The sequence below is a fragment of the Oncorhynchus mykiss genome, chromosome 25, assembly GCF_013265735.2.
Source record: "Oncorhynchus mykiss isolate Arlee chromosome 25, USDA_OmykA_1.1, whole genome shotgun sequence".
Lineage (NCBI taxonomy): Eukaryota > Metazoa > Chordata > Actinopteri > Salmoniformes > Salmonidae > Oncorhynchus > Oncorhynchus mykiss.
Window position 1 is genome coordinate 8278223 of NC_048589.1, and position 141262 is coordinate 8419484.

The following is a 141262-nucleotide window of genomic DNA, read 5'->3' on the forward strand; positions in this document are numbered from 1 at the left end:
AGGTCCAAGCTGTCATTGATTGGCCCGCCCCTAAGTCACGCGTCGAGCTGCAGCGCTTTCTCGGCTTCGCGAACTTCTATCGTCGTTTCATCCGTAATTTCGGTCAGGTGGCAGCTCCTCTCACAGCCCTTACTTCTGTCAAGACGTGCTTTAAGTGGTCCGTTTCCGCCCAGGGAGCTTTTGATCTCCTCAAGAATCGTTTTACATCCGCTCCTATCCTTGTTACACCTGACGTCTCTAGACAGTTCGTTGTCGAGGTTGACGCGTCAGAGGTGGGCGTGGGAGCCATTCTTTCTCAGCGCTCCCTCTCTGACGACAAGGTCCACCCATGCGCGTATTTTTCTCATCGCCTGTCGCCGTCGGAACGTAACTATGATGTGGGAAACCGCGAACTGCTCGCCATCCGGTTAGCCCTAGGCGAATGGCGACAGTGGTTGGAGGGGGCGACCGTTCCTTTTGTCGTTTGGACTGACCATAGGAACCTTGAGTACATCCGTTCTGCCAAACGACTTAATGCGCGTCAGGCGCGTTGGGCGCTGTTTTTCGCTCGTTTCGAGTTCGTGATTTCTTATCGTCCGGGCTCTAAGAACACCAAGCCTGATGCTTTGTCTCGTCTCTTCAGTTCTTCAGTAGCCTCCACTGACCCCGAGGGGATTCTCCCTGAGGGGCGTGTTGTCGGGTTGACTGTCTGGGGAATTGAGAGGCAGGTAAAGCAAGCGCTCACTCACACTCCGTCGCCGCGCGCTTGTCCTAGGAACCTTCTTTTCGTTCCCGTTCCTACTCGTCTGGCCGTTCTTCAGTGGGCTCACTCTGCCAAGTTAGCCGGCCACCCTGGCGTTCGGGGTACGCTTGCTTCCATTCGCCAGCGTTTTTGGTGGCCCACCCGGGAGCATGACACGCGTCGTTTCGTGGCTGCTTGTTCGGTCTGCGCGCAGACTAAGTCCGGTAACTCCCCTCCTGCCGGCCGTCTCAGGCCGCTTCCCATTCCCTCTCGACCGTGGTCTCACATCGCCTTAGATTTTGTCACCGGACTGCCTTCGTCAGCGGGGAAGACTGTTATTCTTACGGTTGTCGATAGGTTCTCTAAGGCGGCTCATTTCATTCCTCTTGCTAAGCTTCCTTCTGCTAAAGAGACGGCACAAATCATCATCGAGAATGTTTTCAGAATTCATGGCCTTCCGTCAGACGTCGTTTCGGACAGAGGTCCGCAATTCACGTCTCAATTTTGGAGGGAGTTTTGCCGTTTGATTGGGGCTTCCGTCAGTCTCTCTTCCGGCTTTCACCCCCAGTCTAACGGTCAAGCAGAACGGGCCAATCAGACTATTGGTCGCATCTTACGCAGTCTTTCTTTTCGCAACCCTGCGTCTTGGTCAGAACAGCTCCCCTGGGCAGAATACGCCCACAACTCGCTTCCTTCGTCTGCGACCGGGCTATCTCCTTTTCAGAGTAGCCTCGGGTACCAGCCTCCGCTGTTCTCATCTCAGTTCGCCGAGTCCAGCGTCCCCTCCGCTCAGGCTTTTGTCCAACGTTGCGAGCGCACCTGGAAGAGGGTCAGGTCCGCACTTTGCCGTTATAGGACGCAGACTGTGAGGGCTGCTAATAAGCGTAGAACTAAGAGTCCTAGATATTGTCGCGGTCAGAGAGTTTGGCTCTCCACTCAGAACCTTCCCCTTAAGACGGCTTCTCGCAAGTTGACCCCGCGGTTCATTGGTCCGTTCCGTATTTCTCGGGTCATTAATCCTGTCGCAGTTCGACTTCTTCTTCCGCGATACCTTCATCGCGTCCACCCGGTCTTCCATGTCTCCTGTATTAAGCCCGTTCTTCGCGCCCCCGCTCGTCTTCCCCCCCCCCCCCATCCTTGTCGAGGGCGCACCCATCTACAGGGTCCGCAGGATTTTGGACATGCGTCCTCGGGGCCGTGGTCACCAGTACCTCGTTGATTGGGAGGGGTACGGTCCTGAGGAGAGGAGTTGGGTTCCCTCTCGGGACGTGCTGGACCGTGCGCTGATCGAGGATTTCCTCCGTTGCCGCCAGGTTTCCTCCTCGAGTGCGCCAGGAGGCGCTCGGTGAGTGGGGGGGTACTGTCATGTATTGTCATGTTGTGTCTTTCTGTCCTTTCCTTTCACCCTGTCTCCCTCTGCTGGTCGTATTAGGTTACCTTTTCTCCCCCGCTTTCCCCCAGCTGTTCCTTGTCTCCTCTTGACTACCTCGTCACCCCTTCTCCCACCTGTTCCCCTTTTCCCTCTGATTAGGTCCCTATATCTCTCTCTGTTTTTGTTCCTGTCCTTGTCGGATTCTTGTTTGTTGTGTTTCATGCCTGAGCCAGACTATCGTCATGTTTGCTGTAACCTTGTCCTGTCCTGTCGGAATCTGCCGGTCTATCTGAGCCTACCTATGTTTGGTTATTAAAGAAGCTCTGTTTAAGTTAGTTCGCTTTTGGGTCCTCATTCACTCACCGTAACACCCTGAGCTAAACAGCTGCTTTTAGCAAAAATGTGTTTGGAGTTACATAGCCTATTGGCTAGAAAAATGTATGTGTACAATATGTACTGTAGGTCTCAAACTCACCAAAAAAAGAAACATCTGCTCACAGTCAACTGCGTTTATTTTCAAGAAACTTAACGTGTCAATATTTGTATGTACATAAGATTCAACAGACCAACTGAATAAGTTCCACAGACATTTGACTAACAGAAATGGAATAATGTGTCCCTGAACAAAGCAGGGGGGGGGGGGGGGGGGGGGGGGGGGGTTAAAATCAAAAGTAACAGTCATTATCTGGTGTGGCCACCAGCTGCATAAAGTACTGCAGTGAATCTCCTCATGGACTGCACCAGATTTGCCATTTCTTGCTGTGAGAGATGTTACCCCACTCTTCCGCCAAGGCACCTGCAATTTCTGGGGAGGGGAATGGCCCTAGCCCTCACCCTCCGATCCAACAGGTCCCAGATGTGCTCAATGGGATTGAGATCCGGGTTCATCGATGCCATGGCAGAACACTGACATTCCTGTCTTGCAGGAAATCAAGCACAGAACGAGCAGTATGGCTGGTGGCATTGTCATGCTGGAGGGTCATGTCAGGATGAGCCACCTGCAGGAAGGGTACCACGAGCGAGGTCTTCCCTGTAACGCACAGCGTTGATTGCCTGCAATGACAACAAGCTCATTCCGATGATGCTGTGACACACCGTCCCAGACCATGACGTACCCACCTCCAAATCGATCCCGCTCCAGAGTACAGGCCTCGATGTAACGCTCATTCCTTCGACGATAAACGCGAATACGACCATCACCCCCGGTGAGACAAAACTGCGATTAGTCAGTGAAGAGCACTTTTTGCCAGTCCTGTCTGGTGCAGCGACGGTGGGTTTGTGCCCGTAGGCGACACTGTTGCCGATGATGTCTGGTGAGGACCTGCCTTTACAACAGGCCTACAAGCCCTCAGTCCAGCCTCTCTCAGCCTATTGTGGACAGTGACCACTGACGGAGGGATTGTGCGTTCTTGGTGTAACTCGGGCAGTTGTTGTTGTCATCCTGTACCTGTCCCACAGGTGTGATGTTTGGATGTACCGATCCTGTGCTGGTGTTGTTACACAGTCTGCCACTGCAAGGACGATCAGCTGTCCGTCCTGTCTCCCTGTCTTAGGCGTCTCACAGTACGGACATCAATTTATTGCCCTGGCCACATCTGCAGTCTTCATGCCTTGCAGCATGCCTGAGGCACGTTCACGCAGATGAGCAGAGACCCCTGGCATATTTATTTTGGTGTTTTTCAGAGTCAGTAGAAAGGCCTCTTTAGTGTCCTAAGTTTTCATAACTTTGATCTTAATTGCCTACCGTCTGCAAGCTGTTAATGTCTTATCGACAATTCCACAGGTGCATGTTCATTAATTGTTTATGGAAGTTATTTAGATTTTTACAAGTTATATTTGAAAGACAGAGTCCTGAAAAAGGGACATTTTATTTTTTGCTGAGCTTCTCTCTCATATATAGATACACTTAATTAAGTTGGAGTCATTAAAATTAATTTTTCAAACACCACAAATTTCTTGTTATCAAACTATAGTTTTGGCAAGTCGGTTAGGACATCTACTTTGTGCATGACAAGTAATTTTCCAACAATTGTTTACAGACAGATTATTTCACTTATAATTCATTGTATAACAATTCCAGTGGGTCAGAAGTTTACAAACACTGAGTTGACTGTGCCTTTAAACAGCTTGGAAAATTTCAGAAAATGAGACCTCATTTGAGTCAATTGGAGGTGTACCTGTGGTTGTATTTCAAGGCCTACCTTCAAACAATGCCTCTTTGCTTGACATCATGGGAAAATCAAAAGAAATCAGCCAAGACCTAAACAATTGTAGACCTCCACAAGTCTGGTTCATCCTTGGGAGCAATTTCCAAATGCCTGAAGGTACACACAATAGTATGCAAGTATAAACACCATGGGACCACGCAGCCGTCATACCGTTCAGGAAGGAGACGCGTTCTGTCTCCTAGAGATGAACGTACTTAGGTGCAAAAAGTGCAAATCAATCACAGAACAACAGCAAAGGACCTTGTGAAGATGCTGGAGGAAACAGGTACAAAAGTATCTATATCCACAGTAAAACGAGTCCTATGTCGACATAACCTGAAAGGCCGTTCAGCAAGAAAGAAGCCACTGCTCCAAAACCGTCATAAAAAAGCCAGACTACGGTTTGCAACTGCACATGGGGACAAAGATCGTACTTTGTAAAGAAATGTCCTCTGGTCTGATGAAACAAAAATAAAACTGTTTGGCCATAATGACCATCGTTATGTTTGGACGAAAAAGGGGGATGCTTGCAAGCCGAAGAACACCATCCCAACCGTGAAGCACGGGGGGGGGGGGGGGGGGGTATCATGTTGTGGGGGTGCTTTGCTGCAGAAGGGACTAGCGCATTTCACAAAATAGATGGCATCATGAGGAAAGGAAAATTATGTGGATATATTTAAGCAACATCTCAATACATCAGTCAGGAAGTTAAAGCTTGGTCGCAAATGGGTCTCCCAAATGGACAACGACCCCAAGCATACTTCCAAAGTTGTGGCAAAATGGTTTAAGGACAACAAAGTCAAGGTATTCAAGTGGCCATCACAAAGCCCTGACCTCAATCCTATAGAACAATTGTGGGCAGAACTGAAAAAGCGTGTGAGAGTTAGGAGGCCTACAAACCTGACTCAGTTACACCCGCTCTGTCGGGAGGAATGGGCCAAAATTCACCCAATTTATTGTGGGAAGCTTGTGGAAGGCTACACGAAACGTTTGACCCAAGTTAAACAATTTAAAGGTAATGCTACCAAATACTAATTGACTGCATGTAAACGTCTGACCCACTGGAAATGTGATGAAAGAAATAAACGCTGGTAAATCGTCTACACTCCGCAGTCACCATATTTAATGGTTGCTTGATAACTTGTGACAAACCTGGAACTTGCATCAAATACTTTGTCATTGCTCTGGGCCGATTAAATTGACGTATACCAGTTTTTTCCAAAGGACCTCTAATTATTCATGATTTGGTACCAGAAGTAGTTGCAACGGTGACCTTAAAAGGAAAAGAAGGTTTTAATATCTGAGACTGTCGTCATGCATTATGCCACACATTTGCAATGATACAAAGTTTGTGCCACATAAAATGAGCTTTGTCAGTTACTTCATCAGGGGCGGCAGGTAGCCTAGTGGTTAGAGCGTTAGACCGAGCTGACAAGGTAAAAAAAAAACTGCCCCTGAACAAGGCAGTTAACCCACTGTTCCTAGGCCATCATTGACAATAAGAATGCGTTCTTAACTGACTTGCCTAGTTAAATAAAGGTAACATTTAAAAAAAAAAAAAAAAAAAAAAAAAAAAAATGAATTGTCAAAGAATCTGTATAAATGATCTTGGCTGCAACTGTCACTATGATCAACTGAAGATATTATTAAATGTAGCCTACACGTGAGCCTGTAGGACTTGTGCAACACTGTTTTATATGTTAAGTCTATGAAGAGTGCAATGATTAATACAAGGATAATGATCAATCTCCAAAAAGTTAACCTGTAGCTGCATGGCCTATAGCATTGACAACAGTTCACTGTAGATAGCTTTGTTGTTCGAAGGTAGAGCACCTTAACTATGCGGTGATCACTTTAGTTGTAGTCACCTACAGCCGATAATGCACCAAAAACCGGTGCGTGTAGCAGATCTGTCACTGGGTCCCTGAATAGGCCTGGTCTTGCCGGACTCTCTGTGCTTTGCTGAACAGACGCTCTTTTGGGACTTCTGGTCGAAACAGCCGCACCACACCTTTTCGTTCTTTACTCTTTCCCTCACAAAACAGCTGATTCTTTCCACGTCATTGGCACTTTTATATTTGAGAATACAGGAGCCACATACTGCTTTTGAAAACCCATCACTCAGCGTGACAGGTCCTGCTTTCTTTTCTAAAGCCAGTGTGTAGTCCGATCGCAATGAAGACGATTTACCTTCCAAAAGGTTGTTTCTTCCTGTTACAATTGTTCTGTTCACCACAAACACGGCATACATGAACATATTTTGATGGGGTTTTAAACCGCCGATTTCACCGCAATCCTCACACACTGTTGCACCTGACACTAATCTCGCCCAAACAAGGCATCAATGATTTACACCGGGTTCCCGCCCCTTTTATAAGTGATTTTGTGCGATGGACTTTCCCAGGCTTCCCTTTTTTGTAACCTGGGGCTCCTGACTAGCTAACCATGAGCTAGTTGCTAGCTAGATAACAGCTAGTGTAAATGTAAAACTTGCTCAAGACAGTTCACAGAATTGTCAAATAGAAAATGTTGCTAACAGATAGTTAACAGATCCAGAGATTCTTACCTTCGCCTCAATTTGGCAGTATCATCCAGATAATGGCCCTGGTGAGTGATGTGAAGCTTGAGACAGGTATTTGTAGTTCTGTATGATAGCCACATTAGCATTTCATTTGGGGGGACATTACACCTGGGTAAGCCTACACAAAACACTACCCCATCTGAAGTGTTTCTAAAATCCCCTATGGGAAAAATAAATGGTGGAAAAAACAATTGGAACCATTTCCATATTATGACTCTGTGGTTCATTATAGCAGTTCCAACAATCTTTGATCATTCTTTAAAACACTCACCCAACAATATAATGTGACTGGACATCAGTAAAACCAACCAACAAAAATGATGCACTGTCTTGAGTCATTTTGTCATAAACCCACTGCTCTGAAACCACTTTCTTTCATTACTTACCTGAGGCACTGTCTGATCATCATTATGGACGTAGTAGTAGATGCCATGTGAAGGGTATCAGGGAATCAGGGCTCAAACGGTCTAGCTGAATAAATACATCAATTACAAATTATTAGTCAGTTCTTATGCCTTCAATAAGGGTCCGGGTTATGGCGGTTTAACTCAATGTGTGTGTGTGTCAAAACCACCAGTCAAATGTAATGACATCAAATGGGCTCTTCACATAGTTGCTTCATAATACTGAATGTAAATAACATCCTGCAAACAAGTTTTACAAAGGCAAACAGTTATTTTATTTAACACTTTGTGGAAGACATGTAAATATTACAGATACTAGTGTTGAAACATTTAAATAAACAAAAAATATAATCCCATAGGGATATATAAAAACTGTTTTTCCTTAAAATTCTTCATTTAGCAAAAACAATTAGTACTAGAAGCCTCATAAATACAAACATGTTCTAAAGTCTGTTCCCTATAGATTACCTGGTTCTTATATGACTAACATACATTACCCAAACTTAAAATCAATCATAATAAGTAGAAAATACTCCTTCAATTGTTTAATGGTGAAAACAGTTTACCATTTGATATCTGAACAATATTAACATATATGTTTGCAGCATGTTACTTTTCTAATCCTGAGTTAAAAGAGTAAAAAATAAAAACGTCAGGCTGTGAGCTATCCATCAACTATGAAGCCACTTTTTTTATTAAAACCATGGGTCGCATATCTTGAAGTTGCTTTAGCAAAAGCTCAGCACCATTGGAAAAGGTTTTGTCCATTACTATCTTCACATTGTTCACCGATTGAAGACTGAGAGGATTTCTGAAGTCTACAAGGTTTTGACAGGCTTCAATAAATATATCAGGTGTTTCGCATATAATGTTGGCCGTCTTCTGCTGAAAGGTACGCTGCTGTTTTAATGGCAACTCTGTTCTTGAACCTCCACTCATTTTTCTTTTGGGAGTGTGGGTCGATGGTGAAGTTTCCAGGAACTTTAACAAAGTGTCCAGTGCAACACCATCCTCTGTTTCTTCCTCTTGAGAAGCAGTGAAGCCCTGGTCTAAAGTGTCTGTCAACCGGTAAACTTTATCTGCTGGACGATTTCTCAGAGTCAATCTTCTGTCCGGACAAGCTAATGCTCGCCGCGACGATTTGAGGGGACGCCCCCTTTTTTTGACCTCCGAAGTAGAAGACTGGGATTCAGAACTAGCATCAGTTGACAGTTTAGCCTCTGCTTGAATGATCCCATCCAACGCTTCTTGCCTCTGACAGGTGGTCTTTGAAATCTCAGGTTCACTCTCATTAGGGTCCGTCTCCTCAGCGGAGGCGTCTGTTGACATACCCTCGGATTTGTTTGCATCTTTGAATCTTGAGCGTGGGTACTTTTTGCAGAAAATGAACTGGCTTCTCTGATCCTCTATATATCTCTCAGTGAGTCCATGTGTGGTGTAATGTCTGAATATGTTCCGTTCAGCCCTCTCAACAGCATCACAGCCTTTTATCATGCATGGGTATTGCAAAGAGAAGTTTTTTGTGCACATGGCAGATGCTTCATCCATAGATTTCAGAGAGGGTTTTCCAAAGCTAGTCCAGTGGTCAGGTGATTTGTCATCTTTCTTTTTAGTGTTTTTTTTCTTCACTTTGAATTTGTTTTCAATGTTCTCTTTACCATTGTTGGGAATGACGCCTGTTCTCTGTTGCTGTGTTCTGGGAATATAAATTAAATTATGCTTTTTCATCTCATGACGAAGGAGGTTTGACTTTGTAGTGTAGACCCGGTCACAGCCATCATACTCGCACTTGAAAGTCTGATCCACACTGCCTCTCTCAGAGATGTTTATTTCCTTGTGAAAGTTTTTTATGTGGTCAATGTATTTCTCCACAGAGGTGAAGGAGAGTGTACATTCTGACCGGTCACACTGGAATGTCCCTACCTTGATGCTTGACATCATAACAGTGGCTTTATCTCGAGTGAATTTATGAAGCAAGAGGTAATGCTGCACTAAGGTTGTGATCCCCGGGAATATTCTTGAACAGTCTTTCACTTGACATCTGATTTCATTATTCTGGACTTCAGCAGCTTGTTGACCAGGGATGTCAGTATCAAGGTCTCCTGAAGGCAGGGGGAGGGATGACTGATGCATAGCCCTACAGTGAAGTATCAAATTTTGCTGGATCGTAAAAGCTGCAGCGCATCCTTCATGAACACAACGGTACGGCCTATATGGACTGAAAGAATTGTCAGCATCACACAGTTGAAGCCCCAACCTTTTCTGAACCTTTTCTTTCTTTTGGACATGAACCTCATCTTTAGATATTGTGTTTTTTGAACAACCTGCTTTTTCAGGTAAGGGTTTCACAGTCTGGCTGGATATTGCCTCTGTTGCATGGCTAAAAGATTTAGTGTTTGAACTTGCTTCTGGCTCTTTTAGAGTGTCACCTTGACCTAATTTCTGCTTCAACACTGGGGTGTGGTTCATTTGCATGGCTGTCGTCGATGGCTCATTCTTGGTGTATCCTGTCTTTGATGGTGATTCTAACTGGTAAAATGACTTGTCAAGGTCCTCCAGAGTATCTTGTGGTGATTGCAACCTCTCAACTGTTAACTGATGGAAGGAATCCTCTTGTACTACATCTCCTGCTGTAATGATCTCACAGGACTGTGCATGTCCCTCTTGATTTGTGCTTTGCATTGGACAGCCAATGTCAATATCAAGTGGCTCTTGTTTGATTAAAGTCGACACAACTGAAGATCCAGTTCCATTACTACTCTCTACCTCTGTTTTGATAGAAGAGTTGCTTGACTTTTTTTTGCGACTTCCAACCTTTAACTTGTTCATCTCTGCCTGCGTCAGGTGGTGAACCTTTTCATAGTGAATTCTTAGGCCTGTGGTTCTGGTAAATGTTTTAGGGCAAATGTGACAAGGATATGGAGAGAATTTGACTGGGGTTTTCTTGAGGTACTCAATCATCTCAATTGTGTAATCATGAACTCGAGCAAGGTGTCTGAACAACGCCTCTTTGGTCATGAACCCATATTCACAATTATCCATTTCACACTTGAACGGCTTGGGGCCATTGTCACGATTCTGGTCCTCCTTCATAATCATTTTTGTTGTCATGCTTTGATCACTATCTTTTTGCATGACATTATTGCTTGAGATTGCATTGCTTTGGCGGTCATTGTACTTTGAGGAACAATTTTCCTGCAAACTTTTCTCATGTGCAGCTTCAACTAAATCCAACATTTGTAAGGCATTTTGAATTTCTATAACCTTGTCATCTTGACATGCTGCAATGGAAGTTGTATTTGACCTTTTTTCAGAAAGACTATCATTCGACTTTCGCTCCTTCTGCGGACTACCAACATTATTTTTTGACTGTATCAATTCTATCCAAACTTCTGTTTTATTTGGGCAGGGTTTGGATTGTCCACCTGTCAAAACTGAAGGAAAGGTGTTTAATGAATGAGAATCCAGTGGTTTTGAGGTTTCCTTTTGTGCTAAATCAGAGGTATTTGGTGTGGAGAGATTACCAACAACTTCCTGTGGGAATTCAACATTTACCAAGTTGTTTGATGAATCATTGGTTTCAGGAACATTTGGGTCATTGAGAAAGTCGAGAAATGATGTAGGCAAATCGTCCGTTAAATCCATTTCATCTAATGGTTTGCACTGGGAGCGTTTTGAAAGATGACCTCCGAGAGATTTCGTGCTTGAGAATTCTCTAAAGCATCTTCGGCAGATAACTTTACCATCCTTTATAATAGCAGGCCATTTCGTTCTCTTGCTGAGTCTGCAGCGTTTTACTGTCTGTGTCTCATGAACAGCATTCTTGTCATCTGCAGGGATAGCTTCAGATTCTGCATGACATGTGTCATCATATGATACATCAGTTTGGATAGAAGCATGTGGACTAAGAAGCATGTCATCTACAGAGCTGTTCATCTGATTCTCATAATTGGGTGATGTAAAATGGGTTATGTTCTCAATGTTGTTCATCTCCACTGTGTTTCGTGGTGCTACTTGGCCATCATGACTCAATACATTGCTTGGAATGTCTGTTGATGGCCTTGATCTTGAATTAAGATTGGAAGATTCATCTGGGACATATGAAGCAAAGAAACCGCCAGCTGACAAATTGCTACCATTACTTTCTTGGGAAAACATACTGGAATTGTTTTTTCTCATTAGGGAAACATCAACACTATCTGCATTAACCCCCGAGTTAATTATCCCATAGTGTTGTCCTCCACTGTGCATGTGTCCTCCATTATCCAGCATAAGCGAGCTTGACACATATTCTGACATCTGATTCATCAAACTTGATTCTGATTTAATGGGATGGATGGCACTGCCATGCATATTTGCTGGTGTATGTTCTCTGCCTCTTTCTAATGGATAGCCAGTTGGATAAGATTCTGATTGCCAAGGAGTTACACTCTTATTGGGGTATTCATTCAGATGGAAGACATCTGCATAGCAATTGTTCAATGTAGATGTCCACACTTCACCCATCTCTGACTGCATTAGCCCAGTCTGATTTGGTGGGGCTTCCCAAGGGGGGCAAACAGCAGGTAAACTTGAACATGCCATCGGATATTCAAACTGTTGTAGTCCAGTATTTCTGCATTGTGATACTTGATGAAGTGGTGTTTGGTCCTTTGAAGTCCTGTTCACGGAAGGAACCTTTCTCGAAGTTATTTTGGCAACTTTCTTGTACTTCTTAGCCAGTTTCCAGTCTTCAAAAATGTCTGGATGGTTTTTCTTTACATGTCGGGAGAGACTTTTAGGGGTACTGTATTTGCGGTCACATGCTTCAAGTGGACAACTATGTGCGTCTTCATCTCTACCAGTTATTGCAGGAGTGCTTTCATATGGATGTAGCAAAAACGGGGGTTCACTCTTAATTTCTGGTAGAGGAAAGGCCTGTGGTAACACTTTCTGAACAGCTTGAGTTGGTTGGTTATCCAGGTCCTCTTTTGGATACCCTTTCAAGGGATTGGTTCCACAGTGATTTTTATCCTCACAATTGGCAATCATATCTTGGAGTGGGACATCAGGAGATAGTTTTGCATTCTCCAATCCGAGCTTAGTTTTGATGAGTGGAACATAACACTTCTGTAACTCCTTTCTAGGATTGGTAACAGAATTCAACATGCTCTCGACTGAATGTTTTATTTTCACTGTGCCGTTTGGGTTCTCAGGAACTGTTGATGTTGACGAACCTGATTTAACTACTCCTTCCTTCACGTAATCATGTGCAGTCTTCTGATCTAGAATGACAGAGGCAGAGCAGGTTTCCTCTTGCCTAGCGGAGCACTGGGTGGAAGGTTCCATTTTAGGTACAGGATGGTTCTCACTTGTGATGGGCACTTCATTTGTATCATGGTTCTGCTGATGCAAATTTAGCTGGGACTGTGAATAGAAAATCTTCCCACAATTAGCTATTTTGCAAGTGAATGTAAGGTAATGTTGTGCCTCATGATCATACAACAGGTAGGCCTCATTGAAAATCCTTCCACAATTAGGGAACATACAACCTGCCTTAAAGTCAGTGTGTTGTCTTTTATGCATGAGAAGTTCCGAATTGCAGTGAAAGCTGGCTGTGCAATTCAGCTGTATGCAATAATATGGCTTAGCACCACAGTGCATTTGCAAATGATCATTGAGATGTCTGGCATTAACAAACTGCCGACGACAATACTGACACACAACCTTCTGTCGTTGTATCTCCAAAAAACGTGTTGCTTCCTCGTCATTTTTGTGGGCTTTTACATGAGTTACAAGACTCCGAAAAAACTTGAATACCTTCTGACAGTATGTAACAGGGCAGACACAATCCTCTGTAAATTCAGCTTCATATCTAGTTTGTACAGGCTTTGGAGGACTGACCTTAGTTTGTACAGGATTTTGAGTATTGACTTTGACAGTTTCAGCACTGTTGTGATTTCCATCCAGAAAATTAGCATCATTTGGACTGACATTGGTCTCTGCCTCAAGATTAACGACAGCTCTATCTTTCAAATGATTCCAATGACTGCTGGTGGATTGCATTGGCTTGGGCAATTTCCTAGTTGCTTTCATTGCAGCAAGTCGCTCTTTGCAAGATTGCTTTACATGTGATGCTACATGTGGCTCAAGGATCTCCTTAGTGTTAAAGCTGTCAGCACAAATTGGACAGGTGTAGACCCCATCTTTAAAATGCTTCTGTGCATGACGGACTATCCTGTGGCCAAGGAACTCTTTATCACATAGAACACAATACTGCATATAGGCTCGCCAATTCCTAAATCTTGCCGAAACAAACCCTTTCTCCCTTAATTTCTTAGCTTCCCTATTTTTCTCTTTTTCATCTGCAATTTCATTCAATTCATTTGTTGTGTTCAAAATAAAATCCTCAAGGTCTTTGAACTCTGAACCTTTTTCTGCGGCATCATCCTCAAGTCCCTCATCAGTGTCATTGAGAGTGTCGATAGATGACACAATGGATGCCTCCTCACCCATCAATGCCAAACAATTGCGCTTCAAGGTTCTCCAGTCCCAAAATTCTGGATCAAAAGGCCACTGTGTCTTCAAGGCCAACAGTAACTCACAGCGTAGTGAGTTGGGTACTGGAAGATTCTCATCCTCACGCTTTTCATCAGATTCATTATAGAGTGATTCAACAGCATAATATGAGTTCACAGTAGGCTGATTGAGGAACTCTGTTAGTTGGCATGCCTGTTTCACCTCGAAATCAGTGGGCAAAAGGCAGGAAATAGTTTTGCAGATGGTGGTCCTGCTGTCTGTGTTGTCACTGGATGCCATTTGTAGAGCTCGAATGCACATTTCAATGCACACAGGCAGTCCCACTCCTCCAACCTGAGAAAATAATAAAGCCCAAGTCAGTCATGAGAATATAAATCGCTACAGGCTATATCCAGGCAGTAACGTATACAATTTTACAAAGAATTTCACCTCGGACTGGATAACCTTGATGAGGAAGAGGATATGACAGACGTTCCTTGATAGCAGGACCAACTTTCTGCATTGATCAAGAAATGAATCTCCTGAAGACTCTGACCGTATTAAAAGCTTACTCCAGAAGAGTGTGAGCTCCCTGGAAGAAGAAAAGTATATCATTATTGGTCTGCTACACATGAAGGGCTTTACAAGAGGTAGTTTGTCGTCAACACAACATCCGCTCTAAACTGTGAGAGCGAGTGGAAAATGAAAAGAGGGAAATACTCACCAGGCACAATACATATCTCCCTGGAGAAGCTGCCGCTTGAGGAAAGCAGAGCACAAACAAAGGGCTCCTTTTTCATCCCCATCCGATTCCAGGTTACAAATCATCTCCAATGCATCCTTACAGTCTACCTGGGTGATCTGGCACAGAGAAAACATATGATGGTAATTCATTGCCATCCACAGTTGATCATTTTACATTAGGGTCATCTTAGTTCATCATTATCAAACAGGAGTTGTTTAATTTCTTCAGCAAATCTCCATCCGTAATTAAAAGACAAGCATTTGGGTCAGCACCCTTATTTGAATGCACTTGCCTGGTAAACGACTTAATGTAAATGCTATTCACTCACCTCTTGCATGAGTTGTTCTTGTGTTTTTGTTACACACAGGCAAACAAAGTATGTCTGCTTGAAGTTCCCTTTTCCTTCGTACTCTGGATACTCCGAGCACACCTTCGCTAAGACAGCTGCTTTCTCTGCTCGATTCTGTTTGATAAGGTGCTTTATTCGCATATTAAGGAGTGTAGGACCTTCCATCTGCAGGAACTCATTAACTGGGGAGTAGAGAAAGAGAACACTATTACAGATAGCACTTCTGAGCCGTCACCACAACATTTAATCAGTCAACTCACATGTAGAAAGTTGCTATTAGGAAAAAAAACAGGTAGGCTAAAACTAACCTCTGTCAATTTCAGGTATCTCATTAGACAGAATGCTGCACAGAGTGGTGTTGTTCCACACACCAGGCGCCTGTGCCATAGCTGATAGCATGTGAAGCTGTGTGTTCCCATTTTCTTGCAAAAGGCCGTGCGCCAACTATAAATGAAAGGAAATAACTTCATAAAACTTTTCAGATATACCGACCAAACAACTTTCTAAACACAAGATTCTCTAATTATGTCAAATAGGGTTTGTGATATGTGCATGCATATTCCAATTCAGTTTCAAAGCGACACCATGTCACTTTTTCTAGAGAGAATTGGCAGTACAAAAAAATTAATAAATAAAAGTTCACTCCATACATTTCTGTTTTATGCAAAGTTGATAAAAAAAAAAGAGCAGCATTGAGACTAACCTTGATAGAGGACTGAAACTCCCCCCATAAGGCACCAGGGACATGCTCAGGCAGTCTGAGAAGGAGCTCCAGACAGCTCCTGCAAGTAAAACAGGGTCATTCAATGAGTTTGTTTAGGTTCATGCAAATGCTGCTAAAGTTGTGTGCAGATGACTAAAATGAAAGAAGCACTACACACTTCTGCCGCAGCTCTTATTATAAGGAAAGCCTCATTTATTTAGCTTGTGAAATGAGTGAGGCAGGATTACACGGAACCCAAACCGGCTGCGCGCGTGCGCAATCGTGCATAAATGTATTTTGTCCCCCCCACACCAAACACGATCATGACACACAGGTTAAAATATCAAAAACTCTGAACCAAAGACATTAATTTGGGGACAGATCGAAAAACTTTAAACATGTATGGCAATTTAGCTAGCTAGCTTGCACTTGCTAGCTAATTTGTCCTATTTAGCTAGCTTATTTGTCCTGGGATATATACATTGAGTTGTTATTTTACCTGAAATGCACATGGTCCTCTACTCCGACAATTAATCCACACATAAAATGGTCAACCAAATCGTTTCTAGTCATCTCTCCTCCTTCTCTGGACTTTATATTGCGATTGGCACCTTTCATAAATTCGGTGAATTACCGCCACCAACCTCATTTGTCTTTCAGTCACCCATGTGGGTATAACCAATGAGGAGATGGCACGTGGGTACCTGCTTCTATAAACCAATGAGGAGATGGGAGAGGCAGGACTTGCAGCGCAATCTGCGTCACAAATAGTGACTTCTATTTTAGCCCTTGGTAACGCAGACGCTCGTTGACTCGTGCGAGCAGTGTGGGTGCAATAATTGAATAATATAGATTTCTAAATGAATTTTGCGACGTTCGCATCGCTTCAGAGTATTAGGGCTGTGGCAGTCATGACATTTTGTCAGCCGGTGATTGTCAAGCAAATAACGGTTGGTCTCACGGTAATTGACCGTTAATTAACAAACAGATTTTGCATCTCCTGGCTTCCACGCATAGCCTACAAGCCATTGATGCGGACCTTTGGAACATGTACAATTTTTTAAAAGTCTAGTAATTCCATGTAATATAGCCTACACCATCACAATAAATCCATTTATTTAGACAGGTCTGAAGAAAATGTATTCTATTTCATTAGAACAGAATAGCATACTCTGAGTTGTCTGTATGTTAGGTCCCGATCTGGCTATGCCATATGGCTGTGGGCTACACTAGTTCATTTAGCAGACAAGATTTGCTTAGAATTCCATGGCATTATTTTATAGTATGAAGCATACAATTGAACATAGCTGAATAAAATAGAAAGGATATTTTCTCCAACTGATTTGAGGGAGTACGCACAAGACTATTCTGTGTTGAGCGGTTAATAAAGAAACAGGTACTCCGGTTTGCTTAATTTAGTTATGATACAAATGTTGGGCTATAGATGATTTGAAAAAAGTTGCATGAAAGGCATGAGCTCAGCTTTGTTTTTTTGCGCAAGCTGTACACACGTCATCAGTCTCTCATTCACAATTTGACAAGCACTTGAATTTTCCGGCTGCACCCCCTTTGTGTGGCAGTAATGTCCCTTTAAAAAAAAATCTGTGCCTTGTGGCCAGTGGCCGTTGTGCCCTTGGGCTGAACATAATAATTAAAATTCCCTTCTCCCGGCTGCATGCCCGAAGCACTCGGCACCTCTCGCTCTCCGTCACGTAAATGGGTCTTCTCACAGGCTACAAATAAAGACAGACATTTGGCTGCAACACTGCTGGGATCGAACCCGGGTCTGGAGTGACACCTACAGCACTGCAGTGCCTTAAACCACTGCGCCACTCGGGAGGCCCATAAAGGTGCAATTTTCACCATAAAAATATCTTCCCCAAACTTGACTCAAACTTAATTGTATGCCAATTAGGCTCCTACATCCATTGTAAAGCAGATAAATGTGCTTCAATTTAAGTTATTTGGCCACTTTACTTGTGATACAAACCTTATCAAAACATATAGGCCTATGGGCTAGGCTACAAAAGTTTTAAAAGCATGCGCTGTTTCTTGCCTTGAGCTGGGCATCATTCACAAGTGGTAATACATAATTCAGAAGTGGTAGGCTAATATTGTCACCCACCACACTATTATTGATTCAATCTTGTCTTTACATATACAAAATAATATATGGGTGAAATTTGTTTGGATTTAGAATGGACCATTATCATGCACCCGTCTCGAAACAGGGGCAGCGTAAAAAAATACATGACATTTATGAAATTAAATAGCGAATGGAGGGCGCTTTTCCCGTGGTTCATTTTCATACCAGCGAGGTAGGCTATACTCCTGTTTTAAAGAGAAGGAATGTGCTTAATATTAGGAAAGTTGAGAAATAAATATAGCAGGCCTAGCCTATAGAAAGGTAATGGGATCCTCTTTTTAATAGAGGCCATCAACTTCTCACACAATTGTGTAGCCTATAGAAATGTTGCACAACATGAGCTCAAGTGTTTGATTAGATTTTAGATTACATTTGCATTGATGTCAGAGTTAGAGGGACAAGAGTGCGGAGTACCAGGCAGTTAGCAAGTTTGGTACGCTACTAACGACCATCAGCAGCATCAGTTTGGAAAAGCCTAACTACCGTGACTAAACGGTCACCAGGAATTTGACTGCATCATGACTTATGACCGCCGGTGTGGCGGCAATACGGTCACCATAACAACCCTAGGCAGGATACAGTTGTATTGGTCAGTAGCACTAGCAGAAGTGGAATGCAAACAGTCATTCAACAACATAGGCCTAGCACCATCTGAAATAATGCATAGCTGGTTCCATGAAGCATCTATGCATATGAATCAGACCATCTCGAGTACTCACATTGCTAGGTTTTCAAGAACGAGTGGCACATTTTCACATTCGGAGGAGAGACAGGACGTGGCCTTCGCATAACTGAGTATGGCCACTGTGTATGCCTCCAGTAAAGGCAGTGGCTCCTCCTCAGTCTTCCATCGGCCTGCATGTTCCACAAGGATCTGTAAACAAATGACAACATGGCATGCTCTCAGTCAGGCATAAAATGTGGCAAGCTGATTAGTGCTCGCTATTAAATGTATTTGTATTTTTTCAACTTTCCAACTACTTGACAATTTTCATAGAAAATGACTAATGGACTAATTTCATTAAGTATTAGTCCTTCCAAGTAAATTAGGCTACACTCCATTAAAATAGCAAATTGAGAAAACCACAACTACCAAAACAATTGGGAAATAATCAGGGCCGGAATGACACCAGTATCACCATACTCGTTAAGTTGTTTCGTAAGCCACAATACAATTTATGAACGCAGCCCTCATCCAGGGTCACATTTAATTTATTTTCCAAGCTATAGCTCACAATATTTTACGTATAGCAGGTTTTTAAAGGACCAAAGAGTTTGGCCTGCTTGGTGTTTACATTTTTGCCATGGAAAACATACTGTGATACTGGCATCATCCCAGCCCTAGAAATAATAGTCTATACTCTAGCCCAGGGATGGGAAACTCCTGCCCTCAGGTCCCTGATTGGTATCACACTTCCCCCCCAGCCCCACAGCTAACACACCTGATTAAACAAATTACATTCTAAACTGAAATAGATAAACATCCACGCATGATGACCTAGTGCAAATGTGCCCACTCTAGTCTTGGCACATACGCTCTAGCCAACAGCTCACAGATACAGCGGGTAGGCTAGTCTACATGAGATTATGGATAAGAAGCAAGAATATTTTTATTTGTCAAACAGAGCCAATCATCATGTCACCTCAATATGTATTGGAAAGGAGCATCAAGTTCATCAGTGCACTTACACCATCCTGTGAAGTTCATAACTTATTTTATCTGTAGCCTAATAAAGTGCATGGTTTCACGAGTCGTAGTGGGAGGACCACACACACACACAATATTGCGTGACGCCAAGTTAACTTTTATATGATGGGTATTATTTCAATATTAGAGTTAAAACACTTTCCCACCGCTATTTCTCATAATTGAAATGACAAAAAGAATCTCACAACGTACAAATTTTTGGCATTTATACAATTGCATCGAAACAATTTCAATAACAGCTGTTGCGATGTTATTTTTTATGCGGTATGACTTTTACTCAAATAAAAACAAAGGTTACCAAAGGTATCACAAACCATGTTAATACAGTCAAACAATGCACTGCACAAAATTGGAACGTTACCTAAAACATTCTTGCTTGTAGATGTTGTAATAAAATTACATTTGAATTGAATCCGCACAGGTAACAGAGTAACCTTCCTAAATATCCACAGTAAAGTACTAAACCGCCTCTTCAAACTCTGTTACCGGCGTTGAGATTTCTATTATTTGGCACATGCTCAAACCCATGTAAAGACCTGCAAGACTTCGGTTAGCATGCGTGCATCGCGTACATGTACTTACATCTTGTGCGCTTGCCTCTGGCAATGAACAAACAAACCATGAGAGCCAGAGACCCTTGTTTTGAAGTTGGTTTAAAGCTGCCCTATAAAGAAATCTGTCATTTTCTGGTTGCTAAAATTGTATGTTTGACTAATTTCTGTTTGTGTGACAAAAACAAGCAAGTACAGCATAGAAAATCATTCTACCATTTATACCACTGAAATATATTTTATATAACCAAAAATATTGTATTTTAAGCTGTTTGAAGACTCAAAAATGAAACACTTCAGAACAGGAATCATAGAAATAGCGCCATAGAAAATACCTACTGCTTCTTAGACTTGCTTACAATGCAAATGACAGACATAGAAATGTATTTTCTATATGAATTTGGTCAGTGCGCCCAAAAAGTTATATATTGCAGCTTTATTAACACTTGTGGTTATTTTTTCTAAAATGTATATTAACAAAAGGACCAACTGAACCGACAACTGGTAGAGTAAATACATTTTATTCAACATTCTGGCTTGTAGTGGTTCAGAAGAAACTTTTAAAAAATATATGTTTTGCAGTGCATCGTTTCAGACTAAAAACCAACCAAGAAGGTATCACAGCCAGATATATTAGGCAAAGTCCTGTCAAGCAGCACCCCTTGGAAATTGTTGGCTAGTTCATTTTCCTTTAGGTCTTGAAATGTGTCAAGCCCAAACCCTGATACAGAAGTCCATTGAGACTCAGTCCTGGGATGCTCCATTCAACCGCAATTGGGAAAGTATGCATACCTCGACTTTTTCCACATTTTGTTACATTACAGTTCTCTTCTAAACTGGATACATGTATAAATTTTTTTTAAAAAAAGGTAAATCCTCAAACTACACACAATACCCCAAAATGAAAAGGCAAAAACAGGTTTGACAATTTTGGAAAAAATAAGTCAGAAAAAAACTTGTTCGCATACAGTACCAGTCAAATGTTTGGACATACCTACTCATTCAAGGGATTCTTTATTTGTATTATTGTCTACATTGTAGAATAATAGTGAAGACATCAAAACGATGAAATAACTAATAGAATCATGTAGTAAACAAAAAAAAGTAAACAAATCAAAATATATTTTCGAATCTTCATTTGTGCAATATACGACTGATTGTTGTCCTATGGACAGAGTCTCCCACCCCACCTAACGTTTTGCATTGTTGCCAAAAAGTTCAATTTTGGTTTCATCTGACCAGAGCACCTTCTTCCACGTTTGGTGTGTCTCCCAGGTGGCTTGTGGCAAACTTTAAACGACACTTTTTATGGATATCTTTAAGAAATGGCTTTCTTGCCACTCTTCCATAAAGGCCAGATTTGTGCAATATACGACTGATTGTTGTCCTATGGACAGAGTCTCCCACCTCAGCTGTAGATCTCTGCAGTTCATCCAGAGTGTTCATGGGCCTCTTGGCTGCATCTCTGATCAGTCTTCTCCTTGTATGAGCTGAAAGTTTAGAGGGAAGGCCAGGTCTTGGTAGATTTGCAGTGGTCTGATACTCCTTCCATTTCAATATTATCGCTTGCACAGTGCTCCTTGGGATGTTTAAAGCTTGGGAAATCTTTTTGTATCCAAATCCGGCTTTAAACTTCTTCACAACAGTATCTCGGACCTGCCTGGTGTGTTCCTTGTTCTTCATGATGCTCTCTGCGCTTTTAACGGACCTCTGAGACTATCACAGTGCAGGTGCATTTATACGGAGACTTGATTACACACAGGTGGATTGTATTTATCATCATTAGTCATTTAGGTCAACATTGGATCATTCAGAGATCCTCACTGAAATTCTGGAGAGAGTTTGCTGCACTGAAAGTAAAGGGGCTGAATAATTTTGCACGCCCAATTTTTGAGTTTTTGATTTGTTAAAAAAGTTTGAAATATCCAATAAATGTCGTTCCACTTCATGATTGTGTCCCACTTGTTGTTGATTCTTCACAAAAAAATACAGTTTTATATCTTTATGTTTGAAGCCTGAAATGTGGCAAAAGGTCGCAAAGTTCAAGGGGGCCGAATACTTTCGCAAGGCACTGTAACTCTGGGTCTTCCTTTCCTGTGGTGGTCCTCATGAGAGCCACATTCTAGCGCTTGATGATTTTGTGACTGAACTTGAAGAAACCTTAAAAGTTGTTGACATTTTTGGGAGTGACTGACCATCATGTCTTAAAGTAATGATGAACTGTCATTTCTCTTTGCTTATTTGAGCGATTTTATTGCCATAATATGGACTTGATCTTTTACCAAATAGGGCCATCTTCTATATACAGTAGGGCAAAAAAGTCATTAAATCAGCCACCAATTGTGCAAGTTCTCCAACTTAAAAAGACGAGGCCTGTAATTTATCATAGGTACACTTCAACTATGAAAGACAAAATGAGAAAAAAAATCCAGAAAATCACATTGTAGGATTTTTTATTAATTTATTTGCAAATTATGGTGGAAAATAAGTATTTGGTCACCTACAAACAAACAAGATTTCTGGCTCTCACAGACCTGTAACTTCTTTAAGAGGCTCCTCTGTCCTCCACTTGTTACCTGTATTAATGGCACCTGTTTGAACTTGTTATCAGTATAAAAGACACCTGTCCACAACCTCATTCAATCACACTCTAAACTCCACTATGCCAAGACCAAAGAGCTGTCAAAGGACACCAGAAACAAAATTGTAGACCTGCACCAGGCTGGGAAGACTGAATCTGCAATAGGTAAGCAGCTTGGTTTGAAGAAATCAACTGTGGGAGCAATTATTAGGAAATGGAAGACATACAAGACCACTGATAATCTCCCTCGATCTGGGGCTCCACGCAAGATCTCACCCCGTGGGGTCAAAATGATCACAAGAACGGTGAGCAAAAATCCCAGAACCACACGGAGGGACTTAGTGAATGACGTGCAGAGAGCTGGGACCAAAGTAACAAAGCCTACCATCAGTAACACACTACGCCGCCAGGGACTCAAATCCTGCAGTGCCAGACGTGTCCCCCTGCTTAAGCCAGTACATGTCCAGGCCCGTCTGAAGTTTGCTAGAGAGCATTTGGATGATCCAGAAGAAGATTGGGAGAATGTCATATGTTCAGATGAAACCAAAATTGAAGGAGGACAAAGAATGCTGAGTTGCATCCAAAGAACACCATACCTACTGTGAAGCATGGGGGTGGAAACATCATGCTTTGGGGCTGTTTTTCTGCAAAGAGACCAGGACGACTGATCCGTGTAAAGGAAAGAATGAATGGGGCCATGTATCGTGAGATTGAGTGAAAACCTCCTTCCATCAGCAAGGGCATTGAAGATGAAACGTGGCTGGGTCTTTCAGCATGACAATGATCCCAAACACACCGCCCGGGCAACGAATGAGTGGCTTCGTAAGAAGCATTTCAAGGTCCTGGAGTGGCCTAGCCAGTCTCCAGATCTCAACCCCATAGAAAATCTTTGAAGGGAGTTGAAAGTCCGTGTTGCCCAGCAACAGCACCCAAAACAACACTGCTCTAGAGGAGATCTGCATGGAGGAATGGGCCAAAATACCAGCAACAGTGTGTGAAAACCTTGTGAAGACTTGCGGAAAATGTTTGACCTCTGTCATTGCCAACAAAGGGTACATAACAAAGTATTGAGATAAACTTTTGTTATTGACCAAATACTTATTTGCCACCATAATTTGCAAATAAATTCATTACAAATCCTACAATGTGATTTTCTGCATTTTTGTTTCTCATTTTGTCTGTCATAGTTGAAGTGTACCTATGATGAAAATTACAGGCCTCTCATCTTAAGTGGGAGAACTTGCACAATTGATGGCTGACTAAATACTTTTTTGCCCCACTGTACCACCCCTACCTTGTCACAACAACTGATTGGTTCAAACGGATTAACAAGGAAAGAAATTCCACAAATTAACCTTCAAGGAACACCTGTTAATTTAAATGCATTCCAGGGGACTACCCCATGAAGCTGGTTGAGAGAATGCCAAGAGTGTGCAAAGCTGTCATCAAGGCAAAGGGTGGCTTCTTTGAAGAACCTTTGTTTAACACTTTTTGGTTTCTACATGATTCCATGTGTGTTTCATAATTTTTATGTATTCACTATTATTATAGAATGTAGAAATAGTACAAATAAAGAAAAACCCTGGAATGAATAGGTGTCCAAACTTTTGACTGGTACTGTAAGAATTCAGACAATTTGCTATGAGACTCAATATTGATACTCAGGTGAATCTTGTTTCCATTATTCATATTTGAGATGTTTCAACAACTTGATTGGACTTGAACTTGATTATTCAATTGATTGGACATGATTTGGAAAGGTACACCCGACTATACATATATAAAAAAAAAAGAAGGTCCCACAGTTGACAGTGCATGGTTAGAGCAAAAACCAAGCCATGAAGCCGAAGAAATTGTACGTGGAATCCGAGACAGGATTGTCACCGACAGCTCTCCAGAGTTCCTCTGTTGAGATGGGAGAACCATCCAAAAGGGCAACCAGCACCAATCAGGTATTTATGGTAGAGTGCCAAGACAGAAGGCACTCAGAAAAATGCATGACAGTTTGCCAAAGGGCACCTAAAGGACTGTCAGACCATGAGAAACAAGATTCTCTGGTCTGATGAAACCTTTGGCCTGAATGCCAAGCATCACATCTGGAGGAAATCTGGCACCATCCCTATGGTGAAGCATGGTTTTCAGCGGCAGGGACTGGGAGACTACTTACTCAGGCTCGAGGGAAAGATGAAGAGGAAAATACAGTGAGATCCTTGATGAAGTCCTGAGTGCTCTGGAGCAGGTACCCAGACTGGGGCAAAGGTTCACCTTCCAACAGGACAATGACCAAAAGCACACAGCCAGGACAACACAGGCGTTGCTTCAGGACAAGTCTCTGAATGTCCTTGGGTTCATGTCCGGGTTCTGACAGGGCCACTCGATCAAACATCTCTGGAGAGACCTGAAGATCGCTGTGCAGCGACGCTCCCCATCCAACCTGACAGAGCTTGAGAGGATCTGCAGAGAAGAATGGAGGAGAAACTCCCCAAATACTGGTGTGCCAAGCTTGTAGCATCATACTTGAGGCTGTAATTGCTGCCAAAGGTGCTTCAACAAAGTACTGAGTAAAGGGACTGAATACTTATGTAAATGTGATATTTCAGGAGGGGGGGGGGGGATATATACAATTTGCAAAGATTCATAAAAACCTGTGTTTTGTCATTATGGGGTATTGTGTGTAGATTGATTAGGAAAATTATTTAATCAATTTTCGATAAAGGCTGTAACGTAACAAAACGTGGAAAAAGAGGTCTGAATACTTTCCGAATGCACCGTATAAATCCTAGTGCAGTCTCCTGTAGGCATATTTGTCATTCACTAATGTAAAGAATAGGGATGCACAATATATCGGTGAAAGTATAGGAAAATCGTCCGATATTAAACAAAAAAGCCAACATCTGTATCGGCCCGATGTCTAGTTTAACGGCGATGTGCAAAACTGATGTCAAAGCTGACGTGCGTACCTAAATAACGTACATGACACAATGACGGCATGTAAAATTCTGCGCTACATGTGCAAAACAGCATTCCTAACCTAGCCCACAATGTCTGCTGTGTGAATCGAGCAGGTAACAAGTCGGCTGGCAATTGAAAGAGTAAGAAAATTTCAGAGAGACAGCAAAGGTGAAATTCATTAACGGCAAGATAGCGTAATTCGTTGCCCTTGACAATCAACTGTTCTGTCGTGGGTGATGTTGGCTTTCTGATTGAGCACCGGTATACACTACCAAGTGCGCTATTTTTCACATGTTGCCCTACCGGAGTTACACAGTAATAGCACTGCTATAAGCTTCACGACATACCATGGAATGCCATTTGGGTCTTCGCGTGTCAAAAGATATGTCAAATAACACTATTTATCAAGTCAAATAACAGTTCTATTATAGAATGTTGTGTGTTAGGAATTTACACGTGCAAGCCAAGCGCCACTACTACTATCAGTAGCACTGTCAAAGCTGTACAACAACAAAAAAGTCTGCAAACGAGCAAACACCGGCAACGAACGATGTCTTTAAAATACTGCGTTGGTAATGAAGCATTATTTGTTTGACCGCAACTTCTGGGGTAGCTAGCTTTAGCTTGGTACCTAGCTAGCACCAATACCACCAACCTGAAAACAATGACCAGTAGAAACTGCAGTCATTTTCATTATTCTTAGCAATGATTTAGGAATTATTTTGAGTAAGTTTTAGCTAGGTAGCCACTTGTTCGCCTATTGAAATTGAACTTCAGTTCTTGAAAATGAACAGCTAGTCAGTTACTTAAGCCTATTGCTCTAAACTAACGTTAGAAACAGCCAGCTAGCTTCATCTGGCTAGTGAGTCGAGGCCGGTCTGGATTATGTGTTGTGAAGCTAGCCACAATAACGATTAGGCACAATAGTGGAATTTAAGGGTTGGCTTCAAAATAAAAGTAACTCTTTGAAAGTGATGCAGAAGGTTACAATTGGTGGAATCATGCCATATTTAGACTAGATAATGTTAAACAAGGTTGGCATGTGAAGCAATCTAATTATCAGTCTACTCGGTGACACTCACAGAACACAACTGTTAAGAGTTTACGCAAATATTAGCGTTGTAGCTCTTATTGCAGGACTGTGACAGTGTGAAATCACCTCCCCAGTCAGCCTATTGTGTGTATTGACATTCATATTGCACTGTACAGCTTTACCTAAGGATTGGGGATCAATGAAATGGGGTATCAGTCTACTCAATACCCAATATATTTTTTCCCCAACATCCTCCTCAGAGTTATCAGACTCCAAAACATCCACGCAGTATTGTTTTTCCTGGGGAATAGTGTTCAATACACATAGGTTGACAATAAATGTGGCTAAATTCATTAAGAGCTACGACGCTAATGTTCTCTGGGTGTCACGGAGTAGACTGATACCCCGTCATTGATCCACAATCCATAGGTACGGCTGTACAGTGAAATAAGTAAGCCCCCAATGCAATTCTAAAGTATAATACATCCAGTGTGATTTCAGATATAAAATCAACAAAAGATAATTTGACATAACATTCCAACCTCGTTCAGCATCATCTATTCAAGTATGGCATAAATCTACTATTTGTATTAATTTGCATCACTGTCAATTACATACTTTTATTTTGAAGGCTACCTGAAAAATCCACTATTGTGGCTAATCCTTATTGTGGCTAGCTTCACATAGATGGGTCCGACCACCATTAATCAAATAAGAACCGTCTTATAAATTAGGGTTATTTTTGATGACACCTAGCTATATAGTTAGCTAACTGTAGCTACTGAAACAGATTGTCGTTTTTGCTATGTTTCTGGGGAAGAACATTGTTTGCATCCACAAGCTAGCTAGCTTTTTTTTTTTAAATTATGACCAGCACTGTAGGTGCGCAAGATAACTTTACCAACTTTAGCATCATAGCATACGTATCGATGAATCGTTGTGACATATGAAATACGAGTGATAGTGTAATCAATGTGTAATAACTACAGAAAATTATGAACGTAAAATTATGTGACATGCAGTCATATTCATGTCCTGAATGGTCAAATAGTGTTATTTTACACATCAAATAATGACGCAAACAGCATTCCATAGTATGAGAAATCCTGGGTGAGAATGAAACGACTGAACAACGAAAAAGCACAGCAAGAAGTGAAAGAAATAGGTTTTGATTGTGTTTTATTGGTAATGGGGACATCGTTAAATGACAAAATAACATTTTGGTCAGTGTGGTGTGTGAAACCTTTAACTTGGCAAGTCAGTTAAGAACAAATTCTTATTTACAATGACGGCCTACCCCGGCCAAATTCGGACAACGCTGGGCCAATTGTGCGCCGCACTATGGGACTCCCAATCACGGCCGGATGTGACACAGCCTGGATTCGAACCAGGGACTGTAGTGACACCTCTTGCACGGAGATACAGTGCCTTAGACCGCTGCGTCCATATGTGTGTTAACTATTTAACTGTACTAGAATGCTTAAAAGGCCACTAAAATGTTAAATATCAGTTATCAGGATAGTTTTTTGGCAAGGAAAATATTGGATATCGTTATCGGCCAAAAATGTCATATCGGTGCATCACTAGTAAAGAACACTTTGTTGGACTGCGAACATTCACCTCCTCATATATGTGGTCTAATAAAAAAAATGAAAGATGAACCAGTGCCTTCAGAAAGTTATTTGTACTTATTCCACATTTTGTTTTACAGCCTGAATGCAAAATGTATTAAATATATTTATCTCACCCATCTACACACAATATACCCCATAATGACAAAGTGAAAACATGTTTTTTGAAATGTTTGCAAATTTATTGACAATGAAATACAGCAATAGCTTATTTACATAAGTATTCACCCCATGAGTAGGGCTGGGCGGTAAACTGTTTTTTACAATATACCGGTATTGATGCACAGACCGGTTTGAGTTTTTACTTTACCTTCTACAACAGTATTTGAATGTTTGGTTTGTTAAATGGGATATGCCGTGTGTCCATTTTTATAGTTTACTTCGCTACTTGAGTCATCTCTCTCCGCTCTTGCTCTCCATGCTGGTTTCCACACAGATCTAACCCCGCCCGCCGCCTGTCACTCAAGGAGCGCATTTGTTGTTCCTCGAAAACTTGCGTTCAGTCTGCATGGTCAACGCAGCACATGCAACAATGTTGACGACAATGAAGCCGTTTTCACTTTGCTTCTTAATATAAATCCACTAGCGTTCTACAATTACACTTAATTTGTGTTTCTTACATCTGCAAACAGCTAGTTTGTCTTTTATTAGCAAGTTAGGCCTAAATCTTCTTTGCTGCTAATGCTAAGTTAGCTGGCTAGCTAGCTAATAAATGTACTGAGTAAGAGAACCTAATTAGCTATACAGCCTGATTATACCAGTGATGATATAGACCTAAATCTGCATGTGTGCAACAGTATCTTTTAAATCAAAGAGGAATACGTGAAGCATGAATAAGTAAGCTACATGAAGTAGCTAATTGAAAAAAATCAATGTAGCCAAAGATTATAGGGTCCCCTTGGAAACACTTGTCAACACTTTGGTTCCTACCCTTTCACAATAACTCCTCTCTGGCATCGTCATGTCAAACACTATTCAAAGTGCCCACAATTATATTCCAGCTATAAAAGGAGAACAATCATTATATTTCCATCATTCCAACAGCTCACCCAAGTGTTTCTCTAATTCACAAGTCAAATCACAATTGCAACATTTGGTTAAAAATAAGGCCTAGGTTGTTGGCCCATATCGTGCAACCCTACATGGCAGTGTTAAAATGATCTCAAATTAGTGCAGGAAATGCAGAAATGTATTTGGTTGAAGTTGAATTGAACTGTATAAAGTTGAGAGTTGAGAAAGACACATTCTAAAGGATTTCAATGGATGTTGCCACCCACTACCCATGAAGCAAATGTATAACTTTTATTATTCAAAAACATAAAATAACATGATTTGATATTTTGCCCATATCACCCAGCCCTACCTCTGAGTCAATACTTTGTAGAAGCTCTTTAGGCATCGATTGCAGCTGAGAGTCTTTCTGGGTAAGTCTAAGAGTTTCCACACCTTGATTGTGCAACATTTGCCCATTATTCTTTTCAAAATTCTGCAAGCTCTGTCAAATTTGTTGTTGATCATTCCTAGGCAACCAGGTCTTGCCATAGATTGAAGTCGAAACTAACTTGGCCACTCAGGAACATTCACTGTATTCTTGGGAAGAACTCATGTAGATTTGGCCTTGTGTTTTAAACTATTGTCCTGCTGAAAGGTGAATTCATCTCCCAGTGTAGAGTGGAAAGCAGACTGAAAAAGGTTTTCGTCTAGGATTTTGCCTGTGCTTAGCTCCATCACGTTTCTTTTTTATCCTGAAAAACTCACCAGTCTACCAATTACAAACATACTCATAACATTATGCAGCTACCTCTCGGCTTGAAAATATGGAGAGTGGTACTCAGTAATGTGTTCTATTGGATGTTTTTTTGCAGTATTACTTGAATGGTTTCCTTCCTCTTCAGCAACAGAGTTACGAAGGACGCCTGTATCTTTGTAGTGACTGGGTGTATTGATCAGTGGTGTAAAGTACTTAAGTAGTACTTTAAAGTATTTTTACTGATGTAGTTTTTAGGGTATTTGACAACTTTTACTTAACTACATTCCTAAAAAAAGAATGTACTTTTCACTCCACCACCCAAAAGGACTACATTTTGAGTACTTAGCACGACAGAAAAAATGTCTCATTCACACACTTATCAAGAGAACATCCCAGTCATCTCTACTGTCTCTGATCTGGTGGGCTCACTAAACACATGCTTAGTTTGTAAATTATGTCTGAGTGTTGGAGCGTGCCCCTGGTTATGCGTAAATTAAACAAAACAAGAAAACGGTACCGTCTGGTTTGCTTTTAAGTATCAAAAGTCAAAAATAATTTAAGTGTATTTTAGAGTCAATGTCTATTAAGGTATCTTTACTCTTACTCAAGTATGACAATTGAGTATTTTTTCCACCACTGGTATTGATAAACCATCCAAAGTGTAATGAATAACATGCTCAAAGGGATATTCAATGTCTCTTGTTTTTTTAACCCATCTACCAATAGATGCCCTTCTTTACGAGGCATTGGAAAACCTCCATGGTATTTGTGGTTGAATCTGCTCGACCGAGGGACCTTACAGATAATTGTATGTGTGGGGTACAGAGATGAGGTAGTCATTCAAAAATCATGTTAAATACTATTAATGCAGAGTGAGTCCATGCAACTTATGTGACTTGTTAATCATATTCTTACTCCTGAACTTAAGCTTGCCATAACAAAAAGGGGGTTGAATACTTATTGACAAGACATTTAAGCTTTTCATTCATTTGTAAAAATATATATATATATATATAAAAACATAATTCCACTTAAACATTGTCGGGTATTGTGGTCCAGTGACTAAAACATCTAATCCATTTTAAAATCAGGCTGTAACATAATAAAATGTGCAACGTCAAGGGGTTTGAATACTTTCTGAAGACACTATAGCTACACAAGCATTATACAGGAGGCTGCTTGGACTTCTATAAGCCCGGCTCCTGATTGGAGCCTATAGTGTGGGCCAAATGGAATTCATGCAGTAGCCTACAATAGGCTAAACCACACGGAGTAGTTCATAGGCTACCCATGCAGGACAACATTCAAAGTTGAGAGTGAGACTAACTTGAATGCTACAAGCACTGACATTCTTCTCCCTGCCTGTCATCCCTTCCCCCAGTCGAAGCCTAATCTCTGCTCAATGAGTAAGGGTCTTCTAAGAAGGACAGTCCTAAATAGACTACAACTCAGGCTATTGCTAAACGTAGCCTAACATACCATGATATGATATTTCATTGCATTTCCAACATATGAAAATAAATAAAAATGTAATTCTCAGCACATTATAATAAACACACACAAATCTTGAGGTGACCAGGTATTTAGAGGTTGCAGAGAAAACCCTGTATTTTAGTAAGTTAGCCTTGTAACCATCTAGCCAATCTTGTGTGTATTCTTATTACAGTCAGTGTCAGATAAAACACTATTGTCGTTTTATATCCAAATGGAGCCTGATATGAGACTGAAGTTCATTCATAATCCCTAATATGACCAATGAATTAATCACTTCGCACAGATGGGGCTTCAAACAAGGCCCACCAGGTTTGCCACATTACACAAAAAAAACAGACTATATATCAAGCACAAAACCGAATAAACCTACCCAAACAGGCTGATGAGTTAATATTGTTTTTCTAACAATTAAAACTATGCATACGTAGTTAACCTATGCTGTGCATGAAAATCAATACCATTAGGTTGACCAGGCCCTATACAATACTTTTGCAGGCACACTCAATATTGATCCACTAACACAATGGACGAAAGGGAAAACGTTCTGTTGCCATAATTTAAGGTAAAATATGCACGTTTACATGGATGAATGATGTTTCGTCTCGTGCAAAACCTAAAACACTAACAGCTAGAGCAAGTCTGCACAAAACGCTAACTAGCTCTTCCCAGCATTAAGGAGCCTTAACTAGCTAGCTAGCCAGCCAGCATTCAACTAGCAACTCGCTAACTAGCTTGGGAAAATTAGTGATGCTCGGGTATAATTCGAAAGTAAGGGAATGAACTAAATATCGGAAAACACGTATGATGTATATAGTTCACTAACTACTATCGTTGGAAGTTAAAACGGGGAGTAATTGTGTTTTTTTATGTTCTGATGTGGCTAGCGCGAGCTAGCTACATTGTTGTACCTAACGTACACGCGCATCATCAGGCTGGAAGCTGGATGGAAGACTGCAAACCACTAGGATGGGTAGTCGGAAGGGAAAAAATGCTGACCTGGCAGAATTCCTGGCAGAAACGCAAAGAGGCCTCAGACAGTGATTCCGAGCTTTCTTTTAGCGTTGTGGTCAATTCCTGGAACCGTTCTCGGAGCCCTTCGATAGCTTTCCTTGTGTCATATTCCTTCTCTGTCTCTCCCCCCGCCATCTTCACAACAATCACGACCGCGTACGCACAGATGTTACGCTGCCAGGCTTGCACACGCACGGACAGGGGGAGGGGAGAGACGACGATAAAAGCGCTACATCGGTGTCACCGGCATAAGCGTGCATGACCTTATATAAAAATAAGATAAAGCAAAAATACATAATACATTACTTATTAATTGAAAGATTCAAATAAGATGTTGACAATTATGTTAATATGCCTACTAGATATAACCTAGACTACAAATTGCGGATTGCCCATCAGCCAAGACCTGTGGTGGTAATCGAATAATGTTCCCCACATGCAATCTAATACTACAAAGTTCTGAAGTATTTTAGTAAATATCATGCTTAACCTACAGCTTGTTAGGCTACTTGAGGACATATAAACTCATAGTATGGCCACTAGGCTTACCTGAGGCTGTGTCATTATGCACATTTTATGTTGATCCATATGCTATTGAGTGTGGTGTAGTTTGGGAGAGGAACAATATTTGTATTTCTCGTAAAACCATAAACCATTGGTTTTACTCAAGGCATTAGTTTCTCAATAAAGAAGCAGAGGAGAGATCATGTGTCAAAATAATATGCATGTTAAGGACATTTGAATAGTTATTCAATTCATACAGTAAAGTATTTTGTTGATCAACACAGTACAGGAATACAACTTTATATAATTGTGACCAGTAGAGCACTATAAATATTCTCAGCAGACTATCTTAATGTGATTGTTTTCAATTAAAATGGTCAAAAATAAACAAAAATAGCTTCTTAGCAAAGAGCAATTTCTCAAGCAAGAATTTGCTAGGACTGCCTGGGAGGGGTCTGAGTGGAAGGGGAACATTTTAAACTAGCTGTTATTGGCAGAGAAGTTTGGAACTCTCTTATTTGTCTATTAACTAATTTACCGTCTGGTGACATTACCAGGCAGGCCCAAATCCATCCCACCAAAACAGGCTGACATTTCAGGTGGTCTTTTCAAACACCTTACAATAAAAGGGTATTATCATCATTTTCAGTTTCACAGTATTATTCCAACCTCGTAGTGTGAAAACATATATAAAACACAGGAAAATCACATTTTTGACTGCACTGGGCTTTTAAAACACAAGGAACTTCAGGAATGAGTTGTGTAAAATATATAGTATCTGGTACCAAGCTTTTACTTCTGCAAACAAGGAGATTTCCAGCCCTCACAGAGAGTTTATGACTTATGGTGATAACAAGTGCTGCAGTGACACTCTGTATGATTCGTCAGCTTGATATTGTCGACCACCACCTGAGAAGAGAGAGAGAATCGAGAGACAGAGAGATGGTTTAAAAAAAACACATTTGGTAAATTTGAGTTGTTCTTAAATATTACGTTTAGATGTTATGTGATCCTAGGAATGTCGTCATGTCAGATGGTCAAACTTTATTTAGCTGAAGATATCAATCCCAACTCCTATACCGAAATAGCTAATCATCCTTACCCTTTTCCCTTCTTTTGCAACGCAGCATGTGGCTTCAGAGGTGATGTTCTTTGGGACCAACATGGTTTTCTTGGACCGTAGTGGGGTTGGATAAGCTCTGGAGAAGCAACAGCCTGTACACTGATAGACAGGGGCACCCGGGTTTGAGAAGACTTTGTTCTCCCTCAGTTTGCATTCCTCACAGCCCACTGTAAAGATAATAAAGACATAAATTAATAGAAAATCTATTGAACAGTCTGATCTGTAAACTTGATGCACCATGCAACAACCAATGTGTTGTCTCTCTTCCTTGTAAGCACACACTTTTTGGGAGTAAGGAGGTCATGTACCAATTTATATTCTCTCTAATGACAACCTACTCCAAGAACAACTCACCTGTCATTTTGTTTCCAGAACATGTAGACCATTAATAAAAACAGTACTTTCAAAGTAATGTCACGTAAAACGTACTGTTTGTCATGTCGCTGTTTGGATAAGAGTCTGCGATATTCAGAAGTATGGACAGGATGAGGGACACTCCAGTTAATTTAAACAAGCACATCATAGTGGCGGGTGGCAATAACCTGACAAGAAAAATGAAGAAAACCATAGTTGAAAACTCATAAACACAAAAACAGCAGTGAAACAATACAATGGAAACCCAATATATTGAGTGTAAAAAGCATTACCTGTTGTAATTGTCTCTTGGTGGAAGCCTGTTCAGCGTTCAGTGAAGAGCCTACTGCTCCCACCATTAACTTTTATACTGCTGTCCCTCTGCCCATGTGCTCAACGGGGATTAAGTGAACCCCTCCAACCTTATCAGTGATCTCTGCGAGGCATTGACCACTTAGCTACCTGCCTCATAATCCTTGAAATGAAAAAAGGTACAGCACACGCGGTCACAAGTCAAAACACACTTCCATCCTTCCATCCTGACTCTGGATGGGAGCTTTTAATCCCTTAAACAGATGGGATGCTGTTACTAGATAACTGCTGTTATGTCTCAGAGGGCGAGGCAGGGTCATTGGTTCATTAGTTTAACTTATGTTCATGGTCTTTTGCTTTGTAAATCATTAAATCTAAAGTAATTTTGAATACTTTAAATATCTGATTCCTCTTTCCATGCAGGATTGTAACCCCCCCAAAAATATGTAAATATATACACACAAAAGTGAAAGATTTGTCGTGAAATAAATGGGGTTTCTTATATAAACCATGAGGACTAGTCCCTGGCCGAGCTTTGTAATCCTCTGGGACAGAGCTAACATGAATGCAAGCAATGCATACTGTATGTGAAATAATGAACGTTGAATATTAAAGGGGCAATCTGTGATTGCGACGTACAACTTTTATATTTGTGATAAACACTGAGTGTACAAAACATTAAGAACACCTTCCTAATATTGACCCCCCCCCCCCCCCCCCCCCCCTTTCAAACCCGTGTGCCCCTATCTACCAATGTACAGGCTGTTGCTTCTCCAGAGCTTCTCCAACCCCACTACGGTCCAAGAAAACCATGTTGGTCCCAAAGAACATCACCTCTGAAGCCACATGCTGCGTTGCAAAAGAAGGGAAAAGGGTAAGACAATGATTAGCTATTTCGGTATAGGAGTTGGGATTGATATCGTCAGCTACATAAAGCTTGATCATCTCACATGACAATATTCCTAGTATCAAATAACATCTAAATGTAATAATTCAACTGTTGTACCCCATCAGAACCCAAAATATAAGCTTGTTTTACTCCCTTGTTTGCGAACAAAGTAATTGTAAACAAACCCTTTATAGTCTCAAAACATAGATATAACTATAATATTGATATCATGGATGGTCAGTCCTTGCATCCATTTCTCTGTCTATGAATTTGAGTGTTTACACCTCTCCAGCCCCATCCTTCAGCTGTTTACCCAAAACAGTGGTGGGGTGTCCGCTTTGTTATTGTTTAAACTGCTGTTTGCCCCTTTAAGATGCAGTACTATCTCTTCATCTTTCTGTTTACCGGTGTGTTTTTAAATCTCCCGGCCTTGGTTGCGTTGGAGACTAGACCTGGCAGATGTAACTCAATAAGCATTGAGGATAGCACATGAAATGTCTGAGATTTAAAGGCTCTTTTTAGTTTATGGCGCAATCATGTCATGACTCATAAATATTCTTTACTCCACTCTTACAGTAATTGTGTTCTAGGATTCAGAATGTTAATTGGCTTCTTTAATACATTTTCTACAGCCAATCAACAATCAGCCCAGACACAGCCAAGAAAGCAGTCCTATTTGCGCTTGTTACATCGGAGCAGTTTCTTAAAAGCCTTTTTGAAGTCCTCATTGAAGCTGGTGTAGAGTAGGGGGTTGATGAGTGAGTTAACATATCCCAGCCACGTGAGGCATGAAACGCCTGGATGCCGACCAGCAACTCTTTAACAAAGAAAGGCAGCCAGCATAGGATAAAAGCCCCCAGGATGAGGCCCAGTGTGCGGGCAGCCTTCCTCTCTCTGGAGGCACAGATCTGGGTCCTCTCATCACAAGTCCCCCAGTTCCCCGCTACCTGGCTTGGGCCGGTGGGATCGTTGACTCTATTCAGCTCTGTGTTTAGCACGGGATCCGAGGTAGACAGCTCAGACGCACAGAGAGACGTTGGTGCGATGCGGCAGCTACTGAGGCATTTGTGGCTGCTAGCTCTCCTCTTACACAGACTCCCAGAGGAGCTCCGTTTGTGGTACAAGGTCCGGGCAGCAATGAAGATCCTGTGGTAGAGGATGAGAATGAGGGCCATGGGGATGTAGAAGGCCCCGAAGGTGGAGTCGATGGTGTAGCCAATGTGGTCATGCTCGATGATACACTTGGTGTAGTTACCGAAGTTGTCATCCCCGCTGTGCCTGCAGAACAGAGGCGGCACTGAGATGAGGATGGAGATGGTCCACACGATGGTGACCATGATGGCAGCGCGGCGCGGGGATCTCTTGCAGGCGTACTCCAGGGCGTTGGTGATGGCCCAGTGGCGGTCCAGGGCGATGGCACATAGATGCAGGATGGAGCAGGTGCAGCAGATCATGTCCACGCTCAGCCACGCCTCACAGACTACACATCCCAACATCCACCTCTTTGTGGCGATGTAGAGGACGCTTAGGGGCATCACCAAGATGGCCACCAGGAAGTCAGTGACAGCCAAAGAACAGATCAGGTAGTTGGCGGGCATGTGGAGTTTTTTGGTGTTCATGATCGCAAGTATGACTGAAATGTTCAGTAAGGCAGTGATCAGGGTCACAATGCTGAGGAGGGTCACAACCAGCACCATATCATTCTCTGGTTTCATTTAAAAGCAGCCTGCAGTTTCTGACATACAGTTTGTTTAAACTTTTAGGCTCTAAAACTATCCATCATATATTCCTCTTTCTCTAATTAGGATACATTTGGCTGTGTCCCTAGTCCAATGCAGATCCTTTTCTCTCTCTTACTTTCATGCTTTCCCTTATTTGGAGCCAACTGTGAAGGGGAAAAAAATATATATTTGGGGTTTATTATTTCTTATTTTTTTTGTGTGAAAAAAACATTGATTTGAGTAAGTTATGTATAACACAGTAAATTGAATAAGATACATGTTGAAGTTATTTGTACTCAAAATGTCACTTCTTCTCGATGAGTAGATCACTCAGACCTTTTTCCACACGGTGGCAGAACTGATCAGGGAATCTTTGAGCCAAGTAAATCAGTGAGACAAATATTCAGTCATATTGGAGGCAGTTATGCTCAGCATCCTAACTCGTTGCAGACCCATGACATCAATGTCAATACTCAGCATAAAGCCCTAAATGTAACAAGTTTGCCCTAAACTCAATTTAGGAGTATGGGGAGCATACACAATTGTATTATTACGTACTAAGGAGCAGGAGTAGATGGCTGTTTTGCATACAGGGCTTTAAAAACCATGTTAAAAATAACACATTTCAGTCAGAGTGACACTACCAAAGGTTTCAACTGTTGATACAAAAACAACAATTATGAAAAGACAATTGACAAACACGTCTAGCCTGATGTGTGTATCCATTGAGCAAGGGAAGCCTAATATGAACAATATTCAAATGGTTTTGTAATGCGATGCTACTGGCGGCAGAGAAGTCAGGCGCAGGAGAGCGGAAACGGATTTACAACGGTTGAGTTTAATAACCATAAACCACCGTCAACAGAATAATAATAATAAATGGGTCAAACAAAACCCGGTAAGTACCAGCATACCATGCACAAGCACTACAACAAACAATTACTGACAAGGACATGGGGGGGGGGGGGGAACAGAGGGTTAAATACACAACGTGTAATTGATGGAATTTGAACCAGGTGTGAACCAGGTGTGATGTGGATCGGCGATGGCTAGAAGTTCGGTGACTTCGACCGCCGAACGCCGTCCGAACAAGGAGAGGGACCAACTTCGGCGGAAGTCGTGACATGTTTCTTGTGCATATGCCACTTTCCCTTTCAAATAAAGAATTTATATCTGCCCTGTGCAATCAGTGTTCTTCAAATAGTTGAATGGTGTCATAACTATGTAATTTCAGCTAGTAGCTCTTCAAGTATAACCACTTTGTTGAGTAGAAATACCTGCCATTACATAGTGTGGCTTACACTATTGCTTTTCAACTACTTGGTCAAGGCAGCAGCTGAGCTGAGTTCGATTTTCATTTTGGAAGTCTATCCAAGCCGCTCTGTGGCATAACATCAATGGTCATACTGTGCCCCATACTCTGTAAACATTGTGTCCACAAGTGACAGACATGACACATGCTAAAAAGTTTGGTCATACAAGGTCATCACCCTTCATCACTTTGTCTACTGCTCAAACATACACATGCAGTTCACTCAGTCACTCCCGTTGATATATATTAAATATTTGTGCTGGGTGTTACTTGACTTTTCCTAAATTATTTTTCATTTGCACACATTGGACATACAGTTGTTAGGACTTTAACTTAAAGTTCACATTTGTGGCATGCATGCCTTCTATTCTAGACATCGCAGCACCTGCACCACCTGTGCCATGGTGAAAGCTTGGGATCGTCTTGCTTGAGTTGGTCCTGATATTTCTCATTAAACTCAAGAACCTATATTGTAGAGGTTATTACTTGCCATTTTTGCTTCTGGCAATGGCATAATGCATTCAAAGATTAAATGAAGAAGATGAAGGAGCAAAATAAAAGCACAAAAACGGGAGCTGATCCCAAACCAACATACCGTAATAACATTACAAAAATAGGCTACATATAAATATTATATTTTATAATATGATAGTGACATATAGCCTCATTATGATCAAATGAAACTCTAAGTTGGGGGGGGGGGGGGGGGGGATCGTTATCTGATATGGTATGCTACCAAATTAGGCAATATAAGTCAGGCTACCAATGTGGGCACATAGCCTACCTTCTGAATTGTTCAATCTTCGTGTATCCATTTCAACAAATGTTGTGTGTTGGTGATGGGACTCTCAAATATGTCTGAAGTCTGCAGTATTAGTCGCTAGTGCGTCCGCACCCCGAGATATTCCTCATCTCAGGAGTAAGGACAGGTCAGACGGACATCCAACACTTCAAAGGAATGCACGAAATCGCAAGTGCAGGAGTTTGACACTGTCCAACTGCCGCGCGCGCGCCAATGAGGGAGCATTTTTTCCCGAACGGAGTAAGGGTAGGGCTCTCTGTCTCCTGGAGTACAAAATGTGACATTAGGCTACTCCATAGCGTGAGATGCTAGCAACATAGCCACGTTTGTGCGTTGGCGATGGATGGAACTTTCCCGCCATGCCATAAAAGTATGTGCATAATACAGTAGTAGCATTTGTGTTCATTTGCGCAACACATGCATATGCATGACATTACTACTAATGAACATCGACTTCATGCAGATGAGCATCAATGATCACCCATTGGATATCGGCTATTGTCAGTGTTATAGTCAAAACAGGGGTTCCCAAACCTTTCCCCCAGGGCCCCTTTTTTTTTTTTTTTTTACATTTGAGAAATTCACATTCACAAAAGAACCAATTGGGGAGAAAAGGGGGTAAAAGTACAAAAAAATGAAGATTACCCAAGTCCAATTTCTTTGACTCCTTGACTTGAGAAGGTCTTAACTCAGCTTCTGAATGTCATGGAAATCAAGATGTTCCCCTGTGCATAAGAGTCATGTCTTCCTCTGGCATTTTACAGCGTGTTTAGCCTAAAGCATCTCAGATGTATGCATCGTTTAAGATCGGTATAAACAATCTCAAACAATCTCTACAAAATCTCTATATTAAAATATACATCTTTAATTGAACCCCTCCAATCAATGAAGATCCCGCCCCCTAGGTTGGAAATCTCTGAGTCAGAGAATCTACCCCTACAATATGCAGGTCATCCCAACCAATGCCCAAAATAATGTTGCTGAGTAAGGTAGCTGTCTGAGTCCAGTACCCTATTGTATAAGTGTATAATGTAGCTCTTTTCCCATCTGTCACTGACCTAAATGGCATCCCTGAACTCATGCTTGCCAACATTCAGGCTCTTTCTTGATGCTTAATGTTCCATAATAGCTAGGAGACATAATCGGATACATTCTCTGATCCCTGAAAAGTGTTAGTTTCCAAAACATTTTCCCCTTAGTCAGCAGTTCATGGGCATGTTGGAAAGGATAGTGGTTCCAGTCCCAGATGGTATCCTTGATCTAAGGTACTTAGTCTGAATTTCCTCAGTAAGCATCCTGCTGTATAAATGAATATGGAGACCAGTAATGAGATATACATTGTCCATGGATGAGTAGCCTACTTGTGTGGCTACTAATCCTACTTGTCTTTGCAATGTGGGTCTTAAGAGGATATTTGATGAATACAAATGATTTGCCCCCTTGATTAATAAGAGCAAAAAAGACTGCATAAAATAAAAAATGCAAAATACATTGTATGCAAACAAAGGGGAAATTATATTATACTAACACAATTGCTCTAAGAAATACTTTGGATTTTATTTAAATTATACTTTTTTTCTCAAAAAGAAATGGGTCACAATTATTGGCACCCCTATTTTAAATACTCGGGCACCCTCCCCCTGCGAGGATCAAGGCACTGTGTCACGATTGTCGTAATGATTAGACCAAGGCGCAGCGTGCATAGAGTTCCACATATTTAATATAAACTGAAACTCAGCAAAACAAAACAAACAAACGAAACGAGAAGCTACTGGTGCACACAGGCAACTATCCGTAGACAAGATCCCACGAATAACAATGGGGAAATGGCTACCTAAATATGATCCTCAATCAGAGACAACGATAAACAGCTGCCTCTGATTGGGAACCATATCAGGCCACCATAGAAATACATTTCACCTAGATGACCCAACCAAGTCACTATCACGCCCCAACCAACACAGAGAATAAACAGCTTACTATGGTCAGGGCGTGACAGTACCCCCCCCCCCCCCCAAAGGTGCGGACTCCGACTGCAAAACCTGACTCAATAGGGGAGGGTCCGGGTGGGCATCTATGATGGATGACACAGGGCATCGGGGGCAGTTCCAGTGCGGAGCGCATCTCCGGAAGCTCCGGACCATGGGTCGTCGCTGGAGGTACCGGACCGTGGATGTTCGCTGGAGGCTCCGGACCATGGATCGTCACCGGAGGAACCGGACCGTAGATCGTCGCAGGAGGCTCTGGACTGAGAACCCCTGCTGAAGGCTCTGAACTGCAGACAGTCGCTGGAGGCTCCGGACCGCAGACCCTCGCTGGAGGTTCCAGGCAGGAGGTTCCGGACCGTAGACCGTCTCAGGAGGTTCCGGACCGTGGACCGTCGTTGGAGGTTCCGGACTGGGAACCGTCGCCGAAAGCTCTGGACTGGGAACTGTCGCCGGAAGCTCTGGACTGTGGAGGCGCACTGGATACCTGATGTGTGGTGCTGGCACTGGTGGTACCGTGCTGGTAACACGCACCTCAGGGCGAGTGTGGGGAGGCGGCACGGGACGTATTGGACTGTGGAGGCGCACTGGAGACCTGATGTGTGGTGCTGGCACTGGTGGTACCGTGCTGATGACACGCACCTCTGGGCGAGTGCGGGGAAGAGGAACAGGACGGACCTGACTGGGGACACGCACTTGAGGGAGAGTGCGAGGAGCAGGAACAGGACACACCTGCCTGGGAAAGCGATCTTGAGGGAGAGTGCGAGGAGTTGGCACAGGACGCACTGGGTTGTGAAGGTACACAGGAGACCTGGTGTGTATAGCCGGCATCAATTGTTCCGGAACTTTAACACACATTTCAGGACGAGTACGGGGAGCTGACTCAGGTGGCACCAAACTGACAACACGTTCCCTTATTCCAAATCCGTGCGTCCTCCACCAACTCAACAACCCCCATTTCTCTCTCCTCCGAATTCTCCTTCTTCTACCAGACTGGCTCTGGTTCACTCCTCAGTTCCGCCGACTGCTCCATGTGCCCCCCCAAAAAAATATTCTTGGGGTTTCTGTGGCCTACCTCCCCGACTTCGGCGCTGTCCCTCCTTCGCTGCTTCCGCCTGCTTCCACGGCAGGCTCTTCTCTCCTGCTATAATGTCGTCCCAAGTCCAGGATGTTCTCTCCCTAATCTCCTCCACAGACCAGGATGCCATTATCTCCCGGGCACGCTGCTTGGTCCGTTGTTGGTGGGATCTTCTGTCACGATCGTCATAATGATTAGACCAAGGCGCAGCGTGCGTAAAGTTCCACATATTTCATATAAACCGAAACTCAGCAAAACAAAACAAGCACAGACAAGCATAAACAAGCACAAACGAAAAGTGAAGCTACTGGTGCACACAGGCAACTATCTGTAAACAAGATCCCACGAATAACAATGGGGAAATGGCTACCTAAATATGATCCCTAATCAGAGACAACGATAAACAGCTGCCTTTGATTTGGAACCATATTAGGCCACCATAGAAATACATTTCATCTAGATGACCCACCCAAGTCACTATCACGCCCCAACCCAGAGAATAAACAGCTTACTATGGTCAGGGTGTGACACACTGAGCCTTTTTCTAAAATGTTTTATGAGATTGGAGAACACATTGGGAGGGATCATGGACCATTCCTCCATACAGAATCTTTCCAGATCCATAGGTTTTCAAGTCCGGAAACTGAGATGGCCATTTCAAAAAGCAGATTTTGTGGTCAATTAATCATTTCCTTGAGGAGTTTGATGTGTGCTTCGGTTTATTGTCTTGCTAGAAGATCCACTTGTGATCAAGTTTCAGACACCTGGCAGAAGCAACCAGGTTTTTGGCTAGGCATAGTTTATACATTTTGGACCTGACTATATGTGCATTTTCATGGGCATTAATATGGAGTTTGTCCCTCCTTTGCTGCTATAACAGCCTCCACTCTTCTGGGAAAGCTTTCCACTAGATGTTGGAACATTTCTTCCATTCAGCCACAAGAGCATTAGTGAGGTCGGGCACTGATGTTGGGCGATTAGGTCTGGCTCACAGTCTGTGTTCCAATTCATCCCAAAGGTGTTCGAAGGGGTTGAGGCCAGGGCTCTGTGCAGGTCAGTCAAGTCTTTCCACACTGATCTCAACAAACTATTTCTGTATGGACCTCACTTTGTGCACGGGAGCATTGTCATGCTGAAACAGGAAATTGCCTTCCCCAAACTGTTGCCACAAAGTTGGAAGCACAGAATCGTCTAGAACAGTGGTTCCCAAACATTTTATTGTCCCGTACCCCTTCAAACATTCAACCTTTAGCTGGTTACCCCCTCTAGCACCAAGGTCAGCGCAATCTCACATTTTGTTTTTGGCCATCATTGTAAGCCTGCCACACACCCTATACGATATATTTATTAAACATAAGAATGAGTGTGAGTTTTTGTCACAACCCGGCTCATGGGAAGTGACAAAAAGCTCTTATAGGACCAGAGCACAAATAATAATATAATAATAATCAATAATTTTGCTCTTAATCTAACCATCTTACATAGAAAACCTTATTTGTTCATCGAAAATTGTGAATAACTTGCCACAGGTTAATGAGAAGGGTGTGCTTGAAAGAATGCACATAACTCTGCAATGTAGGGTTGTATTGGAGAGAATCTCAGTCTTAAATAATTTTCCACACACAGTCTGTGCCAGTATTTAGTTTTCATACTAGTGAGAGCCGAGAATCCACTCTCACATAGGTACGTGGTTGTAATGGGCATCAGTGTCTTGACAGCGTGATTTGGCAAGGCAAGAAACTCTGAGCGCAGCCCAATCCAGAAATCTGGCAGTGGCTTCTGATTAAATTACATTTTCACAGAACCGCTTGTTGCAATTTCAATGAGGCACTCTTGTTCAGATATCGGTAAATGGACTGGAGACAGGGCATGAAAGGGATAACGAATCCAGTTGTTTCTGTCATCCGTTTCGGGAAAGTACCTGCGGAATTGCGCACCCAGCTCACTCAGGTGCTTCGCTATATCACATTCGACATTGTCCGTAAACTTGAGTTCATTTGCACACAAAAAATAATACAATGATGAAAAGACCTGTGTGTTGTCCTTGTTAATGGAGACAGAGAAGAGCTCCAACTTCTTTATCATAGCCTCAATTTTGTCCCGCACATTGAATATCAACTCAGCAAAAAAAGAAACGTCCTCTCACTGTCAACTGCGTTTATTTTCAGCAAACTTAACATGTGTAAAAATTTGAATGAACATAACAAGATTCATCAACTGAGACATAAACTGAACAAGATCCACAAACAAGTGACTAACAGAAATTGAATAATGTGTCCCTGACCATAGGGGGGTGTCAAAATCAAAAGTAACAGTCAGTAACTGGTGTGGTCACCAGCTGCATTAAGTACTGCAGTGCATCACCTCCTCATGGACTGCACCAGATTTGCCAGTTCTTGCTGTGAGATGTTACCCCACTCTCCCACCAAGGCACCTGCAAGTCCCGGGACATTTCTGGGGGGGAATGGCCCTAGCCCTCACCCTTCGATCCAACAGGTCCCAGATGTGCTCAATGGGATTGAGATCCGGGCTCTTCGCTGGCCATGGCAGAAATCATGCACAGAACGAGTAGTATAGCTGGTGACATTGTCAAGCTGGAGGGTCATGTCAGGATGAGCCTGCAGGAAGGGTACCACATGAGGGAGGTCTTCCCTGTAATGCACAGCGTTGAGATTGCCTGCAATGACAACTTGCTCAGTCCGATGATGCTGTGACACACTGCCCCAGACCATGATGGACCTTCCACCTCAGGCCTCGGTGTAACGCTCATTCCTTCGACGATAAACGCAAATCCGACCATTGCCCCTGGTGAGACAAACCTGCGACTCGTCAGTGAAGAACACTTTTTGCCAGTCCCGTCTGGTCCAGCGACGGTGAGGACCTGCCTTACAACAGGCCTACAAGCCCCCAGTCCAGCCTCTCTCAGCCTATTGCGGACAGTCTGAGCACTGATGGAGGAATTGTGCATTCCCGGTGTAACTCGGGCAGTTGTTGTTGCCATCCTGTACCTGTCCCGCAGGTGTGATGTTCGGATGTACCGATCCTGTGCAGGTGTTGTTACACGTGGTCTGCCACTGTGAGGACGTTCAGCTTCCCGTCCTGTCTCCCTGTAGCACTGTCTTAGGCGTCTTACAGTACTGACATTGCAATTTATTGCCCTGGCCACATCTGCAGTCCTCGTGCCTCCTTGCAGCATGCCTAAGGCATGTTCACGCAGATGAGCAGGGACCCTGTGCATATTTATTTTGGTGTTTTTCAGAGTCAGTTGAAAGGCCTCTTTAGTGTCCTAAGTTTTCATAACTTTGATCTTAATTGCCCACCGTCTGTAAGCTTAGTGTCTTAACGACCGTTCCACAGGTGTATGTTCATTAATTGTTTATAGTTCATTGAACAAGCATGGGAAACAGTGTTTAAACCCTTTACAATCAAGATCTGTGAAGTTATTAGGATTTTTATGAATTATCTTTGAAAGACAGGGGCCTGAAAAAGGGATGTTTGTTTTTTTGCTGAGCTTAGTCACTTTTATAGTAATTCTTCTTAATTTAAACTCTTGAGATGTCTGTTAAGAAGTTAAATATAAGCTCTTTATGACATAATGTTAAAATTAAGGTTAAATAAATTGTTATTTTTGACACTATTCATAGAATGATCCAGTTCTATAAAGCACTGAATGAAAATACGTATTGGCAAACTGAATAGAGATCTTGACAAAGCTGTCTGCTTTCATGTCATAAACACTTACTAATTGTGATGCATGATGAACATGACAAAACCCTGTCTCTCTGCATCACCGTGCCGTGGTGAATCCTGCCCCTTCCGAAGGTATTCGCCAAGGCCTCTTTCATTGACTTCAGAGTAGGTTTCCAGGCCTTCGGCTGCAAAGCGTGTCCATGTACTTGCACTTGCTCGATTGAGGCTGCCAGTGTGAGGGAAATAGCTAACCTCTCTAATTTGATACCACCTCCAGCCACAGAGTAGAGGGCTCAGGCGTGAAATATCATACATTAAACTGTTTCAACAGCCCTTGGCCTAAAATTCCATACTCATCGTTGTGGAAGATGATGAGTAGAGTTGTGGTTAATTCAATTAAGGGAAGCTTTTGTCACCTATATCAATCACAGCTATCACTCAGCTCAATGATAGTGTCTACTCCTGTTTCACCCCATTGGGTCTGAATGAAATTAGTAATTAAATGCATGGATTATAACTTTTTTCAGAAGTCATGGACAAGGAATTATCTATATCCTATAATTGTGGATGTTGGCACGACCATGCATATTTTATATAGCCTAACCAAGGTGTTACTTCAACTTTGTTGCTTGATAATGTTGCGATTTGAGAAGGACACAAAGAAGTCCCAATTTACAGGGACAGCAATGCTTAGATGAATTTGGTTTGGCTTTGTTCTGTCGAATACATGGGTCCCTACATCCCACATGTAATCCAGAAAGTCTAAGCATTGGTGGAGATGACACAGCATGCAGTTAGGAGGCCCATCATTCTGCCAGCACATTAAGAGCCACTTCAGATAAAGAAGAGAATATGCTTCCCTTGACAGGAACAGCCTGTTCTCCTGATGAAATCCAGTTTGAGTTATGTTCGTACCTCAACGTCAGGTGCCATTAATAGTGGATGGCAGTTGGCCATTACATCAACCATTACATTAACATCAAAGTTCCAAGACCTTTTCATTCGAAGGTCACCTAGGAAGAAATTTGTAGGTCAGTGTGATTACCCAAGTGCTCCGGGACTGGCCATCAGCAAGGGTAAATGTCTGTTTCTGACATGGAGACAACAGCACTGCCTCTGGCTCCCAGACTTCCAAAGGCTTTCTTGGATCAGTGAGGAGGTACTGCCAGTATAAATCAGGAGAGGTTCTGTCATCTCTCAACTTTATATGCTGACTTGTAGGCAAAGCTCTTTGAATTGCTGGAGCTAAACTCTGATGTCCTTCGATCGCCTTTAGAGGTCTTCTTTTAAGAGTTGTTCTTTGCATCATTGATCTTGGTCCAGTGTTCTTCCACGTTAGATAAATTATGTTCCATCATGTTCCCAGTCTATCAGCTCTGTAATGTAAATATCCCCACTGTGCCTCAGAAGGCAGCAGACATCTTGGGGTTGGCAATTCAATTAAATTCACATTATTATAATCTTATACACCAAAAATGAGTTCCTAGCCAAATGGCCTCATGACTCAAATTTTTTTTTTTATCAGCAAGGCTTTTAAACTTCTCAATATTGGCCTACGTTGGGTCCAGGCATTCATTGAGTTTGTCTTGGTGCCACAAATGTCCTGAGTATTCACCTAGATCTCACCTATTTCCTCAATAAGTATGTTTGAAAGGAACAGAATTTCAAAGGAGTTTCACATTATGCACCACTGGAATGCATAACATGTGATTGGACTAAAGTTTTGTGTAATGTATTCATCATGAAGCCACGTCATGAAACAGAATCAGTGGTTATGATCAGCCTCAGCTTTGTATGTGTTATGTCATTCCACCACTAAATTCATTTAGTGATGACTAGCCCAGACAAGAGCCCAAAATCATGTGGGCTATAGTGACTTCCCACTGGGCACACACTGGTTGAATCAACGTTGTTTCCACATCATTTTGACGTTGAAACAATGTGCAATAGACTTTAAATTGACGTCTATAACCAGTGGGTTGAGACTGTAGTTAGACCTAACCCCTAGTCCCATATAATTTAGAGGTCATTTGTATCACAGAAAGACATAAAACATTAATGTCAACAATATGTTAATATGACTCAATACTTGGATTAATTTATGATGTGTCATGCAGCTTCAGGCCCAAATATGGCCTGGATGGTACAGTATCTTCGGGCTGTCCTTCAATGTACTTTCTCAGTTTATTATTTTATTTATTTATTTCACCTTTATTTAACCAGGTAGGCAATTTGAGAACACGTTCTCATTTACAATTGCGACCAGGCCAAGATAAAGCAAAGCAGTTCGACACATACAACAACACAGAGTTACACATGGAGTAAAACAAACATACAGTCAATAATACAGTAGAAAAATAAGTCTATATACAATGTGAGCAAGTGAGGTGAGATAAGGGAGGTAAAGGCAAAAAAAGGCCATGGTGGTGAAGTAAATACAATATAGCAAGTAAAACACTGGAATGGTTGATTTGCAGTGGAAGAATGTGCAAAGTAGAGATAGACTAAATGGGGTGCAAAGGAGCAAAATAAATAAATAAATAAATACAGTAGGGAAAGAGGTAGTTGTTTGGGCTAAATTATAGATGGGCTGTGTACAGCTGCAGTAATCTGTGAGCTGCTCTGACAGCTGGTGCTTAAAGCTAGTGAGGGAGATGTGTTTCCAGTTTCAGAGATTTTTGTAGTTCGTTCCAGTCATCAGCAGCAGAGAACTGGAAGGAGAGGCGGCCAAAGGAAGAATTGGTTTTGGGGGTGACCAGAGAGATATACCTGCTGGAGCGAGTGCTACAGGTGGGTGCTGCTATGGTGACCAGCGAGCTGAGATAAGGGGGGACTTTACCTAGCAGGGTCTTGTAGATGTATTATTCTTATTGATTGGTAGAAAAACTGTTAATGCATAGCACATACAGTACATTACTCAATTGGCCAAAAAGCTGGAGTAATGCATAGCCCTCTCATGGACAATAGTTACCTTTAGTGTCTATTCATGAAGGTATCTTCTGTCTGGAAGAGTTTTGTTAAGAGTCCCTACGCGCATTCTGAGCATTAACACGCAACGCTTGCGGTGCAGTTTTGGAAACACAAGGAACATATCTTTCATATCACTGAGAAATATATATATTTTTAACTAAAGGTTCAATTACTACACACCTTTATAGAGTTAGGGTTAGTTTTCCCACACTGCCATATCTCCATGTTACAGCGCTTGTTTACGGAAGACAGAGACGACCACCTGTGCTAATGAGCTATCTAACGGGCTTGAACACCTGTGTGTAAGCGTAGTTTCTTGGCTGGAGGCACACAGCCATATGCAGGGCCGACTCTAGTCTTTTGGGGGCCCTAAGCGAGATTTGGTTGGATGGATCTGTGCAAACCTGCTACAGTAAATGTATATTTTTTATTTGAAAGATTCTTTCTCGCTGTTATGAAAAATAAGTTCCATGTTTCAAAAGCCGTATCGCAAGCAATGATTGTTGACGTTTCTAAATGTTAAAACAGAGCATTGGGATCGTAGTTCACATGATCCCAACGGTAAACTGTGCTTATAGCTGAGAACCTTTGGGATAAAGCAGAATGCCTTGTTAATGCCTTGGGTTCTCGAGAGCTAGAGTAATGCATATCAGAGCCAACACACTCATTACACATAATAGAGCTGACAACTTTCAAGGAACTCTTTGACTTTCATGCCATTTATTATGTTTTTTAATCTAATGTAAAATATCAAAGGGAACTGGAACAGAAACTAAAAGAACTAAAGCCCTTCTGCCAAATAATCATTTAAATTACAAATGCACAGCCTAAACTGTAAGATGAGGAGAGTAATGATTAATGATCTAGCAAGCCCATAGCATAGGGGGAAAACATATGAATCAAATCTATTTATCCTACATTACTTGAAAATAGTTCATCACTTACTTTCTCTACACAAATGACTTGTTCATAGTAGTGATGGGGGGGCAAAATCGATATTTTTCACGATATATTGTATCGTATCGTTTATACAATATCGGAATATTAGTTTTGCGCTAGTTTGCTGTACCTGCACCAAAACTCCAGTATTTTCCCTTCATACGCTATATATACAAAAGTATGTAGACACCCCTTCAAATTAGTGGATTCGGCTATTTCAGCCACACCAGTTGCTAACAGGTGTATAAAATCGAGCACACAGCCATGCAATCTCCATAAACAAACATTGGCAGTAGAATGGCCTTACTGAAGATCTCCGTGACTTTCAACGTGGCACCGTCATGGGATGCCACCTTTCCAACAAGTCAGTTCATCAAATTTCTGCCCTACTAGAGCTGCCCCAATCAACTGTAAGTGCTGTTATTGTGAAGTGAAAATATCTAGGAGAAACAACGACTCAGCCGCAAAGTGGTAGGCCACAAAAGCTCACAGAACGGGACGTCTGAGGCACGTAGCGCTTAAAATTAGTCTGTCCTCGGTGGCAACACTCATTACCGACTTCCAAACTGCCTCTGGATGCAATGTCAGCACAATAACTGTTTCTCAGGAGCTTCGTGAAATAGGTTTCCATGGCCGAGCAGCCGCACACAAGTCTAAGATCAACATGCACAATGCCATGCATCAGCTGGAGTGGTGTAATGCTCACCTCCATTGGACTCTGGAGCAATGGAAACGCATTCTCTGGAGTGATGAATCACGCTTCTCCATCTGGCAATCCGACGGCCGAATCTGAGTTTGGCGTATTGCCAGAAGAATGCTACCTGCCCGACTGCATAGTGCCAACTGTAAAGTTCGGTGGAGGAGCAATATTGGTCTGGGGCTGTTTTTCATTGTTTGGTCTAGGCCCCTTAGTTCCAGTGAAGGGAAATCTTAACGCTACAGCATACAATAACATTCTGGACGTTTCTGTGCTTCCAACTTTGTGGTCACAGTTTGGGGAAGGTCCTTTCCTGTTTCAGCATGACAATTCCCCTGTGCACAAAGTGAGGTCACTACTGAAATTATTTGTTGAGATCGATGACTGACCTGCAAAGAGCCCTGACCTCAACCTTTGGGATGAATTGGAACACTGACTAATGGCGCAACATCAGTGCCCGACCTCACTAATGCTCTGCGGCTGAATGGAAGCAAGTCCCCGCATCAATGTTCCAACATCTAGTGGAAAGCCTTCCCAGAAGAGTGGAGGCTGTTATAGCAACAAAGAATGGACCAACTCCATATTAACGTCCATGACTTTGGAATGAGATGTTCGGCGAGCAGGTGCCCACATATTTTTGTTCATGTAGTGTAGCTTGTTCTCCATCTTCTTTTTAAACAGGGAGACAAATTATTTTCAGCCCTTTTATTTCCATGACTGATCAAAACCCGTTTTCGCATGTCTCTTTGTTGTCCGTCTGCAGCAGACATATCGTGAGCAATATGTTTGGAACATCGAATCGCAAAAATCACAGTATCGAATCTCAACCCATAAGAATCGTGATAATTGCAATACATATCCTATTGGTATCGTGAAAATATCGTATAGTGAGATCTCTGGCAATTCTCAGCCCTAATTCGTAGGTACCATCCTAAACTGTCCAAACAGTCATACTTTTAGCTTGTCATACACATTATAAACAGTTCGTAAATGACAAAACTAAACTGCTGATGGAGAATTGTATACTTTTGTAATTCAAATCAAATCAAATGTATTTATATAGCCCTTCGTACATCAGCTGATATCTCAAAGTGCTGTACATAAACTCAGCCTAAAACCCCAAACAGCAAGCAATGCAGGTGTAGAAGCACGGTGGCTAGGAAAAACTCCCTAGAAAGGCCAAAACCTAGGAAGAAACCTAGAGAGGAACCAGACTATGTGGGGTGGCCAGTCCTCTTCTGGCTGTGCCGGGTGGAGATTATAACAGAACATGGCCAAGATGTTCAAATGTTCATAAATGACCAGCATGGTTGAATAATAATAAGGCAGAACAGTTGAAACTGGAGCAGCAGCACGGTCAGGTGGACTGGGGACAGCAAGGAGTCATCATGTCAGGTAGTCCTGGGGCATGGTCCTAGGGCTCAGGTCCTCCGAGAGAGAGAAAGAAAGAGAGAATTAGAGAGAGCATATGTGGGGTGGCCAGTCCTCTTCTGGCTGTGCCGGGTGGAGATTATAACAGAACAGGCCAAGATGTTCAAATGTTCATAAATGACCAGCATGGTCGAATAATAATAAGGCAGAACAGTTGAATAACAATGCTGCAGTTGTTAATAATTAGTGTAACTAATGCTTTGTAATAACTAGAGTATAAAACAACGTTATACCTACGGTAGTACAAACTTATGCTTAGCTCTATCTGTGCAAGGATTCCCATTCCAGAGGGATGGTGGAAAGCAAACCCTAGGAGATATGGAGAGTTTTCGGATATGACTGCTGTAGAGTCAGGTCACCAAGCTCAGCTTTACCTGTCGATAAAGCACTGCGGTGTGGGGGCATATAGTGGGCCTATGTGCATATTTATGAAGCTCAGAAAGTCCTTCCAACCACCCCTTCCAGCAACGAAAATTGATTATGAGTGTGACATATTCAGAAAAAATTGCATATTTTACAATGACGGCTCGTTTATCCATAAGGCTTCTGTCTACCAAGTGAATAAATTAGGTACAAACCTATCATTAGGGTCCTGTCTTCCTCAAATGGTGATCCTAGAGCTCATGAATGACAAGGGCACTGCATAATGACATTGGTCATGCCCTTTGCTCATGCTCCATATCTCATGAATGAGGAAAGGTCATGCTCAAATTGCTCTGGTAAAATATGAAACTCTGGGCATTCGAGCCAACTCCTCATAGCAACAGTAAGTGATAAGATTGTGGTGGAGTATCATGCAATCTTGATAGGATAGAGGCTATGATAAAAATTTGATAAAGCCAAGCATTAGCCTTACTGAGAAAAGGTCTGTCGGAGGAGTGAAAAGCATAAATACAGCATGTGCTCACAAGTGCCAGTTTAGCAGTTTTTATTTTTTATTTTATTTTTTAGAACCAATCAAAGCTGTTCATCAGCAAATCCTCATCTACTCAAATTACACAGGGGTTTGTGAACACTGTATAGGCCTGGTTGTTTGTTTTGTTGAAGTTCTTTGTTCACATCATAAGTGTATGAAACAAGCCAATGAAGAGGGTGACACGCTGTGGTGGAAAAAGGCATTTTCAAGGGTGTTTCTTTACTACGGCTCTCTCTCAACCAATGAGGATTTCAACTCACTAGAAGCAGGGTCATATTCATTATAGGCACCAAACTGAAGAAGACAGACTGAACTTGTCCAATAAGAAACAGGTGTTTTCCATTTTGCTACGTTTTCAGTGTGCACTAGTGATTAAAACCCATGCTGATTTACCAGGACAGTTTGACTGAGAGAACAATACCGGCCTCTACGCCTCAGGGGTTTGCACAAATCAGTGTGCCTGATTGTTCTTCTAAAATATTCAGTGGAATTCAATAGAATCTGAACTGTGTAAAAACATGATCGAGACACTATTTGAGACACTAGTTATGTCTAAAAAAAAAAAATAAAGTTGAAAATAGCCCATCACAATGGTCTCAAGAACAGCCAACCAGTTTATAAAATATTTGAAAAGGGTTGAGGTTTATTAAATGTAAAATCTGGCATTTCAGGAATAGTTTCAAATTCTAATTCAAGAACTGTAAAGTTCCACAATTTAAATTTCATTGGATATTTTTCAATTCCAAAACTTCCTGAATGGCCCCAAAACATAAAAGGACTGATATACTGTTAACAAATATTTAAAATTCTAACAATAATTTAGGCTAAGGTGCTGAACATTGTTATGATAGCCTATTGTTCAAAAGCTATCTTTACAGAAATGTTGAGTTTTAATCCTCGCCTCTCTCTTGTCATTCAAGCCATTTCAGATGCAAAATCAGAGGCAAAATATCACTGTAGCACTACATACAAATCATTTCCCAATCTACTGTAGAGTAAAGGCAAGCCCGTGCATGGGTGTCTAAGAAACCCCATTGACGAGACAAAACTCGCAGCGTGAACGTGGCAGCCATTTTACATCCTCAAGAGTGAATGAGTGGAGCCGAACTAGTGCCGGGAGTTGTACACTTTTCCTCTTGTAATTATCAAAATTTCCTTCCGAAATAATCAACACCATACAAGTTGGTGATCCATCGGCAGGTATGATGAATACTACTAACTGGTCACGTGATCATAGCACAATTTATAGCTAAAGTAGTTGAGCGTGTGGTGTTTCAAACAATGTGGAAACGGGTGGTTGGGACGGGTTCTCCAGACCGGCTTTTTGAAAATGGACTCTCCCAATGTGGCGGCACGTTGACAAACCACGAAGCTAGCTAGTTACCATACTACAAGGCCTCTCTCTGCTCCACATATGGACATGTCGAGCCGAATTAAGTCAACCATCAAACTATATATAAGCTTTCGCGGTTTTAATGGTGTCGCTAGTTAACTCAGCCAAGTGGGATAATTATGCTACATCATGAATGACTTGATCGTTGTCACTACCTAACTGAACCAGCCAAACAGGGACCTAACCTCTGAGCGTGTAAACTTCGAGATAATTGCCTTTGTCAGATAGTTTTGATTCAACTCGCGAACTAACGTTAGTATAGCGTAACCAATTTGGCTAGCAAAACATTTGGTCGTCACTCCGCTAACGCTGCCTAGCTAGTATGGATAACTAGCTAGGTTTGTTATTGTGACTTGACAGGGTTGGAGGACCGTGATTATTTAACTTGGCGTGCTATTATTTAGCTGGCTGCTGGGTAGCTAACGTTATGGATAACGCAGCTAGGTGACGTTGGCTAACAATGTCTGAACACTTGTGGTTATAGCTAGCTAAATTAAGTTAAATATGAAAACAGGTTTAGCTAGAGAATTGGGTAACGTTAGCTAGTTCGCAAACGTTACGTTAGTTGGCTGCAATGAATACTTTTTGCATGAGCACAAACTGAAATGGCTTCGCGTTAGACTGCTCCCTTTACCCTAACTAGCCAAATTTGCTATCAGTGGTTTGCGACACGTTATCAAAAAATGTAACTACATAGATGTAACGTTAGTCTACCACACCATGTAATTTGCTCCTGCACAAATGCTTGCGGACTGTCTTATTAGTTACCGGAAACGGGTGGCTTAGAAACTCTGTCGCGGTACTCTACCGAAGGAACACGTGTATCAGCTAGCTAGTTAGTGCTGAAGTCTGCAATCAGTAGGCTAATTTATAATTTAGCAATCAGGCCATGCCATTGTACGCAGCGGGAGATTAACGTAATGTTAGCAGCCATAGTGTTGTGCCAAGTTGTTATTCTAACACAGTCAAAGGCGGGAAATGTGTCATTACGTGTACACATTTCACCATGTAGCCTATGCTAACTCCTCATACATTGCACATGCAAACGAAAATAATTATAAGGTATGCTGTTATCATAAATAGCAATTGATACTTTTATTGGGTGTCAGCATTTTCAAAATTGATACAGACATGCAAATTCCAATATCGTAATTGAAATGTGACCTGATTCCACTCTTAAGGGACCACATGAACCCACATGTGTGCCTGTTGCACATGACACCTCCCCCCCCAAAAAGCTATCAACAGTCTTGCACTTGAACCAGGATTAATTTGGCTCATTGCATTTGCACAGATTTCTGGAGACATGGCCACAGAACATATTAATGGAAATGGTCCAGAAGAACCAATGGACACCACTGCTGCAGTTACCCATTCTGAACACTTCCAGACTTTATTGGAAGCTGGTTTACCACAGAAAGTTGCTGAAAAACTAGATGAAATTTACATAGCAGGTAAGGCACATTGAATATCCAGCATATTCGTACACAAATTATACTTTTGCTATTGCATGTGCTGTCATATTTTACATTAACTTTGAATGTGGGAATTGGGATCCTCAAGCAACTTTTTGTGGTTTCCTACCAAAATGGGTACTGCAGTGTAATGGACAAAAGATAATTCATACACCACCAATATCGATGTGAAATAAATGTTTTGGGTACATGTCCATTGTCTTAAAGGTATATCTGGGCAGAGCACTGGTGTCACGGACACTTTGTGTTCTCAATAATTAAAGTGTAGCAGCACAGATGAGCAAAGAGTTAGGCCACAGTTCAGCGGAGGTCTCTGGAAAGTCTCAGGCAGAGAGTGCAGCCAGATGGGCACATGCAGCAACAATGGCAGCAGCTGTCGGTGGCTGGGACAGGTGATGGGCCCTCCAAGAGCAGAATGTGCACAAGCTCATTAGGGGCGTACAGTGCACAGGACTGCCATATCAAGTTAAAACATCATGTCTGTTGTGGTGAGTTCTGCAGAGGTTGAAGAAAGTGCTTTTACTCAATGCACTTTGTCCATTTTAAAATATCGGTCTCCTGAGATGGTTCCTTTTCTCTGATTATGTTATGCAAATTATTCAAATTTTAGCAATCCCTAAAGAAGTCACAGAAATAAGTGAACTTTGATACCCCCAAACATGCATTGTGGCTAGACCCGTTTGAAAAGATGTCATCCCGTAGTTCTGTTCCTGCTAGTAACCAATGTTTTTTTGATGTCCTCAGGTTTGGTATCACACAGTGACCTAGATGATAGAGCGATTGAGGCTCTGAAAGAGTTCAACGAAGAAGGTGCTCTGCAAGTTCTGTTGCAGTTCAAGGACAGCGACCTCTCACATGTTCAGGTATGTATGGCGAGGGATGGTGGATTGATTGCATATGGGATCACGTCTTGAAATCAAATGCTACCATTTCGCCCTCTAAAGTGTACAGATTTTTCTTTCATCGACAGAACAAAAGTGCCTTTCTTTGTGGAGTTATGAAGACATATAGACAGAGGGAGAAACAGGGTACCAAAGTCTCAGACTCCAATAAAGGACCAGATGAGGCCAAAATCAAAGTACGGTTTTAACGAACATTCTTGAAGTGATAATGGAGACATGTCATCATTATCATATATTGTGCAGTTGTTCTCTGGAAGGCGTTTGACTTCAATCATGTTATTTCAATAAACAGGCCCTGCTGGAGAGAACTGGCTACACGCTCGATGTGACAACAGGTCAGCGGAAGTATGGAGGCCCCCCTCCAGATTCTGCTCACACAGGGGCACAGCCCACAATTGGTACAGAGGTATGTCTCTACAATAATTCAATGGTGTATTTGATTAGTGTGTTATAGTTTACTTAGGTGTGTATGATAGTGTTTCTGCATTCTGTCCAAATAATGAACATTTGTCATTTTTTCTGGAGTAACTCCGATTGCGCCGTTTTACTGCTAAGATCTGACTGTATTTTGGAGATTTATTGCGCAACAATGGCCCAATGTTTCTTTCACACCAAGTTAACCTAATTTTGCTTTCTTCTCAGATTTTTGTTGGCAAGATCCCTAGAGATCTATTTGAGGATGAGCTGGTCCCTCTGTTTGAGAAAGCCGGGCCCATTTGGGACCTGCGTCTGATGATGGACCCCCTCAGTGGCCTGAACAGAGGTTACGCCTTTGTCACTTTCTGCACTAAAGAGGCGGCGCAGGAGGCTGTCAAGCTGGTATGTACCACTTGTTGAAATCCTCTCTCATGATAGGAATGGCGAATTTAGCCCACCCAATCATGACATGTCATGCACTCTCTCATACCCACTCCCCTCTTTCCACAGTGTAACAACAATGAAATTCGACCTGGCAAACACATTGGTGTGTGCATCTCTGTGGCCAATAATAGACTATTTGTTGGCTCCATCCCCAAGAGTAAAACAAAAGAGCAGATTGTGGAAGAATTTGCCAAAGTCACAGGTAAGCAGCACCTCTTTTTGTTGAATGATCTTCTGGGACAAATTGACATTTTGCTTGGCCAGTCATATTCGGTCTTGACAAAGATTTATATTTACTTTGACTTTGACAACAGTGTTTAAACATTGCCTTATGTTACTGAAAGCAGCAATCATGATCAACCGCTAGTGTGTTAGATTGCATTTAGTCTGAGTTTGGGTTTATGTACGGTATGCTATGTAAAGCTGGGCTACATTTCCTCAACAGTTTAATTGCTAATTTCCAATGTCAGGGTTCAGTGTCTAAATGATGAAATACATCTATTCTATCCTGGAGTAACTCTGGTTACGCTGATAGTTTACCGCTAAGATCTGACTGGACACTTTGCACTTAACTAGGCACAAATCCATGGTCTCAAGACTTGTCTAAAGAGAACAGCTGTGTCAAAGAAAGGGGACACTAAATGTTTTGACTAAACCGAAGGAAACATTCCATGAATGTGTGATATTTTGTTCTGCTGCCAACTGTTTTAGTAAGGTACTCTAGAGTAACTCTGTTCCATTCGTTTTTGCTTAGCATTTTGCATGGAGATGGAGCAAGCTTTCTTGTGCACTGGTCACTGTTCAGCTAGGATACCTTTTTATGCCTTTCCCCTTCTGCCTCTCTTTCAACAGAGGGTCTTAACGATGTCATACTGTACCATCAGCCAGAAGACAAGAAAAAGAACAGAGGCTTTTGCTTCTTGGAATATGAAGACCACAAAACTGCCGCTCAGGCCCGCCGCCGGCTGATGAGTGGCAAGGTCAAGGTGTGGGCGAACGTGGTGACTGTGGAGTGGGCTGACCCCATAGAAGACCCTGATCCTGAGGTCATGGCCAAGGTAAGTGGAGCAAAGTTAACAGGACTCATTTCGCCTGTGATAAATTGTTTTTGTATTGTCCATCCATTAAACTTGTGAAATATTTCCGAGTTAACATTGATTTGATTTCGACGTTGTTTACCAGGGAGTAAGAATGGAAGTAACCACCAGTGTATGAGACAGGACAGAGACACAGACTTTAAGTGTAATTGATAAGCCACTACCATTTTCCTTCCAGGTGAAAGTGCTGTTTGTCCGAAACCTTGCGAGCACTGTAACGGAGGAAATACTTGAAAAGGCCTTCAGTCATTTTGGCAAGTTGGAGCGGGTGAAGAAGCTGAAAGACTACGCCTTCATCCACTTTGAGGAGAGAGACGGCGCAGTCAAGGTACATGCTGGAGTCTTTATATTACTCTCACCAATGTATCACAAAACTGGTAACAATGGCTGTTTTTTGTGTAGTTATTCAACTTGCCTCTTTTGACAGGCCTTGGCTGACCTAAATGGGAAAGACCTGGAGGGAGAGCACATTGAAATAGTCTTTGCAAAGCCACCTGACCAGAAGAGGAAAGAACGCAAAGCCCAGAGACAAGCGGCTAAGACACAAATGTAAGCAAAGACAATTGATTTTCAATTACTTGAGACCTGCAAATGCGGGCCAAAATTATAGTTGCGTTGTTGGGCGGCCTTTCACCATTGATTTCTTTTGAATGATTGAATAGAAAAGTTAACGTGATCTAACAAGCGCAAATGCGTCCCGTACGGTTACTAAACAAGTGCATATCCTCTCCCCAGGTATGACGATTACTATTACTACGGCCCACCTCACATGCCACCTCCCGCAAGAGGCAGGGGACGAGGTGGCGGCCGAGGAGGCTACTCTTACCCCCATGACTACTACGGCTATGAAGATTACTATGATTACTATGGCTACGACTACCACAACTACCGGGGTGGCTATGAAGACCCCTACTACGGCTATGAGGACTTCCAAGCTCCCAGCCGAGGAAGAGGAGGGGCCCGAGGCGGAGCCCGTGGTGGTGCCACCCTATCCTCCCGGGGCCGTGGAGCTGCCACACCCAGGGGCAGAGTGGGTGGCTTTTCTCAGCGAGGTGGAAGTGGCCCTGGATCGAGCAGAGGTGTGCAGGGGACCAAAGGGGCACTGGGTAAATAGGGACTAGCTGTGTTGGCAAAGGTCAATAGCAAATGGTTGCTATCAGCTACACAAAAATGCAAACATACTATTTGGGCAGGACTTACCACCCCCCAGACACACACTTGAATAACCTTAAACTAATGTTTTCAGTCTGCATTAATTTCTTCCTTATGGCATAAATTGACCGTAGTTCGCTATTTACATTCTGTGTAAAATATAGGCCTTGAAAGTAAGGAATCATATAGATGCAGACCTGCCAACCGGCATGTATCTTGCGTACCATGCATGCAATTTGATGTCAAAGTACGCTGGTACGAAAAACAACCCTAAAATAAATAGGCTTCTAGTTGGCACATTGTGGTTTTTGACAACTGAACCAATCCACTTCATCCATTGATACAACTGATGTGTGAGAGGAAAATGGAGAACAAACTGTTTGCCGACTACATTTTCCAGAATTGTATGTGTTAGTTACAGTGTTTAGCGAGAACACTTTCTTGGCCGCACATGCTTTGATCTCTGCAAAGGTAGTAGGCGCGAGCGCATTGATGAGCAAGGAAACGGTGAAGTGTTGCGGTAGTTCACTGCACATCGCTGTGGATGGCAATAGACATGGCAGAGAGACATGTTACGCTAATATCGTCCTTCACAGAAAGTTATGTTCAAGTGTAGTAGGCCTATGTTAATTAGTCAGTTCTTGGTCTGTCCTCTTCATATAGCTGTCAACAGTAGGCTGCTAATGACGTGCTAATAGGTAGTTCGCCAATGACCAAGGTATGTTGAATGAATGGCAGCCTAGTAGTCCAACCTAATTTGACAGATTATGTCAGGGATGGAGATCTGAAACAAGCTCAAAGGCCTAGTTCAGTTTCATATACCAAATAGCCTACACTAAACCAGACTACTGAATTGCATCCAGTAATTGAATTATATTCAGAATTTTCTCCCCAAACTAAATTAAGCCCGTTTTACACTTTCACTAGACTATCCACACAAAGACACCTATTAATTAGAATAATTAACCCCCTAAATTTAACAGAATTTAAAAAAAAATAGGATCAAACAAGACTTCTGTTGACTACATTGTTTGATGTAATTTAAGACTATGTTTCAGGAAATAGCAGTTACAGGTTTTTCAAAAATGATAAATCCTCTTAACTTCCTCTGGACCACCCCCTACCCAGCCTACATCAGCACCACCTTGTCAGAAAATCCTAGGGAGAGCCCTGATTTTGTACATTTAAACATATTTCTAGTTATCTACTGAAGAGCAGCCACTTACCAAGTACCCATAACAGTCTAGTCTACCATTCCTACTGAGCCAGTCTTCTGCCAACATTAGGCAAAAAAAAAAGGAGGCGCATTTGCCTATGATTTGAGCAGTGTGGGTGTCGACGCGTGCTGTAATGGGAGCTGGGGGTGCCGCCACCACGCTGAAGTGGTACTTGTAAAAATTATTCAATGTTGGCAGGTCTGCAGACATCACCATTTTATTCCTTGTCTTTTGAAAGCTGAGCCTCACATTCAATTGGTAATTTTCAATGTACAGATGTGTATTTGGCTTTCAGTGTCCAAATGATGAAAATATGTATATTCTATCCTGGATTAACTCTGGTTACGCTGATAGTATACTGCGATGATCTGATTGGACATGTTTTATATTTTATTTTATTTCTGTTCATGTCTTTAGAAGACTTCCTCAAATTTGACTTCCTCAAATTAGTGATGGGTATGTATGCGTATTCTCAACATTTGAAAACACACCTGACTTTTGGCCTTAGGTCAAAACCTTGACAGGTGTCACCTTTCAGAGCACCAACTGAAAGGTCTGCTCCTCTGCAGATTTAGGGTCACCCTAATCTATTTTAATTTTTTAAAAATGTAATTTTACATGATTGGATGTCATTAGTCATGTTTATGTTCTGTGTTGTGATTTGTTTTTTTATTATTATTATTTTGAATTCCGTTCCAATTCTGTCTCTATTTGCTTGGTCAGCAGGGAAAAGGGGTCGAGGCCGGTCCTGACCTGTCACTATGAAGACTGACTTACTGTGTTGGGTTACACCAGAAGCTGCAATGGAAACGGATGAAAAAGTCAGCAAAATGGTCCAATATTCCAGCCTTACAGAAGCATCTCCCCCAAACTGCCACCTAAACAATCAGCGGATTATTTAGAAAAACTTGCCTCCCCTGTATGCCCCACACCCCCAAAAAAATGCCATTTTAAATAATTATTGAAGAATTTGCACTTTTTAAGTTTCTTAGTTTGAAGTGGCTCAAAGGAGCTTGATGCTATTGTATATTTTTGTGCTAATCACAATTTTTATTGTTGGAATATCCCTGTTAATCTTAATCGTTTGATTTGGATGTTTGAAGAGAACATTTGCAGGTTTTAGGTGTAACCACCTGGCATGGATAAGTCAGGCATTCCAGGAAAGTGGTTCTTTTCAGAACTTGTCTTTTTTTAAAGGGTTGGTTAACTACCTCAGTACAGAGGATTAAACTACCCGGCCTGTACTGTAAATAGGGAAACTATATTGATGAAAGCAGGGCTTGTTTCCTACAAAATATGCACAAGAGCAGCAGCACAACCGAAAGGACTTGCTGCAGCTCTGACATGGCAAACAGTCAAACTGGGCATGCAAAAATAATCTCATATGATGAGCCTGAACAAGCCCTGCTTTTATCCTATTTTGAACTGAATAAGCCACCTTGCTTCTTCAGATTATTGTAGTTACTGGTTGTATAGTTTGGAAAATGTTACTTTTGTAAAGGCTTGAACATCAACAAGGGTGTCAACTGCCTTTGAAAAAGCCCTGCAGTGTCCCTTTGCCACTCCCAATTATTTTGTATTGTTTTTAGAATAGATCAGAATTATGTTCAGTACCACCCCCTTTACTGTAAAATAAATATCCCAATCATGTGACATCTTGAATGATCCCTCTAACTCTAAGCCAGCTACTATGTAATCAAGTCTTGATTAAAAAGGAATTGCCATACTGCCCAGCCAGCGAGCATGTGTGCCTGTAGCTGTTTCGAAGGGGATCGTGATCATACAGTGGTAAAAGGGATACTGCAGCTGTTATTCGTATTCCATGTATAGCGAAAAGGAGACTGAACTATTCATCCGGTTTTGTACACTGTTAACTCCCTCAATAAAATAATTACAACCACCTTTTGAAAAAATGTTAGCAGTTTTAAACTATTGTTGGTGGCCAACCACGTTTTTGCATTCCTGCAAATAAATTGTTTTATACTGTAAAATGGAGGTGAGTGTAACTTATTTTTGTAATAAAGTTTTTGATTTCTATCTGTGTCTTACTCTCTGTATGACATCTTGTTAAACCATGTCACACATTTTATGCACTGATTATAGTGTAAATACCCTGGGTTTATAGCTTTTTTAAATAGTTGTCTGATGCGCATCACACAATCACTTTCTCATTCCCAGGGAGGCTTCAACCAGAGGCGCATGTGTAACGTTACTATCCTGTGATTTCAATTTAATAATTACATTCAGTTATAATAAGCACCTCGCTGACAGTGAGTACTGCTGCCACGCATGTTAGTCGTTTGCTTCTAGCCTGCCACAACACGAAATCAGTACTATAGCGATGTGATTCAATTTTGGAATACTGTATATTCACCGTTATGTTGGCAGGTGAAATGGGCTATAAAAAATAACGGGCAAGAATGTTGCACGATCCCATAATAAACCGGATGTGACATCAGCCCGACGACGACTGACTGTCCAGTTATTTTAACGACGAAAATACGTACACATGGTGAAGTTGGGTGGACATTGATAATAATGATATTCAGAAGTATATAGACGGTGAACGCATGAGAAGCCTTTACTGACTCGATTGGTTACACAGGTTTACAGCGGACTGGCGCGTGCCCTGCACACGTCAAAGACCGTGCGCATGTCTATGAGCGCCCTGCATAGAGAGGAGATGTTGACGTTTGGCTAGCGTGATGATAGATAGCGTTTCATACATCAACTATCTAGCTTGACTAATCCTGCATATTGGATTGTGGTGAGTATAGACGACAAATTATACAATTCCACCGTTATTCTGCATAGCCTAGGTATATGACGTTTCTAACATCGCACTTATTTGTCGCAGTGTTTATCATGGAAGGTCCTCCATTGCTCTCCAGTGAAAGTGCAACATAATTACGTGATTATAATTACTTGTGTACGTTGTCCATCCTGACAATGGGATGCATCAGAGTCTACCTGCAGAAGATGAGGCACAGGATGAAGCTGGACCTATTGAGAGAACTGGGCCGCCAGTATCCAGTATTCTGCTTCCTTCTACTTGTCTTGCTCTTATCCACTGTTTTGTTGAACAGGTAGGTACAAATAGGCTTACTGTATGCTTACAATGTTTCACACGTTTACAGATTGTAGGCCTGTCTACAATAAAACAAACTATTGCATGATGCTCAGAATCACGAATAGGCAGTATTTGCATCAGTTTGAGTTAGCATATCGATTTAGCAATGACTAAGGTAGACTAATGAGTCACAATACATTCCCAATGTAAGCATATGTGTAAAATGTTATTGAATTCACAGATATCTGCACATTATTATGGTTTTCTGGTCGTTCCTGGCTGGCGTTGTCACATTCTACTGCTCTCTTGGCCCAGAGACTCTGTTGCCTAATTTCTTACTGTCTATAAAGCCAAAGACCAAGGTAGGTTTACCTTATGTACAGAAAATATATACCTGTAACTAGAGGTCGACCGATTTTATGATTTTTCAACGCCCATACCGATTATTGGAGGACCAGAAAAAGCCGATAACGATTCATCTGACAATGTAATTTTTTTATATATATTTTTGTATATGTAAAACAATACTCAATGAACACTTATTTTAACTTTAATATAATACATAAAATCTATTTATTATCTCAAATAAATAATGAAACATGTTCAATTTGGTTTAAATAATGCAAAAACACAGTGTTGGAGAAGAAAGTAAAAGTGCAATATGTGCCATGTAAAAAAAAGCTCATGTTTAAGATTCTTGCTCAGAACATGAGAACATATCAAGCTGGTGGTTCAATATTCCCAGTTCTTCAATATTCGCAGTTAAGAAGTTTTAGGTTGTAGTTATTATAGGAATTGTGACGTGTCGACTTTCTCTCTATAGCATTTCTATTTCATATACCTTTGACTATTGGATGTTCTTATAGGCACTTTAATATTGCCAGCCTAATCTCGGGGCTTGAAGTCATAAACAGCGCTGTGCCTCAAGCATTACTAAGAGCTGCTCGCAAACGCAGTAAAGTGCTGTTTGAATTAATGCTTACGAGCCTGCTGCTGCCTACCACCGCTCGGTCAGACTGCTCTATCAAATATCAAATCATAGACTTAATTATAATAAACACACAGAAATACAAGCCTTTGGTCATTTGATATGGTCAAATCAGGTTTAGTCGTTCAGTGAAATACGGAACCATTACGTATTTTGTCGAACAGTTGGCAACCCTAAGTCTAAATATTGCTGTTACATTGCACAACCTTCAATGTTATGTCATAATTAAATAAATATTCTGGCAAATTAATTATGGTCTTTGTTAGGAAGAAACACTGTTTGCAACGAGCAGGCGGCCCAAACTGTTGCATATACCCTGACACTGCTTGCACTGAACGCAAGAGAAGTGACACAATTTTCCTAGTGACTATTGCCTGCTAACATGAATATCTTTGAACTAAATATGCAGGTTTAAAAAAATATATACTTCTGTGTATTGATTTTAAGAAAGGCATTGGTGTTTATGGTTAGGTACATTTGTGCCAGGATTGTGCTTTTTTCGCGGGTGCGATTTTGTTAAATCATCACCCGTTTGACGAAATTGAAGTAGGCTGATTCGATGATAAATTAACAGGCATCGCGTTTGATTATATGCAACGCAGGACAAGCTAGTTAACCTAGTAATATCATCAACCATGTGTAGATTGATTGATTGTTTTTTTTTATCAGATAAGTTTAATGCTAGCTAGCAACTTACCTTGGCTCCTTGCAGCCACAAGGTCCTTTTGACGCTGCACTCGCGTAACAGGTGGTCAGCCTGCCACGCAGTCTCCTCGTGGATTGCAATGTAATCGCCCATAATCGGCGTCCAAAAAGGCAGATTACCGATTTGTTATGAAAATTAGGTCCGACATCAAATTAATCGGTCGACCTCTACCCTTAACTATATATTTACTTATAGTCCAGGTTGATAGAGGGTGGTATTGTATCTGTTAGCAGGACCAACAAGAGTTGTTTCCCTTGGGTCACAGCTGTGCAGTCTGCGGGAAAATAAAGTGTAAAAGGCACAGGTGAGATCACTGCTCCAAAAATACTGCATGTGAATGAATGTTGATTAGGACGTTGGCCTTATTGTATTTATGTGGGATTGAGAGTGAATAATACTGCTTGATGTTCCTACTGTTGGGTCTCTGTGAGTTTACTGTTCATCTCTCTCTATTAATTTGACAAAATAGCACAGGAATTCCATACAGCTTACTATTTTGATGTTCACATTCATTGACTGGAGTTGTTGATTTTGTCTATCACCAGTGCGTTTTACTGCACCCCCAGTGGCAAAATGGTATACTGGAGCACATATTGGAATTGAAAGTGTCCCACATTGGTAGTTTTAGTAATTTGGCTAGATGAGACAACAGAATGAACTCATGGTTTTATCAATATTTCAGACTAATTGAAAACAAAAAGTGGAGTTAATTGCCATTATGTACAGTACCAGTCAAAAGTTTGGACACACCTACTCATTCCAGGGTTTTTCTTTATTTTTACTATTTCTACGTTCTAGAATAATAGGGAAGACATCAACATTATGAAATAACACATATGGAATTATGTAGAAACCAAAAAGTGTTAAACAAATCAAAATATATTCTATATTTGAGATTCTTTGAAAGAGCCCTCTTTGCCTTGATGACAGCTTTGCACACTCTTGGAATTCTTTCAAACAGCTTCATGATGTAGTCACCTGGAATGCATTTCAATTAACGGGTGTGCCTTGTTAAAAATTAATTTGTGGAATTTCTTTCCTTCTTAATGCATTTGAGTCAATAAGTTGTGTTGTGACAAGTTAGGGGTGGTATATAGAATATATCCCTATTTGGTAAAAGACCAAGTCCATATTATTGCAAGAACAGCTCAAATAATCAAAGAGAAATGACAGTCCATGATTACTCTCATGAGGACTGCCACAGGAAAGGAAGACCCAGCGTTACCTCAGCTGCAGAGTACAAGTTCATTATAGTTAACTGCACCTCAGATTGCAGCCCAAATAAATGGTTCACAGAGTTCAAATAACAGACACATCAACATCAACTGTTCAGAGGAGACCGCGTGAGTCAGACCTTCATGGTCGAATTTCTGCAAAGAAACCACTACTAAAAGACACCAATAAGAAGAAGATACTTGCTTGGGCCAAGAAACACGAGCAAGGGACATTAGACCGGTGGAAATCTGTCCTTTGGTCTGATGAGTCCAAATTTGTGATTTTTGATTCCAACCGCCGTGTCTTTGTGAGACGCAGAGTAGGTGAACGGATGATCTCCGCATGTGTGTTTCCCACCGTAAAGCATGGAGGAGGTATGATGGTGTGGGGGTGCTTTGCTGTTGACACTGTCTGTGATTTATTTAGAATTCAAGGCACACTTATCCAGCATGGCTACCACAGCGTTCTGCAGCGATACTCCATCCCATCTGGTTTAGGCTTAGTGGGACTATCATTTGTTTTTCAACAGGACAATGACCTCCAGTCTGTGTAAGGGTTATTTGACCAAGAAGTGGAGTGTTGGAGTGCTGCATCAGATGACCTGGCCTCAACAATCACCTGACTTTCACCCAATTGAGATGGTTTGGGATGAGTCAGACCGCAGAGTGACGGAAATGCTACAGTAAATGTTTTACAGTGCAGCCAACAAGTGCTCAGCATATGGTGGAACTCCTTCAAGACTGTTGGAAAAGCATTCCTCATGAAGCTGGTTGAGAGAATGCCAAGAGTGTGCAAAGCTGCCATCATTTTTCTTTTTTTGTTACTACATGATTCCATGTGTTATTTCATAGTTTTGATTTCTTCACTATTATTCTACAATGTAGAAAATAGTAAAAAAAATAAAGAGAAACCCTTGAATGAGTAGGTGTGTCCAAACTTTTGACTGGTGCTCTATGTAAATAATGTTCTATTGACAGACCAACATTACTTTTGGAGAACTATCAACCATGGCTGGACTTGAAAGTCCCCTCCAAAGTGGATGCCTCTCTATCAGAGGTATGGGACACTGGAAAAAAAATCATTTTATTTTGTGCCTTCTGGAAAGTGCTCCTTTCAATCTAAGATGTGATATGTTTTTGCTCTGTTTCAAGGTTCTGGAACTGGTTCTTGAAAACTTTGTGTATCCCTGGTATAGGTTTGTTACTGTATATTACTCACAAGTGCTCCATGTTGCACTAAATACATCCTCTGGCATGGTATATGCAGACATAGGACCTGTTTTTTTTTTTCTCCTGTGAAGGGATATCACAGATGATGAGGCGTTTGTGGATGAGCTGAGAGTGACTCTGCGTTTCTTTGCCGCTGTGCTCGTACGTCGAACTCAAAAGGTGAAACAGGATTTAGACTATTCTAGATATCAGATTTTTTGAAATATATATATTTTTTATAATATTTATGTCCTATGTTCTTTCTCAGGTTGATATCCCAGGTCTTATCACGGCCAAACTGCTTAAAGTTTCCATGAAGCACATTGAAATAATAACCAAAGCAAGGCAAAAAGGTAATCATCTTAATTTTTAAATATCTTTTACTGCCAGAGTTCTTTCCAAAGAGTGGAACTTTGACCAGCGGACCCTTGACTTGTTTCTACTCCCTAGTGAAGAACGCTGAGTATCTACAGCAAGCAGCACTGGAGGAGTACGGCCCTGACCTGCACGTGGCACTACGCAGTCGCAGAGACGAGCTCCTCTACCTCAGGAAGTTGACTGAGATGCTCTTCCCTTATATTTTGCCCCCCAAAGCCTCTGACTGCAGGTAACATGGCACCATATTTCTTGAGGCAATATATGTCATTGTCTCCTGGGTTGAGTTCATTAGGGCACACTTATGACAGAAAATAAAATGTAGCATTTCTTATTAGTTGTTCAGATAGTGCCTTCTTGTTTCGGGGAGTTTCTGTTTCATGCTAACTGTATATGAAACCGGTCTCTGTTTTCCCATTTCTCTCTTTCATACCCGTCTCTCCACTATCCTCAGATCGCTTACTCTTCTGATAAGAGAGGTGTTGGCTGGCTCTGTTTTCCTCCCCGCCTTGGACTACCTGGCTGATCCTGTAAGTGCTTTGTAGCCATGAAACATGTTTAATTTAGAAAACATATGTAAAAAAAAAAAAAAAAAAAGATTTCACCTTTATTTAACCAGGTAAGCTAGTTGAGAACAAGTTCTCATTTACAACTGCGACCTGGCCAAGATGAAGCAAAGCAGCGCAACAGAAACAACAACACAGAGTTACACATGGAATAAACAAGCGTATAGTCAATAACACAATAGAAAAAAAAAGAAAGTCTATATACAGTGTGTGCAAATGGCGTGAGGAGGTAAGGCAATAAATAGGCCATAGTAGCAAAGTAATTACAATTTAGCAGATTAACACTGGAGTGATAGATGAGCAGATGATGGTGTGTAAGTAGTGATACTGGTGTGCAAAAGAGCAGCAAAGTAAAAAAAACAATATCGGGATGAGGTAGGTAGATTGGGTGGGCTATTTACAGATGGACTATGTACAGCTGCAGCTATCGGTTAGCTGCTCAGATAGCTGATATTTAAAGTTAGTGAGGGAAATGTAAGTCTCCAGCTTCAGCGATTTTTGCAATTTGTTTCAGTCACTGGCAGCAGAGAACTGGAAGGAAAGGCGGCCAAAGGAGGTGTTGGCTTTGGGGATGACCAGTGAGATATATCTGCTGGAGCGCGTGCTACGGGTGGATGTTTTTATCGTGACCAGTGAGCTGAGATAAGGCAGAGCTTTACTTAGCATAGACTTATAGATGACCTGGAACCAGTGGGTCTGGTGACGAATATGTAGCGAGGGCCAGCCGACAAGAGCATACAGGTCGCAGTGGTGGGTGGTGTAAGGCGCTTTGGTAACAAAATGGGTTGCACTGTGATAGACTGCATCCAATTTGCTGAGTAGAGTATTGGAAGCTATTTTGTAGATGACATTGCCAAAGTCGAGAATAGTCAGTTTTACTAGGGTAAGTTTGGTGGCGTGAGTGAAGGAGGCTTTGTTGTGAAATAGAAAGGTGATACTAGATTTGATTTAGGATTGGAGATGTTTGATATGAGTCTGGAAGAAGAGTTTACAGTCTAGCCAGACACCTAGGTATTTGTAGTTGTCCACGCATTCTAGGTCAGAACCGTCCAGAGTAGTGATGATGGGCTGGTGCGGGCAGCGAACGGTTGAAAAGCATGCATTTGGGTTTGCTGTATGTATGTATACAGAATGGTGTCGTCTGCGTAGAGGTGGATCAGGGAATCACCCGCAGCAAGAGCGACATCGTTGATGTATACAGAGAAAAGAGTCGGCACGATAATTAAACCCTGTGGCACCCCCATAGAGACTGCCAGAGGTCCGGACAACAGGCCCTCCGATTTTACACACTGAACTCTATCTGAGAAGTAGTTGGTGAACCAGGCGAGGCCGTCATTTGAGAAACCAAGGCTATTGAGTCTGCCGATAAGAATACGGTGATTGACAGAGTCGAAAGCCTTAGCCAGGTCGATGAAGACGGCTGCACAGTACTGTCTTTTATCGATGGCGGTTATGATATTGTTTAGTACCTTGAGCGTTGCTGAGGTTCACCCGTGACCAGCTCGGAAACCAGATTGCGTAGCGGATTCGAAATGGTCAGTGATCTGTTTATTAACTTGGCTTTCAAAGACTTTAGAAAGGCAGGGCAGGATGCATATAGGTCTGTAACAGTTTGGGTCTAGAGTGTCATCCCCTTTGAAGAGGGGGATGACCGCGGCAGCTTTCCAGACTGGTAATAGGGGTTGCAACAATGGCGGCGGATCATTTTAGAAAGAGAGGGTCCAGATTGTATAGCCCAGCTGATTTGTACGGGTCCAGGTTTTGCAGCTCTTGAAGAACATCTGCGATCTGGATTTGGGTGAAGGAGAAGCTGGGGAGGCTCGGGCAAGTAACGAAGGGTGCGGAGCTATTGGCCGGGGTTGGGGTAGCCAGGAGGAAAGCATGGCCAGCCGTAGAGAAATGTTTATTGAAATTTTCGGTGGTGACTGTGTCACCTAGCCTCAGTGCAGTAGGCAGCTGGGAGGAGGTGCTCTTGTTCTCCATGGACTTTACGTTGTCCCAAAACGTTTTGGAGTTAGATCTACAGGATGCAAATTTCTGTTTGAAAGCTAGCCTTGGCTTTCCTTACTGACTGTGTGTATTGGTTCCTGACTTCCCTGAACAGTTGCATACCGCAGGGACTATTCGATGCTATTGCAGTCCGCCACAGGATGTTTTTGTGCTGGTCAAGGGCAGTCAGGTCTGGAGTGAACCAAGGGCTATATCTGTTCTTAGTTCTACATCTTTTAAAAGGGGCATGCTTATTTAAGATGGTGAGGAAATTACTTTTAAAGAACAACCAGGCATCCTTGACTGACGGGATGAGGTCAATATCCTTCCAGGATACCTGGGCCAGGTCGATTAGAAAGGCCTGCTCGCAGAAGTGTTTCAGGGAGCGTTTGACTATGATGAGGAGTGGTCGTATAGCTGATAGCTGACCCATAGCTGATTCGTATAGGATTGTTGTTTTCAGGCTTGATGTGATTTGCAAGTCTTTCCCAGGACATAAACAAGCCAGAATGGGCATAGATTTTCTGTTGTAAATCAATACTCATTCCCATTTTAGGACACTGTGAACCATTTGCTTCTCATATTCATCAACAACTCTCCTCCCGAGGCCGCCATGGAGCCCAGCTCAACCTTGGTTCCCTTCCTGCACAAGTACTCTGACGTTCGCAACAAGAAGCCCTCTGTAAGTAGCCAAGTAACCCATCCTTTCCCCCTCTTCTCCCCATATACTGCCCTTCCAAACCACTCATCTTCTTCCCTATTTCTCAGGTGCTGAAGCTGGAGCTGAAGGAGATCAGGGAGCAGCAGGACCTGCTCTTCCGCTTCATGAACTTCCTCAAGCAGGAGGGGGCCGTGCATGTTCTCCAGTTCTGCCTCACTGTGGGTAAGCATGCTTTGGCCATTCGCCATTATCCCAGATATAGATGAATACAGACTGACAACTATGTCCTGGCCCAGAAACTCCCCCCTTCCCAGTGTTTGGACAGTCTGAAGGAAAATGGATAAGTGTAGGGTGTCCAATCAAAAAAGCATCTTTTGACCAATGGTTAAAATATGTTAATTGTGTAGATACTTTTCTAAGAAAACAATTGGTCCAAAACTCATGTCTGTATCATGATTCGTTCAAAGTTATTGGAGTTTTTACCCTTGTAGGATGACCAGAATTAGGGTTAATAAATCAATGGAGGCCAGAGGTAAAACATGTTTGTCAAAAATCTGGAAAATTACATTACTGGCTATCTGACAGGCTCACTTTCCTGTTGATCGTTCTTCTTGAATCCGCAGGACATAAAACAATATAGAGGTAAGATGGATATCGATTTTGAGACTTGACCATTAGTACACCCTAATAATTAAAAGTAATACGCTATGAAAGCAACGTGTTATTTACGAGCAAGATGGTGGCATAGGAGTTTTGCTCACTTTTCTGCAATGTTTTTAAATGCTAATTCTAGTGTTCTTTTGACTGTCTGAACTAATCACGTACAAGAATGAGCGCTGAAATGCCTGCCAAGAGAAATATCAACATGTTGGAGCCGGCTACTCCGTCTCTGTCTACAAATCAAGAAGATACGAAATAGAAGCTGTTAGCATCCCTCTGTACATGGGTCTACAGGGACGCAGCTCCCCGTCAAAGAGGAGTTGCTCCTGATGTCGGGAAGGCTTGCTGAGCTAAAAGAGTCTATCCGAAATGTGCACTGATGTAAAAACTACTAAAGTCACAGTGATCGCCATCTTCGCAGACATTGAATCATTCAAGATGAAATTCACTCAATGTGAGATTGAAATTGCGAAGGTAAACCAGTCTGGCACAACACAATCAGCCCGCACAGACACAATGCAAGCGGAACAGCGTGAACACCATGATATCAACATCGATGCGGAGAACATGCAGGGCATGACGGATTGTTTAGCCGAGATGGAGGATTATTCATGCCGCTCATCCCTACGCCTGGTTTCGCTTTCTGAGACCCAGGAGGGTAGCGACGCTATATCATTCCTGCAGAAGCCGCTACCTGTTGTGCTCTTCAGCCTATTATCCCGCGGGGTGATTGAGATGGAATGCAAACACCGCATCTACACTAGACCTATACTGCATTGTGGTAATATTATTTTCCCTAAAACATACCATTTCATCTGTATGGGTCATTTTCTTTTGCTCATAGTCTTTCATTTTGAGGCCTGAGCATGAGAGAAAAGTATCATCGAGTATTCTAAAGTCTTCTATTTATTATAATAAAATTGCATGCCTTTATGTGAACTTCCTTTTTTGCTTCTTCACTGCATCTTTTCCTTGGAGTCTTGAGGCTGGTTTATATTATGAGTGTAGCGGTTTCACTCTGCAGTGGATTTAGTTTATATCTAATATAGAGAACATTATACCTTTTTTGTTGTTTATGGTTTGCATGGTGTTCCCATATTGTCGTCATATGGGGGTATCTGGTGCCCACGGGGGTGTGACTTGGCATCTGCATATCACCAATGCATGGGGAAAGGGAAAGAGCAGGCAGCATTAATGGATTGTTGTGTGACCTACACTGAGTGTACAAAACATTAATAACACCTTCCTAAGGCCTCCCGGGTGGCGCAGTGGTCTAAGGCACTGCATCGCAGTGCTAGCTGTGCCACCAGAGCCCAGGCTCTGTCGCAGCCGGCCACGACCGGGAGGCCCATGGGGCGACGCACAATTGGCCAAGCGTTGTCCGGGTTAGGGAGGGTTAGGCTGGCAGGGATTGGGATCAGGGATCCTTGTCTCATCACGCACTCGCGACTCCTGTGGTGGGCCGGGCGCAGTGCACACTGACCAGGTCGCCAGGTGTACGGTGCATTGTGTCAAGAAGCAGTGCGGCTAGGTTGGGTTGTGTTTCGGAGGATGCATGGCTCTCGACCTTCGCCTCTCCCGAGTTCGTACGGGAGTTGCAGCGAGGAGACAAGACTGTAACTACCAATTGGATACCACGAAATTGGAGAGAAAAAAGGGGGTAAAAAAAAACGTCCTAATATTTAGTTTTGCCGTCAGAACAACCCCAATTCATCGGGGCGTGGACTCTTCAAGGTGTCAACAAGTGTTCCACAGGGATTCTTGCCCATGTTGACTCCAATGTTTCCCACAGTTATGTCAAGTTGGCTGGATGTCCTTTGGGTGGTGGCTCATTGTTGATACACACGGGAAACTGTTGAGTGTGAAAAACCCAGCAGCTTTGCAGTTCATGACACAAACCGGTGCACCTGGCACCTACTACCATACCCCGTTCAAAGGCACTTAAATATTTTGTCTTGCCCATTCACCCTCTGTATGGCACACAGACACAATCCATGTCTCAATTGTGTCAAGGCTTGAAAATCCTTATTTAACCTGTCTCCTCCTTCATCTACACTAATTGAAGTGGATTTTACAGGTGACCTCAATAAGGGATCATAGCTTTCACCTGGATTCACCTGGTCAGTCTATGCTATGGAAAGAGCTCTTATTGTTAATGTTAATGTTTTTGTACACTGTATAAATATACGTATGTACTTGAAATACAGGACAATCAGATCTACCATCCTATTGTTCTGTGTTTTTTCTTTCAATACTTATGACTAGTCTTTTTTTTTTTCCCCCCCTTTGGGATTCCAAGAAATCAAAAGCTGGAACTAAGCAAGCACTATGTCTTGATTTTTATTTTATTCAGAGGAAAAATATTGATATGACTTTAATACAATAATCACATCTGTTGAAAGAGGATGTTCATAAATGTAGCAGTACCCTTTTCAATGTAGTAGCTTCTTCTGCCCTTAGTAGGGCAAGAGGTGTGTGGTAGTTTGTAGAACTCTCGATATCAGCATTATAGACTCCTGGAATGACAGTGAAGGCAGGATCCTTTATCTCTCTGTATGCTCCAGCCATATTTGATAAAACCTTAATTTCACTATCTAATATATGGATTCAATTGTCCTTTTATTATAATTATATATATTATTTATTTAAAAATTTGGTCAAAGAAGCACATATGCCTGCAGTTATTAACCCATGTTTAGATAGATCCAATTGAATAACCGAAAGACCGAAAAATCCATCTTCTAGAGAGTTTACTTTCTTTTATCAGAGACATCAGTATTACTCAAGGATTGATTACATTTTGTCCTCTGTCACTATGTCCATTATTACAGAACACTTAGATCCTCCATTCTACTTTATCAGATCACCATGCAAACTGTTGTATTTTAGATTTCAACTCCCAAACCCAGAGCACCTTGTTGGAAATTGAACATATCTTTACTCCAGAGTTAATTTATTTAAATGTTAATTCAGTAGTTGATTGTCTGGGAGGCTATTTTAAATGATTTGTAAAGGACAATACAACATGGTTTGCACCCCATCTGAATAAATCTAGAACGACGAGAATATCTGGTTTAGAAAATAAATATTAATCTCTGGATTTAACCCAGCAATCCTCCTTTTGTGATTCAAAGGCTCTACAGCTCCGTCTTTAAGGAGCAAGCTGAATTCTTTACTCAGGCATCAAGTCAAAAAAAAATTATCCAGAGGTCATTGCAAAACCATTAAAGTAATGATAGCCATCCGTCACATCTTCTAACCATTAAACTCTGTTTTTAATGAACGGCTGCCCTCTCGTCAATTAATTCTCAAGGAGACATTGTCACTGTTTACATTCACAATTAACTACATATTGTCTGATTTACTTTGATCAACTTCTTAAATCTGTGTTATAGCTTTCTACAGAGAATTGTCAGGCCTTTCTTGACAATATTGATCTTCAGAAGCTGTCAGGCTGAGGGGGCTGATCTGGGCAAAAAAAAAAAAAAAAAAGTAATAAAATAACCTGGGCCCGATGGAATCCGTGTGGATATGTATTTCTTTTGGTTGCTTTGGTAGGTTGTGCGTGTACTATTAGTTTGCTTCCGATTTGTTGCCTAATCAACCCTGGGTTTACTCTAGTTGGACCTTTCCCTTTATCCCCACCAGAGGAATTCAACGACAAGATCCTATGTCCGGAGCTGTCGGACTCTGAGACGCTGATGCTCCACGAGGAGGTGAAAAAGATCTACGAGACCTACTGCCTGGATGAGAGCATCGACAAGATCCGCTTTGACCCCTTCATTGTCGAGGAGATCAAAAATAGTGAGTCATAGGGACTTGTTTGACATTTCCCGTTTTTAAGGCACGATCATTGTATTCGTCATAGCTTTTTGTTATTTTCTCTTTGAGAACTTATAATACCGTATCCTCTCCTTCAGATATGGATTTTAATATTGTATCTTCAGCCTTATCAACAGAATGTCTATAAGTACTGTTTATAAATGGCCATACGAACAGTTTTATTAACAGAATGTTCATTATTACAAATGGCAGCTTGGTTAGGTTATGCTCATGCGGTAGGTTTCCCTCCCCAGTTGCTGAGGGCCCTTATGCCGGGGTGGTGAAGCTGCAGACCATGCGCTGCTTGTTCGAGGCCTACGAGCATGTCCTGTCCCTGCTGGAGAACGTCTTCACCCCCATGTTCTGCCACAGCGACGAGGTCAGGACTTGGGTTGCAAAGGGAGGGTATATTACTGGAAACTTTCAAAGTCTACCAGAATTTGTGTCTTTCAAGGATTTTATGTAATCTATCACAAGCCATCTAGTGCCCCCTTTGGGTACTTCAGATTACCACAGGTGTCTGTCATGTCTCTGGCCCTCTTGTGTGGCCTTATCACATGTACTCTGAACAAAAATATAAACGCAACATGTAAAGTGTTGGTCCCATGTTTCATGAGTTGAAGTAAAATATCCCAGAAATGTTCCATATACACAGCTTATTTCTCTCAAATTTAGTGCACAAATTTGTCTGCATCCCTGTTCGTGAGCAGCTCTCCTTTGTAACGATAATCCATCCACCTGACAGGTGTTTCATATCAAGAAGCTGATTAAACAGCATGATTATTACACAGGTGCACCTTGTGCTGGGGAAAATAAAAGGCCACTCTAAAATATGCAGTTTTGTCACACAACACAATGCCACACAACACAATGGGAGTGTGCAATTGGCATGCTGACTGCAGGAATGTCCATCAGACCTGTTGCCAGAGAATTTAATGTTAATTTCACCTACCATAAGTCACCTCCAACGCCGTTTTAGATAATTTGGTATTACATCCAACCTGCCTCACAACCGCAGACCACGTGTATGGCTTCATGTGGGCGAGTGGTTTGCTTATGTCAACGTTGTGAACAGAGTGCCCCATGGGGCGGTATGGGCAGACATAAGCTACAGACAACGAACACAATTGCAATTTATTGATTGCAATTTGAATGCACAGAGATACTGTTACACTGCATGAAGCAAATTAGGCACTACATACTGACTGTTTTCTGATCCACAACCCTTTTTTGTTTAAGGTGTCTGTGACCAACAGATGCGTATCTGTATTCCCAGTCATGTGTCATCGATAGATTAGGCCCAATTGATTTATTTCAATTGACTGATTTACTTATATGAACTGTAACTCAGTAAAATCTTTGAAATTGTTGCGTTTTATATTTTTGTTTAGTATAACATTTACATATAATGAAATATGCTGATTTAAATAATAATAAATTATTGAATACCATTGGTGTTTTAATATGAGGATCTCACCATAAAATATAATTTTATATTTGTTTTACACACCTGGGGATTTAAAAAAAGAAATACAACTCAATGTATTTGTTGTCAATGTTTTGGCGTCAAACTGGTTGCAGTTGGTAAATTACAGCTTTGCAACCCTAGTCTCTCACACACAAACACACGTGGGATCATGTCATCAATACTGGACACACGACTGACCAATGAGCTCGTGCAGCAAGTCATCATGCATTACACTATACAGATTCTCTCATTTTATTATCATACTGAAACATGAGGTGAAATAGTGTCGTCTTCTACAGATCCCTGAATACATGGAGTATCTGGAAAGTAGTTACTCGTAATAGTCTTTAGATATCATGGTTATGGCCTGGTGTTTTTCCTGTTCAGGTCAAATGATCAGGAAAAACGCCGGGACCCGACCACGGTACTTTGTTCAGTGTTAAATAGATAGTCAGGGATGGGAGGAGGTCCTAATATGTGTGACTGGTTTCCTCCCTGCCCCTTTTTCCCAGTATTTCAGGCAACTGTTGAGGGGGGCCGAATCCCCCGCCAGGAACTCTAAACTGAGCAGGTGGGTGCTGTTTTTCCATGGCCATAGAGCGATGTTTGTATCTATATTGTGTCTATGTTCTGTCTTTTCTTCACGTAGGCTTGTCTTTACTGTGCACCCGTGGTGTCGGTAGACTAGTTAATCTCGAAGGCACAGTTGAGCTTTTTGGATCCTTTTTGTGCTCACAAGTACGTAAATTCTCCCATCAGAATTTGGTTTTGGACCAAAAGGGAAATCCGAAGCTCCTCTGTGCCATATTACATTCACCAGGGTTTCTATCACAGGAGGTTGCTGGCACCTCAATTGGGGAGGATGGGCTCGTGGTAATGACTGGAGTGCGAAGGTGCCAGTTCATTCGCTCCGTTCCAGCCATTATTATGAGCCGTCCAGGTGTGTACAGACTTAAAATTGGACTTATACTACTCAAGCTAAATAAAGATTGACTTTTATCTGTACACACCTGTCTCACAGTGGCTAAGTTCAGTCAGTGTCTGTCGTCTGGTAGTGTGTTTGAGTGGCCTGTCATCTTTAACTCCTTGTGCCTGCTATTATTCCAGAAATAGCCTGAGTTTGGATGACATCCGGTGAGTATGCCCCCTCAGTATGGTGCTCAGCAATGGCTGTCCATTGCTTAGATAACACTGCACGCAAGATATGTAACTATACTTGCCTGAATGCAGTCTGAGGAAAAGAATACTGCCTTTGTAACAAACTCAACAAACCCTGGTGTAGTTTAGTCAACGGCACTATGTATAAACAATCCCCTCCTTTTTATAACGCACATTGTTAAAGAAAAGTTGGAAAAATTGTATTTTTTTTTGCACAGATCTGTGCTCCCTTGCAGCAAAAAGGAAGGTAGGGTGGGGAATAGTTATTGTTCTCTCGTAGGAACAGTCTTTGTTATAAAGGCAGTGGTCAAGGCAGCATGGACTGTGAAGTTGTCAGAAAGGAGGAGGTGAACGAGGAGAATTTTTAAAGTAGAGAATGGCACTTTCTGCTTCGGCACCCCCATGCGTGAACACTGGCCCTGTCGCTAACCCCCTCCCCTTGTCTGTCTCTCTCTCACCAACTGCTCGCCTATATCCACCATCTTGGACAGTGCTTGTTTTTTTTTTTTTATCCATCCATCCCTCTGGATGTTCCATGCCTTACACACTGATGGCTCTAAAGCTCCTGGGAGTGGGACTATGCCCAGAGCCCTGAGTCCCCGTCCAGCACCCCTGGTTCCTCCTCACCTGCATCTGTTAACCACCACCTTCATGTCCAGTCCATTGTAGCCCTCCCATCCGGCTCTTATGGCTGTCTAACCTCACGCCCTGGCTCGCTGAAGTAAGTCGGGGTCCATTGCGAGGCCTGTGTGTATCCTACATTCCCCCCTCTATAAATCGCCCCTCGCCTCCCATCTCCTACGCATGGGTACTTGTCTTGTGGTGCTAATGTTTCTTGATTTGTTCCCCTACCAGCATGGCCTCCTTGTTTGTGACCGTTCTGGGTCTTGATTTGAATATGTCAATTTTGTGTTGCCTTTCAGTGTTCATTTTTTGTTTTAGGGTGACTACACAGTGTGTGGTTTCATCAGTCATTCACAAAGTGTCAGTGTTGTAATTGTACTTTTTTACTTGGCTAAAGCAACATTAGTTTGTTTTCCAATGAGTGTGGTTTGAGTGTAATACCCCAAGCCACTCTCATCCTATAATCTCGTCAATGATTTTTCATCCACTTCTATTTTATAGAAGTGTTCACTGTTATCTGTGGTCTGGTGTGGCTACCCTGGCTTCTACCTCCCCCACCTCAAACCCAAACCATATACAGTATCCCTTCTGTCTTCCAGTCCTGTACCCACACTGCATGCGATGTGCTGAAGCCATGCACAACTCCTGCATTGTCACAAAATTAAACAATCTCTCTTCTTTGGCCTGCAGGAACACCTCGAAGCGGGGCGAGTCGTTTGGGATCGGCCGCATCGGCAGCAAGATCAAGGGGGTGTTCAAGAGCACCACCATGGAGGGAGCCATGCTGCCCTCTTACGGACTGGTGGAGGGAGAGGATGACATGGTGAGTAGTGTGTGGCCACTGGGCTGCAGTGTGGAGCCAGGATTAGTTAGGATCGCACACTCAGGAAATGAAGGATTCATGGTAGAGGTGAAACTATGGAAGTCTTGGTAGATATGGTTTCTGTTGAATCCATATGGTATAATGATGTCATCCTGCAGAGTGTACCTTGAATATGAAAGATGGGCTTGGGACTCTACTTTTTTGAATTTTGTTGTTGATAATTTGAATTTTGAAATGAATTCGCCAGAGACTTTATGAAGCAATACTGATTGCCAATAGGAGTCATTTTTTTAAGGTTGTGAGTTTTCACTAACCTTTTCATTGGAAATCTGGTTTGTATGTTTGCTTTTTCAATACCATGATGTGTTTCTTTCTTTGTACTAAGCAGACAACAATTAGGTTGAACTTATTGTTGGCATATAATTTCTACTTGATGTTAATGGCTAACACCCTGCAACAAATTCACCAAAGGTGAAATCTTTAGCGTTTCTGCTCAGAAAATATATAATGTTGAACTCAACTAAAATTGGTTTATGATCATGTTTGATTCACTGACAGAGACCACTGCCCTGCCCCCTCTGACTAGGTATCATCATCATCATTCCCACAGCATTGCACAGCCAACCTCAGTATGTTTCTCTTCTTCTTCTCCCAGAGCCTTCCGTAGCTGACCCACTAGATAGTTCACATTCTAGCTATATTTTACCCCCACTAGAGCTGCTGTCACTGAATACATCTCCCATTTTACATCCTGTACTTTGTTGTTTATTCTAGTATGTCTTGTATATGTCACTCAATATCAGTGGACCTTTGCAGTGTGTCTCCCTTTTTACCTTGTGGTTCTGTGCGGCTTCACACAAGCTTTACCATGTATGGGACCACAGACCAGGCCCGTATTCACAAAGAGTCTTGGAGTAGGAATGCTGATATACATGCACCAGACAGTTTATTAGGTACACCTGTCTAGTACCGGTTCGGACCCCCCTTTGCGTCCAGATCAGCCAGAATTCTTATATATAATACATGCCATTTAGTAGACGCGGTTTACAGACATGCGTGCATACATTTTACATATGGGTGGTCCTGGGAATTGAACCCACATTCCTGGCATTGCACAAGCCAAAGCCATGCTCTACCAACTGAGTTAGAGGACCAATTCTTTTGGACATGGATTCTACAAGGTTTCGGAAACGTTCCACAGGGTTGTTTGTCCATGCTGATGCGATGGCATCACGCAGTTGCTGCAGATTGTATGGTGGTACATTCATCCTGCGAACAGCCCATTCCATCTCATCCCGAAGATGCTCTATTGGGTTTGGGCAGCAGCAATGTTCAGATACACTGTGGTGTTCAATTGGTATCAAGGCACGTAATGTATGCCAGGAAAACATTCCCCACACCTCTACACCACTGCCACCAGCCTGTATTGTTGACACCAGGCAGGATGGGTCCATGGACTCATATTGCTTACGCCAAATCCTGACTCTGCCATCAGCATGACGCAACAGAATTGGGATTTGTTGGACCAGGCAATGTTTTTCCACTCCTCAATTGTCCAGTGTCGTGTGCCCACTGAAGCCGTTTCTTGTTTTTAGCTAATAGGAGTGTTGCAATAGCCTACTCTGAGAACCTTTTTGTGAATAGAGGCCCAGATTCCATACCAAACTTTGACTGTCATTCATTGTTTTGACCTTCACCCTCTTATCTCTGACCGCCCTCTGTCTGTGGCTGGGCTCTGTCAGGTGGAAGAGGCCATGATGGTTCTGGAGGATGACTCCCCCATGGAGGCCGTCAGTACCCCCAGCACCCCTCGCAATCTCTCAGCCTGGACCATCACCATCCCCTACATAGACTTCTTCGATGATGACATCAAGAGGGAGAGGATCCCCGTGTTCTGTATCGACGTGGAGCGCAACGACAGGAAGGCAGGTGAGATTCACAGGATGCTCTGGGATCTGTGTGGCTTACAGGTGAAACTAGGCCCAGGGGCTTAAGTATTTCCTACAGGCTGGTCTGGGATCAGTGTGGTGTACAGGTGAAACCAATACTGCTGATACTGTACAGTTGAAGTCAAAAGTTTACATACACTTAGGTTGGAGTCATTAAAACTCGTTTTTCAACCACTCCACAAATTTCTTGTTAACCTCTGGGATCGTTCGGGATGCTAGCGTCCCACCTCGCCAACAGCCAGTAAAATTGCAGGGCGCCAAATTCAAACAACAGAAATCTCATAATTAAAAGTCCTCAACCAAAAAGTATTTGACACTATTTTAAAGATACACTTCTCGTTAATCCAACCACAGTATCCGATTTCAAAAAGGCTTTTCTGCGAAAGCAGAACATATCATTATGTTAGGTCAGCAACTAGTTACAGAAAGCATTCAGCCATTTTCCAACCAAAGAGAGGTGTCACAAAAAGCAGAAATATAGATAAAATTAATCATCAGATGACACTCTCAGGACTCAATGTTACACAACACATGTGTAACATTGTTGTGGAGTCAATTTGTGGAGTCAACAAAAGTCATAAATAGCATTATAAATCTTCACTTACCTTTGCTGATCTTCGTCGGAATGCACTCCCAGGACTCCCACTTCCATAAGAAATGTTTGTTTTGTTCGATTACGTCCATATTTATGTCCAAATACCTCAGTTTTGTTTGCGCGTTTAGTTCACTATTCCAAAGGCACAATGCGCGAGTGCAAAATCCAGACACATTTTTACTATGATTAAATGTCAGGAGTTGTGAAAAAAATTATGTATTTTGCTAGGGTGAATGTGAACTTCCGACAACTTTTATGGGTCTAAAAGGGCTTTTTTGAGTAGGTTTAAATCTACAATGGCTAAACAAGGCTGTTCTATACTCCATTAGCACTGGATGAAATTCGGCTTCATTATCTATCATCATGCTGCCTGTTGCTGACATAACGCAAGTCATTCGATGACAACTCTAACTCTATTACAGAACTTCCTCTGTGTTCTGTCAGTCATCAACTTTTTCTTTCCATCAAATATTTGAAATACCTTATGAGCTTCCCATTTATAGCAAAACAGATACACAAGGGATGATTTTGCCGAGATATTTAGAGTATGTAGGCCTACTGTATTCACACCCCTTGACTTTTTCCACATTTTGTTGTTTCAGCCTGAATTAAAATTGATTAAATGGAGATTTTTTTTGTCACTGGCCTACACACAATACCCCATAATTTCTAGGTGGAATTATGTTTTTCATTTTTTTTTTTTTTTGAAAAAACGGAAAATCCTTTGAGCATGGTAAAGTAATTCATTACACTTTGACGGTGTATCAATACACCCAGTCACTACAAAGATACCAGTGTCCTTCCTAACTTAGTTGCCGGAGAGGAAGGAAATCGCTCAGGGATTTCACCATGAGGCCAGTGGTCGCTTTACAACTGTTTAATGGTCACAATACTAACCTAATTGACAGAGTGAAAAGAAGCAAGTCTGTACAGAATAAAACTATTTCAAAACATGCATAATTTTTGCAGCAAGGCACTTAAGTAAAACTGCTAAAAAAAGGTTGCAAAGAAATTTACTTTATGTCCTGAATACAAAGCTTTTATGTTTTGGTCAAATCCAATCACTGAGTGCCCCTCTTCATATTTTCAAGCATGGTGGTGGCTGCATCATGTTATGGGTATGCTTGTCATCTGCAAGGACTAGGCAGTTTAAGATAAAAAAAATTAGCTGAATAGAGCAAACCACAGGCAACATTTTAGAGAAAAACCTGGTTGTCTGCTTTCCAATAGACACTGGGAGACAAATTCACCTTTCAGCAGGACCATACACAAAGCATAAAACACCATGCCCAAATATACAGTGCCTTCAGATAGTATTCAGACCCTTTGATTTTTTTCCCACATTTTGATAGGGTACAGCCTTATTCTAAAATTGATTCAATTGTTTTTTCCCCCTCATCAATCTACACACAATACCCCATAATGACAAAGCAAAAACTGTTTTTTTTTTATACATTTTTACTAATTTATATATAAAAAAATAGAAATATCACATTTGCATACAGTACCATTCAAAAGTTTGGACACCTACTCATTCCATGGTTTTTCTTTAGTTTTACTATTTTCTACATTGTAGAATAGTAGTGAATACATCAAAACTATGAATTAACACACATGGAATCATGTAGTAACCAAAAAAGTGTTACAAATCTAAATATATTTGAGATTCTTCAACGTAGCCAACCTTTGCCTTGATGACTGCTTTGCTCACCCTTTGTCTCGATCCTAACTAGTCTCCCAGTCCCTGCCACTGAAAAACACCCCCAAAGCATGATACTGCCACCGCCATGCTTCACCGTAGGGATATTGCCAGGTTTCCTCCAGACGTGACACTTGGCATTTAGGCCAAATAGTACAATCTTGGTTTCATCAGACCAGAGAATCGTGTGTCTCATGGTCTGAGTCTTTAGGTGCCCTTTGGCAAACTCCAAGCGGGCAGTCATGTGCCTTTTTACTGAGGAGTGGCTTCCGTCTGGCCACTCTACCATAATGGCCTGATTTGGTGGAGTGCTGCAGAGATGGTTGTCGCTCTAGAAGGTTCTGCCATCTCCACAGAGGAACTCTGGAGCTCTGTCAGCGTGACAATCGGGTTTTTGGTCACCTCCCTGACCAAGGCCCTTCTTCCCTGATTGCTCAGTTTGGCTAAGCAGCCAGCTCTAGGAAGAGTCTTGGTGTTTCCAAACTTCTTCCATTTAAGAATGTGTTCTTGGTGACCTTGAATGCTGCAGACATTTTTTGATACTTGCCCATATTTGTGCCTCTACACAATCCTGTCTCGGAGCTCTACCGACAATTCCTTCGACCTCAAGGCTTGGTTTTTGCTCTGACCTGCACTGTCAACTGTGGGACCTTTTAATATAGACAGACATGATTTGGAAAAGCACATATCTAATCAATTAAATTTACCACAGATGGACTCCAACCAAGTTGTAGAAACATCAATGATGATCAATGGAAACAGGATTCACCTAGAGCTCAATTTCAATTCTCATATCAAAGGGCCAGAATACTTAAGTAAATAAGGTATTTCTGGTTTTTATTTTGAATAAATTAGCAAAAAATGCAAAAATATCTGTTTTTGCTTTGTCATTATGGGATATTGTGTGCAGATTACTGAGTATTTTATTTGATCCATTTTAGAATAAGTCTAACGTAACGAAGTGGAATAAGGCAAGGGGTCTGAATACCTTATGAAGGCACTATACACTGGTTATTTACAAGATGACATTGAATGTTCCTGAGTGGCCTAGTTACAGATTTGACTTAAATCGGCTTGAAAATGTATGGCAAGACTTGAAAATGACTGTCTAGCAATGATCTGCAACCAACTTAACAGAGCTTGAAGAATTTGCAAATATTGTGCAATCCAGGTATCCAAAGCTCTTACAGACTTACCCAGGAAAATTCACAGCCATAGTCACTGCCAAAGGTGATTCTAACATGTTGGGGGTTGAATACAGTTGAAGTCGGACGTTTACATACACCTTAGCCAAATACTTTTCAACTCAGTTTTTCACAATTCCTGACATTTAATACTAGTAAAAAATTCCCTGTCTTAGGTCAGTTAGGATCACCACTTAACAAGTCCTAACCGATTTGCCAAAACTATAGTTTGTTAACAAGAAATTTGTGGAGTGGTTGAAAAACGAGTTTTAATGACTGCAACCTGAGTGTATGTAAACTTCCGACTTCAACAGTACTTATCTAATCAAGATAGTATATTAGTGTTTTATTTGTCATTTTGTTTTCCCAATGTTAGACTTTTTCTTCCACTTTGACATTAGAGTATTTTGTGTAGATCGTTCACAAAAAAAGACAATTAAATCCATCTTAATCTTACTTTGTAACACAACAAAATATGGAAAAAGTCTAGGGGTACTTTCTGAAGACCGTATGTCCACTCTTAATATTGATGTATTGTTCCCCTTTTGTATTTCACAGTGGGTCATGAGACCGAGCACTGGTCTGTATACAGAAGATATCTGGAATTTTATGTCCTTGAATCAAAACTCACTGAGTTCCATGGTAAGTACATGTTTTAGATGATTTCTTCAGGTTTCAGTCCCTGTAACCACTCATCACATCGTCCATTGTAAATTGACAGCCAGAACACATGAATCTCGAACATTGGCCAAATGTTTCTTCTCACACTGAATAATTCCACCCATTTCTAAGAATAGTTATAACAGTATTTTCACATTGTTTGATTGTCTTCAAGCCTTCTCATCCAGGGTTTGTTTTGTGCTCCTCTGTCACAACAGGCTCATTCCCAGACGCCCAGCTGCCTTCCAAAAGAATCATCGGCCCCAAGAACTACGAGTTCTTGACCTCCAAGCGGGAGGAGTTCCAGGAGTACCTCCAGGTAGGTAGTCATTATGGACTAAATAAGCGCCGGGGTGACGTTTCCCATAGGTACAGATGTAGGATCAGCTTCCCCTCCCCGAATCCTAACCTTAAACATTAGTAAGGACAATGCAAAATTGACTCAAGATCAGCGTCCAGGGGAAACTTCACCTTACAACAGAGAGGCCATGCTTCGGGAAATAGCTGGTCTCTCCCAATGGATCTATGTCAGCTGATGTAGAGGCTATAGAGGTATTAGAACCCAGAGGGTTTATGGTTCAAATCCCAGGGCTGCTGGGTTCAGAATCTACCACCAAACCCCAAATATAGGGTTACTGTGTTTGACCCTGAACTGGTTCCAGCTTATCAAGTATGTGTGCTGACTCGGGGTGGGGAGCCTAGGACACGTTTCCATTGTTACGAATGAATAACAAAGTGCTATTCTATGCCAGCCCTCACTGAATATGTCAACAAAGTGAAGATTGTTGAATCCTTCTGTTTATTTTCCAGAAACTGCTCCAACACCCTGAGCTGAGCAACAGTCAGCTGCTTGCAGACTTCCTCTCCCCTCACAGTATGGACTCTCAGTTTGTGGACAAGATGCTCCCTGATGTCAATCTAGGTATGCAACACTGGGCATGTAGCCTCGTCCCAGATACGTTTGTGCCATCTTGCCGACTCCTATGGTCATTGTAACGTGGCCAAGAGTTCTATGTTAGTAACATCTCTCACAACCTGCTCTCCTGTTGAACTCATTTGAGTTTAACATTGTTTATTTTCCGACAGGGAAGATCATCAAATCAGTGCCCAGCAAACTGATAAAAGAAGTAAGTCATCCATTTTCGACTTGGGTTGGGAAAGAACGTTGTGGCGGCATCTTTGTAAAATAATTCCTGGGATAGTCATTTAGGAATGTAAGCCACACATGCCTGTGGAATCCACTTATAAGTCATGTCAGCTATGTTATTAGAGTATGCCAGTTGAAATAAATGTGAACAGCAGGGATCCAGTGACTCAAATGTCAAATAACACATTTAACTGTTTACGAGTGCTTTCACAGTAACCTATAAGGAATCTCCCCTGTGTTTTTTTCCCGTTTCAGAAAGGGCAACATTTGGAACCATTTCTCAATTCCTTCTTTAACTCCTGTGAATCGCCCAAGCCCAAACCCAGCCGGCCAGAGCTGACCATCCTCAGTCCCACGTCAGAGAATGATAAGAAGGTGGGCTTACACTATACCTGGGTCTAAGTAGTATTTCATTTCTTTCAAATATTTTAGGTGTGCTTGATTTGGCTTACCTAGCCTGCTGAGTTGGGGTGGGGGAAGGTTTGACTTTGCACTAGTCCATTGGTTCCATTAGACTGGGGAAGCTAATTCAAATGCACATGAAATATTTGGAAGAGATGCAAATACATTTTCGATCTGTGTCTGGCATGCTTAGACTCCCATACTCACACACGCTTACCTTAGTTGACAAGTGTTTCTAGTTAGGAGAGCCACTTAAATGCTCAGCCAAATTGGAACAGATCCTTTAAATATAACTGCTGGGTGTGTTTTTACGTGTTGTTATTTTGTTATTCCCCTCCATTTTAAAGTGTTGTTGACGTTTGCTTGAACTCCCTAGCTCTTCAATGAACTATTCAAGAACAACGCCAACCGATCAGAGAGCACGGAGAAGAAACATAACCAGAACTACTTCATGGAGATGATCACTGTGGAAGGAGTGTATGACTACTTGATGTTTGTGGGTAAGTCGGCCCCACACATAGCATTTGTCTATCCAGCGACAAAGTAGTGCAGGAATGTAACGTTCAATACTAAATTGGTCTCTACTAGGCACTAGTGGAGATATGAGAGAATTAAGTAGGTGTAAAAAATATGGTGGAAATTCTATCTAGCCAATCAGAGGGTAAATCAGTGTTATTGTCACCTTACGTAAATCCTATACCTATTTAGAAAATCAATAATTGATTGGACGTAACCTAGCATCTCATCACTCTCCCACTGCTTGACTGTCATTGGCAGGTCGAGTGGTCTTTCGCATCCCTGATTGGCTGCACCACCTGCTGATGGGCGGGAGGATCCTGTTAAAGAACACCCTGGAGGCGTACACAGACCACTACCTGCAGCATAAACTGGACAAGGTGTTCCAGGAGCAGCGCCTCATTTCTCTCATCACCCTGCTCAGAGGTCGCTAGCTTACCTCCGACCTTCTACTGTTTTCTTCTTCCAATTTCTACTTTTTCTACATTTTATTGATATTATTTTCTATTATTATCCTTCTGTTTTGTAAAAAAAAAAAAATTACATACTAAAGCAATGAGTGATATTCTTATTTTGATGTTTGTCCTTGTGTACTAGATGCTGTGTTCTGTGAAAACAGTGAGCCACGCTCCTTGGCAAATAAGCAGAAAAGGGCCAAGAAGACCTTTGAGGAAATGACGAAATACATCCCAGGTCCTTAGTAGATCTCTTAGGTTCAGATGTTTTCATGAAGTACATCTCAAGTTAAAGTGGGAAACTTGGCGAGGACTATTAGCTCTTATTTTGGGTTTTATGTAGTTGGAAAAGTGTTTTTAATTTTTGCTATAAAGTCAAGAAAAAATCTATTATTAGAAGTCAATTGATTTGACCCTCTAAGATGACGAGTGTTTTCCCTTCAGAATTCCTGGGCAAGTGTATTGGAGAAGAGGCCAGGTTCGAGGGGGTCCGCCTGCTCTTCGATGGACTACAACAGCCTGTTCTTAACAAACAGGTACGACAATGCAGCGAGGCATCTAAAGTTACAACTAGCATCACACAAAGTACAGGAGAATGCAGGGTTGAAAAGAATACTATCATTGTTTCAAATGCACGAAAACTGACTTGGTTGAAGTGTGAAAGCTCATTTGCGTCCTCAGCCATTGTAGGGTCCTCAGGCATTGTAATAGTTGGAGGCTTGTGAAGGCCAGTTAGTCAGTGAATTTTTATCCTACATGTAAACACCAGAAAGGCAACATTATTATTATTATTATTATTATTATTATTATTATTTCAGACAGACTGTGTAACATCAGTATAAGGTTGCTACATACCGTAGCTCATTTTCATGAGCTACGGTATGTAACTCATGGGCAGCTAACCTAAAACATAATGGGAACAGTGTGTTTAGTACAGTACTGTATGATTTAGACAGCAGTAAACACATTTTAGATCAGTGATGAAAAATCCAATTTAGGAATTTTGTAGTCATTCTAATGATCCTTCTGCAACATTTTTCCTCAGTTGACCTATGTCTTACTGGACCTTGCTCTTCTAGAGCTGTTTCCTGAACTGAACAAGGTAAATGGATTATTTCAATTTAACTTCAAAAGGGAGACGTCCGCATATCTGGTAAGAGGTGTGTTGGAACATGAAATTCGATTTTACAAGACGTTTCTGTACCCTACTTACTTGAACTGTTTAATTCACTTAATTGAAAGGCCAACATTTTGGTCTACCGACCGACAAGTATAAGTGCATTGTGTAAAAAGCCTGAACCGTCATCCTATTATCATTCCAGCAGTAATCAGTGTTTTATACATTGTATACATATTTTTAATTCATGGATTTGATTGATTTTTTTTCCACCAGCAGCCGGGACAGAAGGAGACTCCTAACATGGCTCCATGGATGTAGCAAGAGGATGGGGACTCGCTTTAGTCTTTGCTTTATCTGTTGCATGTGCAATAGACTGTGTACATACAGCACTTAAACCACTGATACCGCTGCACTTGTGATCATTTTTACTGTAAGCTGTGCTTAGCCTGTCATTTTTTTTACCATTGACAATTTCCTAAGATACAGATTCGTAAAAGTATAACACTGGAAAAATGTGTTTTGAAGATAAGCATGATTATGCTAATCAAATATTTATTGATCAAATAAAAAAAACATCCGGATGTTCCTGACTGTCAAGACTCATAACATTAATCCGACTACGCTTGTCCAAACTTGGTCACTGATTTTGTCAACTTCCCCACGTGGTTTCTGGTTTCATGTCTGGCCTATATATATACACACACACACACACACACACACACACACACACACACACACACACACACACACACACACACACACACACACACACACGTGTTCAGATCCATGACTCTTTTGAGTCTGCACTCTGCGGTAGTCATTAGCAACATGGCAACATGCAGTCTTCTCTTCTCGGCAAGCCTTCGAAATAGGGACGCTTTAATACCATGGGTATTTCAGAAAGGGATGTGGAACAGGATTCTTTAGATTCCTCCATCGATCTGTCAACACTTGAGGTGAAACATAATGGCTCCCCCGGCAGATGTACAGGACAGTCAGACTTATTCATATACTGCATGCAAAGACATTTGACATGTCAGTTCTTAATCTTAGAAATAATTTAGAGGTCTGAATATCAAAGTTTTTGCCTAAAATATTTTATATTCCTTTATGAACATGTCAGTCAACATGACTGAGTGGAAAAAAAATCCGCAAGAAATATACAGGGCTCTAGAAAACTGACAACTACATTTTCTTGGCAGTTCTTCCACTTAGCTGTACTTATAGGTAACTGACAAAATAAATGAAACCCTCGTAAATTAAGAATACAAAGTGTATTGGAAGCAGGTGCTTCCACACAGGTGTGGGTTCCTGAGTTAAAAAAGCAATTAACATCCCATCATGCTGAGGGTCATGTATACAAATGCGAAGTTACCCATTATTTTGGCTAGAAGAGATCCCAGTGACTTTGAAAGAGGGGTCTCAAAGAATCGTAGGGGTTTAAATGGTGTGTTTGTGTCAGTCACCAGATCTCAACCCAATGGAAATTATGGAGTGGTGCCTGGGAGCTTTTTCCACCACCATCAACAAAACACCAAATTATGGAATTTGTCGTTGAAGAATGCTGTGGCATTCCTCCAATAGAGTTCCAAACACTTGTAAAATCTATGCTCAGGTGCATTGCAGCTGTTCTGGGGGCTTGTGGTGGCCTAATGGTGTATTTACAGTGAGGCAAAAAAGTATTTAGTCTGCCACCAATTGTGCAAGTTCTCCCACTTAAAAATATGAGAGAGGTCTGTAATTTTCATCATAGGTACACTTCAACTATGACAGACAAAATGAGTAAAAAACATCCAGAAAATCACATTGTAGGATTTGTAATGAATTTATTTGCAAATTATGGTGGAAAATAAACTTTTGTTATTGACCAAATACTTATCTCAATACTTTGTTATATACCCTTTGTTGGCAATGACAGAGGTCAAACGTTTTCTGTAAGTCTTCACAAGGTTTTCACACACTGTTGCTGGTATTTTGGCCCATTCCTCCATGCAGATCTCCTCTAGAGCAGTGGTGTTTTTGGGGCTGTTGCTGGGCAACACGGACTTTCAACTCCCTCCAAAGATTTTCTATGGGGTTGAGATCTGGAGACTGGCTAGGCCACTCCAGGACCTTGAAATGCTTCTTACGAAGCCACTCCTTCGTTGCCCGGGCGGTGTGTTTGGGATCATTGTCATGCTGAAAGACCCAGCCACGTTTCATATTCAATGCCCTTGCTGATGGAAGGTTTTCACTCAAAATCTCACGATACATGGCCGAATCATTCTTTCCTTTACACGGATTAGTCGTCCTGGTCTCTTTGCAGAAAAACAGCCCCAAAGCATGATGTTTCCACCCCCATGCTTCACAGTAGGTATGGTGTTCTTTGGATGCAACTCAGCATTCTTTGTCCTCCAAACACGACGAGTTGAGTTTTTACCAAAAAGTTATATTTTGGTTTCATCTGACCATATGACATTCTCCCAATCTTCTTCTGGATCATCCAAACTTCAGACGGGCCTGGACATGTACTGGCTTAAGCAGGGGGACACGTCTGGCACTGCAGGATTTGAGTCCCTGGCGGCGTAGTGTGTTACTGATGGTAGGCTTTGTTACTTTAGTCCCAGCTCTCTGCAGGTCATTCACTAGGTCCCCCCGTGTGGTTCTGGGATTTTTGCTCACCGTTCTTGTGATCATTTTGACCCCACGGGGTGAGATCTTGTGTGGAGATTATCAGTGGTCTTGTATGTCTTCCATTTCCTAATTGCTCCCACAGTTGATTTCTTCAAACCAAGCTACTTATTACCTATTGCAGATTCAGTCTTCCCAGCCTGGTGCAGGTCTACAATTTTGTTTCTGGTGTCCTTTGACAGCTCTTTGGTCTTGGCCATAGTGGAGTTTGGAGTGTGACTGTTTGTTTGAGGTTGTGGACAGGTGTCTTTTATACTGATAACAAGTTCAAACAGGTGCCATTAATACAGGTAACGAGTGGAGGACAGAGGAGCCTCTTAAAGCAGAAGTTACAGGTCTGTGAGAGCCAGAAATCTTGGTTGTTTGTAGGTGACCAAAATAATTATTTTCCAACATAATTTGCAAATAAATTCATTAAAAATCCTACAATGTGATTTTCTGGATTTTTTTCCTTCTAATTTTGTCTGCCATAGTTGAAGTGTGCCTATGATGAAAATTACAGGCCTCTCTCATCTTTTTAAGTGGGAGAACTTGCACAATTGGTGGCTGACTAAATACTTTTTTTGCCCCATTCTATATACTCTAGTGTTGCTTTCAATTGTCTTGGGTTGCGCAAAAACAGTCCCCGGGAAGCCTGAATTTCAACTTACTGTGCCGGTGGGCAAAACAGTTGGTCATTATGACGGGGGAATTTGAGACAACATATCTAAAGGATCATATTATTAAACAGACTTTCCAAATGTGGGTCTGTTGTAAGACCAACCTCTCAGCTTACCTCATGTCAAAATAAAAGTCCTGCAAGTGAGCCATATGTGGACAAAAAAAGGTCCTTTATATATTTTGCTTCAAATTTCCCCCGTCATAATGACCAACTATCCTACCCACCGGAATTTTGTGTAACACTAGCGTTGCTAAAAACACCTACCCAACACCCTATTAAGACACTTCATGTTGGTGTTTCCTTAATTTTGGCAGTTACCTATACCGGCATATGGAAAAAATATATAGTAATGCAGATAAAAATACATTTGATTGCTATAGTATACTTTGCTTTCTCGTAAACAGCAGCCTTTTTACAAAAATAGAAAAACTGGTATGTGCCACACCACCACATAAAGCAGCCATATTGTAATCTTGTGGACAGTGTCTCAGGCGTGTGGATAGGCCCCATAGCAGACCTAGCAGTAACAGAGTCAGACAGTTGGTTGCTAAACTTATTGAGGCCCTCCACGGTTGGGTAAGCCAGCTTCATCTCAGTGATATAGTTGGAGAAAACAGAGCGGTCCAGAAAAGTGGAGGTTAATCTTTTTGCTATAGCAAGGTTAGATTAGAATAATTTGATTTCAAACACATGCAGTACAGAAATGGTTCACTGTGTGGCTTGGGGTCAGGCATCAAGGTTGTCACAGACAATATTAGCTAAAAAGATATTCATTAACAAGGTCATTCTGTTAAGATGTTTAATGCATTTTAATGGCATATTTTTTAAGCCTGTGTGGCACATAAGCAAAGTCGGCAAGTATTTAAAGACTGTACTCGTGAAGCCATAATTCACTTCTGTGATAATTCACTTCTGTCAAGTACTCAAGTGTTCCTATAACTAGGAGGCTTTATTTATAAGTCTCTTCACAGATATTTACTGGAAATCGAAGGCCATTTATTTATTATCTGTAATGTCATATATTACAGTCTTAAAACAGCAGATCTTGAGGTGACCAATACAGAAGTTTCTGTCAAAGACCTGCATTGGGTCTCAGAAACAACTCTGAAGTATTTAACAGGGCCAGAGTACCCACAATGCTAATGAATTCTAACACCAGCTGTTACTCTTCAGTGACACTCACTGGTCGATTTCTCATTTGGGACTTTTCATTCGGATGTTAATCTTCAAAAATAGTTACTACATGATCCTATTTGCCGTTTATCATGAGGCACAGGGGGATCTTATTTTTCTCATACAATGTCTATACCAACAGGGCCTCAGTACATTTACAATTGTGCTAATCAAGTACAGTATATTCAGTGAGGTGAAATGTAATCATTAGAGTTCACATAATTCCCTAATTTACATGACAATTTCCATGTGAATGTTCTGTATCGTTGTACCCTCCTGAACAGTCTCCTGTTCTGTTCAAAACTAACTTCTGCCACCCTGCCCAATGAGCTCACCAGCATCATGTGTCAGCTTCTCCTCCTTGATCATGGTAAAGCCAACCTGGGCTTAAAAATTAAGTTTAGTAATTAATTTAACATCGGAAAATGTCAAAACAGGACCCCGTTGACCCCTATGGGCATGACACCTCTGCCAGCTCCACGGACTGTCATCAACCTTCTGGGACGAGAACTGAGGACCCCGGTTGGAGACCCTGTCTATTGGCACTCCATGGATCCGGAAGACATGCTGCACCATGAGCTGGGCCGTCTCTTTAGCAGAGGGTAGCTTGGGGAGAGGAATGAAGCGGGCGGCTTTGGAAAACTGATCCACTACAGTCAGGATGGCGCTGTTGCCATCAGACGGGGGAAGACCCGTGACAAAGTCCAGGGATATGTGAGACCAGGGGCGGTGAGGGATAGGCAGAGGTTGAAAGAGACCAGCCGAAGCTTGCCGAGGAGTCTTGTTCTGTACACAAATCGTGCATGCGGTGACGAACAGGGAGACGTCAGGAACCATGGTAGGCCAGTAAAAGCGTTGTCACACAAAGTCCCGGGTGGCAGGCAAACCTGGAGAAGTGTGCCCGCTCCAGGACCAAGGAGCAGACCGTGTCAGGAACGAACATCTGGTTATCTGGGCCTCCCTGGGGTTTGGCTGGGAAAGCTGCGCCTCACGAACCTTCTCCTCTATTCCCCAGCTGTGTGCAGTCGTCAGGCATGAGTTGGGAAGGATGGTCTTGGTTTCCGGGTTTGAAGCCATGGGGCTATAGCGGCGTGACATTCTTGGATCCCGGCCGGTATGAGAGGGAGAAGTTGAACTGGGTGAACAGCAGGGCCCACCTAGCTTGCCTGAAATTGAGGCGCTTGGCGGTGCAGAGATATTCCAGGTTCTTGTGGTCAGTCCACACAATGAACGGATGTTCCGCCCGCTCCAGCCAATGCCTCCACTCCAACGCCATCTTCACCCCAAGAAGCTCGCGATTCCCCACATCATAGTTCCTCTCTGTGGCATTGAGGCGGTGGCAGAAGGCGGAGAAGGGATGTATAACTTGAGGTCCAGGGCAGAACGCTGGGACAGGGCAGCCCCCACTCCGACATCCAAAGCATCAGCCTCCACCACAAACTGGTGGGACGGGTCAGGATGAACCAAGATGGGAGCTGTGGTGAAGTGGTGTTTTAGATCCCAGAACAGAACCTTGGGAGAGGTGTGCAGACAGAGGGGGAGCCAGGGTGCTGTAACCCCGGATAAAGCAGCGATAAAAGTTGCTGAATCCCAGGAAATGTTGCAGTTGCACCCTGGATGTAGGGGAGGCCAATCCACCACAGCTCTCACCTTTCCGGGATCGATCTGTACACTCCCTGCGGCGATCATGTAACCCAGAAAGGGGATGGTGAAGCGATGGAATTCACACATCTGCTTTTACAAAAAGCTGGTTCTCCAGGAGGCATTGGAGAACCTGTCGGACGTGGAGCACGTATTCTTGGGTGGAGCGGGAGAAGACAAGGATGTCATCTACGTAGACAAAGAAGAACCGGTTCAACATGTCATGGAGAGCATCATTAACCAGAGCCTGGAACACAGCAGGAGTGTTGGTAAGGCTAAATGGCATGACCAGATACTCGTAGTGACCGCTGGCCGTGTTGAAGGCAGACTTTCACTCGTCCCTTTCCTGTATCCGCACCAGGTGGTAGGCATTCTGTAGGGCCAGCTTGGAGAACACACTGTGGCCCCCTGGAGAGGCTCGAAGGCTGAGGAGATGAGGGGTAGCGGGTAGCGGTTCTTCACCATGATGACATTGAGACCCCGGCAGTTGATGAACGGGCGCAGGGTTTTGTCCTTCTTCTCCACAAAGAGAACCCTGCGCCGGGTGGGGAGGCAGAAGGACGGTAAAACCCTGCAGCCAGGGAGTCCTCAATGTAGGTCTCCATAGCCTTGGTCTCCAGACCCGACAGAGAGTACAGTCGTCCCCAGGGTGGAGTGGTGCCTGGGATAGGGTTAATCCTGCAGTCATATGGTTGGTGTAGCAGAAGCGAAGTGGCCCACGCCTTGCTGAACACCTCCCAGAGTTCCAGGTACTCTGCGGGAAAGGCGGAGATGTCCGGGGCAACTTCCGAGCCCCCAGGAAGACATCCCGGGGCAGGCTGCGCTGACTTCAGGCAATGGGCGTGGCAGAATGGGCTCCAGCCCATGATGGCACCAGCAGACCAGTCAATGAGGGGATTGTGTTGCAGGAGCCTGGAAAATCCCAATAACACGGGAACTTGAGGAAACTTAAAACCTCTTAAGGATCTGCCCCCTTATTTTTCAAATTTCAACTAAAATGACATACCTAAATCTAACTGCCTGTAGCTCAGGCATTTAAGAGAGGATATGCATATTATTGATACCATTTGAAAGGAAACACTTGTGAAATGTGAAATGAATGTAGAAGAATATAACACATTAGATCTGGTAAAATAGAATACAAAGAAAAAACTGTTAAAAATGTTTTTGTACCATCTTTGAAATGCAAGAGAAAAGCCACACATTCACCTTGGAAGCTGGAGGTAATTTAGATGGTGTCCACAAGAGGGCAACAGTATATGTGCAAAGACTGATAACTTCAAGAATGAGTAAGCTACATGATATTTAGTATGAAGTCACCCAGGTGTCCTTCACGATTTGCCCAAAAGTACCCAATTGGTAAATTGATACATTTTCAAGAACATAACTCACTCCCAGGAATGTCATACATTATGGATCATTAGCTTCCTACATAAATTGTACTAACAGGAGACGTGACAAGAAAGCTGATCCAATGTCTCCAAACACAGAAGTGAAATATTTAAGATAAGGGCCAAGTTAGCAGCCAACACTGAACCCACCACAAACCACACATACACACAAAGTAAAAATAAATAAAATGTACACACTATTTACAATTACAGTATTTAGAACACCCTCTACACAAGATTGTGCTGCTGGTCTCAAGTCCCAAGTCTCTTTCTGCTGTAAAGCACTTACCATCCTCTACTTGTAGGCTGGCTGGGTATTCACACCTCTAGATGGCCGGACGGGGGTTTGTAGTGGAGCCAGAGAGAACAGCAGTCAGACTAAGTGGGGGATGGAGGATTTAGATGTGGTCTCTTCGAAGTCAGTCTTTATCACTATTGAAGATTATTTATTTTTTATATCAGTAAGAACTCAAGCTTATTACTTATTTTATTCAACCTTTATTTTAGCAATACATCAAATAAACACCACGTATATAAACACATATTATATAGAGTCGAGAACACTGTGGTGAAGTGTGCACCAATTATTTTATTATTTTATTTTTGTAACCTTTATTTAACTAGGCAAGTCAGTACAAATTATTGTTTACAATGACGCCTAACCCGGCCAAACCCGGACGACGCTGGGCCAATTGTGTGCCACCCTATGGGACTCCCAATCACGTCCGGATGTGATGCAGCCTGGATTCGAACAACAGTGCCACTCGGGAGCCCAATGTGTCTTCTATGTTGACTTTGACATGTTGTGGCTTTCGAGTGCCTTGTTAGCTATTCATACACATGTCATTAGGGAATATATATACAGTTGAAGTCAGAAGTTTACATACAATCAGGTTGGAGTCATTAAAACTCGTTTTTAAACCACTCCAGAAATGTCTTGTAAGTGAAATAATCTGTCTGTAAACAATTGTTGGAAAAATTACTTGTGTCATGCACAAAGTAGATGTCCTAACCGACTTGCCAAAACTATAGTTTGTTAATAAGAAATTTGTGGAGTGGTTGAAAAACGAGTTTTAATGACTGTAACCTAAGTGTATGTAAACTTCAGACTTCAACTGTATGTGTGAGTGTGTGGGTAGAGTCTAGTGAGTGTGCGTAGAGTCAGTGTAAGAGTCACTGCAAAAAAGTGTCAATGCAATAGTCTGGGTAGCCATTTGATTAACTGTTCAGCAGTTATGGCTTGGGGGTAGAAGCTGTTTAGGTGCCTTTTGGTCCCAGACTCGGTGCTCCAGTACCACTTGCCTTGAAGTAGCTGAGTGAACAGTCTATGGCTTTGACAATTTTCCGGGTCTTCCTCTGACACTGCCTGGTATAGAGGTCCTGGATGGCAGGGAGCTCGGCCCCAGTGATGTACTGGGCCATCCGCCCCATCCTCTGTAGCGCCTTGGGATCGAGGGCGGTGCAGATGCCATACCAAGCGATGATGCAGCCAGTCAAGATGCTCTCAATGGTGCAGCTGTCAAACTGTTTGAGGATCTGAAGGGCCATGCCATGTCTTTTCAACCTCTTGAGGGGGAAGAGGTGCTGTCTCACCTTCTTCAAGACTGTGCTGGTGTGAGAGGACCATGTTAATCCTTTTCATTTGCAGATTTAGACACTGTACGCAGTGGCTGTACAGTAACATGCTATAGATAACGTCAGAGCTCAGGGTCTCCGCTTCACAGCGCTGTATGGGTTTCGACTGACAGCCATTCTGAACTTGAGCACTGTGCGCGACAAGTTGCCCCCATCCCTTTTGCAAATGTTTTGTTGTCTGAGTGAGGGAAATACTGTAAATTAAGCAAGCCAAACAACGTGATGTCCAAATGTGCATATCATAAAATGCATGTAATATGCAGCGTCAACGTTTATGACCACTATGTTTGAATTACAGTTACAAGATGACATTGCGTTATACCCAGGGTTGTCCTGAACAGAATGAGCCTGTTTGTTGTATTGTAAAAAGAATTGCTGCGGACCGCGCATCTGAATGCACCCATGACTCAATTCTATGTGCAGCAAAATTAGAATCTGCTCCTCTGAATTGCCCTGTGAATGCCTAACACTGTAAGATCATATTTGTTCATTTAGCTAGTCATTTTGACAATAGAACAAGCTTTTAAATGATGCCCACCTGATCCAGATTGCGATTTATAAATGGACTGTTTTTGGATTGCGTAAACAACAACAGTAATTGTGTGATGCAGGCCTGTGTTCAAAACAACCACAATACAAGTGTGCTTGCTTCAGTTCCTTAACACCACATAGTTGAAGACTGCATTGAAATGACTTAGGAACTATGCACACATTGGAGAGGTGTGTGGCCACTTGGAGACACCAGTTTGACCTCTCACTCAAACCCCTGTCAAATGTTTTGTTTTATGTTGCACCTAGCCCAAATTTTCCGATAATATTCTTATCATGTTTCCTGAATGTATCCAGAGTATTTTCAGATTTCGTTATAAACAAATGTACAGTAAATGTAAATTGCACATCAAATCAACAGTGTAATGTTTGGATTCAGTCATGTGTCAGGGGAATTTAAGTATGCTCCCTCTAATTCTCCCATGTGACAAATAAAATTGGATTTGTCTCTCTCCCCACCCGGAGGACCTGAGCCCTAGGACCATGTTTCAGGACTACCTGACCTGACTCCTGCCTGTCCCCATCCCCAGTCCACCTGGTCATGCTGCTGATCCAGTTTCAACTGTTTTGCATGTGGCTATGGAACCCTGACCTGTTCACCGGATGTTCTACCTTGACCCAGTCCTCCTGCTGTTTTCGACCTGCTCTCTCCCCATCTCTTGCTCTCCCTCCCTCTCTTCCACATCTGCTGTATTTTCCTCTGAATGCTCGGTTTTCAAGAAAAGCCATCTGACATTTACTCCTGAGGTGCTGACCTGTTGCAGCCTCTACAACAGTGGTCACCAACCTTTTCTGAGTCAAGATCACTTTCGCAGTCAAAAAGCAAGCCGAGATCTATCACTCAAGAATGTTTAAAAAAAAATGTTTACATGACTTAAAAAAAATGTAACATTAACCTAATAAAAACAGTTCTTATTCAAAATGTTTCACAGCTGTAATGGCTGCCAAAGGTGCGTCCACCAAACATTAGCTCTGGAGTGTGAAGACATCGGCAATCAAGACATCTTTCTTTTTTAACTTTTAATTAGGAAAAGTTTCTCCAATTTTTCTTTCACTTTGAAAATGTGGAGTAGGTTGTGTACATTGGAAAAAATCAAATTCGTCCATTTTTAGATTTCACTTTGAGGCAGCAAAATGTGAAGACTGTGCAAGGGGTGTGTAGACTTTCACTAGGCACTGTGAAAGTATTCAGACTTGACACATATTGTTAAGGTTACAGCCTTGTTTTAAAATGGATTAAATAGTCCCCCCCAATCAACACACAATACACCCTACTGACAAAGCAAAAACAGGTTAACAATTTTTTGCTATGATAAGAAATAAAAAAACAGAAATATCACATTTACATAGGCATTCAGACCCTCTACTCAGTACTTTGTTGAAGCATATTTGGCAGCAATTGCAGCCTCGAGTCTTCTTGGGTATGACACTGCAAGCTTGGCACACCTGTATTTGGGGAGATTCTCTCATTCTTCTCTGCAGATCCTCTCAGACTCTGTCAGGTTGGATGAGGAGCATTGCTGCGCAGCTACTTTCAGGTCTCTCCAGAGGTTGAGAAAAAAAAAAAAAAAAACAGTCTGCCACCCCTTCTCTCTTACCTGCACCTTTCCCTGGGTGGCCACACCTCAAACGTAAGAAGGAAAAAAGGAAGTAACCACAGGTCTCAATTAATCAATCAACTAACAAACACTAAATTAGGAGCACATACGCAATAATAATAATAAATGAGGGCATTCATCACACCTGTGACATCTTGATATTTCATCATGCGCTTTATCCTCAACAAAGTGTAGAAAAGTTCCACTATTGACACTATGCTGTATTTACACAGGCAGCCCAATTCTTATCTTTTGCCCAATTATTGTCTAAAGAGCTGATCTGATCAGGCAAAAGACCATTAAGTGTAAAAAAAAATCAGAATTGGGCTACCTGTGTAAACGCAGCCAATGAGTACATTGACTCTTCAATGATCCATTGTCACATACCATGACATCCTAGCATAAATAAAATCCGATCAGCTCATTTCCTGCGACACAAGACTACTCATGAAAATGTGCACTTAGGAAATGGTCCTCCAATGCATTCTGGCTAAAGCATTAGGAGTACTCCTGTTACACCCTGTAGAGCTGCTCTATTAAAAATCTTAAAAAGCTACTTTGCTCTTCACGGCCATCGTACTAGCCCACCATGTAGGGCTGCATAAAATGACATAGCAGTCTCAAACTGGGAAGCTTCAACTCCCCAGTCTGGTCATTAGTTTTAGGAAACTTCAAAAGGAACCAGTTGAAAATAGTCCCCTTCTCCCTTCGGAGAAGGATTTGACTGGCATAGCCAGCGCCATACAATATGTCATCCTCACACAACTAAGACTTCAACCAGTCACATGGATCTGAAGCTCATCACATGGCCTATATTTGATCCTCTCTGCAATGTTTTTGCATGCCTTCCAGGTTTTTTTAAATTTTATTTCACCTTTATTTAACCAGGTAGGCTAGTTTTTATTTGTTTATTTTTATTTATTTAACTAGGCAAGTCAGTTAAGAACAAATTCTTATTTTCAATGACGGCCTAGGAACAGTGGGTTAACTGAATGTTCAGGGGCAGAACTACAGAATTGTACCTTGTCAGCTCGGGGGTTTGAACTTGCAACCTTCCGGTTATTAGTCCAACGCTCTAACCACTAGGCTACCCTGCAACTGCGACCTGGCCAAGATAAAGCATAGCAGTGTGAACAGACAACACAGAGTTACACATGGAGTAAACAATTAACAAGTCAATAACACAGTAGAAAAAAAGGAGAGTCTATATACATTGTGTGCAAAAGGCATGAGGAGGTAGGCAAATAATTAAAATTTTGCAGATTAACACTGGAGTGATGAATGATCAGATGGTCATGTACAGGTTAAGTATTTGACAAGTACATGATTGTTCGAACTTGAAATTGAAAGACTGCAAAGGTGAAACAAAGTTCCCAATGACTTTCGGTCAGCTACGGAGACCACTCACTAACTATCTCCCTATACTGTGTGCATCCAGTTTATTGACTTAGCTATGTAATGTGACACCAGGCATTACTGACCTGTCAACCTTGACTCGGGGGTAGACGTAAAATAGTAAACGTAAATCTGTCTCCCACCTTTACATTGAACAAAAATATAAACCCATCATGCAACAATTTCTAAGATTTTACTAAGTTACAGTTCATATAAGGAAATCAGTCAAATGAAATAAATTCATTAGGCCCTAATCTATGGATTTCACATGACTGGGAATACAGATATACATCTGTTGGTCACAGATACCTTCGCATAGTGTTGATCAGGTTGTTGATTGTGGCCTGTGGAATGTTCTCCCACATTTTGCTGGATATTTTTGTAAACTGGAACATGCTGTCATACACGTCAATACAGAGCATCCCAAACTCAATGGGTGACATGTCTGGTGAGTATGCAGGCCATGGAAGAACTGGGACATTTTCAGCTTCCAGGAATTGTGTACAGGTCCTTGCGACATGAGGACGTTCATTATAATGCTGAAACATAAGGTGATGGCGGTGGATGAATGGCACGACAATGGGCCACGGTATCTCTGTGCATTCAAATTTTCATCGATAAAATGCAAAATATAGTCCGTAGCTTATGCCTGCCCACACCATAACCCCACCGCCACCATGGGGCACTCTGTTCACAACGTTGTTATCAGCATACCGCTCGCCCACACAACGCCATGTCTGCCATCTGCCCGGTACAGTTGAAACTGCGATTAATCCGTGAAGAGCACACTTCTCCAGCATGCCAGTGGCCATCGAAGGTGAGCATTTTCCCACTGAAGTTGGTCACGACGCCAAACTGCAGTCAGGTCAAGACCCTGGTGAGGACGATGAGCACGCAGATGAGCTTCCCTGACAGATTGTGCAGAAATTATTTGGATGTGCAAACCCACAGTTTCGTCAGCTGTCCGGGTGGCTGGTCTCAGACGATTCCGCAGGTGAAGAAGCCAGCTGTGGGCTGGCGTGGTTACACATGGTTTGCGGTTGTGAGGCCGGTTGTACGTATTGCCAAATTCTCTAAAACGATGTTGGAGGGAACTTATGGTAGAGTGGTAGAGAAATTGACATTCAAGTGTCTGGCAAGTCTCTGGCAACATCTCTGGTGGACATTCCTGCATTCAGCATGCCAATTGCATGCTCCTTCAAAACTTGAGACATTTTGGCATTGTGGTGTGACAAAACATTTCAGAGTGGCCTTTTATTGTTCAAAGCACAAGGTGCACCTGTGCACCTGTGTAATGACCATGCTGTTTAATCAGATATGCCACAGCTGTCAGGTGGATGGAATATCTTGGCATGAAACATGGGACCAACATATGTTGTGTTTATATTTTTGTTCAGTGTAGTATGATAGATGGGGATTTCCCCCAAGGGCATAAATGGACGAGGGTGTGTCTTTTTCTTTTGGACGCAGCCTATGTCTCAATTGTCTCAAGGCTTACAAATCCTTCTTTAACCTGACTCATCCCCTTAGTCTACACTGATTGAAGTGGAATTAACAGGTGAGATCAATAAGGGATCATAATTTTCACCTATTCAGTCTATACTAGGGAAAGAGCAGGTGTTCCTAATGTTTTGTACACTCAGTATATAAAAACCCTGCCTGGAGACGTGATGTACAAAATGAAAATAATACGATATTTTCAACAATCTCATGCAAATATATACAGAAATCTAAACAAGGGCTATGAAAATGTTATATCCCTCAAACGGGGAAAAAATGTAGAGGGAATCAACTGTATTCGGCCTCTATGTGGTTATTGCCTCCCTAAAAATAGCACTTTTTACATCCTGCCTAAGATTGGATGCTACTGCTCTGACTGCTGTGCTCCTAATGTATTTAGTGATGAGCCAAGATAGCCATTGTGATTTTACTCTACTCACTAAAGCACCTGAAGTGGGTCACTTTCCCCAAGGCCTACCTTTCAACTGAGCTAGGTACACACACAGGATTTGTTTTGTGATTCATGGATACTTGGGTTTTTTCCTTAATGGATGGTAAAAACATGAAATTCATCCTTTATATATTAAACAAAACATAACCAGAGAGATTATATTTTAGGTACATTTCTGTGTACATTACTTACAGAAATATAGGACAGAGGAGACTTCAACTTTGTTGAAGTGTGCCTTCGAATCAGTGGGTGTTTCGGCCTTTAATCACTAAACACCCTCATCAAAGGTGGCCAGCGAAAGGGTGATCAAGCCTTAGCTTGTGTCCCATGCCCAATTAAGATGTCCCACGGGACTATGCAAGGCAGGGGCGTCCTCTTCCCTGAGCCAGCCCTACAGCTGACCGCATACCTCATATTCCAAGTTCTTTCAGCAACCTGATGGTGGAAGAAGCCACGAATCCTCTGCATCCCACTTCAACTGGCCAGACTTTTGCATTCCAGCCACGCTGAGTTGCGTCTGCTGCCAACTCTGTGTAACGCAGTTTCTTACGCTCGTAGGCCTCTTCAACAGAGTTTTCCCATTGGACTGTGAGCTCTATGATGTACACAGCCTTTCGTGAAGGGGACCAGAGTACCATGTCTGGCCTAAGGTTGGTAGAAGAAATTTCAGGTGGAAAAATGAGTTGCTGGTCAATATCGACAAGCATCTTCCAGTCCCGGGCCATGGCTAGGTGTCCAGTTTCTGGCTTCGTAGGAGGATGCTTGGGCCTTTTCTGTCCCTCCCGGACCTACATTGACCTACATTGGAACAACATGCTAGTTTCTCAGAAGTCCAACTGACATCTATTTAATTCTCGCCTTTTAGGAGAACACTTTTCAGTCCTAAACACAATTAATTTCTTAGCCGTGTCCTTTGATTGAGACACAAATGTGACAGCACTAGAGGAACAAAGGGAGAATATTGATCGTATCAAAACCCTTTGTCGCAGAGTAAAAAGAGATGCCCGGGGAACATTTGTGACGGTACCCCATAGAGCACCCAGAGGGCATAGCCATGACAGACTCATCTCACTTCCTCCATGGGGAAGAGATAAGGTCCCTCCCAACGTCAAATTGACATTTGTCTGTATGAGCTCTCTGTCGTGTCCAAGGTACAGACACCGACTGGACCATAGAGATCCTATTAAATTACTAGAGAGGGGATGTCATGGTGTTTCTGAAAATGTTTCTGTATATATTATCCTCTAAAACAGTGGTTCCCAAACGTTTTATAGTTCAAACATTCAACCTCCAGCTGAGTACCCCCTCTAGCACCAGGGTCAGCCCACTCTCAAATGTTTTTTTGTTGTTGCCATCATTGTAAGCCTGCCACACACACTACTATACGATACATTTATTAAACATAAGAATGAGTTTTTATCACAACCCGGCTCGTGGGAAGTGACAAAAAGCTTTTATAGGACCAGGGCATAAATAATAATATAATAATAATCAATAATGTATCTCTTTATTTAACCATCTTACATATACAGTTCCTTGCGAAAGTATTCGGCCCCCTTGAACTTTGCGACCTTTTGCCACATTTCAAGCTTCAAACATAAAGATATAAAACTGTATTTTTTTATGAAGAATCAACAACAAGTGGGACACAATCATGAAGTGGAACGACATTTATTGGATATTTCAAACTTTTTTTAACAAATCAAAAACGGAAAAATTGGGCGTGCAAAATTATTCAGCCCCCTTAAGTTAATACTTTGTAGCGCCACCTTTTGCTGCGATTACAGCTGTAAGTCGCTTGGGGTATGTCTCTATCAGTTTTGCACATCGAGAGACTGAAATGTTTTCCCATTCCTCCTTGCAAAACAGCTCGAGCTCAGTGAGGTTGGATGGAGAGCATTTGTGAACAGCAGTTTTCAGTTCTTTCCACAGATTCTCAATTGGATTCAGGTCTGGACTTTGACTTGGCCATTCTAACACCTGGATATGTTTATTTTTGAACCATTCCATTGTAGATTTTGCTTTATGTTTTGGATCATTGTCTTGTTGGAAGACAAATCTCCGTCCCAGTCTCAGGTCTTTTGCAGACTCCATCAGGTTTTCTTCCAGAATGGTCCTGTATTTGGCTCCATCCATCTTCCCATCAATTTTAACCATCTTCTCTTTCCCTGCTGAAGAAAAGCAGTCCCAACCCATGATGCTGCCACCACCATGTTTGACAGTGGGGATGGTGTGTTCAGCTGTGTTGCTTTTACGCCAAACATAACGTTTTGCATTGTTGCCAAAAAGTTCAATTTTGGTTTCATCTGACCAGAGCACCTTCTTCCACATGTTTGGTGTGTCTCCCAGGTGGCTTGTGGCAAACTTTAAACAACACTTTTTATGGATATCTTTAAGAAATGGCTTTCTTCTTGCCACTCTTCCATAAAGGCCAGATTTGTGCACGCTCAATTTTTCAGTATTTGATTTGATTTGAAAAGTTTGAAACATCCAATAAATGTCGTTCCACTTCATGATTGTGTCCCACTTGTTGTTGATTCTTCACAAAAAAATACAGTTTTATATCTTTATGTTTGAAGCCTGAAATGTGGCAAAAGGTCGCAAAGTTCAAGGGGGGCGAATACTTTCGCAAGGCACTGTAAAACCTTATTTGTTCATCGAAAATTGTGAATAACTCACCACAGTTTAGTGAGATGGGTGTGCTTGAAAGGATGCACATAACTCTGCAATATAGGGTTGTATTGGAAAGAATCTCAGTCTTAAAACATTTTCTACACACAGTCTGTGCCTGTATTTTTTTTTTCATGCTAGTGAGGACTTACCCCAGATCTGTTCCAAGACAGAGTAGAAGTGGCTTCGGGACAAGTCTCTGAATGTCCTTGAGTGGCCCAGCCAGAGCCTGGACTCAAATCCGATCTAACATCTCTGGAGAGGCCTTAAAATAGCTGTGCAGTGACGCTCCCCATCCAACCTGACAGAGCTTGAGAGGATTTTCAGAGAAGAAGGGGAGAAACTCCCCAAATACAGGTGTGCCAAGCTTGTAGCATCATACCCAAGAAGACTCAAGGCTGTCTTATCTGGTGTCCTGTGTGAATTTAAGTATGCTCTCTCTAATTCTCTTTCTCTAATTCTCTCTCTCTCTCTCTCTCTCTCTCTCTCTCTCTCTTTCTTTCTCTCTGAGGACCTGAGCCCTAGGACCATGTCTCAGGACTACCTGGCCTGATGACTCATTGTTGTCCCCAGTCCACCTGGTCGAGCTGCTGCTCCAGTTTTAACTGTTCTGACTGTGGCTATGGAACCCTGGCCTTTTCACTGGACGTGCTACCTTGTCCCAGACCTGCTGGTTTCAACTCTCTAGAGACAGCAGGTTTCTTCCTGGGTTCCGGCCTCTCTAGGGACTTTTTCCTAGCCACTGTGCTTCTACACCTGCATTGCTTGCTGTTTAGGGTTTTAGGCTGGATTTCTGTACAGCACTTTGTGACATCAGCTGATGTAAGAAGGGCTTTATAAATACATTTGATTGATTGATTGATTGATTGACTGTAATCGCTGCCAAAGGTGCTTCAACAAAGTACTTAGTAAAGGCTCTGAATAGTTATGTAAATGTGATATTTCAGTTTTACATTTCTTATACATTTGCAAAAGATTCTTCAAACCTGTTTTTCCTATGTCATTATGGGGTATTATGTGTAGATTGATGAGGAGAAAAATGTATTTAATCCATTTTAGAATAAGGCTGTAACGTAAGACTCTTCTGGGTTAAAAGCCAGTCTTCCCCTCGTGAAGATATCATTATGTGTTGTAAAGCCAATTAGAGTGGGGAGAAAAATTACACTGTATTCCTACTTCAAATGCAAAATGTCACATGACTGCAAGGAAAACAATATTTCTTTGATGTTTTCTAGGAAACCAAATCACATCCATTGATGCCATTGACAAGTGAATTTGTATGAAATGTACTGAGCAATTACCTATATTGAAACCAGTGGCGATTTTAGCATGTAAATGTTGGTGGGGCAAACAAAAAAATGTTTTTTAGATGCATGCCAGCAAAGCAACTGCACAAGACTAAACAATACATTAATTGCACTAATACGGTGGCCAATGGTGCCCACAAACTGTTTGTGCCTACATAAAGCTGTCCCAACACCAGAGCTTTCCTTTCAGCACCATGGAATGAATCCTTACCACCACATTACCTGGCTATCAGCGGAGCCTTGTCTGGCAGTGAAACAGCTAATTCAGCCATATTTACAGCCTGTTTTAAAAACCATAGCTAATATGGCTGCCTTGCTTAAACAAATATGGTTACTACTGACTCCTTGTGAATTTGTGTAAATCGATAAGAACCGCAATCTCCTTCAACAATAACGAACTGCAAAATGAGTTTTGACTTTTGAACCATACACAAACATTATTACATGTTCAGTATGTTTCTAGTAAATTCACAATGCTTATTCTTATATCATTAACACTTACAGTGGTTCCGCCTTTAAAAGTGGCGAGCTTACACCATGGGATTTAGAGGCACCCAGCGTCACGGCCTCATTGCGCCAGACCACCGCGAGGGGGAGTTAAGAGCACTCATTATGCATTTGGGTCCCAAGGTTTTTATATGAGCAATCATATCGAATGGTTCCAATGACAAATTTGACGTGAGCCACCCGTCCCTGGTGACTTTCTTCAGCAAAGACGGCTGGCAAAACATTATGGTGGAAGCAAATGTAAGTAATTATAACGTCATAACGAGTCAGACAAAAAATGTACAATTGAGAGGAATATGTTAGTTAATGTAGAGACAAACATTTGGTGTAGTATTCCAATGAGATACTTCATTTCAACCAGTGGAGAATGCGAAATGCTTTTTTGAAAGTTCATTATCCAGGTGTTATAAATACATGATATATGCATTCTAAATATTATAATTGTAATATTCTAAGTACAAGTTCATTCTGTACTTCAATGCACATATGGTGTGTATTATAAAGAAAGAGGAAGAAAGAGGATGTGGGGAGAGAGGTGTAGAAGACAGAATAGGAAAGAGGTCAAACAGAGGAGCAGGGAAGACAGCATATGATTAATGAATTTACAGTGCTACTCTAATATTCTCTCACTTTATCACAATTACATAGTGTCTCTTGCGGTGTCTCCTAATCAGCCTTGGGCTCACAGTCAGCCCGAAGGTGGCGATGACGGGACTGGCTTCCTCTCTCACATCAAAACATACCTGCAGACGAGAGACAGATGGATAGAGAGATAGAATTTTTAAAAACAAAGCTTAATCATGCTAACACGGTCAGTCTTCATCATCAGGTGAAATGCAAAACTGACCTTGGATCATTAACTCTGGTACTACTACATCTCTATCTGCATTTCAATGTAAAGCATCTCTTTAATAATACTTCCTGTATAATATAAGTATGATATCCCTTATAACAAATCATGATAACATTGGATAGATAGATACATGTGCTTGTGTAGCATGTGACAATAGCAGGATCATATCAAGGATAGTGTCACACCCTGACCATAGTTTACTTTGTATGTTTCTATGTTTTGGTTGGTCAGGTGGGCATTCTATGTTACATGTCTAGTTTGTCCAGTTCTATGTTCGGCCTGATATGGTTCTCAATCAGAGGCAGGTGTTCGTCATTGTCTCTGATTGGGAACCATATTTAGGTAGCCTGGTTTTCACTGTGTGTTTGTGGGTGATTGTTCCTGTCTATGTGTTTTCACCAGATAGGGCTGTTTAGGTTTTCGTTACGTTCATTACGTTCTTTATTTTGTAGTGTTTGTATTGATTCGTGTTTTACGTTTGTTTATTAAAACATGGATCGCAATCTACACGCTGCATTTTGGTCCGACTCTCCTTCTCATACAGAAAACCGTGACAGAATCACCCACCACCAACGGACCAAGCAGCGTGTCAACAGGCTGCAGCAGCAGGAGAAGGAACATAGTACATCTGGCAATATCTACATTTTCGACCCCTTGATCAGCTCGCACTCTGAAAGTAAAGAAAATAGCTTCTTTTTTTGTAGATATGAAAACAATAACTGAGAAATAACCATTCAATCTAAAGAAGCAGATATCAATTTCAGGATACGTCAAAAAAGCACAGAAAGCTTAACACCAGGCTGTTATTGTGGTTGTTCATTAGGTGTTGGGAAATATGCAATATGCATACAAAACAATATCCTTACCTTCCTTGAAAATCCATCTATACTGCCAAAGATGACAATGTTGTGTCTTGAAAAAAAGCATTGGAATTAAAAGTGGAATGTTTAACCTATTAACCTTATTTATGCATTACCAGTTGATGAAGAACAACTCCAATTTCATACATCATTGAACATTTGTCTACCAGTAAGTAAGAATAAAAAAGTTAAAATAACTTCTTAGATTTGATGGAGACATTATACATCCTAGCAGTGTCGTGTCTTTGGCTATGCCGGATTAAGTGATATGACATGCTATTGTATAAAATAATTTTACCTGATTGAGCGAATCATGTAAATGTAATTAACTAGAGAGTCGGGGCACCACAAAATAATATTTATAGAGCTGTTATCTTCCGAATAAATTCTTAAAGACCTAGTAATATTTTACATCAACAGCAGTCAATATTAATCATCATCTTAATTCAGTCTCATCTGAAAGTTGTAAATTCTTGGTTATCTGCACGAACCCTGGCTAACAAGTTGAATCAGCATTACAAAATTGGGTTTAATTATTTATTTACTAAATATCTAACTAATCACACAGAATTACACATACACATAATTCAATCATAAATTGATTACAAATTACGTCATAAAGGAAAACGTCCCTAGCGGGCAGAACAGATATGACAGTTTGTTACACAAAAGAAAAGAGGCTGAGTTTGAGTGAAAGAGCGGGAAGACTGAGTAACAAAGGAAGAAGCTCTGTGCTATCGTAAATACAGTATCTTATGCATTCTAAATTACTGCCCATTTGGAAAAGGAAAATGCAATAAATATTTAAATATTCTGAGCTGCGCTTCGGTAGGTTGGTGGTAGATGGAAGGCCGTGTTGCCAAACCGAGTCCTTTGTCCTTTGAAGAATGTCTCTGGGGGTCAATTGGATACGTTGTAGTAATGTCGTAGTGTGATAGACGGGATACTCTGTCTGTTCCTTCCTAACTCTCGTTGGCAGCAGCAGCTAACTCAACGGCTAGGAGGTATCACTTCTGTAGTGAATAAGAGTTCAAAGTTCATACCATTCTCAACCAAAGCTCAGGCTGATGTTAGCTTCGTTCTGTAGTTATTATCTGAACCATTCTGACATCGGACCGTTGCCCCCACATCCTCGGAACAGGAGGTTATATTGTCGTCAAGGCTTTATATAGGAAGGGAGAGGAGGGCGTGTTTGAAGAGTTTTATAGCCCATGTCCCGCCCAGCTCTACTAGGGCGAGTAAAATGGTCAGAGTGGTCTCATTTATGTCTGGAAGTAGCTAGCAAGCTAGCCAACGTTAGCTTGGGTGCTTGACTGCCATTGTAAGGCCAGAACGCTCAAATCAACCCTACTCCTCGGCTCGAACGTCCAGTGTGCTCTCCGAGAGCAAAAAACAGTCTGAATTTACCCAGCGGGTTTTCCGTTTTTCATGAAATAGAAACACCATAATATTATTCAAATGAATTAAGCAAGTACCAGTCAAAAGTTTAGACACACCTACTCATTCCAGGATTGTTCTTTATTTTGACTATTTTCTACATTGTAGAATAATAGTGAAGACATCACAACTATGAAAATGATACATATGGAATCAGTTAAGAACAGATTCTTATTTACAAGGACAGCCTAGTCCTTCCTCCCCGTCAGGAGATTGAACCCCGGTCTCCTGTCCGCACGACACAGGGATACTTTAGCTAAATAGCCCAGTACTGTACTGCCGACCGTCATGTTGTACAGCACCATATTTTCCATTCCATCCTAACAGAAACCCAGAGGGTTTTTGTTTTTCATGGAATAGAAACACCACAATATTAATCAAATTAATTAAGCAAGTACCATTCAAAAGATTGGACACACATACTCATTCCAGGATTTTTCTAAATTTGTACTATTTTCTACATTGTGGAATAATAGTGAAGACATCACAACTATGAAATAGCACATATGGAATCAGTTAAGTCCGGTCTCCCGCGTGCCTGCAATATGGAAGACTATCAAATGCTTCTCAAAGATGCCCTCTGGTCAAACTAGCAATAACTTGCATTAACAAAAAAATGGCTGACAAACAGATAATGTGCCACAGAATGCTGCAGCAGCTCGCAAGGTGTGCCACAGTATGACGCAACTTCTAAAGGAGGAAGCACTGTAGCTATAAGTATAAGAAAGTGCAAGCAAACGAACTGCGACGAGGTAGGCCTATTCGTTCAGCACTTTCAAAATGGACACCGACATAAATTCAGTTAGATGTTAGTTCAGATAAATTCAGCAAGATTTGGAGGCCTTAACTTTACTCTTCTTTAAGTCACCACACACACACACACAGGGAGAGAGAGGGAGGGAGACTCGTTTAGCCTACCATTTGAAGTATTTTATAAGGCTTGTGGTCTAAAAGGGAACGAAAATAAAATCATGAGGATCCCCTTTTATATACAATATACAGGCGCACAGACAGTGCATTGTGCAAAACAAAAACTCCCTCGCAATATCAACTGGGATTACATGAGTCTATTACTGAAATTTTTGTTGAAAACAAATATTTGAATGGGAAGAGACTGTCACTGGCAAACATGGTTACAGACCCAACAACATTATATAGTATCTACTCCTCATCAAGAAAAGCACATGAGATAATTATAATACACAAAGTGAGCAAAACAATGAAATCCTTACAACATTGCCTAAAATGATCAATAAGATACTAATGAGATACACCTATATAATCAATAGGCCTATAACAATTGAGATGTACAAACTATGGCATAAGGGAACGATGAGCGGATAAGAGGAAATCCGTAATTCCGATTAAGACATTAATGAGCGAGTTAAGATGGACGTAGTCAATATAACTATTTGTTCAGCACTTTGAAATATTCAGCGACAGAATTTGAAAACATTTCTACAAACCTATTTTTACTTTGGTATTGTGTGTAGATTCCAAAATATGTTTTATTTATTTTTATTAATTGTAGAATAAGGCTGTAAATTACAGAATGTGGAAAATTCAAGGGGTCTTGAATACTTTCCAAAGGCACTGTACATCTATGGCAGCACTCAAGGGGGCTTGAACTGCCTAGTGCTCCATGTAGATTCTGCGGTGACGTAGTGTGCCTGTCACACCCTGATCTGTTTTACCTGTCTTGTGCTTGTCTCCACCCCCCTTCAGGTGTCACCCATTTCCCCCATTATCCCCTGTGCATTTATTCCTTATGTTTTCTGTTTGTCTGTTGCCAGTTCGTCTTGTCTCATCAAGCCTACCAGCCTATTTTTTCCCGCACTCCTGTTCTCTCGTCCCTGTTTTCTAGTTTTCCCGTTTTTTTACCTTTCTGCCTGCCCTGACCCTTAGCATGCCTGCCATTTTGAATCTTTCTGACACTTCCCTGGATTACTGACCTTGGTAATGTGCAGATGGATGAGAGCCGTGGTGGATTTGCCTCAACCCACATCCAGAGTGCAGCTGCAACACTTCCTGGGATTTTCCCATTTCTATCGCCATTTTATCCGGGCTTACAGCACCCTGGCTTTCCCCCTTTCAGCACTCACCTCTCCCAAGGTCCCGTTCAGATGGTCCTCAGCTGCTGACCGGGCGTTCCTGGACCTAAAGCATTGCTTCACCACAGCTCCCATATTAATCTATCTGGACCCCTCCCGTCAATTCCAAGTGGAGGTCGATGCTTCGGACATCGGAGTGGGGGCAGTCTTGTCCCAGCATTCTGCCCTGGAACTAAAGCTGCATCCAGGTCCCTTCTTCTCCTATCATCTTAATGCCCTGGAGAATTATGATGTGGGAAATCGATAACTACTCGCAGTGAAGATGGCATTGGAGGAGTGGAGGCACTGGTTAGAGGGGGCAGAACATCCATTCATTGTGTGGACGGATCACAAGAACCTGGAATATCTCCACACCGCAAAGCATCTCAACTCCAAGCTTGATGGGCGCTGCTTTTCACTCGATTCAACTCATCTGGGGAATAGAGTGTTTGTCCCAGACGCTGCCCGTTCCCTGGTTCTGGAATGGGCTCATTTCTCCAGGTTTGCCTGCCACTCTGGCACCCGTCGGACCATGGCCTTTGTGCGACAACGCTTTTGGTGGCCCACCATGGTTCCTGATGTTCCGTGTTCGTTGCCACCTGCACTGTCTGTGTTCAGAATTAGACTCATCGGCAAGCTCCGGCTGGCCTCCTTCAACCACTTCCTGTCCCTCACCGTCCCTGGTCACAAATATCCCTGGACTTCGTCACTGGTCTCGCTCCATATGATGGCAACACCACTATCCTTATGGTAATGACAGGTTTTCCAAAGCCGCCCATTCCCCTCCCCAAGCTACCCTCAGGAAAGGAGATGGCCCAGCTCATGGTGCAGCACGTCTCCCGGATCCATGGACTTCCAGTGACATGGTCGCCGACAAAGGTCCTCAGTTCTCATCCCGGTTCTGGAAGGCGTTCTGCACACTCATTGGGTCATCAGCCAGCCTGTCCTCTGGGTTTCACCCCCAGTCTAATGGACAGTCGGAGCGAGCCAATCAGGACCTGGAGACAACACTCCGTTGCCTCATCTCCGCCAACCCCACTACCTGGAGCCAGCAACTTGTGTGGGTGGAATATGACCGTAACACCCTTCCCTGCTTAGCCACTGGTCTCTCGCCATTCAAGTGTTCAATGGGTTATCAGTCCCCATTCTTCCCTGAGCAAGAGGAAGAGGTCAGCATACCTTTGGCCCAGATGTTTGTACGCCACTGTCGCCAAACCTGGAAGAGAGCCCGGTCTGCTCTTCTTAAGACCACCTCCAAGTATCAACAACAGGCAGACCACCACCGGACCCCGGCTTCCCATTATTATCTCGGGCAGAGGGTATGGCTGTCTACTCGGGATCTGTCCCTATCTTTCACAGCAATCTCTTTAGATTGAGACACATCTGTCATGGACGAGTGGTGAAAATCCTATCTTTCAGACGCTTATTAAAAACGACAAAGAGGAACAAAGGGCGAATTTTGATTGTATCATCCCTTTCTGTCACAGAGTAGGAAGAGATACCTGAGTAAAAGTTGTGACGTTGTCCCATAGACTACCCAGCAGAGATCATAGTAATGACAAACCCATCTCGCTTCGTCCATGGGGATGAGTTAAGGTCCCTCTCTCAATGTCAAATTGACATTTGTCTGCAGGAGCTCTCAGTCATGTCCAAGGTACAGTCACTGGCTGGACCCCCTACATTTGACGTGAATGAGGATTGAAACCATGATAATAATGGTAGGCTTCATGGGTGGAAACAATTTGATCCTGGCTACAACCAGTTGTTAAAACTACAGTGTAAAAGAGTACAGTGTAAAAGAGACAATAATACAACACCCAGAACAAGGGGCCTTAAATTCCTTGAAGCCACAACTTCTTCTAAATGCTACTGACATAATCTCCATCAGTGAAACTCTTAATGCCATAATTAATCAAGAGAATTTAGATATGTTTTCCAGAATAGCCATGTCTCTTAGAGGACAACAATACTGGTAAGTCTTTGGTTTTCCACTCAAGGAGACACCACTCTTAGTAATACCTTTGATGACTTTGAAAGGCTACTCAGTGCTCCTTCTACAGTGTGATACCCCATAAATCTCAATAAAGCCTTGAAGAAGAAGAATAAGAAGAAGAGGAAGAAAAAGAAGGAAGGGCGCACACTCTTTGTCCATACCCGCGGGCTGTGGTTGTGGCAGTTCGTCAAACGTCTTCAACGTCTTCAACGCTGTTTTGGGGAGAAGCGGCTTATCGCTGCTCTTACTGTAGTATTTGTTTGTGTGCCTTGTGGTAGGCAGGTAGGGTTTGGTCTTCTGTCTAGTTCACCTTAGCAAATGAACTGTATTTTTAGGGGGTAGATCAGCTTTAATTTCGCATTTAAATTGTGGCTTGCATCAATGTAATTGTCTGCATCATTTCCAATCCCCCATATAATGTATATTTTTTAGTAAGAGCAAGGATTAAGTCTTGAATACTTGCTATTATTTCTTGCCCTGCTGCTAATTCATTGTGTGTGCCCTCACACACTGTACTACGTCTAAGCCACAGTTACAGCCAGTGAGTCGGTTCCAGTTGTGGCGATCTGCTTTATGAATTGTGTTTGTATTAACATGCCCCTCGTGTCACAAAAAGGTAGCTTAGACGTAGTATAGTTTACAATTGTACTCACAGTTATGATGCACCGCAGACAGTCCAAAAAGTGTGGAGAATCTTACGTTAAATTCTCCGCACTAAGCCAGTGTCAAGACGTTTATGGTTCCTCCTTGAAATTAGATAACTATCCGCTCTGCACACACTGGTTGAATCAGCGCGGATTCCACATAATTTAAATGAAATTACGCTGAACCAACTTGGAACAGACGTTGAATTGACGTATTTGGCACGACTTTGTCATTCCTGAACAATTTTGAAAAAGTTCCCATTGGCTTGTTTGCCACCATAATATCTTATGCTTTTGTTGGAGGTCAAACCAGAGTTTGAACAGATGACTAAAGGAAATCAAAGGGAGCTCTGAACCTTTGAACCAAATGTGAAGAAATGTAAAAGTAATTTCCCCCTTGACATATATTAGTACAGAACAGAGAAATTGGCCTTGTTAAATAAGACTGCTTGAAAGAGCAGCTCAATCCATTCTATTGTCATTTGAATACTTGAGCTACCCAGTACACTTCAAACTTGGTCTACAATCAACATGTCAATCAGCAAAGTTTGACTGAGCCTGCATGGAGTGCCAGATAGTTGGGGTAACAGGTTTGCACTTCTGGGACTATTCCATTGCTTCCATTTCGTAAGTCAGGCTCAATAAAGCGCAGCTAAAGTATTTGAAAGAAAATACATACTATTTGAACACTTTTCTGTTATATATACACAATATGGCTGACATGATGCCTCTTGTGCCTTTATCTAAGGTGATGAAAGGCAGTCTCTCCATCTCTGCAGTGGCATGACTGGTTCATATGCTTCACGGGTCATAAATGTGCTGGATGGAATTGATCTTCAGATCCTCGTCTACTGCACTGGCAGTGGGATGTGAGAAATATCAATAATGTATCTTTAATAACCCACTGGGCAAAAACCTGTTGAATCCACGTTGTTTCCATGTCATTTCAACCCCCAAAAATCGATATGATGATGTTGAAAGAACGTGGAAAACTGATTGGATTTGCAAAAACATCTCACCGTTAGGGCATTTCGTATTTTTTTCACCCCACTTTAAACCTACATCCAATGACATGGTGACATTTGTTGTTGATTTTTACTTTGAATTCACGTTAGTTGAAAAAAGTCAATAATTTATGCCTTTGATGTGCCCCCTTTCACAAATATATTACATGTACTATAAACATTTGTTGCAGGCCCAATGGTCCATATCGTATTGGAAGAAATGTAATATCAAAAATAATAATGCTGGAACGTTTGCTTCCAGACCTTTTTTTACATGACATGACGTTTTCAGTCTCTGCAAATTATGAAACCGAATAACTAAATTGCCATATAAATCCATTGTATCTGCACCAAAAGGGCACAGCGATCCTTGGGCATGTTTATTATTACCAGCATGAACATTGTTATTACACCGAAACTTTTGAATTATGGAGAAACTGACCAAGACACTACCAGCCACCTAGCAATTTTATGAAGTTGGCTTTAGCTAGCCAAGATAGTTATAAGGTTGGAAGATTAGGAACCTAACTATCAATAAAGTCAAAGTAGCTAGTTTGTCTAGAAAATACTTTAGAAAAGTAAGCATTTACCAAATGTACTGAATAAAACTCACATTCCTTTCAATATTTTATCCAGATTGGAGCAGAGATGCAGAGAAGCATATTTAGTTTCCTTAAAACGCCCTAAAGCTGATTTCCGCGCCTCACGGAAATGTACTTAGCATAATAAAGAAATCCTCATCAAAATCCGTCTGTTTAAGCCAGCGATACTGTAACTGTCTCAATTCACAGCATCCGCCAATGTTGACCTTTCGCATCTCAGTGGAAGGTGGTCGATCAACAGCGGTGTCTGTCAGACCAGGATAATATCTCGAAAATCGGTCTTCTCACAAAACGTCTGTAGCGTCCGAACGTTCTACAAACAAGTATGACCACTCTATGGAAAGATGATACTCTCACAAACATGTACATGTTGGTATTTTACCCAGATTTAAGCAGAGAAGAAGAGAAGCATATTTAGTTTCTTAAAAAAAAGGAAAACACCAGTCAGGAGTATGCAGACAGCTCAAGAGGTATGCTTAGATACTGTATGCAGAAAAATACATGTATTTTTTTTTACATAGAATTAAGCATAATGATTATGGCTCTAGATTGAAGGAAAAAGCTGTTTCAGGTGTTTGGAAAATGCTAAATTCTCCAACTTCTTGATGGGGTGCATAGCAAACTACCGCCCAACAATCCTCACATTGGTATCGTTTGTGATATTCATTATTTGTCCATATAATGGAGGAGTTGGCTGGTGTTGACTTTTATGATGTTTAAGAACATTGTAGCCTACTATATGTGTTGGAAATTAAATTAATGATTTGATGTGATATGTAGGCCTATTGTCTAAATGCAGTAAAGGTATACAATACCTCTGGTAATGTATTTACTCAGACCATGAGTGGCCAATGATGTAGGAAGTGATGGATCTATGTAGATGTTGAAATTGTTTTATTTCTAGTAGTCTATCGTGTATGTGTTGTTCAGGTTCAATATAGGTCTAGTAAACATGGATAGTAATGATAAAGGGCAAATACATGACTCATGGTGACAGGTAGAAATAGCAGGGCACTATGACCCAGTGGAGATGTGCTCACCTCTCCAGAAGAATCCCCGTGATCAATGCTGCATGTTAATGTTTGCTGTCAGAGGCAGGCGGCAGCAGCTGTATAAAACCAAGAGTGGAGGTCTCCTCACCATTCAACTGAAGCAGCCTGTAAAACAACTCCAGGAGACAAGGATTACAATGCAAATGGTAAGCTTGCAGTTGCAACATTTGTCAAATGGCTGCAAGTCATTGGTCTTTCATCAGTCTCAATGTTTATTTTGATAAACTTTCTATATACATAGTATTTATTTTGTTTAGATAGCTAAACTGTTAAAACAGTTGAGGACAGACGTTGGTATACGTTTTCCAGAGAACATAATGGATCTTTACTTCAAAATCCTTTTTTTTTTTTTTTACATCAACAATTATAATAGGGTCGCTTCTGCAATGAAAAAACATGAAGAAGAAACGGACAACAATGTTTTCCTGTCCCAAAATACTTTACTAGACTGATTGAAATGTATTAAGAAAAAATGGATGTTAGAGACTTGGCAACATAAGAAGAATATCCCTTCTCTTTGGACTGACCACACTGTTTCAAAATGAGGAATCAATCAGCGATGGAGAAAAACGACTAAGGGGATGGAGCGCTCAAGTCAACTCCAGCCTGCATTATATGGACAAATGATGAATATCACAAACGATACCAATGGGACAGAATCTCCAGAGCTTGATGAAAATGATGAGAGTTTGGCTTATCAAACCGGGTTGGCAGTGATTCTCTTCGTTGTCACACTCGCTACTACTTTGTCCAACGCATTTGTCATTGCAACGATTTATCAGTCTAAGAAACTGCACACTCCAGCAAACTTTCTCATAGCGTCTCTAGCTGTCACCGACCTCTTAGTGTCCATTTTGGTGATGCCAATATGCGTCCTGTACACGGTGAGTCACACCTGGACTTTGGGACAAGTTACATGTGACATTTGGTTATCCTCAGATATAACATGTTGCACTGCTTCTATCCTTCACTTATGCGTAATCGCTTTGGATCGATACTGGGCAATAACAGACGCCGTTGAGTACTCCAAAAAGCGCACGCCAGCGCGCGCTGCGGGAATGATCGTGACCGCCTGGGTCATCGCTATCTCCATCTCCCTGCCCCCGCTTTTCTGGCGCCAGGTGAAAGCGGAGGAGTTAACTGAATGCAATGTCAATACGGATCACATTTTCTACACTATTTACTCCACGTTTGGAGCATTCTACATCCCTACTCTGCTGCTTATTGTGCTTTATGGAAGGATATACTTAGAAGCACGTAAGATCATTTTGAAACAGTCACCCAAAAAGGTAGGGAAAAGACTCACTTCAGCGCACCTGATCACCAACTCCCCTGGATCTGTGGCATCGACATCATCTTCTCAGTGTAAAATACACGATACCCACTTCAGTGACACGGGGTCCTTGGCAAGTAAGAACCATGTGAAAGTAACCGTGTCCGACGCACTTTTGGAGAAGAAAAAGATCTCAGCTGCTAGAGAGAGGAAAGCGACCAAAACATTGGGAATAATATTAGGCGCATACATTATATGCTGGTTGCCCTTTTTCATATACACCCTGGTGGTGGCCGCCTGTGAAACTTGTTTTTACCCCGAGATGTTTGACTTTTTCACCTGGCTTGGTTATCTCAACTCGTTAATCAATCCAATTATATATACCATGTCCAATGATGACTTTAAAAAAGCTTTCCATAAACTCTTACGCTTCAGATTTTGCATATCCTGAACATATGTCTTCCATGTCCTATTTTGTTTGCATTATTGCTCCATACAATACAGCATACAATACAGATACCCTTGTGTGGTGTTATATGTGTAAATGCATTCATATGATGCAATTTAGGGCACGATAAACCTTTATGTAATGATGGTATTATGGGGACACCGTATAGGACACACAATTTTTACACAGTAGCTAACGTTGCGCAATACTCTAATTCAGGTTTAATATGTCATATATACTTAAGCCGATTATAATAAATTGTGAATACAACTGATTTGTTATTTGTGTTTCGCAAGGGCTCCCATTTGGGGATTATGGTGGCTCGCGGCGCATTGCGCGTTATTCCCTTCGCGACTGACCGTTGCATTTCAGATCCGCTGCATCATTAGTAAGAGCTATCCAAACCAGACTCGACTGAAACCATTACTTCTGTACATTGGCTGGCTATGACATTATCCACTGGGCACAGACGTCAGTTAAGCGTCTAGTTTGGATTTACATTGGTTGAGTTGTCAACTACTGTGAATTCAACATGATATCAACAAAACATTTCACCATGTATTTCACCATGTACCACAATGGATTTAGGTAAAAAATTGGGGGGGAAAAAATACATAATGGCCTTACGTTGAGGACTTTTTGCAAATCCAATCAGTTTTCCATGTTGATTCGACGCAATCTAACAGATTTTTTGGGCTTGAAATGACATGGACACAAAGTTGATTCAACCAGTTTTTGCCCAATCATATCAATAATCTAATTTATTTGATGCGATTATTTCCTACCATGATGATGTGTTTTTTTATGTTTTTGTTTTGCATACACTAGTGTGTACATAATAGAATGTACGTTTCTTTTTCATTGTGAAACTGTTACACCGAGATAAGGATCTTACTCTATTCTATTGATAGTTGATGGACACACCGTAAAAAAAATATACAGTTGTTTCAACTAATTATTATTAAGTAACTGGTTCCACAGCCTATTTTAGTTTACTAACCTTTTCGGTTAAAGTGTTAACTGAATTTAAAATGTTTAGTTGGCCCAAACCTAGCGCCAACTTTAGAAAAAAAATCAGTAAACATCAAATGATGTGTTTGTTCAACTTGTCTCATATGTTCATACAACTATTACTTGGGCATCTTAACTAAAAAAGTCTGTAACTGTTTAAAGACACAGACATTGCTTTTAACATACATTTTCAACATACACTACTGGTCAAAAGTTTTAGAACACCGACTCATTCAAGGGCTTTTCTTTATTTTTTACTCTTTTCTACATTGCAAAATAATAGTGATGCAATCGAAACTATGAAATAACAAATATGGAATCATGTAGTAACCAAAAAAGTGTTAAACAAATCAAAATAGATTTTATATTTGAGATTCTTCAAATAGCCACCCTTTGCCTTGATGACAGCTTTGCACACTTCTCTCATTCTCTCAACCAGCTTCACCTGGAATGCTTTTCCAACAGTCTTGAAGGAGTTCCCACATATTCTGAGCACTTGTTGGCTGCTTTTCCTTCACTCTGAGGTCCGACTCATCCCAAAACATCTCAGGTTGAGGTTGGGAGATTGTAGAGGCCAGATCAACGCTCCATCACTCTCCTTCTTGGTCAAATAGCCCTTACACAGCCTGGTGGTGTGGTGGATCATTGTCCTGTTGAAAAACAAATGATAGTCCTACTAAGCGCCAACCAAATGGGATGGCATATAGCTGCAGAACGCTGTGGTAGCCATGCTGGATGAGTGTGCCTTGAATTCTAAGCACCCCCATACCATCACAACTCCTGCTCCATGCTTTACGGTGGGAAATACACATACAGAGATCATCCGTTCACCCACACCGCGTCTCACAAAGACAGTGGTTGGAACCAAAAATCTCCAATTTGGACTCCAGACCAAAGGACACATTTCCACTGGTCTAATGTCTATTGCTCGTGCTTCTTGGCAGAAGCAAGTCTCTTCTTATTATTGGTGTCCTTTAGTAGTGGTTTCCTTGCAGCAATTCCACCACGAAGGCCTGATTCACACAGTCTCCTCTGAACAGTTGATGTTGAGATGTGTCTGTTGAACTCTCTTAAGAATTGATTTGGGCTGCAATTTCTGAGGCTGCTATCTCTAATGAACTTACAGTGCCTTGCAAAACTATTCATCCCCCTTGGCGTTTTTCCTATTTTGTTGCATTACAACCTGTCATTGAAAATCGATTTGTATTTGTATTTCATGTAATGGACATACACAAAATAGTCCAAATTAGTCAAGTGAAATTTAAAAAAATAACTGTGAAATCCAAAAATTAAAAAGTGGTGCGTGGATATGTATTCACACCTTTTGCTATGAAGACCCCAAATAAGATCTGGTGCAACCAATTACCTTCAGAAGTAACATAATTAGTTAAATAAAGTCCACCTGTGTGCAATCTAAGTGTCACATGATCTCAGTATATATACACCTGTTCTGAAAGGCCCCAGAGTCTGCAACACCACTAAGCAAGGGGCACCACCAAGCAAGCGGCACCATGAAGACCAAGGAGCTCTCGAAACAGGTCAGGGACAAATTTGTGGAGAAGTAGAGATCAGGGTTGGGTTATAAAAAGATATTAGAAACTTTGAACATCCCATGGAGCACCATTAAATCCAATATAAAAAAAAGAAAGAATATGGCACCACAACAAACCTGCCAAGAGTGAGCCGCCCACCAAAACTTACAGACCAGACAAGGAGGGCATTATTCAGAGAGGCAGCAAAATGACCAAAAATAACCCTGAAGGAGCTGCAAAGCTCCACAGCGGAGATTGGAGTATCTGTCCATAGGACCACTTTAAGTCATACACTCCACAGAGCAGGGCAAAAGCGTTTGGTGTTTGCCAAAAGGCATGTGGGAAGGAAAACGCTCTGCCTGGCGCAAACCCAACACCTCTCATCACCCTGAGAACACCATCCATTCTGTGGGGATGTTTTTCATCTGCAGGATCTTTCAAACTGGTCAGAATTGAAGGAATGATGGATGGCACTAAATACAAGGAAATTCTTGAGGGAAACCTGTTTCAGTCTTCCAGAGATTTGAGACTGGGACGGAGGTTCACCTTCCAGCAGGACAATGACCCTAAGCATACTGCTAAAGCAACACTCGAGTGGTTTAAGGGGAAATATTTAAATGTCATGGAATGGCCTAGTCAAAGCCCAGACCTCAATCCAATTTAGAATCTGTGGTATGACTTAAAGATTGCTGTGATGTGCCAAGCTTATAGAGACATACCCCAAGAGACTTGCAGCTGTAATTGCTGCAAAACGTGGCTCTACAACGTATTCACTTTGGGGGTGAATAGTTATGCACGCTCAAGTTAAAAATCTTATTTCTTGTTTGTTTCACAATAAAACATATTCTACATCTTCAAAGTGGTAAGCATGTTGTGTAAATCAAATAATATAAAGCCCCCCAAATAATCTATTTTAATTCCAGGTTGTAAGGCAACAAAATATGAAAAATGCCAAGGGGGGTGAATACTTTCGCAAGCCACTGTATCCTCTGCAGCAGAGCTAACTCGGTCTTCCATTCCTGTGGTGGTCCTCATGGGAGCCAGTTTCATCATAGAGATTGATTGTTTTTGCAACTGAACTTGAAGACACTTTTAAAGTTTTAGAAATTTCCGTATTGACGGACCTTCATGTCTTAAAGTAATGTAATCTCTTTGCTTATTTGAGCGGCTCTTGCCATAATATGGACTTAGTCTTTTACCAAACATGGCTCTTCTGTTGAACACCCCTACCTAATCACAACACAACTGATTGGCTCTTATGCATCAAGAAGGAAAGAAATTCCACAAATTAACTTTTAAAAAGGCACACCTGTTAATTGAAATGCATTCCAGGTGACTAACTCATGAAGCTGGCTGAGAGAATGCCAAGAGTGTGCAAAGCTGTCATCAAGGCAAAATGTGGCTATTTGAAGAATCTCAAATCTCAAATATATTTAGTTTTCTTTAACACTTTTTTGGTTACTACATGATTCCATATGTGTTATTTCATAGTTTTCCTGTCTTCGCTATTACTCTACAATGTAGAAAATAGTAAGAATAAAGGAAAACCCTTGAATGAGTAGGTGTTCTAACATTTTTGACCGGTAGTGTTCATATTTAACACAGGTTGACATTGTGCATGTTCATTTTTACAGTAGTTATTATTTAACTGGAACGTGTCCTCACCTGGGATTTGAACTCACAACTTTTTGGGTTCAAAGCATTCCAATATCTTGTCTACACCACCATATCTGTGTCAATCATCAGTTAATCGGACTGTTCTCTTATAATTTATTTGATTTACTTATTTCAGCAATTGTAGGGTTTTCTGTATGTTGGTGGAGCATATTACTGTTTTAATGTTACTCTTTAATAACTATGATAAATATAATAGTTTTACTGGAATGTACTTTCAACAGAGCTGACATTTACTTTGAAGTACAATGTGTGAAATCAGTCATTGACACAGACATGGTGGCGTAGCAGGAAGTGCGGTATGCCGTGAACCAAGAGATTGTGACTTGAAATCCAAGGCGAGAACATGTTGAAAAATAATTACTGTAAAGTATCCAGACACCTTCACTTTTTCCACATTTTGCTACGTTACAGCCTTATTCTAAAATGGATTACATCGTTTTTTCCTCATCAATCTACACACAATACCAGATAATGACAAGCCGAAAACTGTTTTTTTTTATTACAAATAAAAAACAGAAATACCTTATTTGCATAAGTATTCAGACCCTTTGCTATGAGACTCGAAATTGAGCTCAGTGCATCCTGTTTCCATTGATCATCCTTGAAATGTTTCTACAACTGTAGTAAATTCAATTGATTGAACATGGTTTGGAAAGCCACACACTTCTCTATTTATGGTCCCACAGTTGACAGTGCATGTCAGAACAAAATCCAAGCCATGAGGTTGCTGGGAATTGTCCGTAGAGCTCGAGAAAGATTGTGTCGAGGCACAGATCTGGGGAAAGTTACCAAAAAATATCTGCAGCATTGAAGGTCCTTAAGAACACAGTGGCCTCCATTATTCTTAAATGGGAGAAGTTTGGAACCAACAAGACTCTTCCTAGAGCTGGCTGCCTGGTCAACCGAGCAATCGGAAGAGAAGGGCATTGGTTAGGGAGGTGACCAACAGCCCGATGGTCACTCTGACAGAGCTCCAGAGTTCCTCTGTGGAGATGAGAACCTTCCAGAAGGACAACCATCTATGCAGCATTCCACCAATCAGGCCTTTATGGTAGACCGGCCAGACGGAAGCCACTCCTCAGTAAAAGGCACATGACAGCCCGCTCAGATTTTTCCAAAAGGCACCTAAAGACTCTCAGACCATGAGAAACAAGATTCCCTGGTCTGATGAAACCAAGATTGAACTTTTTGGCCTGAATGCCAAGTGTCACATCTGGAGGAAATCTGTCACCATCCCTGTGGTGAAGCATGGTGGTGGCAGCATCATGCTGTGGAGATGTTTTTCAGCGGCAGGGACTGGGAAACTAGTCAGGATCGAGGGAAAGATGAACGGAGCAAAGTACAGAGAGATCCTTGATGAAAACCTGCTCCAGAGTGCTCAGGACCTCAGACTGGGGAGAAGGTTCACCTTCCAACAGGACAACGACCTTAAGCACACAGTCAAGACAACGAAGGAGTGGCTTCGGGACAAGTCTCTGAATGTCGTTGAGTGGCCCAGCCAGAGCACGGACTTGAACCCGATCAAACATCTCTGGAGAGACCTGAAAATAACTGTGCAGCGACGCTCCCCATCCAACCTGACAAAGCTTGAGAGGATCTGCAGAGAAGAATGGGAATAACATCCCAAATAAAGGTGTGCCAAGCTTGTAACATCATATCCAAGAAGACTCAAGGCTGTAATCGCTGCCAAAGGTGCTTCAACAAAGTACTGAGTAAAGGGTCTGAATACTTATGTAAATGTGGTATTTGTGTTGTCTATTTTTTATAAATTTGTAAAAATGACTAAACCTGTTTTTGCTTCGTCATTATGGGGTATTGTGTGTAGATTGATGATAAAAAAAAACGATTTAATCAATTTTAGAATAAGGCTGTAATGTAACAAAATGTGGAAAAAGAGAAGGGGTGTGAATACTTTCCGAATGCACTGTATTCACGTTAAAAACATTTGATGTCAAACGCATTGTGTGTGTAACTTGTTCCACAGCCTTTTTTTTGTGAAGATGCCCAAATAATAATTTCTAGTTGAATGAACATTTGAGACAAGTTGAGCAAGCACGTAATTTTAAGTTGACTTCATTTTTGCCAAAGTTTTCTCCAGCCAAATAAAAATGTTAAGTGCTGGTAGCTTTTTTAATCGAAAAGTTGAGTAAACTGAACAAACATGTAGTATTTAACAGTGTATGAGTGGGTGTTTGAACTGTATGTTCATACATTTAAGTGTATTCATGTCTGTGTATGTTCCGGCTAGCATCTGCTTCAAATTCATTTACTGCCCTGAATGACACAATACGTTAGCCTATCAAGATACAGAGAATTACACAATAAGTTAGCCTATCAAGATACAGACAATGTATATCAAACTCATCTCTCGGCATTGATATGTGAAACGTTGTGTTCTACAACATGTCCGAGGGCTTGCCATACATGTGAATTTGTGGACATCATTTTTCACAATAGGAAGTGCTGTAAAATAAAAACTTCTGCAATGAAATACTGCTCCATGAGAGTAAAATGTATTGTTAAATGGAATCTACAAATATGAAGTGTCATATGGTGTTACAGTGTAGAGTCCATCATTTGATGTGTTGATCACTGTCATTGGTGATGAGGGACCCATAATACTGTATGTCAGTTACTATTCTGTCAATGTGTGGGACAAAGTAGGTTGCACTCCCCCTTGTGGCATCACAGAGCCCACAAGCATGAATAAAGCATGATGCTAAAATAATGGAAAATGGTACAAAAAAATGTACTCAAGAAAAGACCAAGAGAAGCAACTACCAGTATTAATCAACTAACTCCATGTATGATTTCAATCCATTATATAAAAATTGCTGTAGGTCTGGTGGAAGATGTTGAAATCTCATCTGGAAATATAGTAACCTGTTCTGAAGACCAAGGGCTCTATTCAATCTGCATTGCAGAAGTTCAGCTTTACAGCGTGATGGAAATTTAAAGGCAATGTTCCAACTTTAGGGGAGACTGCATTCACGATAAACGCTGCATATATTGGCTCACTCTGAAACTGCCTTTACGTTAATATCGCAGAATCTGTAACGCTGATTGAATAGAGCCCTAAACATATAATTGCTTGACATTAGTTATCCATCACAAGCTCCCACACCTCTTTGCAGGTTTTATTACAGCACACGCATAATGAGATCAGCTGTGATCAAAGGTGTGAATACATGCACATACACGCACACACACTTTGACCTCTGACCTCACGCGTCTACCAAACACCTGAGCTGCCACAGCGCAGACCTGCACCACTGTCAGAGGATGTGCACCACTGGTCCTTCATCTGTCATGCACCAATAGCCAAACACAGCAGAGCAACACAGCAGAGCACTCATGGATTTTCACCAGATTCATCATGCATGATCGATGAATGTGTCCTGCAATGATAAGCTCTGATTGCAAATATGTCCCCTTATGGTTCAATGCAAATGTTTTCCTATAGGGTTCACGCTGTCAATGGGAAATTCAATATGGATCTACATTATGTGGGTTCTAATGATTTCAGGTTGACCAAATGGGCATGTTATCTGCCAATACAATGCTGGTTTGGGCTAACTGTGGGCTAACATTATAATGATGTGTCATGCAATATGTAGTGTGCCCTTGAGAAATATCAAATGTTTCTGCTGAGTTGGCAGTGACATCAACAGGAGTGGGTCACAGTTGTTCAAATTGAGGAGTCTCTGGGCAGTAAAACCAGGATCATCTATGTACTGTCAAGGTGACATGAATAGGATGACTTACAAGGCCTGAGGCCAAGGTTTTTCAAGCCAGAAAGACAAATGTTCTCTTGGGCAGTCGAGTCTTCATTCATGTTTCAACTCAATCCCCTGAAACACTACAGAAAGGAGTTTCCCTCATTCCTCTTAAGGGCAGCTCTGACTCGAGGACAGAAACAAATTTGATTAGTTAAGTTCAGGCAAGAAATTATACTGTTTAAGTTTGGGGAGGGATTCGAACCAGCAAACTTGTGTATGGAAACCCATGTTAGTCCATTTTACACCCTAGGAATATATTCAGAGTGAACATTAATTCAACCAAATTATAACATTGCTTGGCACAAAGCTCATAATACTGACTAGGGATAATGAAACCTGAGGGACATGGTTGACCTAGAAAGCATTGGCTGAAGCGCTGATGCAATATTCTTGTTGTCAAGTGAGTAAGATGGAAGGTATAAAGATACGGTATGTTATACTTACACATGCAAATGTATTTTACAAAGCAACACATACATCACCTTGTTATTGGGAACTAATGCGATACAGCTAATTATATGTTATCATTTATGTTCTATAGCTCAGTGTTCTGCTTCAGCGCTTCAATAGAAAACTAGTAAGTTGCATGAAGGTTACAGTAGAATGATCAATGAAGACGAGGTTGAAATTAAGCCATAAAATATTATCATCTTGTATGCAGCTTTAGCAACAGTTTATCGATTCACCCTCTTTGTCCTCTGAGGCTTAGGCAATCATCAGCCCACAATGGCCTTGCGAAGCTCCTGATTTTTGTCACCAAATTAACTTATGCCTCTAATAACCATGATTGACCGTGACTAAAACTAGCAAATCATTTAGGCATGACATTAATGCAGGGAATACGGGGTTAATAATGTGGTTTCTCGCTCTAAAAAAGTATACTTGTCATGCAATCTCTAAATGGCAATAACAAAGCATGACAACATAAAGTATATCACATGAAAGGCATTACAACAAAACTATGTTCTAGACATAATGTTCTATGGAGTGATTCGTAGGACATCAAAATATGTGTGACTTGTTCGGGACCCCGTTCAGTCACATAAACCGCATGAGTAATCAATTGCTTTGATCTCGCAAGGGAATAGCACATTACACAGCATCAATAGCAGGGCTTGATGCTGGTGAGACTCCAATTATGGGCTTATTTCTTTCCCCTTTTCTACCCAGGAGAAACCAGAAAACGCACGCAAAAAACTCATATTATGGCAAATTGTGTTTCTTTCTCAACCAAATAGTGACAAATGCACTCCTGGTGTCCTTTCAGACTTTGTTTCTCATTCAGAGGTGTCATGCCACCTCAGATTTGTCCTGTTTAATAATAATAATAATTATTAGAATTTGACATTTTTTGTTGTTGTTTCTCAGTAATATTGCTAGCCCCCTAGCAACTTTATGATCTTGGCTTTAGCTAGCCCAGATAGGTTCCTAATCTCCCAACCTCATAACTATCTACCAAGAAGCCATTTCAGTCTATCAATTGAGTTAGAGTAGCTAGCTAGTCTAACTATCTTAGCTGGCATGCCTGCTGGCAAGGTTGGTAGACTTTAGAAAAGCATGCAATTACTAAATGTACCGAATAAGACTCACATTAATTTCAATCTTTTACCCAGATTTTTAGGAGAGATGCAGAGAAGCATATTTAGTGTCTTAAAAAAAAAAAACACAAGTCAGGAGGAAAAATAAACATATTTTTTACAGAGAATTAAGAATAATGATTATGGCTCTTGTTTGCAAGAAAAGGCTATTCCAGGTGTTTAAAAAATGCTAAATACCCAGTCAAGCATCCTCACGTACTTTTTGCCCCCTCAGTCAACTACAAGCAGCTGGAAAATGACCCTAATTAATTCAAATGACCCTTTCATAAGCTCCTGATGGTGATAAATATGGATAGGGTGCTTAGACATGAATCAAAGCCTACGAGGAACGGTGAAACCCAAACCTTTCATTCCCTTGAAAAGATGACATGCATATATTGTAGGCCGTCATGAAGTGCACAGCTACATCTTTAGGATGATTATTATCTCTGCGCTCTGTTGGTATCTCAATATAGCACATAAGAAATCTTAAATAATCTTTTGTAGTTTGAATCACCTTGTTAACAATGTTTCAATTATGCGGTATTATACAGTATTATAGCCTGACCAATGAAATACGAAAAGAATCATGGATGGTTGAGCCCAAAAACCTCCCCAAGCTCTCAATGTTCACATTGAGGAAGTGAAGCAGACTTTTCTCCTCACTCCTCAATCAGCTTATTCTACAGTTTATTTTTCAACTGAAAATGTCCGAAAAAATTGCCTCTTTTTAGGTAGCTGACATCATGTATAGCCTACACTCTCGGGCATGAATGTCTCACTTCAATCCTGATAAATGTGATATGAGGCAGTCGGTGGAGCTGTGGTTTAGATTTGAAATGCAGCTGGTCCACATATTGAGTGCCCTTCCATGTTCAATGCTGGTTCACACACTGACACTGCACAGCTCAGCAGTTTGGATCCAGCCTCATCATACACAGCACAACATTGAAGAAACCCCAAGCACACTTAGACCATGATGATATTTTGGATCACTAACCAGCTTTCCATCCAACCTTTTCATACATCAGATACAAAAATGTCAAGACAAGGCCTCCTGAGTGGTGCAGCGGTCTAAGGCACTGCATTGCAGTGCTTAAGGATTCAGTACAGATCTGGGTTTGGTCGTCCCATAGGGTGGCGCACAATAGGCCCAGCGTCGTCCGGGATAAGGGAGGGTTTGTCCCTGGGTTAATTACTGGAGAAATGTCATGGAAATACTACTATTTGCACATTTTTATATAATAACCATCATATCAAAGCAAATTTGGAGTCACACAATGACATGTTTTGTGGTCCTCTCACTACAACCCATAAGGAAAGCACGCAGTATGTTAGGCGACAGATTCAATAAATGATGATGAACTTCACAAGGAGGTGAAAGCTTGATGCTCCTTTCCAATAATTCTGCTGACATGATCATCGATCCTTGGCTGCCGTTTAACAATGAAAACAATCTCGCTCTTTAGTCCATAATAATCTCATCATGTAGGTTTATGTGGACTCTAGCTAAACAGCGCACACGCTGATGTCTACACCGCACGTGCCAATACCCGAGTGGGCACACTAGCTATAGAATGCAAAACATTTTGTGAGAAAAACATAATTAGAGTTAAAAATGCATGAAAACTCATTTAACTTGCATTTTTTATTCGGTACATGGGAATTTAACAGCATAATGTATTCTTATGTGCGCTACGTCATCACGGACAGTCTTTAATCTGCAACAAGTCAATTTGATGGAAACCCATCTCCGGTGGGAAAGTGCTCATATTGTTTTTATGCGGATTTCAGAATAATCGCATGATAATCTGTCACCAATTCCATGGAAACCTAGCTATTGAGAACCATGAGGAATTTAAACGAGCGTTTTCTCCACATCGGTGACGGAGTTTTCTCCACAGAGAAACCGTCTTAACCCAGGAGCCTGTCTTGCACGGTTGTAATGCTCTCATTTCAAGCGGTGGCATTAAACAATAGCGGTGCACGAGTAAAATCAACCGGGAAGCCAAGCCAGAATAAAAAGCCATATTACAACCTATGTGTTGTGATAATTGTGTTGTTTGCTCTTTAATGTTAGTTCATATGCCTTGTGACCGTGATACATAGGCCTAAGGCAGAGACAATGAGAAGACAGTGGCAGAATACATTCAACCACACATTAGTTTCTTCACAAAACCTGGAAAGCAACCTCTGTCCGAGGAAGTCCACAAAGCAGGTAACAAACAGTTACAAGACCTACAGCATGATCAAGCAAGTTAATGTTTCCAAAAATTGGATTTAGAACCACAGAGAGTTGCCACAAGTCGCAAAGAAAACGGGAGCTTCCTCCACTATTCCAGCACCATTTCAACTTCAACATTTCAATGTCATCAAATCACCTAATCTTACAGTGACATCGAAGAGATACCAAAAACTATTTAGTCCAATCAACATAAGCTAAATATGATGTGGCTGCCCATGGTTCTGATGTGTGTGTGTGTGTGTAGTTTAAACAACAACATGTTGACTCACCTTACTTGCAGTGGAGTAAAGTACTTAAGTTAAAATACTTTAAAGTACTACTTTTTGGAGTCTCTGTACTTTACTTTACTATTTATATTTTTGGCAATTTTTTACTTTCACTCCACTACATTCTTTAAGAAAATAATGTACTTTTTACACCCAAAAGTACTTATTACATTTCTAATGTTTAGCAGGACAGGACAATGGTCCATTTCACACACTAATCAAGAGAACATCCCTGGCAGGCTTACAAAACACAAATGTTTCTTTTCGTTTGTAAGTTAAGTCTGTGTTGGTACTTAAGTATATTTAAAACCAAATACTTTTAGACTTTTACTCAAGTAGCATTTTAGTGGATGACTTTCACTTTTACATGAGCCATTTTCTATTAAGGTATCTTTACATTTACTCAAGTATGACAATTGGGTACTTTTCCCACCACTTTCTACTTATAGAGAAATGCCAATCCCATCCTCCTCTCTTTCATGTTGATGAAACTGTCTATGACTCATACAGTACACGCTTGTATTTTTTGTTGTCCTAGGTTAACTGGCTAAAATGCACAGAGAGACGTTGGAACATTTTTTGGGGAAGCCTGGCTTCCACCTGTAATAACACAAATGTCACAGAAGCTATTAGAGCAGACTTAGCTACAGAGAAAACTTAAGTTGACCCTTTTTAGGTGGAGAGGGGACTCATTTTAATTAAACAAGGTTATACTCTATTTGCTATCTTCCAAATGGCATATTGATAGTGCTGCTTTCATTCATTACCATAGTGTGTGTGAAAAATTGTCATACTTTATATGAAGATATGTGGAATTACATACTTCATTGCAGATGTATTGTTGATTAAAGCTGGAATCCTTAGTTGCTACATCCATTTTTGCATGCAGAAATTAATGATATATACCCATTGATTCCTGGAGAATATAACTTAGTAATGCCTCATGAGCTTAGTTCAAATCAAATCAAATCAAATTTTATTTGTCACATACACATGGTTAGCAGATGTTAATGTGAGTGTAGCGAAATGCTTGTGCTTCTAGTTCCGACAATGCAGTAATAACCAACAAGTAATCTAGCTAACAATTCCAAAACTACTACCTTATAGACACAAGATACAGTAGATGGTATTGAGTGCAGTATATACATATGAGATGAGTATGTAAACAAAGTGGTATAGTTAAAGTGGCTAGTGATACATGTATTACATAAAGATGCAGTAGATGATATAGAGTACAGAATATACATATACATATGAGATTAATAATGTAGGGTATGTAAACATTATATTAGGTAGCATTGTTTAAAGTGGCTAGTGATATATTTTACATCATTTCCCATCAATTCCCATTATTAAAGTGGCTGGAGTTGAGTCAGTGTGTTGGCAGCAGCCACTCAATGTTAGTGGTGGCTGTTTAACAGTCTGATGGCCTTGAGATAGAAGCTGTTTTTCAGTCTCTCGGTCTCAGCTTTGATGCACCTGTACTGACCTCGCCTTCTGGATGATAGCGGGGTGAACAGGCAGTGGCTCGGGTGGTTGTTGTCCTTTATGATCTTTATGGCCTTCCTGTGACATCGGGTTGTGTAGGTGTCCTGGAGGGCAGGTAGTTTGCCCCCGGTGATGCGTTGTGCAGACCTCACTACCCTCTGGAGAGCCTTACGGTTGTGGGCGGAGCAGTTGCCGTACCAGGCGGTGATACAGCCCGACAGGATGCTCTCGATTGTGCATCTGTAGAAGTGTAGAGTGTAGAAGTCTGTAGAAGTTTGTGAGCTTAGTTCAACTGTGCCAGTGTTGTGTTTGAGAACACCTAAAGTGAGACTGATTCAAGACCAGGACCGGAGCAAATAGAGACCAAGTCAAGACCGAGACGGGACCAAGTCAACACCGAGACCGGGAGGGGGACAAGGCATCCGAGACTGAGTCAACACCGAGACCAGAAAAATTAGTCCAATTCAAGACCATGATTGTAATTTCGACAAATCACCACCATAATAAGAGTTCAAAATGTCCAGTATTTATGTGTTCATATTTGATGTTCTGATATTCTCCTCAGTTTTAGTTTGAAAGGAAAGGTTTAACACTGAAGAAAAAATAGATCCAATCAGGATTTTTCTTTGCTGGTCTCTGGGGAGATAAATCTAGCTAGCTAAGTCAGCCATTGTCTAGACCATCAGAAGCTAGATAAAGGCATCTATCTGCCATTCAACATTTAAGGCAACATTTTGGAGTGACAGTGGAATCAACCAATCACATTTTGACTTAATCGGTGGGACCGTTTTTACAAAAACTAATGGAAAGTTCTGCCTTCTTTGAAGGTCAACAGGTCACTGCGCAATAGCAAGCAATAGTTTTCACATGGTCTAGCTAGCTAGCTTTTGATGTCGGCCAGTTTGCAGTGGCAGCAGCAGGTGTTATCAAAGAGGATGTTGTTGCTAATTTGTTAGCTTCCCCCTTTTCAAGAATAACTTTCAACAAGAAGTTAAGTTTCAATTGAGCATCATCTGGTGAGTGGAACTGTGTTTTATATTGCATCTCTTTGAAAATAACATGTGTGTGAAACATTGTTGCATTTAAATTTACAACATTTTAGCAACATGACATCTTATTCAAATCTGTTCATATACATCCCCAGGCATAATTGTTTAACATTTTCTGACAAGCGACCACTTAGATATGGTCATTTTCACATTTTCATAAATTCCTAGAATGTTTGGGAATTACGGATACTAAGGCATTTGTGCAATTGTTATAGCAATATAGAGTGGGAAAGCGGCCATGCGTTTGGACAATTAATACACACTGCAGTAAATAAAACTAAATAAAAACATCTGTCTTGTCCAGGACCGGAGTCTACACAGACCGGTTGTCACGTTCGTTGAATGGAGGAGACCAAGGCGCAGCGTGATGTGAATACATGTTACTTTTAATGTAAGACGGACACTATACAAACTATACAAAAACGAACGTGACGCCATATATGATACGTGCAGACACATAGACAATAACCCACGAATTACCCAAAGAATATGGCTGCCTAAATATGGTTCCCAATCAGAGACAACGATAAACAGCTGCCTCTGATTGAGAACCAATCTAGGCAACCATAGACATACAAAACACCTAGATAGTAAACAACCCCATAAACATACAAAACCCCTAGGCAGTACAAAAACACATATCACCCTTGTCACACCCTGACCTAACCAAAAAAAATAGAGAAAACAAAGAATACTAAGGTCAGGGTGTGACACCGGTGCGCTATAGCTAATCAGAGCTACAGCAGGTCTTTTTTCAAACAAGCCATTTGGCACACTGGCCTGCCATAATTCACTTTGAACTGAACTGTGTGTTTACAGGCAGTTGCAACAGAGCGACTTTAGATCATTAGAACGCATTCGCCAAAAGCCACAAAATACACCTGAATGGATTTCTGCACTTATGTAAACAAAACGGCAGTCCTCTTACATTTGGGCATTTTACAGTTCTATTGATCAAACAACCATGAAAAGGTAAGCTCTTTCTCCCTCAGTTATGCACATCAACAACAACAAGATCAACAACTAATGCTAGCCAGAGCACGATGAGATAAAAATCTAACAAAGGAACATTAGATAAACCCTCTCAAAGTTTTTTCAGCTAGTTGGCCGTCACAATTGCACTGATAAACGATTGGGAATTGTAGCCTCCTCGTACTTCTACAGCTTGCCTGCCAATGCATGCTTATCCCAACCAAACACCCAAGTTAACTGGCTAAAGTTGGCTAGCTGGCTAGCTACTTCCAGACACAAACGAGAGAACACCTCACTCTGACCATTTTACTCGTAGCAGAGCTGTTTACATTTTTTTTGTAGAGCATTCTTGACTAACTGTTACTTTTTTTTGGTCTACGTCTACTGACATCGGTCATATTCATCAGGCGTTGCGCGTTCGTAAATTCATCAGTTGTTCTGCGCTCTGGCACACTAAGAAAAAAAGATTGCATTCAGAGTGCAGTGTCCGAATGGGAAATGCTTAATGGTTGTGTTTTGTATTCTTATGATTGGGACCTACTGGCTTATTGTGTCAGAGTTTATGGACTGCTTATCCTTTAACATCATGCTGTATGTGACTGCTGTCTTTCCATCGGCCCTATGCAGTGGTGTAGTGGTGCCTGGAGAAGTGGGTATATCCAAATTTTGCCCAGAAGTTCCCAAACGGCCAACCCAGCAAAGGAAAGGGATCCTGTGTTGAAAATCCTACGATTTCCTATGCTTTTTAAATGAGTTTTCCTGTTGATTTTTCAGATTTTCACTCTCAAAATGACAGTAAAACAAATAATGCTAATATTTGATGGTCTACGTCCACAACAGTACTTAAACCACATCAATCTGATTGGGTGGCCTGTCAGAGCCTGGCTCCCCAGTGGGTTGGCCTCTGTCCAGCCAGGCCCATCCATGTCGACACGCCTGATGCAAACAGAACATGATGACAATTGTGCATCACAAATAGCCTACTAACCAACACTTCGGACTAAACTTTTACAATACCTGGTTTACATACCCATTGTTGCCTTAGTTAGTATTTACTGGTATACATTTAAATGTCTTTCCTACCCTACCAGCTACCGATGTTATTCTTCTGTGAGCTGCTCCATGACAAACCAGTTGAGATTGTACACTTGCTGCCTGCAGATGATATTGCACTGAATCTAGGCTATTTGTGCGGAGCGCATGTGAATATATTCCATGTGCTTTGCGATTGTGTAGGCTACTTTGTGTATGATTTCTCTATTGTACTACATAATTGATAAATCGTATACCTCCACTACACTACTTTGATATGCATCAGTAGGGATTCAGAAGTGAGTATACACAATGCCCACTGAACAATAAGTGGGTGTACGGTTTATACCTGCGTATAGCCTACCCTCCACAACACCACTGGCACTTTGTGTTTTACAGAAAGTGCACTCTCCTACATGAGTGCGCTGGTATTACGGTTGCCAAAATGTTCACCACTGTACTAACCTGTCACACACTGAAGACCTATAGGTTCACCACTGTACTAACCTGTCACACACTGAAGACCTATAGGTTCACCACTGTCACACACTGAAGGCCTATAGGTTCACCACTGTACTAACCTGTCACACACTGAAGACCTATAGGTTCACCACTGTACTAACCTGTCACACACTGAAGACCTATAGGTTCACCACTGTCACACACTGAAGACCTATAGGTTCACCACTGTCACACACTGAAGGCCTATAGGTTCACCACTGTACTAACCTCTCACACACTGAAGACCTATAGGTTCACCACTGTACTAACCTGTCACACACTGAAGACCTATAGGTTCACCACTGTACTAAGTACAAATGTCCGACACCGAGACAAGAGACAAGACCGAGTCACTCAATATGTGGTCTCGAGACCCCAGCAGAACTCAAAATATAATTTAAACGCAAACAAACACTGTATAGCCTCAAAACATGGTTAAAACAATAATTTTGATGTCATGGATGGTCAGTCTGTGTATCCATATCTCTGTCTATGAAGTTTACAGTGGTTCAATTTCTCTAGGCCCATCCCTCAGCTTTTTACCAAGACATAGGTGTGGTGTCTGCATTGTTATTGCTACAATTGTAAACATAAACTAATCCCTGGCAACTCCAGCTTCCATAATGGATGTGTACAGTTATGCTGTGTGATAGTTAATCAAAAGGCTAGTCTTAACTAATCAGCCAGATTTCCAACTAAAATGTGTTCACTACTGACTTAACACAACACGAGTAACTGGGATTATCAAGATATGACAGTTTAGATAAATAACAGAAATGATTGCAGACGTTGGGCATAATATGAACATGATGAGAAAAATGTCTGTCACGATGTGTGCTCAACATATGAGGGCTTGGTTGAGCTGTTGTCACACTGCCACTATCCTTTCCCGATTCCATCAGGTAAACTCTTAATATGCCAGTCCCAAAGTTGATCACCTGTTGTCACTACTTGATCTGTCAATAAATGTTCATATTGATCAAAGTCTGGTCATCATTACTTTAATCAGTCAGAGCCCCCATTCCTCCCCATATCCATACACGCACGCACGCACGCACGCACGCACGCACGCACGCACGCACGCACACACACACACACACACAATGTTAAGCGTCAATTGGCTAGAGTACTTCCACTACCTAGCTCAGTTCAGGGTTAAGAAGCTATGTCATTTCTGTCGACTGTCTTCCATTCAAGATCATGCTTCAGGGAGCTAGCTAACAAGTCCCTGAATGTTTCCCAAGCAACCCTGAACATCTCTCCTACCTCGAGTGAACCCCATTGAATAATCGCATGTAACTTCATCAGCACCTAGTGAGGGATGAAGGCTAAACGAGAAGGAAAGTCTCAGACTTAGAAACATCTTTCCTACACACTTCCCAGTAGTTGGAATTCAGACGTACCTTATGCAGTCTCGTAATGCACCCTATGGGTGTGGCTACCATGCGCACACTGAATATGTTATTCAACTGCTGAAAACTCTCCCACTTGCCGGCCAACAGATTTTCTCATGGAGTTTTCCATCAATAGGGTTTTCAGTACATTTATTTTAAGCCATCCCTTTAAATACTGTGTACCTTTAAGTTTGAATTTTGTCAACAAACTGACTAGAATATATTGAAAGTTCAATAAAAGAAAGCCAGCTAGATACATGCATATTCATCTCCGTTTCAGCACCAATTGGGAGATTTAAAACTATTCAGATCTTGTAGATTATTTAGGGTTAGTGAAGTGTTTATAAATCATAAAAAAAAAACAGGTTTGGAGAGCTATTCCACAATAAATATATTGTTTAATACAAAATGCAGTGATTGCCATATTCATGTTCAATCGTTGAAAATTTGGAAGGTGAGAAAAGTGTATAATAGGTGTTGAACAATAGTCCTGTAAAATATCCTATTCCTCACTAATCATGGAACTGTATGACAACGGTCCAGTCGTCGGTGAACCGCACACCAGGCTCCAGGTATAAACCGCTACATATGGTCAGAGTACCATAATGATTCAAATAGGCTACACGTCCCATATTATTGCACAACGTTAGCCTAATATGATCCACTATTGCTCGCGACCCTCAGTAACAACTACACGGAAGGTGACAGAGGAAAGAAAGGAAAATGGAATGGAATGGAGTGATGCAAAATGTAGGCTACAAATTGAACGAGACTAACATTAAAGTGACAGTTAGAAATCAATGGGTATTACTGACAGTGGATCCCAATAGTAGCTAATTTAACACGATACAAATTGTAAAATAAAAAATAAAATGGAGAAAAGCCGGGGCATATAATTAAAATATTCTATAGTGCATAAATCAACTTGGTATGTTGGGCGCTACAGAAGCCTATAGATTGGTTCTCCAAACGTCATCCCCGCAAACGATGAGGACACACAATAAAAATTCTGAATAAA

At 41.7% G+C, this 141262-nt stretch overlaps 5 protein-coding genes and 1 pseudogene across 23 annotated transcripts; 3 read left to right on the plus strand and 3 right to left on the minus strand.

Annotated features, from left to right (window-relative positions):
• Positions 1–7536: 7536 nt before the first annotated feature.
• On the minus strand, positions 7537–32653 carry LOC110505304 (zinc finger protein 292). The gene is made up of 8 exons (XM_021584450.2): positions 32423–32653; positions 18446–18600; positions 15581–15659; positions 15186–15321; positions 14857–15059; positions 14508–14644; positions 14234–14375; positions 7537–14137 (listed from the first exon to the last, which is right to left on the minus strand). The coding sequence occupies exons 1-8, from the start codon at positions 32570–32572 to the stop codon at positions 7961–7963; spliced, it is 7179 nt and encodes a 2392-aa protein (XP_021440125.2). The 5' UTR covers positions 32573–32653; the 3' UTR covers positions 7537–7960.
• A 488-nt stretch (positions 32654–33141) lies between these two features.
• Positions 33142–34975, minus strand: LOC110505305 (glycoprotein hormones alpha chain 1). Its single transcript, XM_021584451.2, has 4 exons — positions 34712–34975; positions 34494–34606; positions 34044–34231; positions 33142–33850 (listed from the first exon to the last, which is right to left on the minus strand). The coding sequence occupies exons 2-4, from the start codon at positions 34585–34587 to the stop codon at positions 33776–33778; spliced, it is 357 nt and encodes a 118-aa protein (XP_021440126.1). The 5' UTR covers positions 34588–34606; positions 34712–34975; the 3' UTR covers positions 33142–33775.
• A 1316-nt stretch (positions 34976–36291) lies between these two features.
• LOC110504182 lies at positions 36292–37477 on the minus strand (annotated as a pseudogene).
• Positions 37478–54203: 16726 nt separating this feature from the next.
• On the plus strand, positions 54204–63294 carry LOC110505306 (heterogeneous nuclear ribonucleoprotein Q). 10 transcript variants are annotated; one of them, XM_036962580.1, is made up of 13 exons: positions 54204–54360; positions 55848–56007; positions 56773–56891; positions 56999–57106; positions 57223–57336; positions 57573–57749; positions 57858–57993; positions 58644–58849; positions 59067–59216; positions 59316–59437; positions 59624–59994; positions 61675–61713; positions 61981–63294. In XM_036962580.1, the coding sequence occupies exons 2-13, from the start codon at positions 55860–55862 to the stop codon at positions 62007–62009; spliced, it is 1719 nt and encodes a 572-aa protein (XP_036818475.1). In that variant the 5' UTR covers positions 54204–54360; positions 55848–55859; the 3' UTR covers positions 62010–63294. The 10 variants fall into 10 exon arrangements, with proteins under 10 accessions (XP_036818475.1, XP_036818476.1, XP_036818467.1 ...); XM_036962572.1 differs by lacking the exon at positions 54204–54360 and adding an exon at positions 54436–55615; XM_036962573.1 differs by lacking the exon at positions 54204–54360 and adding an exon at positions 54436–55615 and having other exon boundaries at positions 61984–63294.
• Positions 63295–63722: 428 nt separating this feature from the next.
• On the plus strand, positions 63723–90903 carry LOC110505307 (sorting nexin-14). Of its 10 annotated transcripts, none has more exons than XM_021584465.2 (29): positions 63723–64024; positions 64115–64343; positions 64569–64689; positions 66252–66325; positions 68214–68292; positions 68388–68431; positions 68537–68624; positions 68713–68797; positions 68895–69051; positions 69274–69349; positions 71931–72056; positions 72143–72257; positions 76344–76499; positions 76772–76896; positions 78498–78556; positions 79093–79119; positions 80458–80590; positions 82333–82519; positions 86576–86659; positions 86896–86996; positions 87488–87599; positions 87764–87804; positions 88080–88199; positions 88603–88726; positions 89004–89168; positions 89340–89435; positions 89642–89733; positions 90243–90299; positions 90591–90903. In XM_021584465.2, the coding sequence occupies exons 2-29, from the start codon at positions 64207–64209 to the stop codon at positions 90633–90635; spliced, it is 2826 nt and encodes a 941-aa protein (XP_021440140.1). In that variant the 5' UTR covers positions 63723–64024; positions 64115–64206; the 3' UTR covers positions 90636–90903. The 10 variants fall into 10 exon arrangements, with proteins under 10 accessions (XP_021440140.1, XP_021440133.1, XP_021440135.1 ...); XM_021584458.2 differs by lacking the exon at positions 79093–79119 and adding an exon at positions 79706–79864; XM_021584460.2 differs by lacking the exon at positions 79093–79119 and adding an exon at positions 79706–79864 and having other exon boundaries at positions 90594–90903.
• A 29213-nt stretch (positions 90904–120116) lies between these two features.
• LOC110505309 (5-hydroxytryptamine receptor 1B-like) lies at positions 120117–122229 on the plus strand. Its single transcript, XM_021584469.2, has one exon. The coding sequence runs from the start codon at positions 120582–120584 to the stop codon at positions 121722–121724; it is 1143 nt and encodes a 380-aa protein (XP_021440144.1). The 5' UTR covers positions 120117–120581; the 3' UTR covers positions 121725–122229.
• The last annotated feature ends 19033 nt before the right edge of the window (positions 122230–141262 follow it).

Bases quoted from the DNA above. Each gene is read 5' to 3' on its own strand.
- LOC110505304 (XM_021584450.2), bottom strand. From the start codon at position 32,572: ATGGCGGGGGGAGAGACAGAGAAGGAATATGACACAAGGAAAGCTATC. The intron at 18,601-32,422 runs GTCAGCATTTTT...ATTTGTTTACAG, and splicing joins TCTGCCAGGAATTCTGCCAG to ATCCTTGTGGAACATGCAGG. The intron at 14,645-14,856 runs GTGAGTGAATAG...TCTCTGTGCCAG, and splicing joins AAGAACAACTCATGCAAGAG to ATCACCCAGGTAGACTGTAA.
- LOC110505305 (XM_021584451.2), bottom strand. From the start codon at position 34,587: ATGATGTGCTTGTTTAAATTAACTGGAGTGTCCCTCATCCTGTCCATA. The intron at 34,232-34,493 runs GTACGTTTTACG...TTATCTTTACAG, and splicing joins AAACAGCGACATGACAAACA to TGGGCTGTGAGGAATGCAAA. The intron at 33,851-34,043 runs GTAAGGATGATT...CTCTCTTCTCAG, and splicing joins TTGCAAAAGAAGGGAAAAGG to GTGGTGGTCGACAATATCAA.
- LOC110505306 (XM_036962572.1), top strand. From the start codon at position 55,532: ATGTGTCATTACGTGTACACATTTCACCATGTAGCCTATGCTAACTCC. The intron at 57,750-57,857 runs GTATGTACCACT...CTCTTTCCACAG, and splicing joins CGCAGGAGGCTGTCAAGCTG to TGTAACAACAATGAAATTCG. The intron at 59,217-59,315 runs GTACATGCTGGA...CTCTTTTGACAG, and splicing joins AGAGAGACGGCGCAGTCAAG to GCCTTGGCTGACCTAAATGG.
- LOC110505307 (XM_021584458.2), top strand. From the start codon at position 64,207: ATGGGATGCATCAGAGTCTACCTGCAGAAGATGAGGCACAGGATGAAG. The intron at 78,557-79,705 runs GTGGGTGCTGTT...ATGGCTCTAAAG, and splicing joins AGGAACTCTAAACTGAGCAG to CTCCTGGGAGTGGGACTATG. The intron at 89,436-89,641 runs GTCCTTAGTAGA...TTTTCCCTTCAG, and splicing joins AATGACGAAATACATCCCAG to AATTCCTGGGCAAGTGTATT.
- LOC110505309 (XM_021584469.2), top strand. From the start codon at position 120,582: ATGGAGCGCTCAAGTCAACTCCAGCCTGCATTATATGGACAAATGATG.